Here is a 138180-nt window from a genome sequence, read left to right as displayed (position 1 = left end):
TTTTAATAGTTGTCTAGTTCCCTAATTAATTTGTCTTAAGGTCTTATATTTAATTTATTACTACGCGGCTAAATAATAAACTATCCGTTACTCTAGCGGAGTTATATTATTCCCGTAACGCGGAATAAGAGGCTACTAAAGCTTAGTAAAGAGCCCTTAATTTCTATCTTACTATATTTACTTAACTAATCCGTCTTAAGAAGGTTCGTAAGAAGGTGCGTTTTAAAAAGTAGAAACTTATAGAATAAGGTTTATAGAAACTTGGCAATAAAAGAACGGATTCTCTTTTAATAGAGAAGGAAATAGATCTAAGTAGTTCGGCAACTACTCTTCTTAGGTCCCCCTTAGGTAACTTATTCTTTAGTAATCCTTTTTTTTAATACTGCTTAACCTAATCTCTTCTAATACTCCTATACCTTTCCTATAGCGTTCTTTAAATTCTCTAATAGTTTCTAGGTAGTCTTAATATAGCCTATCTACTTAACCTCGTACTATATTTTATTGTTAATGTCCTTATAACTAACGATCTTTAAAACTTACTATTTGTCTTCTTCCTATCCTCTATACGTGTCTACTTTATAAACTAGTGGCTTAATATTCCTATATACTGGCTTTAGTATTATAATATACTGTATAGGATAGATTTTTATTCTAGCTAGTAGGTTTAACTTAAATATAACCGGTAAAATCTTTTATATAATTTCGAAAGGTCCTAGTCTAACATAGTCTAACTTCTTACTTAGTTATTAACTCTTAAAAATTTTGTATAGTAGCTAGTATACTTTATCTCCCTCCTTAAAATCTGGTCCCTTAGATCTCTTAGCGTTATAGTACTTTTTTATTTTCTCTTATACTTTCTTTACTAATTCTATAAGGTCTATATAAAGATTTATTAATATCTTTATCCTTTTTTTAGCTATACCACTTATTTTCTTTACTTGCTATAGTAATAATAATATTCTTAGCTTATATCCGTAATTTACCTTAAATAGTAATATGCCTATTCCTTCTTAAGGTATTATATTGTATATAAACTATATAACTAGTAATAGTAATATCTAATTATTCTATGCGTAATTAATATAATATCTTAGATACTATTCTAGTGTCTAATTTAATTTTTCTATTTAACCGTCTATCTGCGGATAATATACGGTAAAAGTTACTGCTCTAACTCCTTACTTTACTAAGAATACCTCCTAAAATACTACTATAAATCTTAGATCTCTATCTAATATAATCTTGCTTAGTGCTCTATATCTTATAAATACTTCTTTAATATAGATTTTAGCGATATCTTCCGCTAAGATTTCTTCCGTATATGCTATAAAGTATCCCTACTTTATAAGCTTGTCCACTATTACTAAGATCGCATTATAATCTTATCCGGTAATAGGATTTTTTAACTTTAGTAACTTAATAATAAAGTCCTATAATATAACCTCCTATAGTCTCTCTGGTATTTTAATAGGTTATAGCCCTCCGTATAGCTTATACCTTATTAGTTTATTCCTTTAGCAATCTAAATACTCTTTTATAACCTTCCTAGCTATTTTTTAAATTCCGTTAATAATATACTCTTCTTAAAGTCTTAATACTAAGCCCGTGGCTCTATTATATCCTTAAGTTAATCCCTTATAGAAGTCCTCTATAAACTACTCTACTATACTTTTTAGGATATACTTTACTTCTTAATTTTTGTATATATCTATCTATAGATCTTCTAGCTATATTTCTAAAATTCTTTATACCTAAAAGCTTTCTAGTATCTTATAAACTCTTTCTGGTTTATTACCTTCTTACGTTATTATAATTTTCGGATAATTATACCTAATTAATCTATCTGTGTCTTTTCGTAATAAAGCCCCTAATGGCTTTTTATTATTTTGTAGTTTAGCTTTTTAACTTAGAGTATCTGCTTGCGTATTATCTATACCCTTAGTATACTAAATCTCGAAATAGTATTTTATAAATATCTCTACCCATCTAACCTGTCTTTAGTTAAGTTCCTTTATTATTAGAAATCCTATTAGGTTCTTATAATCCGTTTTAACTATAAATAGTTTCTCTATACCTTATAAGAATGCTCTCTATTTCTTTAGTGCTATAATTATACCTAATAACTCCTTGTTATAGATGTTATAGTTTAATTCTGGTAGTATTATCTTCCTACTATAGTATGCTACTGGGTGCTATCTATCTTAATATTTCTATATAAAGTATGTCCCTAGTATATAGTCTAATATATCTATTTCTACAACCGTTTCTAATTCTAGTTAATAGATCTTAAGAACTGGCTCTTAGGTAAATAACTCCTTAACTTTCTTAAAAAGTTTTTTCTATTCCTCTCCCTATGCCTATAGTTCTTCTTTTTTCGTTAATTGCGTAAATGGCTTAATATCCTTTAACTACTATACTATAAACCTTCTATAGTAATTGCAAAACCCTAAAAACGATTTTAACTACGTAACGTTCTCTAGTTCTTACCAATTCACTATAGCCTTAATCTTCTTTAGATCTATACTAAGTTAGCCTAGTTTAATAATAAATTTAACGAAATTAGTCTTCCTTATAAAGAACTCGCATTTCTTAATTGCTATTAGTATCTATTCTTCTTATAGTCTCTTTAAGACCTATTTAACATATTCCCCATATTCTTCCTTAGTTATTAAGTAGATAATAATATTATTAAGGTATACTATAATAAATTCGTCCAAGTATTCTCCTAATATATTATTAATACGCTTCTAGAACGTTGCTAGTGCGTTTATAAGCCCAAATTGTATAACTAATAGTTTATATAGTCCTTCCTTTAACCTAAAGGCTGCCTTCTATTTATTGCCTTCCTTAATTCTAATCTAATGGTACGCCTATCTTAGATCTATCTTCGTAAAGATTTATACGTTATCTATCCTATCTTAGATTTCGCTAATTAAGGGTAAAGGATACCTATCCTTTCTAGTAATACTGTTTAACTGCCTATAGTTAATACACAGCCTTAGTTTGCTATTTTTCTTTAGTACGAATAATACTAGATATCCTACTAATAACTGCGATGGTCTGATATATCCTTTTTATAGGTTCTCCTAGATAAACTCTTTTAGTGCTCTACCTTCCTCTTTAGTAAGCTTATAGATTGGAAAGAACTTTAGACTTATTTCTAGTTTTAACTCTATTTTATAGTCCTATACTATATACTTTAACAGCTTTTTACTTTTTAGTAACTATAGTTTCTTACCGTACTTATAGTATCTCTTTAGTACGTAACTTAAGCCTTACTTAGTCTCTTTATATATTACTCTGACTTAGTACTATACTAACTTGGCTTATTATTGCATCTTATAGCGTTAAGTATCCCTAATATTAACCTAACCTATAATCCAATCGATCTTTAGATTATATTCCTATAATTAAGGTATCCCTAGTACTGCCTTATCCCGTCCTAATAGTAGGATATTAAAAGATATCTTAATTTGTCTTCCTTTAATGGTTATATAAATAGGTCCTATTTTAAGATTAATAATCCCTCCTCCGTAGGCTATTAAATCTCCTAAAATTATAACTAATAGGTAAGATTGCTCCTTCTATCTATAAGGTAGTCCTATTTTCTTAACTGCTACTAGTAAGATATGGTTTCTTATTACTCCACTATCTATTAGCGCTTTAAACTGCTAATCTTACTATTTAACTTATAAATTTAGGTATTGTCCTTAAATTCCTTTAAGGGTCTAAGGCTCTACCACTAGCTCCCTCTAGTCCTATAGGCCTCTACTTTTCCTAACTATTAGCTACTTAATCCTATTATACTTGGCTCGCTCTTTAGCTAATACCTAGTTCGCTTTTTATCTTTAATATACCATAGATACGTATTCTCTAAGTATTCCCACTACTATTATCCGTCTAAGTATTCTTCTATAAGGAATCTTCCTGGTTAAAGTACTAAACTTCCTTCCTCTTAGACTTTTACTGGATACCATCTATATAGGTATTTAGCATTCCTATACTATTGCTCGTCTATTATCTAGTATATCCTTATAGGGTATTTCCAATTCTTTTCCTTTAGATTCTTATGCATCTCGTATATATCGTCCACATATACAATCTATAATAGCGTATAGTGTACTAGGTGCTTTAAGTTAACTCTTAACTTATCTTTATCTTTAAGTTTAAACCTTTATCGTGCTAATCTAAACGTTATAACTTTATTTATAGGTACTAAGATACGTCTCTTGCTTCTCTAATCCTCTAATCGTTCCTCTAAATCCTTTAACGTTATAATTAAGGCTCCTTTAATATGCGTTATAGCCTTTTCTGTAATTAGGTAGTCCTAGATAACTTTTTTATCCAACTATATATAGAAATCTTCCCACTTATCGTTATGCCTTTACCTATACTTTTAGTACAGCTACTAAAGTATATATAGCTTGTCTATAAGGAAGTATCTTCTTATTACTATATTGTAATAGCCCTTTATATATTATTCTTCGAACCTAGTAGGGATCCCTAGATCCTCTTTATCTTCTAGTTCGGTAAGCTACTTAGCTCTTAGTATGCCTGCCCTAGGCCTATTAGTAATTCTTCGTACTAGTGCTCTGTCCCTTATACGTCCTAATATGCTAGATCTCTTATCTAGTTTCTGTTCTTGCCATGTGATAATTCTTTATCTAAATTCTTCTATGGTTTCTTTTAGTTTGCGTCTTACGCTTAGATTTTTAAAGTCTTCGCACTTCTTAATCTTAGTATTAACTTTTCGATCTTTAGTCTAAACACTATATTCTATTAATAAGTCTTCTAGGTCTATATATTCGTCTCCTAGTCTAATTACTATTTATGCCGCAGATTCTCTAATCTATAAAGAAGCCCCTTACCTCTTATTTATAGGTGTTCTTATTCGTACTCCAAATTCCTAACCCCTCTAGATTCTCGATCCTAAGCTTGCTTCTATCTTAAGCTTTACTCCCGCCTTAGTCTAACTAGGCTTACTTAGTGTTCTTATTTTATCTTAAGAGTCTTAAATCTCACTCATCTCGTTTTGAGAGTCTTGTGCTTTGAGGAAACTTCGTCCTAAGCTTATTCGTATATTACTAAACTAAGCCGTTACTCTGCTCCATTGGTTATCGTCTGTTATAGGTCCTTAAGCTTGCCTTATCTCGTCTTAAGAATCTTAAGCCTTTGGCCTTTTGCCTTTATTAAGTGCCGAAGTAGTTTACTATCCTACTTCTCTTGCATCTTGTAAAGCGATAGACATTATATCTAGCGGGGTTTTAATCCCTACTAATATTCCCTATTCTGTAGTGGAATTATCCTCTACTTCTAGTATAACATCTCTTAGGTCTACATACCCCTAGTAAGCTACCTTTATTGCCTTATTATTACGAAATGCTTCGCCTACATCGAAATTATTGTCCTTAATGTCCGATCTGCGAGCTGGTTCGTTAGTTCCTCTATATCCTATAGGTGCTGGCTCTTATAGCTAATAGCTTACGCCGTACTTAGCGTCCTTATAAATTCGGTATACATTATTATAATAGAACGCAAAACTTTTAATTAAATATTCTTTTGTTCCTCGCAGCATATTATCGTCCCTTTATATATATATATCGTCTGCTAGTCTTATGCCTTTTACTATATAGTAACTCTGCCTACTTTTATAGTCTCTAATATAATAACCCTATTTTCCGTAATTTATATAAGCTCCCTCTTTAAACCATTTTTCTTACTATAGAGTCCGCCTAAACGTCTTCTGCTACTAAGATCCCTAATTCGGCCTTTACTCCTTAAACCTTTAATTACTTAATCCTTATCCTCTAGGTTTCTACGGTTTCTTACTCTATCTCTTATAGGCTTCTTTAATACCGCTAAGGTCTATTAGCTCTGCGCCATACTATAGTTTTTAACTTAGCTTTAGTTATTGCGTACTCTGCGCCTTATATAACTATAGAACTCTATCTTAGCCTCTCTTAGCCTGTTCCCTTTAGTAGATCTAATTATTAATCTTAATCGCCTAATCTATTAGTTCCCTTAGGGTGTCCGCATCTTCTATTAGGATAATTACGTCCTAGACTTTAGCCTTAAGTCCTTATTTATACTATGCTATAAGCGCCCTATTATTCCACTCTACTTATATTACTAATATCTGGAACTGCGTTATATACTTAATTGCTAAGGTTTGTTACGTAATATTTTAAAGTTTTTTCTTTGCCGTAGTCGTTGCTTCCGGGTTTCTAAATATTTAGGTAAGTTATTTTATAAATCCATTCTAGCTTAAGAACATAAACTATACCTCTTAGTTAGTGGTCATTATACCGTTTACTTATATCTCTATAAGGTAAGGCTTAAACTATTTAAGTGCTCTTCCTATTAAGAACAGTCCTACATAGGCTATTTAATCCATAAGTATTGCCAGCTTCGCTCCTTCCTGTGCTATCTTAAAGTGCATTTATATAAGGAATCCTTTAAGCTTTAATCTCTCCCCTAAGTACCTTTTAATTAATAGTAACTTAACCTTTGCTACGCCTATCCCGTTAATCCTATTTTCTAATATTACATTATTTTCTGTTAACTAGTTAACTATCTCTTATAGTTGTCCGACCGTTATAGGTTGCTATAAGTTAATGTCTACTATACTAGTGTCGTTACCTAATCTTAAAGAAGTTGCCGCCGTCAATAGCGTCGTGGTGGCTGCTTTCGGTGGCATGTTATTCGACTTTCTATATTAATACTATAACTAGGTAATAATTGTGTAACGGAACCTTATAGCAGGAACTATGGTGGGCTTGTTATTGGGCTAGGTATATAGGTAATATAAGTATAGAAGTTAATAACAAATAATAACTGGTGGAGTGGTTGCCCAACAGATTAACTCTAATTATATTCTAAGAATTACTATAAGGAAGGAACTATCTAGGTAGGGACTAAGGGTCCTTAAATACACAACCGTACTCCTATAAAATCCTTCTTATACGTAATATACGTATACTCTATCTACTCTATTACGGATTATATAGATCCTATAGATTATACAGATCACCTTACGTAACCTCGGTTACTATTCCTCGTCATATGGTTCTATCAGCTCCATCCTGGACCGTGCCTGAATTAACTAACTAGCTTGTTCCGACTCCTCTCCAAGTAGTTATAACATCGTACTTAAAGCGTCCGTAACAATAATAAATTTAATATAGGCGAAATATTCTATAATAATAAGGCGATAAAGGTAGCTTATTAGGAGTATATAAACCTTAAAGATATTATAATAGAGGTAGAGGATGATTCCATTATAGAATAGGGAATATTAGTAGGGATTAAGACCCCGCTAGATATAATGTCTATTACTTCGCAAGATATAAGAGAAGTAGGATAGTAAACTACTTCGGCACTTAATAAAGGCAAGAAGCTAAAGGCTTAAGATTCTTAAGATAAGATAAGAGATAACTAAGATTCTTAAGATAAGATGAGGTATACCTAAGGACCTATAATAGACAGAAACCGATAAAGTAGGGTAGTAGCTTAGTTTAAAGATATATAAATAAGCTTAGGATAGAGTTTTCTATAGGTATAAGACTCTTAAGACAAGATAAGTAAGATTTAAGACTTTTAAGATAAGATAAGAATACCTAAGCCTAGTTAGACTAAGGTAGGAGTAAAACTTAAGTTAGAAGTAAGCTTAGGATTAAGAATTTTAAGGGACTAAGAATTTGGAGTATAAATAAGGATACCTATAAATAAGAGGTAAGAGGCTTCTTTATAGATTAGAGAATCTATAGTGTAAATAGTAATTAGACTAGGAAACAGGTATATAGACCTAAAAGACTTACTAGGGGAACGCAGTGTTTGGCCTAAAGATTGAAATATTAATACCAAGATTAAGAAGTAGAAAGGCTTTAAGGATCTACTTATAAGATGTAAAAGGAAAGAAACTATAGAGGAATTTAGAGTAAGAATTGCCTTATAGTAAGAATAGAAACTAGATAAAAGATTTAGTATATTAAGACGTATAAGGGATAAAGCACTAGTATAAAGAATTACTAATAGGCTTAGGGTAGGTATATTAAGAGCTAAGTGGCTTACTAAACTAGAAAATAAAGAGGATCTAGGAATTCTAATTAGGTTTAAAAAATAATATATAAAAGGCTATTATAATATAGTAATAAGAAGATACTTCCTTACGAACGAACTATATATACTTTAGTAGCTATATTAAAAGTGGTATAGGCAAAGGCATAATAATAAGTAGGAAGATATCTATATATAGTTGGATAAAAAAGTTATTTAGGACTACCCGATTATAGAAAAAGCAATAAGTTATATTAAGGGAGCCTTAATTATAATATTAAAGGATCTAAAGGAGCGTTTAGAGGACTAGAGAAGTAAAAGGCGTATCTTAGTACCTGTAAATAAAGTTGTAACGTTTAGATTAATATAAGAAAAGTTTAAACTTAAGGATAAAGACGAGCTAAGAGTTAACCTAAGACACTAAGTATATTATATATTGGCGTGGATTATATACGTAGATAATACGTATAATATATATAAAGCACTAAAAGATAAGTATTAGAAATACCCTATAAGAATATATTAGCTAGTAGAAGAATAGAAGTATTAAAACGCTAAGTATATATATAGCTGGCATTTAGTAGAAGTTTAGAAGTTAGAAGACTTAATANTTTANCTAGGAAGATTCCTTACAGAAGAATGCCTAAACGGATAATAGTAGTAGAAATGCCTAAAGAATACGTATCTATAGTATATTAAAGATAAAAAGCGAACTAAGTATTAGCTAAAGGTGGATTAAGTATAAATAGGATTAAGTAGCTAATAGTTAGGAAAAGTAGAGGCCTACGGGACTAAAGGGAGCTAGTAGTAGAGCCTTAGACCCTTAAAGGAATTTAAGAATAACACCTAAATTTATAAGTTAAGTGGCGAGATTAGTAGTTTAAAGTATTAATAAATAGTGGAGTAATAAGGAACTATATTTTACTAGTAGTAGTTAAGAGAATAGGATTACTATATAGGAAGAAGAAATATTCTTACCTATTAGTAATAATTTTAGGAGATCTGATAGCCTACAGAGGAGGCATTATTAATCTTAAAATAGGACCTATTTAGTTAACTATTAAAGGGAGATAAATTAAGATGTCTTTTAATATATTACTATTAGGGAATAATAAGGCAGTACTAGAAATGCCTTAGTTATAGGAATATAATCTAAGGATTAATTAGGTTATAGGTTAGGTCAATATTAGGGATACTTAATAGCGTAAGATGTAATAATAAGCTAAGTTAGTATAGTACTAAGTAGGAGCAACCTATAAAGAAATAGAGAAAGGACTAAGTTATGTACTAAAGAGATACTATAAGTATAGTAAGAAACTATGGTTATTAGAAAGTAAAAAGCTATTAGAGTATATAGTATAGGACTATAAAATAGAATTAGAACTAGAAATAAGTCTAAAGTTTTTTTTAATCTATAAGCTTACTAAAGAAGAAGGTAAAGCATTAAAAGAGTTTATCTAGGAAAATTTATAAAAAGGATATATTAGACCATCGCAGTTATTAGCGGGTTATCCAGTACTATTTATACCCAAAAAGAACGGTAAATTAAGGCTGTGTATTAACTATAGATAGTTAAACAGTATTACTAGGAAGGATAGGTATTCTTTACCCTTAATTAGCGGAATCTAAAATAGGATAGGTAATGCGTAAATCTTTATAAAGATAGATCTAAGATAGGCGTACTATTAGATTAGAATTAAGGAAGGCAATAAATAAAAGGTAGCCTTTAGGTTAAAAAAAAAAGGACTATATAAGCTATTAGTTATGCAATTTAGGCTTATAAACGTACTAGTAATATTCTAAAAGCGTATTAATAATGTATTAGGAGAATACTTAAATAAGTTTATTATAGTATACCTCGATAATATTATTATCTACTTAATAACTAAGGAAGAATACGGAGAATACGTTAAATAGGTCTTAAAGAGACTATAGGAAGAATAGATGCTAGTAGTAATTAAAAAATGCGAGTTCTTTACCAGGAAAACCGATTTTATTAAATTTATTATTAAACTAGGCCAACTTAGTATAGATCTAAAGAAGATTAAGGCTATAGTAAATTAGTAAGAACTAAAGAATATTACGTAGTTAAGATTGTTCTTAAGGTTTTATAATTACTATAGAAGGTTTATAGCGCAGTGGTTAAAGAATATTAAACTATTTATATAATTAATGAAGAAAGAAGAACTATAGGCAGAGGGAGAGGAATAGTAAAAGCTATTTAAGAAAGTTAAGGAGTTGTTTACCCAGAAGCTAGTTCTTAAAATCTATTAACTAGGACTAGAGACGGTTATAAAAATAGATATATTAGACTATATACTAGGGGCATACTTTATATAGAAATATTAAAATAGATGGCACCTAGTAGTATACTATAGTCGGAAGATAATACTACTAGAGTTAAACTATAACATCTATAATAAGGAGTTGTTAGGTATAGTTATAGTACTAAAAAAATAGAAAGTATTCTTATAAGGTATAGAAAAACTATTTATAGTTAAAATAGATTATAAGAACCTAATAGGATTTCTAATAATAAAGGAACTTAACTAAAAATAGGTTAGATGGGTAAAGATGCTTATAGAATACTATTTTAAGATTTAGTATATTAAGGGTACAGACAATACGCAAGTAGACGCTTTAAGTAAAAAGGCTAAACTATAAAATAATAAGAAGCTATTAGGGGCTTTACTATAAAAAGATATAGATAGACTAATTAGGTATAATTATTTAAAAAATTATAATAACGTAAGAAGAACTAGAAAGAGTTTATAAGTTACTAAAAAGCTTTTAGGTATAAAGAATTTTAGAAATATAGCTAGAAGATCTATAGGTAGATATATATAAAAACTAAGAAGTGAAGTATATCCTAAGAAGTATAGTAGGATAATTTATAAAAGATTTCTATAAGGAAATAACTTAAGAATATAATAGAGCTATGGGCTTAGTATTAAGACTCTAAGAGGAGTATATTATTAATAGAATTTAGGGCTTAGCGCGAAAAGTTATAAAGAAATATCTAGATTGCTAAAGGAATAAACTAATAAGGTATAAGCTATACGGAGGGCTATAACCTATTAAAATACTAGAGAGACTATAGGAGGTTATATTATAGGACTTTATTATTAAGTTACTAAAGTTAAGAGACCCTATTACCAGATAAGATTATAATATAATCTTAGTAATAGTAGATAAGCTTACGAAGTGGGGATACTTTATAGCATATATAGAAGAAATATTAGTAGAAGATATCGCTAAAATTTATATTAAGGAAGTATTTATAAGATATAGAGTACTAAGTAAGATTATATTAGATAGAGATCTAAGATTTATAGTAGTATTTTAGAAGGTATTCTTAGCGGAATAAGGAGTTAGAGCAGTAACTTTTACCACATATTATTTATAGATAGATAGTTAAACGAAAAGACTAAATTAGATACTAGAGCAGTATTTAAGACACTATATTAATTACGCACAGAATAATTAGGTATTATTACTACTAGTTATATAGTTTATATATAATATAATACCTTAAGAAGAAATAGGTATATTACTATTTAAGGTAAATTACGGGTATAAGCTAAGAATATTATTATTACTATAGCAAGTAAAGAAAATAAGTAGTATAACTAAAGAAAGAATAAAGACGTTAATAAATCTTTATATAGACCTTATAGAATTAATAAAGAAAGTATAAGAGAGAATAAAAAGGTACTATAATGCTAAGATATCTAAGGGACTAGATTTTAAGGAGGGAGATAAAGTATAGCTACTATACAAAAATTTTAAGAGTTAACGACTAAGTAAGAAGTTGGACTATATTAGATTAGGACCTTTTAAAATTATATAAAGGATTTTACTAGTTACGTTTAAGTTAGACCTACTAGCTAAGATAAAAATCTATCCTATATAGTATATTATAATGCTAAAGCTAGTATATAGGAATATTAAGCTACTAGTTTATAAAGTAGATATATATAGAGGATAGGAAGAAGATAAATAGTAAGTTTTAAAGATTATTAGTTATAAGGATATTAATAATAAAATATAGTATAAGGTTAAGTAGATAGGCTATACTAAAACTACCTAGGAGCTATTAGAGAATTTAAAGAATGCTATAGGAAAGGTATAGGAGTATTAGAAGAAATTAGGTTAGGTAGTATTAATAAAGAAGGATTGCTAAAGAATAAGTTACCTAAGGGGGACCTAAGAAGAGCAGTTACTAAACTACTTAGATCTATTTCCTTTTTAGCTAAAAGAGAATCCGTTCTTTTATTACCTAGTTCCTATAAACCCTATTTTATAAGTTTTTACTTTTTAGAATAGACCTTTTTATACACCTTTTTAAGACGGATTAACTAAGTGGACGCCGCAAGACTAGACTTAAGGGCCTGTTGCTAAGTATTAGTAGTCTTCTATTTTGCGTTATAAGAGTAATATAACTCCGCCAAAGTAATAGATAGTTTATTATCTAGCCGCGTAGTAATAAATTAAATATAAAACCCTAAGATAAATTAATTAGGGAACTAGACAACTACTAAGAGTAATAAGTTACGTATATTTAGCATTAAAGATAGAGCGAACGTTATAGGATAAATAAATATTTGCTTTAGTACACTCTAAATAAAAGGACAGTTATTGCGAAGATGGACTCGCTAACGTAATATAGACTAACCCCTTTTTTAAATAGCGAGAATATGGAGACGGTATAATCTCACCTAGAGATAATATTATAGTAATAGTACGAGTACGACAAGTAGTTAAAGAAGAAGAAATTGCTTTAGGTATAATAAGTAATAATATTAACTAAATTAATTAGACGGATATTATACCTCTAATAAATAACTTAGAGATACTAGGAATCTTTAAGGATAAAGATAGGAAGGAGGGAGATAGTGTTACGGACGCTTTAAGTACAATATTATAACTGCTTAGGGAAGAGTTAGAAGAAGCTAGTTAGTTAATTTAAATACGGTCTAGGATAGAGCCGATAGAGTTATATAACAAGAGATAGTAACTAAGGTTATATAATGTGATCTATATAATCTATATAATCTATATAATCCGTAATAAAGTAAATAGAGCACATATTTATTACGTATAAAAAGGATTTCTTAGGAGTGCGGTTATATATTTAAAGGACTATAGTCCCTACCTAGATAGTTCCTTCCTTTTAGTAATTCTTAGAATACAATTAAAGTTAATCTATTAGGCAACCACTCTACTAGTTATTATTACGTTATTAACTTTAACTTACTTTACCTATACACCTAGCCTAATAATGAGCCCATCGTAGTTTCTGCTATAAGGTTCCGTTATATATCCGGCATAATACTATAAAAGACGTACGCCGAGTATTTATTATTAAAGGAAAATATAAAACTCTCCTTTAGCTTATTAAAGATATCTAATTTCGTAATAGAATAAAGCGTAGATTAGTTATTAAGAATAGTAACGGTTTATATACTATCTACCTTACTATACTCTATAAAGTATTAGTTAGGAAAGTAGTTTTTAATTTCTATATCTATAAGGAGCTATTTAACCTTATTAACCTTACCCTTAAGATCTTTTACGCCTTTATATTAAATTAGGAAGCTTTAAAAGTAGGCTGTAGTAACCTTATAATTTCTAATATTTCTTATACTTTAACAGAACTTATTATATACCTCTTTTCGCTTATTAAAGGAGTATCTAGTTAACTAGTAATTTGGCTTCTTACAAACGTAATACTTTTTTTAGTAATTACTTCGAAATAAACCTCTATAAGGACCTCTATAATTACCTTATAGTTAACGTTAATTATACCCTCTTTTATATTCCCTGCTACGGCCACTATATATTTAATTAGTCCAGTTATAATTATATTAGTTAGGAATACTTAGTTAGGTAGGGTTTTTAGTATAGAACTATTAAGATTCTTATATTTATATTATAGTACCTATAGTAGAGCGTAGCTTAGTATATACTCCTTTAAATATATCTATAGGTTTATATAGCGCTAAGTTACACTTAAAAACGCTATAGCATACTAAGATAACCTAGTCCCTTAGGCTATTCTCGTTTTAGTAAGTTTTAGTAAGGCTATATTAGATTTTTTAGAGTTTATTAAAGAGTAGTTAAAGGCACTCTAAATAAGTCTTTATTAGGTTAAAAGTAATAACTCTCTAAAATATAGTTTTCCGCTATTTAGATATATAAAGTTAGCGATTCTTATTAGTCTTAAAGTAAGCTCTAATAAGCTAAAGCATTATATTAAAGCTATAGTTTTTACCTATAATATAGTCGTAATAGAATATTACTACCTATTCCTTTAATATAATAGAGAAAGCGTAGTAGTACTAGTAGCATTAAAAATTCTAACTTTGTTATAACAGTTATAAAAGACCTATAGTTTTACTTTAAGTATATTATATAATTCTCCTTTAAACTTCTTTTCTTTATCTAAATATACCTTTATTAGGTTTATAACTTCTTATAGTAAAGGCTTACCGGTTAGCTGGAGTAGAGAAGCTAGAGGCGGTAAAGGTAGAGGAAGAGTACCTCTAGGTAGGAGAGCACCTTTCGGTAGAAGAGTAATGTTTTAGGGGTTTCGTTCTAAATTAAAGTTGCCTTTTAAAGAATATAGGTTAGTTCTAGGTTTCTGTAGTTAACGTATAATCTTAGCTTCCGTCTATACTGGTTTTTCTATACTAGTAATAACGGCCTAAATATTACTAGTAATTGGGTTACCGTTTTTAGTAACGTATACCCTATTCCTATAGAAGAATTCTTAAAAATCCTAAACAATATTAATATTGCTAAGTGCCTAGGTATTAACAGTCTATCCTATAAAATCCTCCCTAAAATATTCCCATAGCTATAGATCGGCATAGTGTTTACTTTAATAGAATATAATACGGTATAAGAGAAAGCTATTAACTTGTTTTATAGTATAAGTTATTATATTAATAGTAAATTCGTCCCAATTTTTATTAATAAGTTTCGCGTATAAAGCTACCCCTAGTAGTAAGGAGTCTTCCCAGTCGTTTAAAGTAGGCGTAGCCATATTTTTAGAGGGAGGGAAGTATTATTAGTATAGGGATTGTCGTTTAGTACGCGTTTATAATATATATATATTATTTAGTACGCATTTATCGTTTAGTACGCGTTCGTGACATATATTTGCGATTATAGGGCTTAAAACTAGTTCTAGCCTTAAATTGCGAAGACTTGTAAAGCGTATTATTCTACGTAATAGACGTAAAAATCTATAATCTTAGAAAGGCTTAGGACTAGTTCTGGCCTTTAAATCCTTAGATTTATAGAAGAGTTCTATTTAAGGTTTAAGACCAGTTCTAACCTTAAAAGACAGCTTCCTCTAGCACGAGTAGTACTAGTATAGTGGCTTGTCTCTTCTTAGTAGAATACCTAGCTGTTCTATAGTATAACAGTAAAGTTAACTACTAATTAGTATTGGTTACATAAGGTAATATTACATAGCTACGGTTCGTAGATAGTATGATAATTATTATTTTTATATTCCTCCTGCTTAAGGAAGGGCGAAGAGCTTAAGGCTCCTCACCACACTAGTGCCGCGGCGACATGTAACGGCAACTTGCCTATATTCCCAACACTTACTAAATAAGCCACTTTCTCTGTCGCAATATTAATTAATCCTTAATATTAGAAATACTAAGTAATAAATTCTAACAGCTTAATTAAGCTAAATTATAATATAAGTAAAGTATATAAAAGTGAAAGAGAGCTGCCAAATATCCTCTTTTAGAGGAGGCTCTCTTTAAGTAGTACTAACGCCTATAGAACTCTTGTATTCCTATTACTGGCGACCTTATACATACTGCCGCCACTTAATTATAGCAATAAATACCTGTATTAGCGATAATAATTAAGCTAAAGTGGTTACTTAGCTAGTTAGAAGGCTTTAAATCTTATAACGGTATTTATAAGAGGAAGTAGTATAGTAAGGCTGCCTTAGCTAATATAGAAGGAGCAGAAGATTATATAGTAGAGCTTTAAGTAATTATTAAGCCTTATCCGCTAAGGGATGTCTATAATATAGATAAGATAGGGCTATTTTAGAAGGCTATACTAGATACTATATTGGCTATTAAGGCTCTATTAGAAACGAAGAAGTAAAAGGTATAAATCTCTTTAGGCAATTACTCTAATATAGATAGCTTAGATAAGCTTCCTCTCCTTATAATTAGCTTATTATTAAAGCTATATTACTTTTTACGTAATTATATTAATATAGCCTTAATAAATATTATATAGAGACATAATAAGAAGGCCTAGATAATAACAGTAATTATGCTTAAGTGGCTTACCTAGTTTAATAAAAGGATATATAGTAGAAAGATACTACTCTTAATTAACGGCTTTAGCGCCTATAAAGCAGCTATTTAAATACTTATTAAAAATGGCTCTCTTAAGAATACGCGCGTAGAGTTCCTTCCTCCTAATTACACCTTAGTATATTAGTCTCTTAATTAAGGGATAATCGTAAACTTTAAGCTGCTCTATCGGCGATACTAGCTGCAATTTATAGTAGAGCTCTTGCTTTAAGATAAGAATCTAATTAAGCAGATGCATGTCTTATAAGTAATTTAATAGTTAGTTAAAGCTTAAAAGGAAGTTATACTATAAACAATTAAGAATTGCTTTATTAAATCTATGTTATTCGGCTCTTATATAGGCCTACGGCCTCGCCCTTAAGACTATCTAGATCCTCCTATAGTTAATAAAATATAGTAAATAGCGGAACAGCTACTCGCAGTAGGAAGGATTTACGCCGTAATAAATATTTGGGAATTTATTAAGCTACTAAGTAAGGAAGTAGAAGATTCCTTAGAGGATCTTATTAAGTATATAGTAGAGCTCTACGTAGGGCCTAATTACAATGCGGAAACGGATAAGAAAGCTATTAAGTAACCTTAAATTAAGCTTAATAAGGCGCTTATAGCCTTACAAAAGCTTTGTCTTTATAAGGAGCAGCAAAGCGATTCTAATAAAGACTTAATTACGACTCTATTAAGGCACGAGCGTTAAATTCAAGGCCGACGACCTTAAAACACCAAGCAGCAATTAATCGCGATGTATTTTAGAGTAGCCGATCGCTTAATTACGAGTTCACGCGCGTAGATATAATATCATTACCTAATTTTAATTTTGGGTGCATTTTATATACAAGTATGTAATACAACGATACCCTTGGTATTACGATACGCTCGGCCGAATAAACCATATCGTATTAAAGTGATTTGACTGTAGGATTATAGTTTGTCACGGATTCCGGCCTGGCGGCCCTTAGCGAGCCTTGGCACCCCACAGTATATAGAGTGCTGGTCCCTTCGCACCTCTTTGCACCTTTGTGCAATATCCTGTCGTGTACTATAGTTAATGCTACGACGTTTACAGAGCCTCCTGACCTCGTTCCGTGACATAGTTAGAGTAATAACCTTAGCTACTAGTAGACAGAGACTGTTTCTTATAGTTCTTTAATATAATCTTTTATAAGCAGCCCTTTTCCTTATTTATAAGAGCATATATATAATAGGAGAGCGCTGCTCTTTTCTTAGCTTTAGTCTTTAGGCGCTATACTAGCTTTTTTAAGTAGAATATCTATAGGTAGAACTATGGATATTCTACCTAAACTAAGCTCTTACTCTATATTAGATATAAATAGATTAGAATTAGTATTACTATATACGGACACTCTTAAAGATATATTGCTAGTAAAATTAGCAGCCCTATTCTTTTATATCACCTATTACTTAATATAATATTTGCGGCTAAGTTAACCTAGCTAAGATTAGAAGACTCTACTAGTATAACCGTAATTTTTAGCTAGCCTAGTAATATCCTTATATGGACTTTTATACTAATCCTTAATTAAAAATATTGCTATACCTATTTAATTATTGCTATAAGCACCGCGTCTAAGTTATTACTATAGTATATTAATAAACTTATCTTTATATATACAATACTACGCAATATAGTTAATATTAGGAATATTAGCGCTATAGGTAAGCATGTTAGAGGAGAGTAGAATATAGATTTCTAAGTTAGGCTTTCTAAACTCCTTATATAGTCTATCTTTATCCGTAATAGCTAACGATATATAATAAAGCTAAGTAGCTCTTTTAGCCTATACTTCCTAGTACCTATAATATACCAACTATAAATAAATTAAGTCCCTGCCTGGTAATATTAGGTCCTTTAAATTAAAAAAAGATAATTATCTTTAGGATCTAGTAGGGAGTTAATATATATTAGATTCTCTACTTAGCAGATATAGCTATAAGGTAAGGATATAGATAGGGAGTCCAATAATAGAATAATAGGGTATATTGTATATACAGAGACAAATCCTTAAGGGAAGAGGAGGAGTCTGTATACGAGGTAGGAAGGGTTTTCCCTAGGTATGTGCAGCGCACGTGCCTCATAGGCGAGTCACCCCTAGGTTGCCTTAGGGTTGCCTATACCTTACGGCTATATATCTACTTAGGTTTTACCTAACAATAGCGGTATATATACGGTTTATAATAGAGTATAAGCTCTTAAAGAACTTCTTATTTCCTCGCTTAATGTATTCTTTAATAATTAATAAGTCTAGCTAGTTAATTAATATCTATATTATATTAATATTATTTTAAAAGCCCGCTAACTCTTAAACAATCTTAAATATTATATTATTAAACGTTACAGTATAAGTAAACTAAGGCTTCCGCCCTAATAATAACCGTATTTTCTATAGCTGTATATATAAATTTTAGAATAAACCCTCCTAATTAGCTATAAGGTGCACCTTATTAATTACTACTAAGCTAATATATGCATAAAAGGTAGGGTTAGTAAAAGTTTTATAGAACCTTTTACTAACTAACAGCTTTAGTAATATTAAAATATAGGTATATACTTTAATGCGGGTTTTCTATAAAAGATATACGGATATTATTTTAGTATATATATAAACCGGCCTTATTTTAAAAAGCTCTTTAATTTTTACCTTCTATTTTACGCTAATTGTATTAAATAATAAAATAATTGTTTGTATTAACTTAATAATATAAGTAAGTTATATCTAGGGGCACGAAATACGTATAGTATCGTATGCTCTTTTAGATAGTAGTGACTTTCAATTCTATTAAGGTAGACTACGTAGTCTATATACTAACGCGCCCCCTCCCTAATTAGTTATAAGTAAGTGGTTAGTGCACCAAACGTGTAAGTACGCGTTTGGTACAATAGGTGCTATAATTATATACTAGCGGTACTTAAAGATAGACCCACTTATATATAACCTTTGTAATTGCTTTTAATAGAACCGTAAAACACAAAAGAAATATATAGGAAATCTTTCCCAAGGTACCTTCTAGGCTGCCTTTTAAACGGTACTTTAAGCTAGCCGTAAGTCCTACTTACGGTCTATAAAATAAACCGTATAGCCTTCCGGCGGGCCGTAAATAAACCATAAGTATTCCGTTAGTCTCGTTCTACCTATTCTATAACTCTTAGATCGAGCTTATTTATATTAATTAGGGTTTTAAGAGCTTAGCACGGCTTTGCCTTAGTTATAGCATCTACTAAGTTGTCTTCGCCGCTAATCTATTTAACCTCTATAATCTTACGTCGTTTATAGGCCTAACGCAAGCATTAGGTCGACTATAAGCCTCTTCTCTTATGTCGTACCTAGTTTAACTAGGCAGTTGTAGAGGGACTTTAAATCGGTATATAAAACTAGGGGTAACTACTCTAATTATAGAATCTTCTAGATTATTAATTTAATTGCGGNTGCTATATTAAAGCCATAAGCTAGTGCATATAGTTTAGAAGCCAGTATACTGCGGGTTACTTATTTATATTTAATTAAAGACTAGTATAGTATATTTACGTCTTAATTATAGTCTATAAGTATAATTATAAAGCCGATTTATAATAATAGGTCTCTATTATTAGTAAAGGAGGCGTCCGTAAATACTAATACGCTGAAGGAATTTAGGTCTAGTGGTATAAAAGTAAGTCCTCTTATTATATTGTCAATTTGCTACTAAATACGCTTATTTAGCTGCTTAATATTTTCCTCTTACAGATCTATTACCTAGGCCGTAAAGGATAAATTATAGGCAGATTTAGGTTAACAGACTATGGCAATATAGGCGCCTCTTGCACGCTATGCAATGTATTAGTCCTTTATATTTATAGTCTTACGGGTCTCTTTACGGGAGCTAGTAAGGTCCGTAGGTTTTACTATAATAAGCCTTAGGTTTTAAGCTTAGCGTTTCTAAGTTAGCTAAATTAGGTTGCCCTTTTATATAATTAAGCCTCCGTTAAACTTAATTAGAGTCTACTTAGTTAACTGCTCTTATAGCTTTGCTAAAAACTTTGCCTCTTATAGTTTAGTCTCTTTAGCGTCTATAAAGGTCTAGTCTACTAAAAAGAGGGTATTATCCGTTTAAAGTGTAATAATACTAAGGCCGTTTAATAGGGTATATAGGAGGTAGGGGTTATAGGTTAACTGTTTTGTTTTAAGTTTATTAACCTAATACTAGTAATACGTTTTAAACTAGTGGTTTTTAGCTTCTAGCACTCTATAAAGGGGTTTTATAACCCATAAAATTGTTTCTAGTTATAAATTAAGCTTAAGGGGTAGTCGTATAAAGATATCTCTACTTAGGTAAGTATTAGACTATATATAGGCTTACGAGATATCCCGTAAATAGAGAGCTATAAGTTTAGTTTGCTATAGTCTAGGCATAAGTATAAGTATAATCTATTAACTAACCTATTAAATTATAGGCGATTATATAAGGACTAAGTCCTTTTCTTAGTCGTTATAAGCTTATATAATAAGCCTTAATTTTTTAATAGCTTTATTAGTACTAGGGTGCTTGATTTTATTAATAAAGCGTAAGTTAACTATACGGACGCCTTGCGGAACGTCTCTCTCTATTATAGCTGTAAAAACACCCTTTTTAAATAGTCTATTAATCTCCTTACGTTATAAGTTTATAAAAAGTATTTCCTATACTAGAACTAATATATCTATAAGTAGAAGTTGCCTTATAGATATACCTGCGAAGGTTAGGTAATTCTCTATTACGGGGTTTTTAGTTATAGGGTGCTTTTAGGGGCGTCCTTAACCGCGCTTTATAGTAGGTTTAATAGGTTTCTAGCGGACTTCTAAAGTAGGTAGGGGTGCTTTTAGTTTATCTGGTTTAGTAGGTGCTTCTAGTTTATCTAGTTTAACGGCATAGGTATTTTTGGACTAAAAGTAGGGTTTTATAAAGGTGCTTCTAAAGTTAGTTAGTCTACTAAGAAGTTATACATAGCACGTTTCGTCTTTTATAGCTAGTAGACAATAAGGTCCAGTCTACTTACCGCTCTTACGCCATATAAGGACTTTAGAATTAAGCAGGAGGTTATAAACTAAGGTTATATTAGGTCCGTTACGGTAATATAAGGCGCTATTAATAGCTTATTTAGCCCGTAATTTAACTATTTCGGCTATTACCTTCTATATTATAGCTGCTCGTTCTATAATAAATAGGGTAAGAGGGCCTAGGTTGCTTATCCTTAGGTAGGCTCTATAAACTAAGAGGGTGGGTACTAGTTTATTAGGGCTAGTAGTGTTATTAATAGCTTTTACGGCCATCTATAAAGCCGTAATAATCTAGTAAGCTCTCTATAAAGCTAGATAAGCTCGCTTAATAAGTCTAATAGACTAGTACACCTTAACTAAAACGGCTTTTGTTAAAATAGCCATAGCTATAGCGTACTATTAGAATTCCTTACTAATAAAGTTCCTACTAGCGTTGTAGGTAATATACTTAGGGGGTTTAATGTATATGTTAATTTAGTAGGTCTGTAAAATATCCCAAGTATATTTTATAGATATATTTTATAACCAACGGGCAGCTTAATAGCGGGTTACCTTATTAATTATATATAATACTAGGCTGCCGTTAATATATATAATGTTTACGTACACTAAGTAGTTAAAATTAAGGTCTTTATAAAGAGTAAACTTAAATCGGCCTAAGGAACGTCTGTATTTCTAGCAGAAGGAGCAGTATTTAGTTAGGTGGTTAATTGCCTTCCTATTAACGTCGTTATATTTAGAGCGTTTAAGGACTCTATATAGCTTTTCGGCTAACAGGTAGCCGAAACAGCGGTATAGGCGGTAGATTTTAGTACTAGTAAGGTAGCGCGGGTTATAGTTAAAAGATTCCTAAATATAGGTCTATAAAGTCTCTCCCTATATAAGGAACGGGTGTCTAAATCGTTGTATAATTAGTAGGGTAATATACTTACTTCCTAGGGCAGTTATAGGGCCAATTAGGGTATCTATAATATTGTTATAGTAAACCTATAACCTATCTATGTCCGTAAAATAGAGTAGAAAGGGGGTATCCGCTTTTACTATATGGAAGTTAACTAGGCTAATTAGGGTCTTAACTATAACTAATCTAATTAATACGGTTAAGCTAATACCGAATTAGACGTTTACGGCCCCAGTTTATATAGTATTAATATCTATATTATTATTTATAGTGGTCTTATATATAAGGTATTATCTATAACCTATAGTAGACTTTTTAGAGGCACCTATATTAATTATAACGCCATAGAATTCTTTAGGGGTATAGCGTTTTGTGGTAATATATGCAAATAGGTCCTATTTATAGTCTGTAATATCTATAATAGGTCTAATAGGTATACTTACGGGTTAGTTTTTAGGTATAATTAAGTGTATAAAGGAGCGGTTGGCTAATACGGTCGTAATATTAAAGGCTTAGCCGTCTGTAAAAGGTTTAAAAGTAGTTAGAAATATCTCTAAGGTCTCCTATTCCTAAGTATTTAAGTTAAAGTTAATTATAAGGGCTTCTATTAACTTATTAAGAGACTCCTCTACTTCCTCTCCTTTATAGTTTAAGATAAACTAGTTAATCTAGCTGTTAAATCTCTTCTTAGACTTATTACGTTCTTCCTAGGTATACCTTATAAACTAATATCCTTTTTTACCGCATATAAAGCACTTCTAGTTAGTTTGTCTATAGGGGTATACTTTTATACGGGAGTTGCTTTAGGGGTTACGGGTAGGACTTAGTCGGTATAGGTACTACTAGTAGTAGCGGCGGTCCGTAAAGTAGGCGTCTAAGTTAGTTTACGGGTTTTATAGGTCCGTAATAAAGGCTTAAATACTACCTAGCGGGTTTAAGACTCTATATATTATAATAGAGGACCATAAATCGTTAATAAGGCTAGCTAAGGTGTTTATAGGCTTATAATAGGCGTATTTATAGAGTTCTATTTTCTAGTAAGCTATAATAAGTTTGTTATATAGGAAGTCGTCTATTCGTAGCTTAATATTAAAGCCGTGCTATAGGTGCCGAAGGTCCTTAATAAGAATTTATAGGCACTCTGTAGTCGATTTTTCGGTATTTTTATTAATTACGGTCTGTAACTTAATCGCATTCCATTAGGTAAGGATATTACGCTTATATTCTAGCCCTTTAAAGTAGTTACATATAGCTTTATATAGCTTATTAAAGGGAATACTATAGGGGTTGCTCTTAAGGTTAGTGTAATAGTAGTTAAGGGCTAAGCCACGCAGTATGGTAGAGTAGGTTTAGCTAAACTCCTATTTAGGAATATTAGCCTTCTAATAAAGGTCCATAAAGATAGTTAGTTTAAAGTTAAAGTTATTATTTTTACTACTATATTTGGATTCGTTGGTATAGAGCTTAGTTAGGTTAGTTAGCTCCTTACTATAGGTCTTTACTTAGGTAGTTTATAGATCTATAACTTAAGTAATAGAAGGGTTTTAGTCCGTATTTTAGTTTACAGGAGTATTATAGTCTGTAACTTAAGTACTAGGTATACTTTAGCCCATAAGATTAATTCTAAGATCTCTTTAGTCTATAAAATAAATTTAGTTAAATAAGTCGTCTATAAGACCGGAGATCCTATTTAGTTTAAAAGAGGTAAAAAGTCCGCTGGTTTTAATGTAATTTAGGATCTACTCTTTAGTCTATTTTATTTAGTTCTCCTTACGTAGTATATCGTATAGAGACCGTGCAATAGTAACTCACCTATTCTTTTTAACTTATATACCTTAGTTATATAAGAGGGTTTATAGGTTATAGGTAGCTATAAGGTTATAGGTAGCTATAAGGTTATAGATAGCTATAAGGTTATAGGTCTTAAAAATAGCTTCTATAAAATCCATAAAGTCTTCCTTATATTATTCCTATAGATCATTATTTAGAAGCTTAAAGTNTCCGTATTTAAGGATTTTAAAATTAATATAGTCGTTAACGCCGTTTATAGACGTAAGGTTAACTCCCTAACTCCACTTCTTTTAACCTTCGTTAATTTGCTTACTTATATCTGCTATATTATATAGCATAGTATGTCTATATAAGCTATAACGGGTTAAAAGGGGCTTGTAGTGGGTAGTAGTAGCTTATAGCGGGTAGAGGTGGTCTTATAACGGTCTGTAAAATTATTTAATAGGTCCGTAATAGTTTATCCCTTGCACAGGTGGTTGAGCCCACAAAGCTGTGGCCCGTGCGCGATCCAATTAGAATTAGGCGGTCTAGTGTTCCGCCGAATCACACTTCCGGACTTTTGGTGTTCCTCGCACGGAGCACCAGTTTATACACGCTACCTGTGCAAGGGATAGGAGGGTAGGAGGTTTTATAAAGGTCTATATTCGCATTTATAAACTTTTAATAAACTATATTAAGACTTAAATAAGTATATAGAGTTGGTAATATAGTCTGTAATCCCCAACTTCCGACCTTCTAGCAGGTCGTACTAGGATTAAACGGGTGGTCGCTATTGTGTATCGCTTAGGGGAGGTAATAAGTAATTGCTAATCTGTGCGCGCTCACTAATTAGTATTTATATCAACTTAATTATATAAGTAAGTTATATCTAGGGGCACGAAATACGTATAGTATCGTATACTCTTTTAGATGGTGGTGACTTTTAATTCTATTAAGGTAGACTACGTGGTCTATATACTGACGCGCCCCCCCCCCCTAATTAGTTATAAGTAAGTGGTTAGTGCACCAAACGCGTAAGTACGCGTTTGGTATAACAGGTGCTGTAATTATATAATAATAATTACTACTAAGGCCTAAAGAAGACATAACATAGCTTTTTTTTTTTTTTCTTAAATAGTAGCTACTTAAGGGCTTTAAGCTACTCTATATGTCCGTAATATAGGTATAAAAAAGTAATAGCCTTATTAACCTTACTTAGCTATTAGGCCTTACTCTTTCTATAAAGCGCAAGAAGCTAATCTTAAAGGTCCTACAGCTGTCGCTTCTAGTCTATTCTATAACTTCTTTAAGTCTAATTATCTGGTACTTAATACGGCCGCAGCTGTTCTAGCACCTTATTTAACTTCTTCCCTCTCTACCTAGCGGGTTTTAGTAGTGGCATATAGTAGATTTACCTAAATATCCGTAACTTAGTAGCCGGCGCGTAATAAGGTTTTCGTAGGTATTATACACTATAACGTGGACACTATATATCTGCTAGGCTATAATAGGTTCTTTAAGGTAGCTATTATAGATCTATGCGGATTTTATATATATTAGCTAGTATTTAATAAAGTTATATATAGTTCCGGGATTCCTAAAAATATAGTTTTTTTTAATAAAAATAATTATAAAACCTAAAAATACCTAAGTAATAAAAATACTATATTCTAAAAGCCTAGGTTCTATTATATAATTAATTAACTTTAGGAAATAATATAAAGTATTAGTGTTAAGTTATTTTAATATCCGCAACCTCCGCAACGCGGATATTGTTAGAACTTTTAAGAAACTTCGGAAATGTCCCTCAGACGTGATTCTGGTGGTTTCGCACAAACGTAGTTAGTCAGCTTGCGGACCGATTGAAAATCCGCACCAGTAGAATCACGTCTGAGCTTGCTGAGGTAAGATAATAGAGAAGAACCAGCGATTGGTCTCTGAATAGAAGAGGTTAGAAAGCAATTGCCCTTTAACACATGAAGTGCGTTCCACCTCGACCCACCTGCGGCTCTCATTCTATGCTGTCGATTAGATATCCATACGTTCTAGTCGGAAACCTTACTGGCCTCTTACATTGACACGAGAAAGTTGCACGGGCCACATTTTATTGTCACTTATCGGTGCAAGGGATAGTGAGGATGGCAAGTCGATCGCAAGACTAGCATAAACTGAGAAGTACATAGCCACCAGCACAGAGGACCGCTCTACGGTCCAACTTATGCCAGAAGAGCAGACACCTAAGCCTCGATAAAAAGCAATGATAGCTTCATTGAAGGTGGCAGTGTCGTAGAGATTCGCAGAGACTATATGCCAAGGCGCTAGTGAGCAAGGATGCTGACCCACTTCCCGTGCAACTTTCACGATCTCAGTATGCGCTTCGCAATCGCCACAAGGTAGCCCTCCGTCTTCAACTCTCAGTCAGCGCAACCCTTGCACAGCAGTTCAAGAATCAAGTCCATCTCTCTTGAGAATCTCTGATGCGAAAACACTCGGCTACCAAATCTAACCTTGCGCCGCTATCTCCATCTTCCCCTGGCCAAATTCGCCCTGCAGGCATCAGTTTGCGATTGGAGCTGATAAATCACCAGCGCAGTTAACCGGCTTGACCGGTTTAAAGTCGCAAGGACCCATGAGCCTTGCGCGTTAGAAGCCTTCCCCCATACCTTCAATGTCGATTGGATGCACCCCCTCAATCCATTCTTGCGGGCCTTCTTCCGTAGCACACTCCCTACGCAGTGCTCGCCAGCTCACCATCACGTAGGTTTTAACTTCCCATCCTTTTCAGTCCTACCGCCGCTAACCCCGTCGCTATCTCAATCAGGTCTTGCTTGTTCCAACGACCGAAGTCCTCCTTAACTCTCGCGACCGCGAGACGCACGCCTTGTACGCTGATCTAAGCGGCTCGGAGGACTTCCTTGCGAGCCATGTGCTCCGGGTGCCAGGTGGAGTGGGCCCGAATAGTCACATCAAAGATGGGGGTAATTTCAGGGAGAATCGGGGGAAGGCAAAGCAGTATTCTACGGCCAATGGGCGTACGGTGATAATAAAGGATGCTTTTGTCTACAGCAATAAAGGTACAAAAGATCACACTAGCCAATTCAACGGATGTATCAAGCTAATTAATACAGGTTTCAAAACTCTAAACCAAGCACAGCTACTGAGCGATGCGATCTTCTATCCGGACACATTCGACGCGCAACCATGGCTGATATATTACATCTCCCGACCTCTGATTGGAACCTACGAAGCCATACCTATTGTACCTGCAAGTCTTTTGCCCAAGAAGGTCGAGAATTTGCTAGAACAAGGCAACTCAAATACCTTAAATGGATCGATATCCTCCTTACCACGAAAGAAGGAGGTCAAGTCGTTCGGCGATTTACTAAACCATTTTCCAATGATTGCCCGACAGATGCAACCAGGGCTTGAGAGACTGTTCAAGGAATTCGGTAAAGAGTTCGAGAAACCGCTACCATTAATACCATCACGATCATCGAGATCAGGGTCCCTCAGCTCTCGTCGGAGAAGTTCTATATCCTCTACGGAGAGTCTGCCGACTTCGCTACATAGCAGCTTACCCAATGGCTCCAGAGGCATTCATCCTACACTGGAGCTTGATAATGAAGAGGATCTCATGAGAAAATCTTTAGAGACTGCCGTCACTGCTGCGATAGATCTTTTTCAAATGGTCGATAAGCAGCAGCTTTCCTTACTTGGTGCGACAACCGATCTCACTGGGCCAATTGTTGAGCGTATGATTGAAAGGTATATCACAGAGCAGGTCCATCACTCAGTTCTATTCCCCCGACTTTGCTCAATCAGACGTTTCGATGACCTTGAATTGGAGGCCCGGATCAGGCAGATGGCAGACGTGGATATATCCCAGGTCGGCATTACCATCGGAAACGGTCAGAAAGGAAAACAAGAACTTGCAATTCGCCTTTCAAAAGCAGTTGACATATTCAAAAAGATGGGTGTAGCAGGAAGTCCACAGGAAATGGTAGAGATTCTACTTTCGACTCAGAAACACATTACGATGCCCGAAATAACTTCCGATGCTCCAAAACTCAAATCGAAAGCCAATGGAACCTTGGACCTGAGCTCTGAGAAGCAGGACCCAATGCTAACTATCAACGCCGATACTTTGGTTTCTCTACTTCTGGTCGTAGTCATTCGGTCTCCTGTACGACATCTACAAGCTCGCCTCTCTTACATGCGACATTTCGTTTTCATCGATGATATTGAAAGTGGCGAGATCGGCTATGCTATGAGCACATTCGAAGCTGTGGTCTCCTACCTCGTGAGGGACTCTGGGGGCTTACGGAAATCAAGCCGCAGGAATCGGAAGCTCTGGCAAGCTACGAAGAATGGCGATATCGCCGAAATGCAAAGTGTCCTGGAACCTGATCGCGCCATTTCGTTTGATGCTATGAATGAAGATGAGCAGGAGGGAGGCAGCTCAGATGGGTCGAAACATGTTCAACATAGCCACAGCTTCACTGAAATTTCTTCCTTGGGTGGAATAACCTTGAGTGGCGAGGACCACGAACATGACGGGCGGCGTAGCTCATATCATAGTGGTCATAGGATTGAGCCTGGTCCGCTGGCTCATATTTTTCCATTCCAAAGAGCACCAACTCCACCACTGGCGGAAGGCAGGAAAATCAAGAAAAAGGTTTCAATGGATACTCGAAGCACTTCAAGCTCCTCCGCATACTCGTTCAGATCTCGGACAAATACCGTAGACTCTCGGAGTAGCGGTATTGAAGGCGATACGTCTATTGAAAGGCTCTCACGGACTCAAGGACCCGAAGGCGAGTCAGTCCTGATGATTGCTATCGAGAGTAGGCAAGATAAGGCACTGCAGTATCTGCTGAGCTTATCCGATTGCTACCCTCTGAGCATTGTACTCGAAGATTGCAACAACGAAGGGACGACATTGCTTAGCGCTGCCGTTCAATTTCCACATCCGAAAACCACCGATATACTCTTAGACTTCATCTTCGAACATTCCCCGAACGAAGACGTCATTAGGGACTATTTTGCCTTGCAAGACTCGAAAGGCAGATGTGTTGCTCACTACCTATTCAACCAGCCGCGACTTATATCCCGTATAGGGCATTTGCTTCCCTGGCGATTGAAGGACAAAAATGGACAGACTCCTCTATTTGCCTTATGCAGGTCTTATGATCACGAAGAGTACAGGTGGATGGTGGATGCTGCTCTACTGGCAGCTACCAACGCCCAAGATGACGGGAAACCTCTGCACTTAGATGAACACATCGATGGCAAGGGAAACACGCTACTGCACATCATCAATGATCCCCAGATAGCACTAAAACTACTCTACCACTGTGACTCCGATGTCAATGCTCCTAACGATAAGCAATTCACACCATTGATGGTTGCAAGCAAATATGCACGTACCGACCTGGTGCGGGCACTTTTTGGAGATGCTAGGGTCGATCTGTCTGTCAAAGACGTGCGTGGCCTCACCGCCGTTGAGCTGGCGAAAGACGACGAAGTTCGCAATCGAATCGATGATCTTGTCCTGCTCTCTAACGATCCCACACCAGATGGTCGAATCACAACCGTTGTACGCTCCTTTTTCGTCGAAGACGGTACTATTCGCCTCGTTCTAAAGTCCGGTGCGCCCAACGGCAACTCCACAATTACTGTCACAACCTGCCGTCGCTCTCTTATAGACTTCGAGAACCTTGCAAAATGGCTAGCACAAGAGCACCCAGCATCCTGGCTCCCTCCCATCAACAACTTTCCATCTCCCTTCCTCATTCCCTCCAGACCTTCGCGTGCCATCCTCCGTGACATGCAGATCCGACTTGATTCTTTCCTTAAAGTTCTCCTCACACATTCAACATTTTCCACCCACGAAATGGTCTGGGAGTTCTTCCTTGTCCCTGACATGGAACCCGCTATGCTTGCCGAACGGTCCGCTCGTAAAGCTGAAACTCGAGTGGAGCGAGTGAAGGAAGAATATTCACCTATACGTGATGTGCGTGAGGTCGAACTATTTGTCCAACATGCGCGTGAATCCGTCCGCTCAGTACACCACAGCACCAAATCCGTTCTCAGGCGCTGCAACAAACTCCGTGCTGCCTCGTCTGATCTCATCGATGCAGCACACCTCGCCTCGACCGCCGTCCAGTCTGTAACCTTCCTGTCAGCAGAGCATCTCATTGCCGTCGAGCGTTATACTAAAACTCTTGCCCAGTCCGAGGCTTCGCCTTTGTCGGGCTTCTACTACAATATGCATGCCATCAGTACAACTATCACCGCCATCCTGACGGCGCTCAACCGCCCCACCACACTGATTTCGCAAATGTCAGCAACTCAAAAAGCCATCGATCGGCATACGCTTTCCCTACGCCGGTCGGACCGCTGGCCCCTCGGCCTCCTCGATGATGCTAGACACAGGGTCCAGCGAGACGCAGCGGAGAAGATGGACAAGAGCCTAATAGAGCTCGAGGGGCTAGGAAAAGAACTCAGGTGTACACAACAGGTTGTTGCGGGCGAGCTGGCATCTTGGCAGGAGACGAGAGTTGGGATGGGGAGAAAAGCATGTAAGGAATTAGCAAGAAAGATGGTTGTAATCGAAAAAGCAAGGCTTGAAGGGATGAGAAGAGCATTAAGGGGTTTAGGAATTGGGCAAGATAAGGAATTAAACGAGCCAGAGAGGGGAAGAACTAGGGTCAGGGATAATGGCAAGATTTACGAGGTTGCTACCAGCTTCCAGGATCCCTAAGTGGACTTTAAGCGTTCTATTTACTCTTTTGATGCATAGAGCGGGAGGTGAACCTCCGAGTTGGTTTTAAAGTTAATCTACTGTGATTGGCTAAGAGTGATATCCGTGGCCTGGATGTTTCATACGAACGAATACATCAAGCAATTCACATACTATCTCCATATACCACCTCATCTCAGACGTTCAACCTTCCATCAAATAGGTACTCATTGGCTCAGACTACTAACGGTCTTGGTAAAATTTTAAGTGAGCAACGCTAGGCCCCACCTGCCCCTCCAATCTGAATTTCTCGATGACTCTATATGACTATTTAGACTTCTTCTCCAATTTCTACACTACTTTGCCAATATGGCTTCCGAACAGGGTGTTAGTGCTGAAATTCCCTCTCATCCCACCCCAGCAAGCGCTGAGCACCTTCACGGTCTCGAAGAGTGAACGTCAGTTTGACCAAAAGAATTTCAACAATGACTGAATTGACCCCGCATAGTTAAGAGACGCTCAAAGCAACGAGAGGCAGAAGCCAGGAAAGCCGAAAAGGCTAGCAAGGCGGCTGCCGCCGCGCTATCCAGGCTCAAGAAAGAGAAGTCTGGAGAAGAGCTTGAAGGCGACCTCAATCCAAACGTTCGTTCCGAAAAATATCTTGCATTATAAACCTTTAGCTAATATACGTGCAGCAATACTTCGAAATCAGGTCTAGGCAGATCGACAAGCTCCGGGGGAGCAAAGAACCTAATCCGTATGCTATATTTTGCATCCACTTCAGGTTATACTTTCGCGAAACTCTCGAAAGTAACACTTTACAAGGTACCCACACAAATTCCAAACCAATACTTTACCGGGCGAGTTCGTGGAGAAATATCAGGGCATCAAGAAACATTGAAAGATGTAGAAATCCAAGTCGGTGCAAGAATAACGACCAAGCGTTCATATAGAAATATCCTACGATTCTACAATGTTAAGGCTGAGGGAGTCTCCATGCAAATAATGTGTGAGGTGAAAAAAGCTACTGGTACGCCATTCGTAGAGCAGCATGAGCATCTTCGAAGAGACTGGATTGGTGTTGTTGGATTCCCCGGTCGGACACAATCAAAGTCTCGGGACTCTGGAGAACTGAGTAAGACCTTTATGAGTTTAAATATATCCCAGAAGCTATGGCTAAATAAATATAGGTATTTTTGCTCGAGAGGTGTTCCTCCTCACACCTTGCCTGCATCAGGTACGCATGTTTAGCACCTCTTACAACCTCTGCTAAACCTACTCTAGCTGCCAACAGTTCATTATGGATTCAAAGACCAAGAGCAGCGTCACCGACAGCGGTTCTTGGACTTAATCACGAACGGTAAGCTAGATTCCCCTTGATCATGATTTAATACTCATAATAAATTACACAGATTCTACGCGGAACACGTTCACTGCAAGAACTAAGATCGTCAAATACATTCGCGATTTCTTTGACTCAAGGGACTTCCTCGAAGTTCAAACGCCGATGATGAACAAGATTGCTGGAGGAGCAACAGCAAAGCCTTCCAAGACATTTCACAGCGATCTGGGCATGTAGGTTTAACCAATTTCTTTCAGATCATCAACTTCAATCGTTTAGGAATTTAAAGCGTTTCATGTGTTTCATCCTCATATCTCTGCCTTCTAGTCCTCGGGTTGCTCAACACGCTCCTTATGCTAATTTATTTGACTAGGGACCTCTACATGAGAGTCGCTCCAGAACTCTACCTCAAAATGCTACTTGTAGGAGGGTTAGAACGTGTATACGAGATTGGACGTCAATTCCGAAATGAGAGTATCGAACTTAACCTATAATCCAGAGTTTACCACGTGCGAATTCTACTGGGCCTTCGCCGATGTTTACGACATTATGGACCTTACAGAAGAACTCGTATCCGGGATGGTTAAAGCAGTAACTGGCGGCTATGTAACCAAGTACCACACGCAACACGGTGAAGAGTACGAAGTCAACTAAGAGAAACCTTAGAAGAGGATTAAGATGATACCCGCGCTAGAAGAAGCTACAGGCGAGAAATTTCCACCAAGTGATCAACTTCACACTACAGAAACAAACGAGTTTCTCCAGCGTGTCTTGAAGAAGATGAAGATTGAGTGCCCGCCGCCGTTGACCAACGCCCGCATGATCGATAGACTCGTTGGAGAATACATTGAGTACGTATTCTTTGGTTTAAAAAGAGAGATTTTATTCTCTTGTGTTATTCCTAATAACCTAATAACCGCAAATTTTGTAGCACAAACGATTAATTCAATTTATAGGGATACATGTATTAGCAATTTATTACTAGTCATCCCGAAATGATGTCTCCACTCGCCAAAACCGACCGATCGATAAAGGGTCTATGCGAGCGCTTTGAAGTTTTCGTCTGCAAAAAGGAGATTGTCAACGCGTACACGGAGTTTACTTTCTTCTGAAAACGGGTAACTCTGCTTGTCTGATTCTCCGTGTCATTTGTCAACTCTTTCCATTGTGTAATCACACGTGCTAAAGCCTAAAAGAAGCTACATAGAGGTTCTGCATAGCACAACTTATAATTTTGCAGCCACCTCTTCATAGATACCCGATATAAAAAATATCATATTTACATTCAGTCATTTTACATTGGTTTCTTCCTTTCACATAACTCATTCACCAACTGCCACTGGTGGGCCCTGTTACACAACTAGATGGCCATTTTGATTTCCAATGTATCAAATATTGCGTAGAAAAATACGCTAAGGCACTACGGGCTATCCTAGCCACAAAGCAGGCCTTCATCACTAGGACTAGAGCAGAGATCTAAGTGGATGGAAACTCATGGGGTTTCAATAAGCTCCGTATATCCTCCATGGAAACCTCCTCCATGGAGTTTCTTCCATCTACTTGGAACTCCGGAGTAGAGGCTGCTGATTAATAGCTACAAAGAATAAAGGCTTTCTAGGGCTAGTAGTAATGGTTTCATATCCGGGTAATATCAATACAATATTTATTAGGAACGACAGGCCCGTTGTGATTCGGCAAGTCCTAAACACTGGTAGGATTGTGTAGCTAGTTGATGGTGAATGTTTCACTAATGTATACGGGAAGGGGAAACATGGTAGAGCCAGCAAACCTGACATGACGATTGGCAAATGCATAAAGCTTCTAAAGAAGAATTTATTAGTGTCAACTCTGGCTCCATGATTTCAAGGGATTGACTCATGGTAAAGAGCGAGCAGGCGAGGAATACGGTGGTGGAGTAGTGCTCTGTCTTATCTTATCTTGCTTAGTCAATAAATCTCTAGATCAGCCCTGCCAAGGACATGCCACTTTCTTTTACCTCGACTTCCATGACCTTGATAAACACTGTGCCCTCACCATGAGATTGTGTCCATTTGTTACTTTATAGTATTTGTTAACACCCGAGGGCCCATAGTGGCACCCATCCTGTATCAGCTCCTAAACCATGGACGACTTCAATAGTGAGACGGACAGCGACTATACAAGTTACTGGCGAGACTGGGTAGGTCCTACTCTATGTGCTGTCTTATACCTTCCCTGGAATTATTTCCAAATTCCTCCTACCAGGTGTTCTGCTTCAGCCTTGGATACTGTTCATGGATCTGGAAGTAGCACCACAATATGAAAAAATCTAGTCAACTTTTACCACAGCACATTGCTCCAGCCGGGAATGTGCTGTAACAGCGGCCTTGAGAACCCTAAAACCTACGACATAAATCGCAATGGTCTTAAGCAGAAATGAGGATGGAGTTTTGGTCTTGCTTGCATGGTACGTCGCTAGCTAGCTCCTCGATATACCTTCAAAAAGAATACTCATAGCTAATGTATACCCAAATTACACAGCTATTCATGCTTAATGGCCGACACCGAAGTCGAGCCCCGATGTTTACGCACAATTGGGTCCTGGGTATTTTCGGTGGGGTCTTCGCTGGTTCACATTTACGCTGGTCACATGCGTCTTCACGAATTTGAGCCTCCTGGTGGAGTTCTGGACCATTCCGAAGCTCCGCCTAGCCGGTGTTTATTTGTCGTAGCCAGATACTATGGACCAATCGAAATCGCTTGCATCGGCCCGTCCTCTATAGATCGTACATGCAGACACCCAACAACCTTGCATATTCTGCTGTACTCTCGTTCACTTGCGCAAGAAGAGTTTTGCTAACTTTGATTTCGGTCAGTTCATATCTTCGCGGGGAAACGAGTACTTTTGCGAGATCGATGAGGAATACCTGACGGACCGTTTCAACCTCACCGGCCTGAACACCGAAGTACAATACTATCAATATGCCCTTGATCTTGTCACCGATGTGTTCGACCTCGATTGCGATGATGAAATGAGGGAGCAAATAGAGAAATCCGCGAGGCACTTATACGGCCTGGTACACGCGAGATATATAGTCACAACGAGGGGTCTAACGAAAATGGTGCGTGCTAACGTTTAGGACAGGAATGAAAAGACGATTGCTAACCTACACTAGCTAGAGAAATTCAAGAAAGGAGATTTCGGGAAGTGTCCTCGTGTCATGTGTGAAGCACAACCTCTACTTCCCATGGGTCAATCCGACGTTGCAAATACTTCTCCTGTGAAGCTCTACTGCGCACGATGTGAAGACCTCTATAACCCTAAATCCTCTCGACATGCATCGATAGATGGTGCTTACTTTGGAACGTCTTTTCACAACATCCTCTTCCAGGTTTATCCTGCAATGCTCCCACCAAAAACCCAGAAACGATACGAACCTCGAGTTTTTGGATTCAGGGTACATGCAGCAGCAGCGCTATGTCGATGGCAGGCAGAGCAACGAGAGCAAATGAAGGAGCGACTACGACAGGCTAGAATAGAGACCGGATTTGAGGAAGAAGATGAGGAGTTAGAAAGCGAGGAAGACATTGATGATGAAATGGATGGAGGAGATGGATTTGAACATGGGGCCATCGTTCAGCCATAGACTAGGGGCTCCTTTTCCGATAACGGGGTTGCAGTGACGCCGGTATATGAGTTTATGAGCATATTTTAACTCGGCGTCTTTGGGTTGATTTTGCTAGCAGAATAAAGATACTTTTTATATCTGTACTAGCCGTGATGTCAAGCGTGAGGTTAGGGGGAGCCACTCGAACTCGTGGATGATTTTGACTCCATAGAATTTGATAAGCTTCACACACTAATAGAAAGTGACATTTCGCTGGTACATTCATATTTACTCCATTTCAATATTTTAGGCGCTGAATCAGTTTATTGGAGTTATGAGCAGCAGTGAAAACTACCCCGCGGCTACCAGTTTAGGCAAGAGCCGCAAATTTGTGGGGCAGCTTTCACAAACACCGAAACACGCAGTATCAATTAATCCCGCCAGTTAGCCAAAATGTTTAAGAAAGAGTAAGCATGCCTCCTCATAAGCACTTACTCTATAGCTAACTAAGCCAACAGCATAACTCCCGGGGCAAAATCCAAAGTCAAGTCGTCGGCCCAACGCGCCATCCGCAGCAAAGTCGTTGAAGAGCACCCCCTCCTCGCGCCGCACATTGATGAGATCATACCGAAGAAGGAGCAGTTAGACTTAGTAAAGCTGTGAATTGCCCGTATATTTCTCTCTGTGTTTCCTTGATTTAACCCGCGTATTCCTCTACCCTGACTATTCCATTAGACCCGAATGTAAGAGGGCTAACTTGGACCGCATCGTGCAGGCCCGACAGAGTATCGTTGTACACACTGGGCAGCACCCCTCTCTTCTTCCAGCATATGGATGATGACCTTCTCCCGCACCTTTCCGTCGTTCATAAATTCCCCGACTGCTTTCCACGCGTCCGTATCGACCGGGGCGCAATCCGCTTCGTGCTCTCCGGTGCTACACTCATGGTACCAGGGTTAACATCGGCAGGCGGGAGGTTACCGGACCCGGAAGCAGAGGGTGAGGATGAGAGGTATGGCAAGGAGGATTTGGAGCCTGGGACAGTGGTTGTTGTGGAGGCAGAGGGAAAGGAACATGCATGTTTCGTGGGCGTGTTGAAGATGGGAACAAGTGAGATGAAGAAGGTGAAGAAGGGGCAGGCAATGGAAAGTGGTCATTATCTGGGAGATGGTCTTTGGGGTTTGAATCTAGGGTGAGTGGGCTATGATTGAGGCTATGTGGAGAAATTGGTGCATCTTTGGGTTCTGGATATGAGATTGCGCTTGGATAGAGCCAAGGGTACTTGGGGGGCTCCTGCCAGAGCATGGGCATAGTAGACGTCAAAGAACATCTTACAGCGAAGAGCAGGGGGATTCTCTACTCCGGGCCGGGCTCTACGATATCAAGGGCTTACCACCTGTGATAGTACCATATAGGAATACTCAGGTGCTCTTGACTTGGACATCGAATGATATGATGCTCAAACCAATTGTCAAGACCTTCAGCAAAGCTTCCACGGCATAAATTGAACTCATCGTTTGGTATCATTATTTTCTATCCGGAAGCACCATGCAAATCCTTATATCATGAGATCTCAGTGAACCAAATGAACCAACAGGAAAGCTTCTCACTGTGGGGGAGTACCTCGTCCTCCTCCCATGAAATTCTTCGCCCTGAAAGCACCCAGTCAGCATGAATCAATACCTAGTAGAGGATGTTCTCTTACATGTCCGCAATGCTCGGGTCGTTCATCAAACTTGAAAGATCCGGCACGCCGCCTCCTTGCCCGTCCCCTCTTCCACCGCCAAATCTCTCGGCCATCTGGGCAACTCTGGGATCGTTCATCATGCTGTTCAACATGTCTGGGTTTTGCATGACCTGCTGTGCCATCTGCCTGACCATCGGATTGTTCATCATCTGGCTGAGATCTGGCATCCCACCACCTCCACCGCCGCCTCCAAACATACTTGCTAGACTTGATAGATCCGGCATCCCGCCGGCTCCTGCGCTTGGCGCGCTTCGCGTACTTGCATCAGGGGCGCCGACATCTCCTGCTTCTTCCTCGTATCTCTTCTTCGCGGTCTCGTACCCGCGTCGCATGACATCACTCCCGCCACCCTCAGCCTCCATGCCCTGCTTATAGGCCTCCATGCTGCCCTTAGCATCTCCCAGAGCAAACCTGGCCAGGCCGAGCCTCGACCACGCCTTGCTATACTTCGGGTCCGCCGCCACGGCCATCTCAGCATCCTGCTGCGCCTCCTCATGCTTCAGGGCACCCGAGTAAGCCGCCGCGCGGTTCGACAGATAGATTGGGTTGAGCGGCACGATCTCCAGCGCCTTGGTATAAAAGTCAATGGCGCTGGCATAGTCTTTCTTCTGCATGGCCGCATTGCCTTGTGCCTTCAGCTTCTCTGCTTCGTCTTTCCCTCCCGCCGCCGGCGTCGAAGGCGCTCCCGTGGCCGGCGTCGCGGGGCGAGCTTCCTGCGCGCTCGACTCGCCCTTCGTGCTGGGCGTGCTCTTGCCCTTCAACTTCTCGTAGACCGAGTAGACGGCCAGCAGGTTCTGGCCGCCCAGTGCGTCGGCTGTGGCTGCGGTGTCCGTGGGGTCGACTTTAAACGCTTCGGCGATGCAGTTGGAGGCGATCTCGATCGATTCCGAGTCTTCGGAGGAGACGGTGCCATCGGTGAGGGAGGTGGAGAGGAAGTCAATTATGGCAAGCGCAAGGCGCTTTTGGGAAGTTACGGTTGCCTTTGTGCGAATGTTAGTAACAGCATAGCTCTGCAAACGGGACGAGGCGGGGTACCATTGTGGTGGTTGTAGAGAGTTAGAGTGTGATTAGGAATATTAATCAGAGGTGACTGAAGGTCTCTATATTATAGAAGTAGGGGTTGGGGTTGGTGAGAATCGGAACACGTGAAGGCTATTATAGACAAAGTTCAAGGTGCTACAGTATCTTAGTTTGGTGGAAGATTCCATTGGATTTCTACACTCCGTCTTGGGCGCCTTAACCGACGCCCCACCAACTTATTATGAATGGCTTCAGCTACTTAAGGAAAGTATGAATGTCCTCTATATACTTAGTTTTGAAGTACTCCAGAAACCTATCCAAATTCCATATGGCCAGGCATAAACTAAATGAATGTTCCCTCATGTGTATGATTGGAACGTAATATTAGTGAAAGATAGGTGTTATTATAGCAAGGATCTTAGGCTGCTTTAATATACGGTATAGTACGGAGGCATTTCGTGTATTTACTATTAATAAAATTTACAGTATTAAAAACCTATTATAGTTAAAAATTATCTATATAGGCCTTTTATATAGGCCTCTATAGCCTTATTTAAGCCTAAGATATTTAGTATTAAGTAGGTGCCAAGTGATGGCGATTGCCAAGCGAAAATCACTTCTAGATAACTAATCTGCCCCACCATTCGCCCTACAACCACCTCACTTCGCGCGCGATATCTCTGCGAAACATTAACAGATTCTGTCAATTTCCGCACTATTTTAAAGCGCTTGATAACTCTACAAGCTTTATAAACAAAACTTTCGCGATTGTTAACAGCTGAAAAGCGATTAGAGCGTAAACGTAAGATGAAAAGGGTGGTATTTGGCAATCTATTTGCTAAAAGCTTCCCCTTATTTTTGCTGCACGATATATTCCTATACATGGAGCGGCAAACAGTCCGCAGTCAAAGGACTATAGCAAGTTGTCAGTGTTGCTTTTGATGTGACTTCTGAAGACCTTAGTCACTGCCTAGGTAGTTTATATAGTTTGGATTGATATATGCTTTATCTTCGGGTCAGCGCGTCATAATCAACATTTTCTTCGCCCGCCACTACGGCTTATCCGGACATGTACTGGCCGCTAAATGGTAAGAAACTTGTCTCCTGTAGGGGTAAATTCCCCGCCCCGGAATCTCGTAGCACGGGCAGTCCTTCCACATTCCATCTTCAAGTTATGGATGGATCTCACAGTCAGTCATGCTGTACTCCGCCTCCCGATCTTGGGATGATGTATATCAAGTGCTGGGAAAGGAAGAGAAAGGAAGTAGAATGATGAGACGCACCCCAGCACACTTCGCATTCGGATCTCCCGTTGTTTAGATAAGTGGTAGCATCCACTACACCTCCGCAATCCTTGCAGATGAAGATGTCAAACTCGTCGATTTCGTTGGGGCAGGTGTAATCTGGTGTTTTTGCTGCAGATTTGGTCTTGGATGATTTTTGGTTTTTAGCAGATGCCGCAGTGGAGTCTGTGTGAGATGAAGTCTGATTGTTTAAGGGCTCCGCGGCTGTGGTGTAAGAGAGGGAGGTGTCGATGAAGACATTAGGGAACTGGAGATCAACAGTAAGAGGGTCAGGAAGGACGGGGGTTTGCGGGACTAGATGCAAAGACTTGTGTGGGCTGAGGGGACGAAATAGCGCAATCAGAACATAGGGAAGGAGCTTCGTGACAGTGACTGACATTTTGGCATGTGGCTGTGTTTGAGAATCGATCCTCTGGTGGCGTTGGGAGCCGTACTACTGCTGATATAAGGTCCGTAACATAGGATTCTCACGCGTTACCTCTGCAATTGAGGGATATTTGCCGTTACGGATGGCTTAAGCAAGGTGAGAGACCTAGTTTTTAGTTAATATTGGTGGTTGTGTAGTAATTAAAAAATTAAGAAAGTTGATTAATTATAGCTGTTAAGGTGTCCAGGCGATTTAGATGTCCACCCTTCGGGTGGGTGATCAAGCTACGCAGGCCATGGATAATCGCCTCAAAGGCCGTGCTCCCTTCCGTCCAATAGTCCTTGCAGATGGCCAAAAATCTGCCAGCCAACGTTGAGGACAGCAAAGAGCCGATCATCCATTTTCTCAACGAGCAATCATATACCTAGACCAAAACGACATCTAGAATTTCATTTATCTAGTACGGCGTTATCATTCGACGTAGTAGACTTAGTATCTATTTATTCATCGTAACATCAAAGATGAGTGAATTCTATGTCAAGGAGTGCCTTGGTCAATGCCAGAGGCCATTATCCTTTCGCAGCTCCTGCCTTTATAAGTAGAATATCACCATCTTCTACCACATAGTCCTTTCCCTTGGTCAAAACCTTGCCCTTCGCCTTGACGCCGGCTTCGTCTCCTTCCTCCTTCAAAACGCCGTAGTTGTATACAATTGCCTGGATGAAAGTCTTTTCGAAATCTACAAAGATTTAGCGTTAGCACTTCATAGCTGCTGGCGAATCGGAGCCAAAACCTACCGCCATGAATCACGCCTGCGGCTTGTGGCGCCTTGGTTCCGTTCCGTATCGTCCATTGTCTAACTTCGTCTGTGCCGGTTGTGAAGAAACTACCAAGATTGAGAGCCTTGCGCATAGTCACAATGACCTTGGGGAGTGCCGATTTCGTCCCTAGTCTCTTGCACTCCTCCTCGGCCTCGGCCTCAGTCTCGAATCTCGTTAGACGCTCTTCGAATGAGACGGAAATGGGAATAATAGGGTCGCCCTCAGCATGCTCCTTAATCCATTGGGCGATCTTGGGCAAATGCTTGTTCTTCTGCCGGATATAGTCCTTCTCGCTGAGATTGACGAGGTAGACGACAGGCTTGGCTGTAAGAAGAAATAGAGGGTTGATGACTTCAACCTGTATGGCTAGGTCAACACGCGGATCGGATTGTGTGCAAGAGGAAAATAAAAGTTTAGTGAACGCAATTCAGGGTTGGACTTCTTCTCATGGTAGCCTCTACGTGAGATGAATGAGGCTTTCGAAGAGCTGGGATTATAGAGCAATCGCTCTTTGTCATCATGTTGCAGTGAAATGGTGCCAAGTATAAGCGAAGGATCTAACTTACCTCCTTAGGACTCCAGTCGCCTTTCCTAACATCTTTGCCATCCTTCAGCAGAGCAAGAATCTTCTCAACAGTAGCTTGCTCCTCCTTGAGCTTCTTCATCTCTAAGCTCTGTCCGCCTCTCCTAGTTTGCTTGACAAGACTCTCATGAGCTTTCTCTACGAATTCAATGTCCTTGATTCGCAACTCTTCACTGATGATATCTAAGTCACGAACCGGGTCCACATCGCCCTCAACGTGAATGATTTCGGCGTCATCAAAACATCTTACGACTTGGAAGATGGCATCGACGGCGCGAATATGTGACAGGAAAGCATTGCCAAGACCAGCTCCAGTGGAGGCGCCTCTTGTGAGACCTGCAATGTCGTATACAGTCAAGTTGGCCGGAACAACAGATTTGGGCTTATAGTGTTCCACTAGCCAGTCAAATCGTTCGTCGGGGACAATGACGCGAGCTTCTTCGGGGTCGATAGTGGCATAAGGGAAGTTCTAGCTGATGTGTGAACTAATTTTTCGGCAGGTTATCAGGGACTGAAAACTTACGGCAGGGTTGCCAAGATGGCATTTCGTGATTGCTTGAAACAGCGTAGACTTCCCTACGTTCGCAAGCCCAACCTGAGAATCACTGTCAGGGTGAGAACTTGAAGCAATCAATTATTGGGGTGGCTTCCTACATACGATGCCGCTCTTCAGGTTGTTGCCGGGCCTGCCAAGCAAAATCTTCTCCTCCTTTACAGCCTTCTTTGGGGGCATTTTCTTCTTACTGGCGTATGTTCTGACAAGGGTGAGTTGGAAATAAACGGGAGGGTGAGAGGCTGAACAAAGAGTAGGTGTGAATACGATTGCAGTACTTGCTGCTGATCGCCGAAATATGGGTATCAAAGAAGAGAAAGGTAGGCGGAAAGCACCTGGGGCGTTCGTGGTGGGGGATGAATCAGAGGAGACGACTGCGCTGAGTCCTCCTCAATGGTGGGCCTAGGGTTTGGTTGGGCAGAGAGAATACCAGAGCAGAAATTCAGCACCCCACGCATGCCGATGAGTTAATCCATTCCGAGTCCCGGCGCACCGTGCACGCTTTTGTTGTCGCAAGCTCACACGACCTAAGATATTTGTAAACTACATTCGGATTCATTCCTCTGTATACTTCTTCTTGAGGTAGATATTCCTTTCTTCCTTTGATCATTTACCTGGTGGAGCTTATATCCTGTGATGACGGGCTGGACCCGCTTCTAAAGCTCTAAAAAGACACATGTCTCCTTCAAACAGACCAAAACCATCTCGCAAAAGCTCTGGAGCTCATCGCTCTACACTATCTGCTCAGAAAACAGAGATTAAAATCAATGTTTATGACTTGTTACCCGTAAGCGCCTGTCAATGACGTCCTAAATGTATGATCTTTTAGTACTTATGGAACGTCTATTTTATAGCCCGGGAAAGTTTCATCTTTGCTCTGGACAATAGGGGGATCTCTACTTCACTCTGGAATTATTATTAGGAACAAGGAATACGCATATGGCGGTCATGAAAAGCGCGGTGTCACTGGCGTATACTGGAATAGGTAAGCGCCAACCGCCATATGTTGGTTAAATATGTCTCTAAACGATCACAGACCTCGATTAGAACCGCCCGGAGGGACTTTCAGATTAGAGATTCTTCAAGGGTTCTCTTTTCGACCCGATGAAGAGCTTGAAGAGATTATCCGAGAAGTAGGACAACTAGATGAAGCGCTTTCACAGAATGGATGCTAACGCTTCAACTTTAGGCTTCTCAGAAGTTCCAAGGGACCTCCTACAACCTCCTCACCAATAACTGCAATCATTTTACATCTTATCTCTGCGAGAAGCTCACGTCTCGCCCAGCTCCTAGCTGGCTCAATCGTGCCGCAAGCATAGGCGTAGCTCTGCCATGCGTAGTACCACGGGAATGGATAGCTCCACCGGATCATGATACTGCGGATGGAGAACTCGTTAATGAAGAGGACCTCGAAGATGAGAGATCGTCAATGTTGCGAAGTGAACAAAGACGGAGAAACCGTCCATCGCAGGACGAGCAGGAGAATTGGGATAATGAAATGGATCGAATCAGTAGCGGTGGTAGTGGCGTCCCAAGAACAAAGCAGTCAGTCACGAGGAATGAAGGTCCCAGACTTGTTCCTGTGAAAGATACAAGTGGGAGGGAAATGCCTCCCGCTGAGAGAGCGCCACTGCCCAGACAAATTTCGTCGTAATGGATCCATGGTGCTCGAACGCTCAATGGAAAGATTGAAGGAAATGATATGAAACTTGACGAATGTACATTTACAACAACCCGCCGGCGTCGTGCCTCGAAAGGTTCTTCGATAGCTCTATATGACGGTTGCATGGCCATAGCCTTGATAATACAAAGTTGTACAAGTGTCTTCCAACAAAGCTCAGAGCACAAGCCCTATATGCCGAGTATCCGTATGTCTTATATATAACTGCTGAAACCGTCTTTTTAATAACTCCAAATCTCACAGGCCCTATTAATCTCAACCCAACCTCCTTGGTGCAGGACTTCTTGTTCCTCCGAATTTTAACCTCGTTGCATCCGTCAACTTCACAATCTTGTTTCTTATGTTCCTACCCTCACTTCCCATAATTACCTTGCTGGCTGCCTCCCTTCCAGGCCCAAAACCTCTATACACAATCTCTAGCTTCTTAATCTGAGTCAAGAGGCCCTGATCCTGGATTCGGCTCATGACGTACGCTGCTAGCTGATACGCCGCATCATACGTGCCCCTTCCAGCTTTCCGAAATCCAATATTCCCGCAGGATACAGATATTAGTGCATCGCGGTTAGGCTTTGTGAGGGTAATGTGCGTGTTGTGTTTGGTTGCGTAAATATGAAGATGATGTTGTTGTTGTTCGACAATAGGAGAGGAGACCAGAGAGGAGAGGTCGTCTGGCATATCGGGAATTAGGCTTGACCCCAAGCCGTTGGCGCTGGAGCTGGATTTTTGGAATTGAGAGGCTATTGATTCAAGGGGTCTGATTGGATCCATAAAATGTCGGTTATCCGCGCGGTTGGTGGTTGTGCTCGAGAAAGGTCGGGAGAGGAAGGGTTGCTGGGATAGTTTCAGACGACAGGATGCGCAAATAGAGGGTTTGAAGGCTTCAAGCAGGCGCATCACCGTACATCTGCTCATCGTGAGGAGAAATAGTTGGACTGGATAGGTGAGACTCAATTGTAGCCACAGCCAAAAGTTTGACGATTCTCAGATAGTGTTGATTTCTTCTCGGCATTTTGGGTTGGCGGTTTAGTCCGCCATAGTTGGTCCTTAGCGCGACCCTTTTAATCGTTCCTTCTTCAGCTTTTCGGGTATCAATAACATAGCTCACTGAACGGTTATTTTTAATAGTAATCTTAATATAAATACCGTACATGTTTCACCATAATTTACCTTTAAAATACGTTTAAAGGTCCTCAACGAATCTCTAAAGGCGCGACTAAAAATTACTGCAGTACTCTGTAACGACCTGCGCCTTGTCCGAGCGTCGGGACGAACTTTTTCATTCCATCACCATACTCCGGCCCATTATCTGGCTTTCACCACTCCTCACTGCCATTACTCCCCTCCACCTCTGAATTGTATTATAATTTTACCTAGCATGAGAGCGCTGACCGGAAGCGTCCTCTCGACGCGGGCGAGATGCGGAACTGCTAATCCATTTTCCTCAACGCCCACTGCGATACACGGACGAACTGCTGCGTATAGGCGGTTATCTACATCGCCTCTAGCTTCTCAGCGGTCTCTCGCGCAGAGACAGCCCCTTCTCCCTCAACTTCTCCCGTCTTCTCCCTTTGTCCTTCACCCAAGCGATCTCCAGCTGGATAATATTCTCTTCCGAACCTCCTCACTTTATACCCGCCACTTCCACTCCCGTTCGCAATTATACCAGCAAGCACAAAAGGGAGATGTGAAAAGCAAGGCAGCTAAAGCTGAGTCGGTTGGAAAGGAAGGCGCATCATCCGAGGCCTCATCTGCAGGGGAAAAGTCAGCTGGAGAGGGCAAGGAGGGCGAGGCGCAAGGCAATAAGGCTGGCGAAGGGGAATCTTCTGAAAAGGAACAAGAAGGAGAGAAAGAAAAGGAGAAGTCAAAGGAAGAGCCTCCGCCTCCACCGCCTCACGGCGACAAGACCCCCTGGCAAGTCTTTACAGAGACGCTGAAATCCGAATTCAAAGCGTCAAAGGAATGGAACGAATCTACCAAAGCTCTTGCATCCGGCGTCAATGATTTTACTCAAAATCCAACTGTGCGGAAAGCGAAGTCTGCATACAGTCAGGCCACCGATGCGGCAACCTCGAAGACTGCCGAGGCATTGAAAACAACGGGGAAGGCAATTGGACATGGTGCCGCTTGGACATGGGATACTCCTGTGGTCAAGGGCGTCCGTAAATCTGTCAATGCTGCTGGCCGAGGGATTGAGAAGGTGACGCGACCTGTGCGGGAAACAGAAGCTTATAAGAGCGTGAAAGAAATTATAGATGATGGGAGCTCATCAAGATATGGGGGGTGGGTGGAGAAGGAAGAGAGGAGGAAGAAGAGAGAGTTGAGAGAGTTGAATGAATTGCAGAGGGCGGGCGGGAAACATCCTACAGGCCCAATCGAGGAGGACCCGGAGTATGATTTCCCTGTTAAAGTGTGACTCCGATATATCCTTGGATTGGACTGACCTAGATTGATCTTACAGCGCTGGTACAAACATTACCCTTCACAAAGATGCTAAGTGGAAAGAATCTTGGCGGGACTTCCGCGACTCCTCCCGCCTCATGCAATCAATTTTCTCCCTCAAGTCTACCTACCAGGAATCCGAAAACCCTCTCATATCTACTGCTCGGAGCATTTCAGATCGCTTCACTGGGTTCTTCGCAGAGAACGAGACCGCTATGGTCATCAAAAAGCTCAGAGAAATGGATCCCAATTTCCAACTTGAATCATTTTTGACAGAGATGCGCGAATATATTCTGCCGGAAGCGCTGGACGCATATGTTAAAGGCGATGTTGAAACCCTAAAGCTTTGGTTATCTGCTGCACAGTACCAGGTTTACGCGGCATTGATGCAGCAGTATACTACCGCAGGACTGAAGTCAGATGGCCGCATTCTCGACATCCGGCATGTCGACATTCTATCTGCGCGCATTCTAGAACCAGGAGAGGTTCCGGTGTTTATCCTAACATGTCGGACGCAAGAAGTGCATGTTTATAGGAACGCTAAGAGCAACGAACTGGCCGCTGGTATGGACGACAAAGTACAGCAGGTCACGTATGCAATTGGTGTCACAAGGATCCCAGAGGATGTAAACAACCCAGAAACGAGGGGATGGCGGCTGATCGAGTTACAAAAGAGTGCAAGGGATTACATCTAAGCTAAGAAGTCGCTCAACAATTTCTAGGTGGTTTTTTCTGTAACATCATTCCCCAGCAATTCTCAGACCTCACTCTTCGTCAGTTTCGGCTTCTCCAGTATCAAAATGGCTCGTCTCAAATCGAGCACCCGTTCCGGCATCTCCATGGCGCTTGAAAATTCCTGCAACCTCATTATCACATACTTGTCTTACTACTTTCCCACGTCGGATACTTTTTTGTTACATTGACTGCGTGCCTAAAGAGCTAGTAGCCACGCTTCTAATTTCAAGGAGCATAGAACGCTAATGCGGCGTTTGATGGTCCAGCAACTTCCCCCCTCATGTATGTTATATATTTCTTGGTGTTTAGTGTAGTGGATATGCGGTAGGTGCCGCTGGGAATGAGCACTGAGAAGATGAACGAAATGGAATGGAATGGAATTCAGAGCTGCTCGTCTTAAACGAGAAGCTCTTGAATTGATCTCGGGGTGGGTAGAACTGAGATATGAAGTCTGCCACTCCAGACGAGAGTGCAATGCTAGATGAATGGAAATCTAAGATCTCCCTTATCCACTGATATGAGTACGGGGCGAATGCTTTATCTTTACAACAATCTTATCTAAGTACTTGCTAGTATTCACAATCTACGTCTAAAGCCGTTCAAATATTTAGGGCTGACACATACATCTTCACTTAAGACATCAGAAACTTCTCAAGAAATCTTTAACTATGCTAGCTTAGGTAGAAAAAACATTAAATACCTACACAAGACTTACAATATTCGAAGAGGGATAAGTAAGGGTTGAAATCATTTTCAAGGCTTGCTGAAGTACAATGACTTATTCGGGCATGCAGGTTGAAGCCTAATTGTGGCGGTGATCTACCAGGTACGTAGTCATCGCTATTTATCGCGCACCGATTACGGAGCGCCCAACCTCCCACCCGATGAGGTAAGCTGTGGAGCTCCAATCCACGCCACGCCTGAAGCTGTCCAGATCTAGATTTAGCTGGAGCGCCACAGTCAATCCAAATCGTCGCTAGTCCAAATTGATTACTGCATTGTGCGACTTTATGCAACAAAAAATCCAAAGACCTATGCTATTATTCGCCTCAACGACGTTTCCGCTATCAGGCCCGTTCTGGGACAAGCAACAGCCATCACCACTCTAGGAGTGTACGAGTTTCGTGTTGAGGTTGGTCGGTTATGATGTACGAGGCTAAGACAGCACGTTTGTACAATATGATCTCTGAAATTCCCCCTTTGTCCCTGGCATTGCATTACTGGATCAGCTGGTAATAGGAATCACTTAGTGCTTCAAAAGAAACACATTAGACACATATTGCATAACTGTCGAGCTAGCGAAGAGACTTGTCGTTAGCTAATGACAGTCTGCCATTGGAGAAAACTCCATAGAATACTTGAGTTCATCACACGATGATGCACAGTAAAAAGAAGACTCCGTTCCTACCCGCCAAGCAACTCAACAAGGCGCTTTTCAAAGGAATCCAACCCTGCAGCACTCCCTATCCCTGGCTGATTAGTCACTGTCAAGTTCAGTTGCTCAGGACCTGCCACCTCCACTTGCTCTTCCACTTGCTCCTCCACTTGCTCCTTAGCCGCGTCCTCGCTAGATCGTCTGCTCTCAACGGTAAAGCGATCCCTTCTAATAAATAAACCTGCCACGGGACCTCTTTCCTGCCTAGACCCAGAATCAATATCAAAACCGCCATCTGAGTCAGAATTCGATGGACCGATTGTCAAAGACCAGCTTAATCCTGTGGAAGTTGACGTCGTCGGTCGGCGCGCCGGGGTCCTAGAGATAGAGCCCTTAATGGTTAACGGCGAATTCATCGATCCTGCTCTATCGCCGTTAACACTTCCCCAAAGGTTTCCAACTAAGAAGCTAGTATCGTTCATGCCTACTTCTGCCCACTGGGGTGATTGCAGAGTTGGCGTCTTTGTCCCGTCGTCTGCTTCCTCTGCTTCCTCTGCTTCCTCTGCTTGTGAAGTGGCGTCCCCCGGAGTATTGACTTCTGTGTCATTCGCACCCACAATATGACCATCACGAGTCTTTCTAAACAAATCATTGTGACATCCTCTCTCCAAACAACCATCTGCCGAGAGTCTTTCCTCAGGATCAATCTTAATCATGCCGAGGAGAATGTTTACTACCTTGTCGTAGTCCTCATCCGACTTAAATACCTTGTCCAGGAGTAGTTGGCACCAAGTCTTGTTCCACTTCTGCAACGCACCTGGTCCCTGTTCCTGGTCGGGCATAGCTGGAAGGCCATACATTAGTTCCAGCATAATGACGCCTAACGACCAAATGTCCACCGAGGGCCCGTAACCGTGACCGCTACCGGGGAAAACCTCTGGTGCGGCGTATTTCAGTGATCCGCAAAAAGTCTTTAGGAGGTTATCTGTTACAACATTAGAAAGGCCAAAATCGGCGATAATAATAGTATACGGGTTATCTTTAATAAGGAAGTTCTCGGGCTTAAGATCACGATGGACTACTCCACGTCTATGGAGGTAACTAAGGCCGAGGAGTATCTGTCGAAAGGTAGAGACATATTGTTCGTCACTAACACTTTTGAGGTCCGCAAGGTTTCCCATAGGGTAATAGGGCATCAAGAGAAGAGGCTCGTGCGTGTCCTGAAATTCAATCACCCGCATCACGTTGGGCTGTTTAATTATTAGAGTTATAATTAGAGCTGACCCTTGAGGCGGTAATGGTATGCTTACATGAGGGTTGTTCGCCATAATAGCAATCTCATTCCGTACCTTCTCCAACCACTCTTCAGAATCCCGCTTTCTCTTCTTCTTGCCGCGTTGCTGCGGGCCCTTGGGTGGAGGAAAGAACGTCTTGGCGGCATAGACCTTCCCGTCGCGTGCTTTGATAACCCTGCGAACTTCACCAAATTCGCCTCGTCCAATCAATCCATTGTTCAGGTAGATCGGCCACTGACTGGGCGTCCGTGGTTGACTTGGTGCTGTAGTAGTCGGATAGCTGTCGAATTCGAGTGCCTCGACGGATGGGAGTGCGGTCTGGCTTCGTTCGTAGAATGCTCGCAAGTTCTTCACATATTCGGGTGGACCTGCTCGCTGGTTGGGAAACTCGATTTTGATTGCTAGACTACCTGCATGGATCGTGATATCCTCCCATCGCGTCCGAGTGCCTGGCCCGCGGGAGAGAATCCACGTCTCCTTCTTCCGTACTTCATCTTGTTTTTCGTAATCATAGCTAACAGCGGTCCCGTGCGATGAATGGTAATCGTGGAGGAATATCCAACCCCTCTCATCGACGGTGATATTAAATTGCCGGCCACTAATTCCTGCGATTCCTCGATGCCCCAGGAGGATATCAGATGAAACCTTGTTGGTGCCAAGCTGCCACCCTTTTAGGGGGTCCTTTGGTGGCTTGTCAAAGGTCAGAATAATACGATCAGTGGCGTTCTGGTCTCCCTCTCCCTTTTCCTCGGAGGGCGATGATAGGGCCGGAGTGGACTCCCGGCTGTCAATTGTGGGCTCTTTAGCGATGCCTCCGGTGGCCTTGTGGAACCGATTTACATTTTCCGGCAAGCGAAAGGCCGTCCTGGTCCAATTTTTTTTATCGCACGGAATCAGAACTGCGAAGACATTAGGGTCGTCCATGATTGAATGGTGAGGTAGGGACAACGAATTACGACAGGATAGATTGGTGGAACAAAAAACAGACCTTGACAGGAGTAGACCAGATGTTAAATGGAAGATAAAGAATAAGAAGTCTAGGTAGGTAGGTAGCAAGGCAGGCAACAGGATTGAAGCCTACGAAGGATTCAAATCTAGTTTTAATATAGTCAAGTCACTAGGCAGACTTGCTCTAGGTCGACACCAGAGCGTGGAGGTGACCAGGGGTCCGTGGTTGTATGAATGTTCATCCCATCCTTGTTAAATAGCGTTACAATAAATGATTTCTACAAGGACTCGGATTTAACTAGATGCTATGAAGTTCCGACTACGGAAGTACCATTCTGCTATATTAAATGTATTGGATATACGTTACAGTAAACTGTTTCAGGGGGTGAGTGAAATTAGCGAGGATGTTGGTGGAGCGGGGAGGCTGGGCATCCCCACTCCGCCAAGAAATGGCGGCCCGACTCCCATCCGAGCGATGCATCTCACGTCTGCTGCCTAGCAGCCCGCTTCCTATAACAACAACCACTTGCCGCCGCCGCGTGCACCATCGCCATTTTGCATTTTCCTATTCACCATGGACTCTTCAGATGACTCTTCCCTTGACGACCTAGTTGCTCGCCGTACCGTCCAAGACTTCGGCCGTTTTAGGTATGTGCTGCTTACCACCTGTAATTGCAGTTAACCATGCCAACACCTTTCCCTCGGAAAGCATCGTTGAAGTACCAGGTTGGTCGACCCTTACAGAACCAGAGAAAATCAAAATATGCGCCAAATTAGAGTATGAGTCCAGAAACCCCTCAGATTACCCCGGACGAGTCAAGCTAACGTGACGGTTTCTTTCGCGCTTGGAAGACAACAGCAGATCACATCTCCTCAGGACGATGGCGCTCTTCTATCTAGGTTACGGTTAGTATTTCTACCCTATCCATCTCTTCGTTACACTAATAGTATAACAACGTAGCGACCTAACACCACCCTTTGATTACGAAGCGGAGAAGGAGGAGTCTCGCCCCTTAGAGGACCAGGCGCGCAAGGATCTAGAAAACGAAGGCTGTCCTCCTTGCTACCCAACCAATCTTCAATTTCCTTTACGAGATATCCCCGAGAAATACCAAGGGATAGTATCGTACTGGGAATCGTTCCCCGGGACGGGTGGCGTAGTACTCTGCGCCCAATTATCGGACTGGGAGCGATTCCGTGGATTTCAGAGGAAAATCCGACAATACTATCGACATAAATCTTTCAGTGATTTCGAGGAGAAGGTCCGGGAACGTCGGCGAAGGCATCAATTGAGAGAGGATATACGCCTACGATTTAATTTAGGACAACAGAGTCGGCTAGAGAATTGGATTGAGTTCCAGAACTACCATCTTCATATCCATGAGGGGTTGGAGAAGGAGAGAGATGATTTAAAGGAAGAATTGGAAGTCGCTCGGAAGAAAGTTGAGGATGCAGATGCCGCAGACCTCGAGCAAATGCTGGAAGCTATTGAACGGCGGCTCAGACGGCACGAAAATCTGCTACGGTGGGTCGAGCAGGAGCGTACGGTGATAGATGCTGTGCACCCGCCATCCGTCGAAGGAGACCATGACGATCAGGATGGCGCACTGAAAGCCATCCGGAGGCCCTCCGAATTTGACCGCCAGAAGAGACGACCTCACGCGGTTCTTGGCGAGGTAAGGATTTCGAAACCCAAGCCCCGGAAACGGAACATGCAGCGCCAGAAGCGCAAGGCACCAGAAGCTGAACCTGCCATCGAGGACCGGGGCCCTCCACAGTGTAGCGCCTCACGGAACCCGGACAGCCGGGAGAGCAAGCCTCACCGGGAGAGCAAGCCTCAAAGCACCAAGAAAGACGCTGCTCTCCGTCAAATTTGTCCACAGAGGGTGTCCAAGGTCAAACGATTTGCCGATGCCAGCGCGAAATCGCCGCCAGCGACGCCGCTCCGCCGGGTTGGGCAAAAACGAGCGCCAGATCGAGCACGACCCAACCACCAGCAGTCCTTGCAACGGCCACAATCTACGCCTATGGTTGTCAAGATGCGCAGTGGACGGGAGTCACGGAAACCGGAGAGGTGGGGGTTCCCAGATAAGTAGCCAGGCGCTCCTAGCGAATAGAAATTTACTCTTGGTTTATTACACGATAATACATCGGTGGGGCTTGGGAATTGGGTGGTGGTTAATGGAAGTTGGGGAAGTAGTGGGATGGAGAGAGCTAGCGATGCCGAGTTTTGACTGTGAGATGGATGCACTGGATTGCGGAGAGCAGGTTTTCTGTCAGTCCGAGGTTAATTAGAGGAGAAATTGATGCGTTGTAATTGGAAGTACGTGTACGCGGACGTAAGAATGGCGGAGTTAAGGCGTCCGAAAGATATCCAACGGGCAAGGCAGTGAGCTGTATTAATGCAAGCAGGGGAAAGAAAGGACTCGTATCGAAACCCGGCCTCGTTACCTTTTTAAAGCCTGCCCAGTAAGAAGCAGATGGGAATAGGGTATTATTAACTGTATAACCCGCTTAAGAAATATGCAGCCGTATTAGGGAAATGCTAATATATAGGCTTTCCCTTACTTATTAACGGAGCTATAGAAGCTGTGAAGTTTGACCCAGAAACTGCAAACGAATGCATTGAGCCAACTGGATTGGCTGACGAATATAGTATTAAAAGAAATCTACTACATAAACTATGCCTCCCACCTCCAAAATCCTTACATCCATAGTATTATCATAAGGCCTGCTTACAACGCCGCGTTTATTATCCGTCTCTCGCCCTAATAGTAGTTTAGAATCTAGACAGGGCAACTCTATAGAATTAATAATCAGCAATGCTTTAATAAGAACGTAGCATTAAAAGGTAAATAAGCACTCACGGCACCACAAGAGCCGCAAGTCTTGCTAGAGCCATCATTGCTGGCGCCACATTTTGGGCAGCTGGAGCCATGGTTGTCGATGGGGACTGAGATCGGGCCGGCCATAGTTGATTCTTTTAGTGTGTACAAAGAAAGGTTACTCCTATTAATATTTGGTATTATGCAGGAGAGCGAAGAAGTTGATGGTGTTAAGTTAAAGGCTACAATATTTGAAAAGTAGGAAGGCCTGGTATTTAGATGAGGGATGGCGGGGCTGGCAGCTGATGACGCTCACCGGAACAGATTAAAGTAAAGATCAACCTCAAACTAGTTCTCACTCCTTAGGCTGACAACAACACGAGTACCTTATACAGTTAAAGCAGAATTTGTGAAAGAGGGAGTACCCCTTCTTCGCCGCCATAGGTAATAAACCCGAGCGGCTTCTTGCGTGTCGTCACCGTCTGCGACTCGCCAGGTGGATGCGGGCTGGGGGTAGCACGATGGTGGGAGCAAGCTTGAGATCTCGCCATCCCATACAAAAAATTTCACTACTGCCCATGACGTCTCAATCAACCGCCAGCTCCTGCCCGCACGCTGTGTGACGTCTCTGCGTTGGCTCTGCTGAATCCAAGGGCCAGCAGGTTCGTAGACCAAGTCACCTCGTACGGGTGCAGAGTTCGATTTCGACGGCCCATCATGTAGTATTAAGACGTGATTTACTTGGCTACAAGAATGCCACGCGCAATTTATTCAACGGGTTGAAGCACTTCCAAACTTACTATTAAAAGAACCTTATAAAGCTCTTAAGCTACAGACTGTTATCTAGGGGTATGTAAAGCTGGACGCTATATTCCATCTATAATTAATGAGCGCGCTTAACCGGTGAGAACCATGCACTGTGTTATGACCATGTTAAAGGGTTTTTGAACAGACCTTTGAAGAACTCTCGACGACGTCTTCTAAGTTGTTAATTCTCTTTCTCCTGTGCGTGAAACTTCTCCCTCATCTCCAGCTTACTATTCATCCCAATAATACACCTCACAAGATCCCAATCCCCATTCAGTCCCACCCAATCACAAACTACAATTCCGGTCCCGCCATCCCCATCCCCATCCCCATCCCCATCCAAATGATGCTTCGTACACAAATACCCCGTAACTGCCGGATTCAGCCTTGCCGCAATCCTTTCCGGCCAGCACCCCATTCTCCAAAAATTGCTCGCCGATAGAAAATTCAGGTACAGCGGCCCCGGCGGCACAGGATTGACGGCATCGGTATTGACCCCCGGCAGCGGCGCGACGCAGCTTCCCGCAGCAGCCAGGTGCGCCTGCGAGAACTCGATCTTCTGCGTGATTTTGGGCGCCTCGAGCACCTCGCAGAAGTCCTGCACGCAGACGTCGCCGTGCGCGTCGTTCGGCGTGTTGTACGCCCAGCTCTCCGCGTTGAGGCACCAGCCGCGCCCATCGTGCAGGTCTTGCAGCGACTCGTCGAGGCAGAATCGCCGCAGCAGCACGATCTTGCCGCGGGCTTCGCCGAGCGTGGGGATGCGGGGCTCCGTGAACCATTTTGCGCTGTCGGTCGCGTAGTGCTTGTGCAGGATCTGGCTCAGCTGCTGGTCGGTGGCGTTGCCGGCGCCTTCGCGCTTCAGCGACATGATGAGGGTTTCGGAGGGGTTGCGGGCGAGGAAGTCGAGGGTTGGGTTGATCAGGTCGCGCAGGTATTTCGTGCCGGTTAGCGAGATGGGGAAGACACCGTGCACGAGGATGAGCCCATCTTTGCTCAGGTCTGCGGGGTTCTGGGGCTGCACGCGGATGTCAAAGAAACGGATGCCGTTTTCGAGTTGCGATTTTGGAGATACGGCTTGGCATCGCACTGAAGGTAGGGCTTTGTAGTAGGTTGGAGAGTTGTGAGTGCCAGGGATTGAGAGGGCAGAGAGGGGTGTCCCGTCTTTGAGCTCCTTCATCCAACAGGGAAGATTAGCGGAGGGATATATGGATAGGTAGGCATCATTAGGTAGAAAGACACCTGTGAACTGCCGTCGTGGATCAGGTACTAAGGGCGTGAAAGTCCGGGACTCGGTCTTCCGAGAGGGAATATCAATCCGGTATCTCTGCCCGTCGCTCTCTATTGTCAACCGTATTGTCTCATTCCCCAAGTGTTCGGTGGCTTTGATGTCGGTCGTATGTATTTTGAATGGCTCAATACGAATGTCCGCGTCCTGTTGACTAAAACTTTGCGCATGCTCCCCGAGTTTTGGCGCGGAGGGTGCTGATGAAGTGGCATTTCTCTTTCTTTCGTTCGAGCTTGGGGCTTCATATCTCTCGATTAGCTTCAATTCGAGCGGTGTTGATGTGAGGTTGCGAATCGTGAGGGACAGGGCCATATTGGAAGTCGAGCGGGTGGTTTGAATAGTAAGAATAGCAGGGAAGAAGGGGTAACTTCTCAACGGAGCATAACGACTGACCTTGTACTTCTCTTGACTGGGAGGTAAGAAAGCTGAGGTTGAGATACGTGGAGATCTTAGGGAACGATTGGAGCCAAGATGGGTGGCTTTCCGTTGCCCGAGATCGACAAGGCGGAAAATGAGCCGCATGTGAATTAGGAACATCAGGCATTTTCAGAACAAACCATAGACCCGTTCGAGCCGTTGCTATTGCACATAGAAAGTTTTCACCATGTCAAAACCTCACAGACTATAATCTTTTAAGAATTCCTTAATTAACTGTACATCATTTGTATGCTCAGCGTTCCGCCTTGATAGACGGCATTGGCCTGCAAGCCTAATAGCCAAAAGGCACCGTGATAAAGACCCTGGATGTGTGGATATCATGCGGTAGAAGTTAAGAGCAGGAAAGAAAGTAGCAAGAGCAATATGCACAGAGTCGACATCTGATCCAATTCAGCGCAGGAAAATTCGGTTCACCAATGCGCCGCATGTACAAACATGGCTGCTGACAGCAAATCACACGAGAAGACATCCCGAAACTCCCACCAAACAGACAATGATAGAGTAACTCATAAATCAACAAGCCTAGCCAAATCGCTAGGCAACGTGCCCTTCGGTGAGATGGTGCCCTCCCTCCTTTCATTTGCTGGACGAATCTGATCAGAACTCGGGGACTTGTATTCGGCCATCTCTGATTTCCCTTGATTTGGGATTCGGTTTGGTGTAGGTGGAGCATATGGAGGCGATGTATTGTTGCGAGCTGCTTGTGGGGAAATTGGAGCCATAGGAGCGGGAGCATTAGGAACTTCAACCTTCTTGCATCTTGATTGTGGCTTGGGCTTAGAATTGGCAGAAGCATCCTGGTCCGGATTCGCCTTCGCTTTGCCACTCCGCTTAGTGACAGCTTTCGAAACCGTGAAGGCATTCGTAATCTTGTTCGCTGTGCTCTTCGCAATGGTCGCCTTCTTCGGCTGACTTGTTCGCTTTTTCGGTGCTGCTTTCGTGGGTTTGGTTGGGTCCACTACGACTGCCACCTTAATTGTCTGTATAGATTTTCTCTTCTTCGTTGGTGTCGATGGATCTTGATTTGAAGGAGGGAATCCGATGGACTCGCGTGGAAGCATGCGCGGGCTAGCGACAGGCGTCAACTGTCCCTGCACTTGCTCGAATGCTTTGATTTTCGTAGGTGAAATAACTACCACCTCAACCTTGCGGCTCTCTTCCCTCACTCTGCGCAACTCTTCTTCAGTGACTTCCTTATATTCCGACTTGTCGTCCCATCTGCGCATAGCAGCATGCCGAGCAACTTCGTCGCAAGGTCCTCTCACTACTAGATCCCAACAGTTTTCCAGATCCTTCCCTATGGGCTCCGGGTCGTTGTTGATCCAAATGGTTACGCCGTCACGCCGATCCCTCACTACTCCGCACATCTCTCTTGTGATCCTCCTCACGCCGGGAACTTTCAACGTTGTACCGGCAACGATAACAGCATCTGGCCTGGTTCTTAGATCCATGCGGGTAACAGATCCAATCGCCTCGTCATCTGGATTATGCTCATTATACAATACCATTCGAGGACGAAGCCGGCCAATGCCGTGGCTTCTTTTGCCAGCAACTGCACGAACACCATCATTCTCTTCACACTCTGTACATGACGGTGGGATTGGTCCATCGAAAAGTTCGGCCTTAAATTCGGAAAGTTTGTGACATTTTGAGCAGACCATTTTATCAAGGCCTCCATGAAGCTGGATCGTTTTAGGCCATGGCGCTTTCTTTGGCAAGGGAACTTCAGTCTTCAAAGGCTCAAGAGCTGTGTCAATTCCATCTACATTTTGGGAATACAAACGTAACAATCGTCCTTCATGAGCCAATGTCGCGAGTAGGTGATGAAAGGCGGTCGGCTGTGCTGACTTTGTCTTCGCGGAAAGCGATCGCACCATGTCATGGAAGGAAGAGGTTGACGAATCATCCTGGTACACGGAAGCATCAAAAAGATCTTTCCCGGAAGATTTTAGGTTATGTTGGCTGCGGAGTTCTTTAAATAGCCCAGTGGATGATCGAAAGTCAGGAACTACGGAAAGAGTTAATTATTGGTCAAAGTTAGAAAAGTTGTTGTCACTTACTGCCAGCAGACACCGAGATCCCTGCGCCCGCGATGACCACGATCTTCCGCTTTTTGTGCAATACCTTAAGAAGTCGGTCAAGCTGGGATTTCTGGCTTGCATCAACCTCGCCCAATCGCAAGTCAAGATGTTGTGTCGTTCGCGGCTTAGGTTCTGCTAATTTCCTCCTCTTGGCTGGTGGAGGCCCATCATCACCAGAGGCTGAGGTGCAAGCCATCGTTTCCGGGGCAGGGGACGCCTTCGCAGAAGAGCGCTGCGACGCTGATGGAGAAGGATAAGATCGCGCTAATGATGGGAAATCCGGTGGCGGTGAGGGCGACAGGGAGGCGGGAGAGCTGAGAGGAGAACTCCCACCATCAGACAAGAATTCGTAACTCATTGTGGGGAAAGGAGAGCCGCGTCGGGGGACTGCGGCGGGAGAGAGGGGAGAGTACGACTAAATCATGAGCAGATGTTAGGATGGTGTATATGGCAACAGATGGATCGTGTCGTATGTTTGCGCAGGCGCGGTGAAGGGGGAGGATGAAAGGAAGAGGTTGGGTTCGGCAGATGAGGTAGGAGGAGTTGACATGGCTTGGCGGCGGCCAGGAACGCTAACAGATGCTAAACGCCCTAAACACACACGGCTCTGTTTACTGCCATTGTTTTGCCTCGCCCGGATTGAGTAATGCCCGAACAATCCTCCTTAGAGCAATTGTCCTGAAAACATTTCACGCATATTGAACAGCTCGTAATGCATGATTGCTATTGTCTTTATTCTCTGCACCCCTCTCAAAAGGGGCGCAATCTGGCCGAAAAGCAAAAGCTGCAATTACCCGGCATGACGCTGGCACAATACATGCAGGAAAACGGATACAATTGCATGATCACAAACCGTTTTAAATTTGATACAGTTACCTCGCTCCAGGCTTGCCTTCGATTACGCTTCTACTGTCGTATTCCGAGCTGCAATTGGGAAATTACCATTATCTAAAACAAAGGCATGCCGCAATCGGTGTATGGAGGTCGCAGAAATGCCCGCGCGAAGTCTTGGCACTCGCTTCTCCCACCGAGTCCATCGACCAGCCTTGCCAGTCTTCGACAACACCATTCATATCAACGACTTACTATCACAAATTTTAGGTAACATCGAAACTATGATATAGCGCTCGTGCTGTTACTCGCTAGATTTGTGAACTCCCCGAGCCTTTTTACAACTTCACAAACATCGCATTGCCTGTCTCGACCTTTTCGCCCTCCCCGTATTTCTCAATAATGGATTCAGTTGAAATTTAAGCTGCTTGATTCTCTATTGTACTGCCTTTTTCTCTTTACTGCTATACTGAATCTCAAATTTTATTGAAATTTCTTTATTCGGTGACTCCTGCTATGCCACTAACGATGGAGGACGAAAGCTATATGGAAGACCTCTTTGGAGACTCGGAGCCGGTTCATATTCCCACTATGACCCCTCCAATCAAAGGCCTTGCCCAACGAATAGATGAGCTTCATGAAAGTGGGTGCTGTCAGTAAGTTATTTACATTCAGAGTGCTCTCTTTTGCTGTTGAAACCATCCGCCAGCGGAGGTTCATCTTGTCAAGTGAATAGTACACAACAATAGAATGGCTTTGAACTCATGAATTTAAACCCACCTACCTTAATATCCATTATTTCTCATGGGCTTGCTGATAGTTTATGAGCAAATAGGAAGATTGCCTGGTCAAAATCTGGATGTGTCGCATCAATTACCCCCGATGGCCGGGGCGTGAATCTCAGGGCTTTCTTTCGAAACTCATCTGATGGGAAATGGATACTTGGTGAAGAGATACCATTGAAAATACCACAGGCGCATGATGACTTCCCATTTGTTCACATATCGTGGGGTCATATTGGGACAGATCTTGCCGTATTAGATGCTGCCGGCCGAATTTTTATCTTTACCAACATGTATGCTCTGGGTCGAATGATGATGACAAGAGTGTCCACCATAGACCAAGAAGATGAAATGGGGGCTGTAGTTGGAATGCATTGGTTGTCGATTATTCCACATCAACAAAGGGTACGCTAATCTTATTACTGTGGCTAATCCATCGCTAATGTATCACAAAGAATCACATTGCGTGGTCAGCAAATCGTGACGGGAATGACTGGAGTTTCAATATTTCGAGTCTCACTTTTAACGACGCTCATCACCCAATCGATGGTAAAGCGGCCCTGATATGCGTTGGGAGGAATGGCATGCTTAGGCTTCGCTTTCAGCAACCCGATAGTAGCTGGCAAGAGACATCCACAGAGTTGGAGCATGTCAGTTCGTCACGAGAGCCTTTCACTCATGCCGCCTTTGCTTCCAAAAATGGTAAGGCCCGTCTTGCCAATAATCATGCACTGCTAATTGCATAGACAACTCTTTATTACTGGTGGCTCATGATGTTATTGGGCATCTACATATTTATCGCGTTCAAATCCACTGGACTGTTCCACAGCCCCCAAAACAAGGGCCGCCTCTGCGATCAATTACCCCGCCCACGTTTGAGGTGATAAGTTTGATGGTTGAAGATCACTGTTACCCAGCAAGCTCGCCTTCTGTTGATGGAAGTCTTACCACTGGACAAGAGCAAAGAACCCATATACCAGCCCAGCTTACTCACCTTAGCTTCCTTCCAACAACACCAGAGCAGCATGCGGGAACACTTCCTACAATACTTGCCATCTTCTCTCACTGCCCTAACCCTATTTCTTCCCTCGATCAAACGCAGCCACAACAGAATTCATTCAGCATCATTGCCCGATGGGAGCTTCATCAACTTCATCAAAGTCATCTTCATTCTAGTGTCGACCAGGTGGCGTCGAAAAAGAAGAGCGCTAGTAACGTAAACCCAAGGGTGAGGATAATGATTGCGCATTGTCACGAAGCCTACTGACTTGAACATATAGCAATCTTTCCGGTTGAGAAGGCAGCCAGACTTGCTAACAAACTCCCTCGTCTTGTCCTTCTTTCCTGTCTGGTATAATATGATTCTCGTGTTCTGCCAGAGTGACGGGTCGGTGGAATTTCGTAATAGAGCTTCAATGGATGTTATCACTGCCAATTACAACCAGGATAGAGTCAGCACCCTGCCTCAAGCAGGATTTGCTTTCTCAACACTCGAACCAAGTGGGTACACTCGATTGTTCAATGTGGTCGTCTACTCATCACTATCCCTCTACAGCTCTTCACATTGCGTTATCAGCAAATCACTGCATAGCTGCAGCAATGAAAAGTGATGGATCTGTAAAATTGAAGTTGATGGAATACACTCACGGATCATTGAATTCTTCAGAAGATGATCGTAAGTGGCTGCCTCTCTGCTTCTGATCACGCTTAGCCAACGATAATAGCAAAGCACGGAGCAGCGATTGCTGCACTTGTGTTACAGCACACGTCTGCTTGCAATCAGTACTTCACTAGTGACGACATTTTCGCTGTCATGACCCAAGAGGTACCGGATGGTAAGACTGATTACATGTGTATCCCGCTCTTATTTACTCGTTCTCACGGATGCAGCACGGAAACGCGCATTTGTGTCTCAAGCCTTCCGTGCACTCAACGTAAACCTTGATTGCGTATTCGAAGATGCACATCCCAACGCATTGATCTTAATGAGCCGAAGTCCATTCATCAAATGTCTCAGCGCGCAAAATCTTCTTGGATGCCCTGGAAACTCTCATCGAAGTTTGACTGGCAAACTTGCCTGGGCGGTTCTAAACGTCCGATACGCGACCCAAATCATGAATTCGGTGATAAAGATACACGGCCAAATTGACAAAAGTCCTTTGAGGCCTGGTATATAATTCCGAGATATTTATGGGTCTTATATATGCTGATGCTTTGTTAGAAATAGCGCCATCGCTGGTTGGTCTGTGTCGATGGATGCTGCACTTTATGGTTTGGATGCTTGACGAGCTCATTACTCTTAGACACTCCCTGAAGAACCCAAGGATTGATAGAGCTACTTTGCAAGCCAAACGTGGGTTATTTCCCCTCATTCTATCGATAGGTTCCTTCGAGTGAATCAGTAGAAAGAGCAACCAGACTAATTTTCTGCTGCATAGTCGACGAAACGACCTCTCCAGCTCTCATTCTCCTCCTCGCATCTTTCCCTCGTATCATGCTGAAGATGTGGCAACAACCGCTCAACTGGATATTCAAAACCGCGGTTGGTTTCGCTAACACAGATTTGAATCCCGAAATCCGGCGCACCTACACCACAATGCACACAACATTCCTGGAATGCCCATTCGAGTGGCGTTTCTTCGACTCACTCGTCTCAGAAGCGATCGCCTCGGTCAGAGACTCCTACCAGAAAGCTCGAGTGAGCGACGGGCAGAGAGCACAGATGGAGCAGGACATGATGCTCGGCGAGATACCCGAGGCACTGATGCCGGTGGCGCGCTATCTCTTGACCACGACGCTTTCCAAGTTACTCGACCGGCTCGACCCGGCGAAAATCATGTTCTTCGATACGCGCTGGTTGGGGCTTGATAATTCGATGCGTACGGCGGCCTTGCTCAAAACGCACAAGGTGGATGTGTATCGGAAGATTGTGCTGAAGCCGCGGGCGAGGGGGGATGGGGAGGATGGAGAGGACGGGGGCGAGATGAAGCTGAAACGGTGTACGAGGTGCTTCGAGTATATGGAGGACTTCTCGCCTGGGCAAGGACAGGGGCATATGAACTGGTTGGGGTCGGCCAAACAATGTGTATGCTCTAATGCGTGGATGATTGCCGAGGAGAAGCTTTGAAGGCATGAGAGGGTGGTTTTATGTTATCTTTGCGGGTGGTGTGCTAAATTTTACAATCTATTCAAGCCACTCTAGCTTGTTGGTATGAGGTTGCGTGGGCTCCGTTTTGTATATTCGAGATATGAAGTTCAGGATGAAGTCCACATCTAGGCTTGTTTTAAGCAGTCATTCCCACCTCACATATAGCCGCGCTCACTCCTTGAAGGTCTTCTGAGCCCTTTTATCATTTATATGGATTTACCTGTATGCTTCGCAAACGACTCGGCTTCAAGACTGTCTCAATTTCGCTGAGGTGGCTGGGACAGGATGGGACTTGAGAAAGACGACTACTGTACCTGCCATATATATAAGCCATCTATTGGCACATGTGCTGTCCCGATATATCACATCCCCCCAAATCTGAAGGATGAAGCTTCACATGATCAGATTCAGGAGACAGTATTGAATTGATCAAGAGGCTTTATTCGTATAGCCTTCGGAGCTGCAACGTACTCCTTCGACGCTGGTGCCATCGCAACCATTTCTCTTTTAAGAGACACCCGGTGATAAGTGTCGTAGCACATGCCCTACCCAGCAGTACTCCGCAGCCTAGCTCTCTCAACAAAAGGAAGTCTCAAGCCTGGATTACTCACACATCCACAGCACTCCTCCCTACGCCCGTGGGTATCAGCCGCGCCAACCAAACATCGAAACCTCGGCACAAGAGGAACCCCAAGACCAGGCCCGAGGCGGCGCCGAGCAAATTTCGCGAAACGACTACATTGATGAATATCTAATCCCTCTGCACGCCGCGCCCAATTCGCCATTGTGCCAGGAAATGCTCGCAGCGCGCTCCACCGTGATAGCGTCAGCGCGGTGCGGAAATGGTTTTGTGCGGAGGAGCAGGCCTACGACGACTGCATCGCTCTCACCGCTCGTCGCTGCTCTGAGCCCTCCGCTCCGCACACCGGCCGGCTTCGCCCAGCGCAGGCTCCAAAGCGCCGTTGGGACTGGTCAGTTCCCGTTTTTTTTCCCCTGAGACGGATGGGGCGGCGGGAAGGGGCCTGTGACTCAGGCCGCCGCCGCTGCCCTGTAGCTTTCCCGGATAGATATATATCTACATCTGCGGACTCGCCTGCTGACGTCTCGTCCATAGCTCCTCACGCCTCTCTCTCCTCCGCACCACCACAACCATCCCCGCGCTCCCACACCCGCACCCGCACCACTCTCACCTACCTTGCGCTCTCCCTTTTCTTCGCCTCCCTAGGCTTCGCCATGGCCGCCGCCCCCGCCTTCGAAACAGCCACCGCGCTGCTCACGCCGCCCTCAGACGCCGAAACCCTCACGCTCTTCACACCCTCCTCCGACACTCACGCCGCCATCGACAGCTATATCCTAGCCCACCCTCTCACCCAATCCCTCCTCACAAATCCATCCTACACAGCCTCGCGCCCGCACCTTAAGATCCCGCCGAACCTGCGCCCGCACAACCTGACGGGCGGGACCCTGCTCGGCGACGACAAGATCGCCGTCCCCCCGCTCACCTTCACCACGGCGGACGGGTCGTCCTTCGTGTCGGTGCAGCACCTCGGACGCGCGCTGTGCGGGCACCCGGGGATCGTGCACGGCGGCTTGCTCGCCACGCTGCTGGACGAAGGGCTCGCGCGGTGCTGTTTCCCCGCGCTGCCGCACAAGGTCGGCGTGACGGCGAGTCTGAAGGTCGATTATCGCGTGCCGTGCAAGGCGGACCAGTACGTGGTGCTCAGGGCGGAGACGACCAAGGTCGAGGGGCGGAAGGCGTGGGTGAAGGGGAGGTTAGAGACGTTGGTGGATGAGGCGAGAGGGGAAATCCCAACGGTCTTGGTGGAGGCTGAGGCGCTGTTTATAGAGCCTAGGCAGGCTGCTGTGAGTATTTTTGCTACTCCCCTTCCCCCTTTTCCCCAAAAACAGGGGGCCTTTTCTTTCCTTTTAGGACGAAGGCGGTTGGATTGGAGAGGGATTGTGCTGACTTGAGCAGACGATGGCGCAGGTGTACTCGTCGTAGTAGACCGATACCGAGTGAGGTTTTAGCTTTGGGAATTTTGAGACAAGGGAGGTAAGGGGCTTTAATGGAGAGGAAGACTGAGGGATACGGCATGATACGCCACTCTAGCTCGCGAGGAGCTGGATCTGGGCCCGGTTCTTGTGAAATGGTTTCTGCATAGCGGCGGATTTAACGGGCGACGGGACTGTCGAGATTAGATTTAGAGGCGTGAGTGCTCAAGGTAGCAATGCTTAATGGCTTCGGTGTGGTGAGGAAATTCACGTATATATGGAGTTCATGACTAGGTCTCGGGAACTGGGTTTGCTGAGTTAGAATATAGATATAGATATATTAAATGGGATCTTATAGAACTACAACCATAGAATTTGGACTGTTACATGGACGAAACCTGTGTGCAGGGATGATATCTTTAACATTTATTTTATTACAGCTCAATCTATACAGCGGAGATTTACAGGGCTACACACATCTTATTTACAACTCGCCACACCGCCTACTTCTTCTCCTCATCTCCCTTCTCTCCTATCCTCTCCATGACCTTCTCGCTTCCTCCACTATCCTTTAGTCGATCGCCATATCTCCAAATAAGCCCGCTAACTATCCCCGCCGCGTAACCCCCCAGATGAGAAACATGGTCCACCCTCGGCGTCTTCCCAGCCCGCATCATGAAAATCTCTCCCACGACAGCCGCGCACAGGAACATGCGCGGGGAAATAGGGACGGAGATGGAGGTGAAGGGGATAGAGATGCGGTCGCTAACATAGTCTCTCCATCAGCACGCGTCTAGAATGAGCTTGGGGGGGCGGGAGGTATGATTTCATGCGGGGGCAGAGAGGGGCAGGGCGAATGAGATGCGTCAATTGAAGGGTTTTACGTACCGGTCTTCGGCGATGCACCAGAGCGATAGGATGCCGAGCATGGCGCCCGAGGCGCCGATGCATGAGGTGTTCAGATTTCGCGTTAGCGTGTAGTACCAGAGGGAGGAGAGAGAGCCGAACGTGCCGGCCGCGATGTAGGTGGCTAGGAAGGCGCCGCGGCCGACCGTATCGTGACCTAGATGCGGTGTGGAGTTAGCTGATGGAATTTGAAGGTTTCCTACATACTTTGGAGTATGTATACCTCTGCGGTTAAGGTTTTGATATAAAGAGAAAGGAAAAGTTCACAGTGTGAAGAGGGTATAACAACGGCGGAAGAGAACATATTTAGTGTAAAAAGGAATAAGAAGGGACTTACACCACACCCCGATCGTCATGAGATATGCCATATTAACCGCCAAATGCTTAATGCTCTGATGACTGAACACATTTCCCAGTGCCGAGAACGCCCTGGGATACGCCGGTATCATCGTCATATATTTATTCATGAACGGCCAGGCACGCGGGTAGAACCACAGCAACCAGAACCCGAAGTTGATAGAGAGGATAGTAAGAGTGGTTGCAAATGAGGGCGTGTAGTCCTTCATGAAGCGAAAGGCATGGTCTGGCGGGACGTAGGTTGACGCGTACCAGGCGCAGAGTGATAGGACGGCGAGAGTGAAGACGGTGGTTGGCCAGAGACGTTGAAACTGAGGACACAAGTTAGAAAGATGGAATATAGTTTTGATTGGCGAAGACTATATTTTATACGCGCAGATTAGAAGAGTTTGATAGCAGGAAAAACTTACGGTAGTTAAGCTCGAAAATAGCTCCTTCTCATTCTTAAATTTCAGCTGTGCCTTCTCCCTGAACCTCTGAACATATTCGTTCTTCTTCGTGTCTCCTGTAGCAGCAAAGCACCGTCAGCACATCGCGCATCCAGAAAAACAATCCTCCCCTCTCTACACCTAGATGGGACACCACATACTCAACTCAACTCCCAAAAACCGCTTCGGCGCCCCGGCCCCCTCCCGCGCCGCAACAGCCCGCCCCCCACTTTTCCTCCTCTCGTCCGCCATTATTTTCTTCTCCTCCACCTCCCTTCTCCTCTTCTCAACCTCCCACTTCGCCTTATTCTCCCGCCTCACAGCATCCATAACACTCTGCCCATACCGCGCCCGTCCATACTCCGTTCCCTGCAACCCGAGCCCGCCTTCTCCAGCCGCAGAAGCCCCGATCTCTCGTTCGACTCTCTCAGTCTCCCCCTCAGCCCACCGCGCCGCGGCGCCCTCCTCATCAACCGGAAACTCCCCCCTCAGCCACGCGAGCCCATCCAACACCCGCTCGCGCGTCAGCTGCGGCGCGCAGCCGACCAGGCCGCTGACCCCGTGCTCGGCGAGCGACCCGCTCACGCGTCGGTGGTGCAGGGTGCGCAGGACCTCGTTGCCAGTTTTGGTGGGGATGGATGGGCCGAAGATGGCGTGGATTTGGGAGGCGGGGAGGGGGCCGGATGGGAGTGGGAGCTCATTGGGCGTGGGTTGGGTCTGGGGGTGGGTTTCGGTTTGAGTTTGAGTGTCGGTCTGGGAGGGCGGGGGTTTGGGAGCGGAGGGGCGCTTGGGGGGCTGTTTTGGCGGGGGCCCGCGGGCGGGTTGTGGGCGTTGGATAGCTGCTGAGGTTTTGAAGAAGCGGAAGTGTGGTGGGACGGTATCGTAGGTGCGGGGGGGATATGGTTGATGGGGTATTCGGGTGGGAGGGCGCGGGGGGTCTAATGGTGAGGGTTTTGGGTTAGACGAAGAGCTGGCGGAGAAGGCTCTCCCGGTGGCTATTCGCGCGGCGAGGCGCCATGGCTGTGAAGTAGAGGGGAATCGCAGTGCGGCGCATGGTGGCCGCAGTGTTGCCGCCCATGCATTGCTCATTGCTGGGCTGTCGTCATTTGCGTAGTGTGAGAGAGGTCGGTGATGGGTTTTTGGAGGTGAGGACGCACGGACGCAGGAACCACTCAGCCCTATCGGCCTTTGCGGTTCTGAGGTGGGGGATTATTAACGCTTTATAGCTTTATATAACCAACTATCCATATTCCATTTACCTCCTCATTCTACCCCCGGTGTTTCTAACTCTGCAAACATCTCAGACAGCAGTGTAGTCATTTTAAGCTTCCCCATCAGAGGAAGCAACAGCGCTCCATATACTCACTCCCGCCTTCCATCTCCGCCACCCATCTCCAACTCTAACCCAACTCCAACCCTCCAAACAGCTTCATATATCACTAACACCTCCCAATCACCCCACCAGAAAATTACTCCAACACCCCCCACGCCAACCGCTCATGTCCGCAACCGCAACCCCCATCCCCCCCGCCCGCTTCGCCGCCGCGCTCCGCGACCTCCCGCTCTCCTCGCTGCACGCCAAAGCCGCCGAGCTGCGCAACTCCATCGCCCACCTGCTCTCCTCCAACGAGGAGCTGAAGCCGTTCGCTGAGGCCGGGGATAAAGACTGTGCGGAAGCAATCATGGAGAACGAGGAAGTAATCCGGCGCATGGAGGAGCGCATTTCACTACTAAGAATAGAGGTCGAGGGGAGGGGAATGAAGTGGGCTGAGGAAGGAGAAGAGAGGGAAACCGAGGGTGCAGTGATTGGGGGTTCGGATCGGGATGATGTGATGGGCGATGCAAGTAGGGATATAAATGTGAGAGGGGAACCGAGCGAGCAGGCTGCGCTAGATAGACGACGAGACTATAACCAGCCAATACCGGGGGGGCAGGAGACGGAAATACGGGAAGATGAGGGAGTGCATTTGTGAGAACTGGTGCAGAGTGCATGAAAATGTCATCTTGTGGGTAGGAAACAACGCAAGTCCGAACTACTGAAGGTGTGGATATCCCGATTAGTTTTTGCTCTAGACCAGTGAGATGGCATTCAAGCTAAAGATGCCCTGCAGTCTTTCGGTCCATGCAGCCCTTAAATGCGAGTGTTGGTTAGGCCGAATTACAGTTTCTAAACGGAATGGCCGTCCTAGGAGTGGCACACAGCGTCCCACGGCTCGAACTATTGTTGGAGGGAAAAGTAGGGCAGTGGGACTTGCAAACTAGGTTATATGGAAACCACATCCCAGCGAATAGGAAGTGAGGACGTGTTCACAGTATCACTCAGGCACCCTAAATTGTAAAAATCTATGCATGTTGATTGGATTCTACCACCACCGTCGTTGCTCGGCTTTTATTCTGCACTATTCCTCCGACCATAGACACAGTAAGGAGCAATGCTCAAAACTGGAAGTTTTCCAATCCATGCTCCAGAAGTCCCCGCTAAATCCTAAGACGCCTGGCCTGTTAAACCCTAATAATCCTTTAACAAAACAGAAAAGAGTAAAACTCTTCGAACAAGAGGCTAATTCTACCTTTCCAAAATATACATGTTTATCTGTACGCACTCATATCCAAAGGTATGCTGCTCCCCCGCCCGGCGCGATACCGTTTCGGTCCGCCAGTGAACTCCCGCGGTTTGGGCAACTGGCTGTCGTCCTGGAATTTGAACCGCAGGTCATGGATCGGAACCACGTCAGACCTCTGTCCGGGACTGGTAGGGCTGGAGCCCCTACTTCCACCGTTTGTGAGCGTATACGTGCTGGCATCGAGCATCGATCGTATCGGTGGTTGAGTTGCTTGCCTGGATGGTGGTGACGATGGAGGAGGGGGTGGAACTGAAGGTATCATAGACGATGGCGGGGGGGGCGTATACGCCACCGGCGGAGGAGACGCTGGCGGGCGGGGCGGGGGAGCTGCTGGAGATGCTCGTCCAAAAGCATTTCGCGCCGCCTGCTCTGCTAGTGAAGGCATATGTCCGTTCATTGGAGGGGCGCTCGGCGGTGGTGGGGGGGGAGGTGTAGATCGTGCTGGCGGCGGCGTTAATCTTGTAGGTGGCGGCCTATGAACTGATGTCGGCGGGGGGGGCGGTGGAGCCGATTGCGTTGGCGCTGAAGGCGGCGCTGTTGGCGGGAGGGGCGGCGGAGCCGATGGCGATGACAAAGGCGGCAATGGGGGTGGAGCTAATGGGATCGAAGAATTCTGAGGTGGCCGAAGCTCAGGTGCCGAAGAATTCTGAAGTGGCCGAAGTGAAGGCGCCGAAGAATTCTGAAGTGGCCGGAGTGAAGGTGCCGAAGGAGGGGATGCTATGCCAGACGGTTTGCGAAACGTGGGCGGGGGGATCGGCGGCTTTTTCCCTATGGGAGGTGGTGGTTTAGGTTTCCCTGCACTAAACTCCAACGTAGATGCTGTCGACATCACAGATGTGGGTCGCAGATTATTTTTCAGCGCTGCTATAGAAGGATTTCCAGGAATGCTCGGTGGTGCGGCTCCAGGCAGTCGGGGGGGTGCTCCAGGCGGTTTTGGTGCTGAATTCATCGGTGGTCGAGGAGCGGAACTTCGTGACGTCTCCGGATCTGATAAATATGGCGAATGGCTGTCCGCACCAGTATCTACTCCCCCTGCTTTTCGTAGCTTCGGCATTCCTCCTGCAAATAAACCTCCTAGCTGAGGTGCGCCTCCTACTGTTGAAGAACTATCTCTCGCACTCTCACTTCCCGTATCGCTATTACTCCTTGCTCTGGTCCCGGGGACAGGCGGTGCAAGTCCTCCTGGAGGTGCTGGCGGCCTTGCCATTCCAGGAATCGGGGGAGCGCCCCCAATCGGTGGACCACTGGGCCCGTCTGTCACTTTTCCTACTATGGGTGCTGATCGGTCATTGATCTGAGTGACCTTCTTCAGCTTTGCGCCCTTCGTGATATCTCCCAGGAGTGCTCCCTGTACTCAAATGTTAGCATTCTCTTGCTCGCATGTCCGCCGGACATCCTGACAGCTCGCGTGTTCGATGCCGGTCCACAAGTTTCAAAGGCACGTTGTCACGTACTCTTCCAGCTCCAGCTTTTGGTCTTCCCATAGGCGCCCCGGGCATCGGTGGCGGAGGGGGCGCTCCTATGCCCATTCCGGGGGGCGGTGGTGGGGGGGGAGGAATCGACATGATGAGCCCTAAGCAGTATAAGGCCTCTCTGTGTCCAAGTGGAGAATCTCTCGATATTGTAGCGTATACTACTAGGCGAGTTATGGTGTTGAAGTTGCCCAGGTGGTCGTTGGGCGTTGTTCCTTTAAAGGTGCGGAAGTGCGGCTCGGATTCTGCCCAGGTGCAAAAGCTGGATATAACGATGATGTCGTCGCTAAGCTGTATCGAAATGGATCACGTGAGTGGTGAATAAGCAGCCGATTAACTTGAAATAGTATAGTGAATGGCTTCAGGAGCTCAGGCACAGCTTGAACACAGTTATAATGGAGGTTTTAAGAGGCCATTAATCAATTAAAGTGGGCTGGAGAGGCCTCTCCGTACCTCCCACTCTGGAGTTCTTCAGGCCATCATCTAAAATGCATATGGGATGGCAATGACTGTATGAATCGCACCTCATGCTTTTCTCAATTGAATGATACGTGCACGGTTCAATTTATGGTTAAATACCGAATTTATTGTATTGTACTGCTAGGGAGTAGTAATAACACAGCCACCATAGTCGTCGTCAACACCACGACCACATCTAGCCCACCATGAAGCCCACCACGCTCGCCATGCGGCCTCGGCCCAGGCCCGTCTGCCAATTGTGCGAGTATATACTGCTGCAGCCTGGCCATCCACGACGCTTCTTCGCTGCCTCGACACTGCTCTCCGCCACGCCACGCCGACCTCGAGCATCGAATCCTGCATTTGTGAAGACAGTGGCGACACGGGCCGCCTCAGCGTCCACGAAGCGTGTCAATTCCACACGTACAAGCCGCCCCTTCGCGCAGAATACCTCCCAGGCATCCATTGAGCTCGAAAGAGCGAAGAAACTCGTCAACGCAATCCTCAACTCCGAATCTATCCCCAGCGAAGAAGAAACCCTCGCCGCGTTCCAGGCCTGCGAATCCGCCGCCCACCTTCTAACAGATAACAACAACAACAACAATAACAACAACGCCAGTCGGCCAACTGCAACCCCAGACTCCTCTAATAACCCCGCATTCGCCCTTCTAACTCTCGAGCCGCACCCCCCAATCTCCGTCGCACAAGTCGACCAGCTCTCCGCCCTCACCCACGCCCTCCTCACCCCCCCCCCCATCTTCCTCACTCCCCCCCTCCTTGCCAGCTACGTAACCACCCAATCCCTCCTCCAGCGCCCGTCCACCCTCCCCTCAGCCTTCACGCTATACGCCGCGAAACCGGTCCCCAAACCCGGCACCAACCCCCCCCAATACCGCGCCCCTCGCCCCTCCGCCGCCGCCGCCGCCATCCCACCCCCAACCGCCTCCGCCGCGCTCTCCGCAGCCATAACCGCGAAATCCCTCCCGCTGGCCCTCGACGTCATCGACACCAGCTACCGCGCCCCAGCCTTCCGCCGCAACAAGCTGCTCCGCCGCGCGCTGCCGCCCCTCCTCGGCGCCGCGCTGGCCCCGCTCGCCGCGTACACCGTCGCGGCGCGCCTGGCGCTGCTGCAGCAGACGATGGACCCGGGGGCCGCGACGGCGGTGGCGTTCGCGGGGATTCTGACGTATGTCGGCGCGACGGCGACGATTGGGGTGGTTGCGATGACGACGGCGAATGATCAGATGGATCGCGTGACGTGGGTGACGGGGATGCCGTTAAGGGAGAGGTGGTTGAGGGAGGAGGAGCGGGCGGCTGTTGATCGCGTGGCGGGCGCGTGGGGGTTTAAGGAGAGTTGGAGGAGGGGAGAGGAGGAGGGGGAGGAATGGGAGATGTTGAGGGAGTGGGTTGGGGTTAGGGGCATGGTTTTGGATCGGGTTGAGTTGATGGAGGGGATGGAGTAGGGTGGAGAGAGGGCTTGTGATTTTGGGGAGGTGGTGTGCGTGGATGGAAGATGATGAGGGCTTTTGGAGGGTATGTTGGAGAGCTTCCACCGGTCTCAGGCAGTAGCCGCAGTTGAGTATGATAGAGGAGCGGCGACAGCTCGCCCAGGGATTGTACAACGTGTACGGTTTCGAGCAAACCGACTATCAAAGATGTAAATATTTCCATGATATGTACAATATCACCTTTCCCTAGCTACTCATACATTAAAAATTCCATTAATCTAATATCCAGCTCTACCCTCCCACCACCTCCAAAACACCCACACTCAGATCCGGCAGCTCAAACGCAAACGTCCCTCCCACCGTCGCTCGCAACGTCTCTACCGTCTTCTGCACCACATTCGTCCCAACATCGTTGAACGAGTACGCATCCGGCGCAGTCAACAGCGTCAGCGTTGCCGTCGCCCCCGTGCGCACTTCGGCAAACGACACATTCATCGGTACCGGCGCTGTGCTGTTATACACGGCCGTCTTGAGGATGTGCGAGCCGGTGACGTTGTTCGTGCCCGCGACCCAGTAGACGGGGCCGAAGGTGCTGTTGGAAGTGGGAAGCGTGGAAGTTATACGGGTACCGGAAAAGAGCTGCGGATTAGATATTAGATGGGGAATTAGTGTAGGAATTGGGAGGGGCTTACTTCGACTAGGTGGTAGCTTGTGGAGAGGACGTCTTCAGAGGGGTCGGCAGAGAAGGATATTAAATCAGGGCTCCATTCGTAGGAGTTTAGGTTTTGAAGGAGGGGCGCCTGGAGGAGTCAGTGAATGGTTCAGCTAAGATCATGAAGACAGGTATGGGCGCCGATGAGATGGGCGGAGGCGAAGAACATACATATGCTGCTCCGATCATCTTATCCGCGTTCCTTTCTGTTCCGATCAAGAAGACGGCTTCGGCGACTGTTCCTATCCACACCGGGAACATCCACTTTGGCAGGCTCCAGTTGACACTACCGCCAGAGGGTATGTTTGGCTGGACAGCCGCGTACTCGCCTGGGAAGGTAATTAGCATGAATTTCTCCATCTCTCTCACTTCTGGTCGTCATATCCCCACGGCTGAAAGAATAGGATGGAATAACCTACCAACCAGTGTCTTATGTCCCGTCCGGAAATGGTCAAAATAGTTAAACTGCCCTACAAAATAATCCGGTCTCGTATACTGATGATAGTCCCCAGCCGCGTCTGCCCCAAAATCATACGCTACAGTGCTCGCCATAACCACCATATCCGGGTACACCGCCTTGATGGCGGTATAAAAAGCTTCGAATCTATAGCTAGCGTACGAATCCCCTCCACCACCGAGATTATCCTCGTTGCCAACTTCAATAAACTTAATGGACCAGGGTTTAGGGTACCCAAGAGAGGCACGAAGAGCGCCGTAGGGACTACTGACGGGCCCCATGATGAATTCAAGCTCATTCATGACGTCTTCGACATAGGGTGCTAGAGAAGCGTTGGAGATGGTAGGCCCGGGGAGGTAGAAGCCAGCCCAAATGGCGAGTACTGAGTGTTGTCAGATTTAGACAATTTAGTGGTGCCATCTCCGTGATAGAAATGCGGAGAAGCGATATTTGAAAGAAATTACGCTTACCTGGTTCCATCTCTAGATCCTCACACCATTGCAGGTACTCAACCAATCCCAACCCATTTGTGTTCTCATATCCCCACGTTCCAGGGTATCCAGGACGGTCTTTAAGAGGGCCGATGGTCTCATTCCATTTCCAGTAGTAGGGCGGATCGTTGCCTTCGAGATTGTTGCCTCCAGGCATTCGAAGGAAGGACTTTCATATGTCATCAGTCATCACATCGCCCGTTTTTGGGAAATTTAAATAACATACTGGTTTCAAGCCTGCAAGTGCCTCCATAATATCAGGCCGAAGGCCATTGGGACGGTTCTTATATGTAGGAGGAAAGAGGCTGATTAGATTGAAGTCAAGAGATCCATCAGTGCCCTTAATGATGTGTTAGTGTACACAAGACATTGAACTCTAGCCAAATCCCAGAAACTCGGCCAAATCTAGATATTCCCAGAAACTCACCAATGCATCATAAGTAATGGAGAATGTGTTGTTGACATTCGACGCAGCCTTATTGGGTATCAAAGTGAAGTTATGCTGAATCCATTCGCTACTCGTCGCGGCCGAAATCACCTTCGTGCTCGCTAGCGTCTCATGCGTAATTGAAGATTGCAAAGAAGCTGTAAAGGCGCCTTGATAGCTTCCTTTGACCCAGAAAGAACCCGTGTACTTCTGTACTTTCACATCAATTCCCCACCATCCAGGATTTGAGATTCCCACGACTCCGCTCGATGCTGCCACATTCAGTGACGTTGGAAGGGCCGAGGAAAGTGGCTGTGAAAGGCCCTTGAGGGATAATATAGCTCCGTTCACGGCTGTCCAGGGATTAATTGTAGATGGATATTCGGTGCTTCCCTGAAAGGCTCTATTCTGGATGAGCTCTGCGTATATTCCACCATCTCCAGAATGATTGATGTCCTACTGGAAGTCAATTCCAGAACTTAAGAATTTATGGTTCCAATTACCTCAAACATAATTCCATATTGCATTCCGGAGGTTCCATTGCCGCCAGTGCTTCCCACTGTAAGGTTTAACGCATGCGACACGCCTGCTAGTGCAGACAGACCAAGGAAATTAATGTAACGCATTTTTATGATTGGCACAGTCCAACTTCAGAGTCCTAACGAAGACGGATGACTGAGAGCTCTCACTCCTAAAAAGCAGAGCCTGTATTTATGGTACTCAAGTCCCCACTTTATCAATTTTCGCCTACCTTTGTAAGTATTGACCCTTTTTATGAAGTGATTAAATACGTATATATATATAGGCACTACTTTATAAAGTGAGAGGTATATTTAATAGAATTAAGATTACGCTATGCATATCGGCCTCTTAAAGTCCCGAATGTTACACTATCGCATGGATACGTCGTACATCACGCGTAGATGAAACCTCGATTTTTAAGGGATAGAAGTCACAAAAATAACGCGTAAACTTAGTAAAATCTACCTGTCTTAATAAAATCTATTCACTTTATAAAGTAGTGCCTATATATTCAACCAGTTGATAAAAAGAGGCGTCAATACTTATAAAAATGGACGAGTCTTGATAAAGTGGGGAACAGTACCAGCCAGCTGTGAATTCTCCATGGTAATCGTGACATCATCAGGCATTCCGTGGCAGTGGATTCGGGAATAAAAGAAGCCGAAGCTGAGCTTCTTTCCTTCCTAGGACAAGCGTTGTGCGTCCCTTTCTATAGTTCCAATATAGGCACAGCCGGTAGAATGAAGTGTGCTACATTTGGCTCCTTCAAGCTAGAGCTTTTCATAATTAGAAGCCATTTTAACCACCGAAGACTGCAAAAGTGGTCTGTATGGGTACCTGTAAGTCTGCGTGGCCAGCACATATTATCCACCGGGATTGAAGAGACGTTATTGAGTTAAAAGGCTTGCAAGGGACACTGGGCATGGGGGTTATGAATCTCCGTAAGAAAAGCGGTGGCTCTGTGGAAAGCGGGAGGGGCGTATACTGCTAGAACCTAAGGTTAAATTGCGGCAGTTTTTATGCTTTATCCCGTCTAGCTTGTGACTAGTTTGCAGGAATGGCGCAAATTGATTCTCCTCATTCGATGGGAATGAGCCTCAGGGATAATCCACAGCGGTAGATGTTCCGGAGCAAAATGACGCATCCTATTGATGTGGGGTAATGGTGGGGTTAAACAGCATGTCTACAGCACTTCTCCCTCGCAAATCATTATACCGATGTTCTATTAATGCTTTCCCACCAATGAGAAAGCGACACCAGTTTGAGGCACCAGAACCAACTAGAAGTATACGGCCGCTGTAGATCACTTCGGGTATCGAGTTGTGGAAGATTACCGGTACCTGAAGATTTAATTCTCATGGTTTTCGACGTAAACCATTATATCGTATTAAGAGATATAATATTGATTCTTGATTAACGTCTGATGCGGTCCCAATCAGGGTCCATGCAGACTAATTCCGCTGAGTTAGATACAAAAAAACCTCCGAGGGAGACGTGAGTGGTAATACAGCGTGTACCCCTCTAGGTAGCGCGCCCGTACTACATCAACGGGAGGAAAAATACCGTTAGGTCGCTGCTCTGAGGCTCCTGTAAGGGAGTGTCCTGATTGCCTATCTTGCCCTGTCTGCCGTTCGTACCATGCTTCCACTTAAATTGATAATACCGTAAAATTGATGTTATCCTGCCCTTGCTCCCATTTGAATGCCCTATGTGTGTATACGCCTGCAGCCCTCCTGCTTGCAGCACAATTTCCACCCCAAAGGAACAGCGGGACGAATTTGAACTATTATAGAACTAGGTGTCTTGTCCTAGGGCCCCAACCTAGGTCCCCTATGCACATCCCCAGCCAAAAATGTAGAGGAAGACGAAATACCGCGGGTAAGTCTAGGCCGTCGGGTAGGATGGGGAATGAGAGGCTCATCACAGACTTCCCGGGGGCATATACGGTTCGTTCGGTTGCCGTGCCGTGTATAGGTGTTGTGTAACGTATGCCGTACGGGAGGAAGGGGGGACGCCGGAGGTAGATGCCGTGTTTCGAATAATCAATTGGAATGTACGTAAAGACGTAGTGGCTGTGTCGAGTTCTCGTTGGGGCTCACCCTCCCAGTGGAATTTTTTCACGATACCACCATGTCGCCGCGCCCGCGCTGCGCTGCCGTACATACATCTCTGCATTTGCTCTGGCAGTCTATTAGCACGATCCCGACGGAACGCCGACAGCCGTCCGCCAGGTTCCCGGGCTCCACCGCGTGGAGGTGCAGAGGCCGATTTTCACGGATCCCATTAAGAGATATAATGGATCGATATTATCCATCCGCTCTAGTGCTTATAGGAAACTTAACAAGTAGAAAGAGGAACGATGGCTCTGATAAATATAGCAGTAAAAAGACCAGTAAAATTATTTGAAAAGGGTTTGAAAACAGAAGGCATAATCCTAAATGGGAATTGAATCGCATCTGCATTGGAAGATAGTGATTCAGCTACCAGCGGAGAAGAAAGCTTCCATAGAGTTTCAGCATTAATCAGAGATTGGGTCTCGATTACCGCTGAAAATGAACTCCTAACACAAGATTAAAAAATATGTTTAAGGGTTGAAACTGCCTATACCCTACAGGCTGGGTCGTCCGGAGTCCGGAAGTCTCTCTGTAGTGTCAACCTAGTGCCGATCACTACTATATTAGGTTAGATCAGAGATGCCTATGGCTTATCTATTTTATGTATATATAGTCTCTTTTTTTCGTAGACTAATCTACACATGGGTTTGTTTAATAGGTATAGTCGCTTATAAAATCGGCTTTACCCTTAGGTGTACTTTATAAATTATTGCCCCACTTGAGGATTGGGACCTCTATTAAATATATACTTATAGCTAAGATATAAAACTACCTTGCGGACTAACCTATTTCTTCTACCATCCTTAGGTAATTATTACGGCATACAACTGCAGTAGGGTGCTTTGGGCTGAGTATTCTCTTATACGCATTACAGGCCCTTTGGTAGAGCTCAGACGCAGTATCATATTGCTTCCGTTGGTGGTAGAGGTATGCAAGACAATACACGCTGGTCAGCGTGTCTGGGTGCTCTTTCCCCAGCGCCTTCTCTCTTCCTTCCAGCGCTCGTCAATTCATCTGCTCTGCCTCCTCATACTTTCTCTGGTATCCCAGCACCGACGCTAGGTTGTCGACGCTCGTCAGCGTGTCTGGATGCTCTTTCCCCAGCGCCTTCTCTCTCCCTTCTAGCGCTTGTCGGTTTATCTGCTCTGCCTCCTTATACTTCCCTTGGTCTTACAGCACCAGCGCCAGGTTACTGACGCTCGTTAGCGTGGAAGGGTGCTCTCTCCCTAGCGTCTTCTTATACCCTTCTAGCGCTCGTCAGTTTATCTGCTCTGCCTCCCTATACTTCCCCTGGTCTTGTAGCACCAGCGCCAGGTTACTAACGCTCGTTAGCGTGAAAGGGTGCTCTTCCCCTAGCGCCTTCTTATACCCTTCTAGCGCTCGTTGGTTTATCTCCTCTGCTTCCTTATACTTTCCCTAGTATCCTAGCACTAACGCCAGATTGTTAACGCTTGTTAGCGTAAAAGGGTGCTCTTTTCCTAGCGTCTTCTCTCTCCCTTCTAGCGCTTGTCGGTTTATCTGCTCTGCCTTCTCGTACTTCCCCTAATCTTGTAGCACCAGCGCCAGGTTACTAACGCTCGTTAGTGTAGAAGGGTGCTCTTTCCCTAGCATTTTCTCTCTCCCTTCTAGTGCTTGTCGGTTTATCTGCTCTGCCTCTTTATACCTCCCTTGGTATTGTAGCACTAGCGCCAGGTTACTGACGCTTATTAGTGTGGAAGGGTGCTCTTTCCCTAGCGCCTTCTTTCTTCCTTCTAGCGCTTGTTGGTTTATCTGCTCTGCCTCCTTATACCTTCCCTAGTATCCTAGCACTGACGCTAGGTTATTAACGCTCGTTAGCGTGGAAGGGTGCTCTTTCCCTAGCGCCTTCTTATACCCTTCTAGCGCTCGTTAGTTTATCCGCTCCGCCTCCTTATACTTCCCCTGGTCTTGTAGCACTAGCGCTAGGTTACTGATGCTTGTTAGCGTGGAAGGGTGCTCTTTCCTCAGCGCCTTCTCTCTTCCTTCTAGCGCTCGTTGGTTCATCTGCTCTGCTTCCTCGTACTTCCCCTGGTATCCTAGCACCGACGCCAGGTTGTTGACGCTCGTTAGCGTGGAAGGGTGCTCTTTCCCTAGCGCCTTCTCTCTCCCTTCTAGCGCTTGTTGGTTTATCTGCTCTGCCTTCTTGTACTTCCCCCGGTCTCGCAGTACCAGCGCCAGGTTACTAACGCTCGTTAGCGTGTCTGGGTGCTCTTTCCCCAGCGCCTTCTCTCTTCCTTCTAGCGCTCGTTGGTTTATCTGCTCTGCCTCCTCGTACTTCCCCTAGTATCCCAGCACTAACGCCAGGTTGTCAACGCTCGTTAGCGTGAAAGGGTGCTCTTTCCCCAGCGCCTTCTTATACCCTTCCAGCGCTCGTCGGTTTATCTGCTCTGCCTCCTCATACATCCCCTAGTCTCGCAGCACCAGCGCTAGGTTACTGACGCTTGTCAGCGTAGAAGGGTGCTCTTTCCCTAGCGCCTTCTCTATCCCTTCCAGCGCTCGTTGGTTTATCTGCTCTGCCTCCTTATACTTCCCCTGGTATACTAGCACCAACGCCAGGTTGCTGACGCTCGTTAGCGTATCCGGGTGCTCTTTCCCTAGCGCCTTCTCTCTTCCTTCCAGCGCTCGCCGATTTATCTGCTCTGCCTCCTCGTACTTCCCCTGGTATCCTAGCACCAACGCTAGGTTGTCAACGCTCGTTAGCGTATCCGGGTGCTCTTTCCCTAGCGCCTTCTTATACCCTTCTAGCGCTCGTCGGTTTATCTGCTCTGCCTCCTTATACTTCCCTTGGTCTTGCAGCACCAGCGCCAGGTTACTGACGCTTGTTAGCGTGGAAGGGTGCTCTTCCCCTAGCGCCTTCTCTCTTCCTTCTAGTGCTCGTTGGTTCATCTCCTCTGCTTCCTCGTACTTCCCCTGGTATCCTAGCACCGACGCCAGGTTGTTGACGCTCGTCAGCGTGTCTGGGTGCTCTTTCCCCATCGCCTTCCCTCTCCCTTCTAGCGCTCGTCGGTTTATCTCCTCTGCTTCCTTGTACCTCCCCTGGTCTCGCAGCACCGACGCTAGGTTGCCGACGCTCGTTAGCGTGTCCGGGTGCTCTTTCCCTAGCGCCTTCTCGTACCCTTCCAGCGCTTGTCGGTTCATCTCCTCTGCCTTCTCGTACTTCCCTTGGTATCCTAGCACCAACGCCAGGTTGTTGACGCTCGCCAGCGTGGAAGGGTGCTCTTTCCCTAGCGCCTTCTCGTACCCTTCCAGCGCTTGTCGGTTCATCTCCTCTGCCTTCTCGTACTTCCCTTGGTATCCTAGCACCAACGCCAGGTTGTTGACGCTCGCCAGCGTGGAAGGGTGCTCTTTCCCTAGCGCCTTCTCTCTTCCTTCTAGCGCTCGTTGGTTCATCTCCTCTGCCTCCTCATACTTCCATTGGTCTTGCAGCACCGATGCCAGGTTGCTCATGCTCCTTAACCATGCTAGGTTTTCCGTCTTAGCCAACTGACCGAAACCTTCATATTCAAACAATCGCAATTCATACTCTGCGTCCCACCGTCCAGTTTCTCTTATAAAGTCCGCCAATGACCTTAGGAATGTGAGTGCCTCTACTCTTCCGCTATCCATCGATCTATACCGCTCACACAACCTTGCAAAGCTCGCTGCAATATGCGGAGCTATCCGAGCTTTCGCAGCTGGGTCTAGTTCACAGCGGGACGTAGCCCCTGCAAGGAGCTTAAGAGCTCCGTATCCGTATTCCACCTGCTCTTCTATCTTCAACCGGTCGTGTCCCCACGCATGGACAAGCTTGTGCATGAAATAGCTGCCTTGATCCTCTTTCCACTGGATCAGTGAATATGTTGTGAGTGTCTCAAAGGCCACGTCGAGCACATCCTCCAGCGGCGCTTCAGGGGAGATGGCCAACTCCCACTCCGTCCCCCGGCCAGGTAAAGCGTCGAAGAGTCCAAGGAAGATATCGTCAGGGCTCAGGAACGCGAGAAAGCTTAGCAACCTTGCTGCCTCAGGAGATTTACTAGCTAGTGCAACAAACGACGTCTCCCATGTGCTCAGGACGCTCTCGCCATACTGGTGTATATACGGATTCGCTTTGCGACTGAGGAGTGTCTTTCGCCGCCATTGGTACTCTGGGAGATATTGTCGGATGTCGGATGAGATACGAGGCGTTGCGGCCACGTACGCTCCGGCAAGTGTAACGGCCAGCGCGAGATAGCCCAACTCCTTCGCAATCAATGCTGCCTCCACGGTCACTTCTGGTGCCGGGTTCTTCAGCTTCGAGCAGCAGAGAAACAGCTCGGTAGCCTCGGAAGGCTCAAGTTCTCCTACCTCGACAGGCTCCAGCTCCGTCATATCCCTGGCTGTCAGGCTCCTTGTTGTGATGATGATGTCGATGCAAGGTGCATCCGGTAAGTATCTGCTTAGATCGATGAAATTCTGATCCTGATCATTATCAATCGTATCCGCACTATCTAGTACGAACAGCCACCGCCCACCGCGACGGTAAAACCAGCTTTTCACCGCCAGCACTGCATCATTAAAGCTAATCTTGTCCGGTTCCGGGGCTTGACCGAAGCCGAGCAGGAGGCTATATATCTGCAAGTAATCTCGCTCCACCGACTCCTTTAGACCAGCATCGACCCAGAAAACGGCAGAGTAGTCTTGACGGTAGGTTTGGATGTAGTTGAGCACTAGCTGCGACTTCCCCGCCCCGCCGAGCCCATAGACTACTAGAATTTTCGATGCCGGCCCTTCTTCCTGTATGGTATCGTGCAGCTGCTCCTTAATCTGTTTGTGAAGCGCTGGCCTTGCAACGTAGATGGACACCGGCCGAAGCGATTTGTTTGCATAAAGGTCGACGTAGTTGGGCTGGTTCACCGCCTTGGAGTCTGAGAGGAAGCTAGGTTAGATGTAACTTGAGTAGAGACGATGAGCGGACGAACTTATCGTAATTCCATGAGCGTCGCCCAGGGTGGCCGAACGACCGACGAATCCAGGATTACTTATATATGGCACGGCAACTAGCGCGCATGCATTTAGTGCTGCCCGATGTTGCTAAGGTCTCGTCCACATACATAATTCATCATGCCGCTGCCCTTCCTGCTCTTCTTGTGGTGTGGCCGCTGCGACCGCCCGGGCATCACTCGGCGCAACTAATTCTCTTACCCACCGACGGAGCTCTCCAGCAACAGCAGTGAAACCTGGGTCAGATGTGTCCTCGAACTTTGTCATATCCATGTGGTTGCTTCGTATTCCTATTGGTGTGTAGCCAGGCAGGACGGCAGAGTGAGACGGAACGACCTGAGGCAGAATTAGTGTGCTGATGACAGGACGCGTACTGCTCAACTCACAATACCAACAACGGGCAAGGGCAGTTCCTCGAAGAAGCAGGTAATCTCAATCGGTGGAAGCCCATCCTGAGTCCTTAACCGAATCATGGCATGGAAACTGTCTTGAATCCGCGCAAGTACTTCTGAGTCACTCTCAAGCACAGCTAGAATCTGCGGGTTCGTTTGCTTAAGCAAGCCGATGGCTTTTGCTAGTCTTTCCGCCCATTGCGCAAGACCGGAGCCATGGTGTGGAGTGCCGAGGAATAGGATCCCGCGTGTGCAATGGAGTACTTTCCTAAGATGTCTTTCGGGTCGCTGTCGAGCCGTTGACAAAGCCTATATCGTTATAATCTGGACTTCCGTTACCAATAGCCGTATAACCTACATCCTCACAAACTAAACCCCCCAAGCTATGGCAGACGAATATAATGGGGCGGTCGTCCTGCAGCCATCAGTTCAATTCCCAGGCTACCCCATTTAGTGAGTCTTACAGTGTTATCATCCTCCCTATAAGTTGTGAGGGCGGTCAGCAAGTTCCAGGAGTGGTTCCCAATCCTGTTCTTAGACACCATGCCCCGCCAATCTGCCACGTAGGCATCGTATCCGAAAGTAAGGACTCGCGCATTTGGGATTTTGGACGGCAGCAAGATTTGGGGCCACGGAGCGGTGGCATTCTTCGCCGTCCATGTCTTTTCACGGTCTCCGGTAAGGCCATGTACGAAGACAATGCTAGGTTGAGGAGTAGTTAGCCCGCGTCTAGCAGTTACAGATTCACGCCCGCGCAGGCTAATAGCCTGTCTGTTGTAAGAAGACGGCTTACTCGACTACGCTGCCCTCAACACTGTGGACGAGCTTGATTCCAGATGGGAAGGTCTTTCTCCGTGGTGGTGGTGTTGTGGATGCGCTTGGAGAGGGAGCCTTATCGTTACTGTCTGATTCCTTGGAGCGCCGCGCGAGCAATCGCCGCATCATCGTGGGCTCGACGAATGCGCACCAGGCGTGTTGGAGCAAGTCTGAGGTGTCTGCGGGAAAGGAGAAGTAGCCTTCGGCGTTGAGAAGAGACGAATGAAATTTGGCCATGTACAAGGGGGTAACACGTACGGGGCAGACGCCCTCCCTGCTAGTATGCTAGCAGAATAATGCAGCCCAACCATTTTGCAATGGCTCGCTTATTTTGAAAACATACTAGCAGGGAGGGCGTCTGCCCCGTTCGTGGTACCCCCTTGTAGCAGAGCGCCCTCTAGCTCGCGTGGACGATTGCGTGCCACGAAGCCGCCCGGCAGGGCAGAGAGCTGAAAAGCAACTGCAGAAATCTAGATTGTAATTATTTAGCTTCGGTGCAGACGCTATCTCTCTTCTCTTCTCCGCAGAGCCTCCGACTTACTCCAAAGCGCCTGGCAGGTATTCGTACAGTTCCCCGCGCGACCGCGCATACAAGCGGTCACATGTTGCGGCTAATGTACTATGGTATCCAGCCAAAGTTTTGTACATTGTCGGTGCGTTACGGGGGGGTTGGGTGGCCTGTGGCTTATTTTTAATACATTTTTGCGGCAAATAAAAAAAGAGGAATATTAAGAATATTTATATTTTCTATACAAATAGGCTTTCTTATTAGTGTAAAATGCTCTATAAGAAACCCCTATAACGCATCAATAATATATAAAACTTTAGCTAAATACTATAGTATAGGTAAAACTCCTTAATATAATACTAGGTATAGACTAATATATTTAGTATTATAATCTATACGCCCTAATTAAGCCTTTTTTAGTATAACTAATAATAATCTAATAATAATCTAACTTTTAATAATATTATTAAGCTCTACTACTAATATTAGTATAATTAGTTATATAGAAAGGGGTATATCTAGTCTATAAGGAGGGAAATCTATACCCTTTAGGGGTTGTTTAGTTATACCTCTATATTTAATATATATTATTTATTACTTAACGTCTAATTTAGATCCCTATTAAGCCTACGCGGACTACTCCTTATTTATATATAGGGAGAAAAGTCTACTTAAGAAAAACCCGTAATCCATCTCCTTGCCTTTTAGAACTCGCCTACTTAGCGCCTATAAGGCGCCTACAAGTCGCCTATAGTACTCTACTACCTTACTTTTTAATCTCTTTGGGAACCACTACTGCCGTAATAAGCCTATGGACGCGCTAGTATTATAAACTTTACTCTACTACTATAAAGTTATTAGAAGGCGCCTATTACTTACCCCTTTGCCTTCTATTACTATTTCCCTTACAATCCGGAATTGGTCTAGCATATTTTAGCTAATAAGCTACTAGGTAACCGCCTTACCCATAGCATTTTAATTTTCGCGGGCTTAATTAATACCACCTAGCTCGTAGCTAGGTGGCCGCTAGCACGGTATATAGGCGGGCAAAAAACCTAGAAATTTTTAAGTAGCAAATTACTAACAAAACCAAAAAATACCTAAAAAATTTAAAACTTTAATAATAAACTATAGATTATATAATTAATATAATTAAATTCGCTAAAACTCTTTATTATTACTATCTCTCTATACCTACTTACTTTTTAAAGTATAGAAATCTACTATACTTTTATATAATTTAAAACCGTAAAAATCTTAATTATCTCTCTACTAAAAAATAACGATTTTATTCCTAGAGAGAGTTTAATATTTAAAAAGATGGCAGGTATAGAGAGATAAGACTCTTTATTATTTCTGCTAACTTAAATTATAATAATATATACTATATAGTTTATTATCTTAGTTTTAAGAGAATTTTAGTTTTGTTAGCAATCGCTAGTATTAGCGACTTAGTCAATCAAGGCATAGGCACGGCAAAAGGGACGCGCAAGCCTATACGATTGGATTGTCTATAAATGAGAATTTAAAGCTAAAGAAGAGGAAAGGAAAAGATAAGTAGCAACGCGAGGAGTTATATACAATCCCTAGTCACGTAAGAGTTACGTAAGCTCTGCGTCTACCATAGCGTCTACCATAACTGCCGCTTTCTGCTAGTGCCGTAACATTACCCCCCCCCTCTAAAAAAGCCTGCCCTTAGGCTTTGTCGCTAAAAGTCTTAGTAAGAGAATCTAACTAATTAGATAACTTTAACCGCCGGTTAAAGTTCCTAGATATTTTAAGACTTTACGTAACTAAGAAATTTCTAGGGCGTTTTTATCCTTATATTCTTCTAGTAGCTTATCGTCTTTATTATACTAGCATTCTATCCATTTATCTAGGTACTTTAGCGGTCTGGATTTATTAAGGTAACGGGTATAAAACTCCTAAAGCTTATAGGGACTACCTATAAAGTTCTATATAGGGTACTAAGTAGGGTCCAGGTTATATCCTTTCTAACTAATATAATACTTTAATATTCCCTTTATAAGTTTATAGGCTAGTATTTCTTTAATTTCCCATTTATTATCGCCATTAACTTAAATTAGTAGGGGAGGTTTATTCTTTTATCTAGGTAGTAGGTTATTTATAGCTTTCCGTAGCTTATTCGGTAAGAAGATAGGGTAAACTTTAATTAAGTCTAGGAGCTTAACCTTATATAAGTTGCCTACTTTATTAAGAATCTTATATAGTCCTACTATTTATAGTCTAGCTTTCGGCTAGGTCGTTCTATCTTTTAGTTCTTTATTATAACCTAGACCATATCGCCTATAGTAAAGTTAGGCTTACGCCTATACTTATTTACCTACTATTTTATTAATTTTTAGACCTTTTTTAGGTTTATATAGGCTACTTTCTAGGCTTCTTCTAAGCGCTTAGCGTACTACTAGGCTTCCTTATAAAATAGTTTTTTATATACAGTCTAGGGCCCTTTTAGTCTTTCCTAGTTAAAGCTTATATAGGGTAGGTAACCTATTTCTAGTTAAATAGGGGCAAATCCAGTAGAGTTATGGGGTAGGATCGCTTAGGCGTAGTCTATTAAGGGTAACAGTTCGGCCTAGTTATTTTAGAAGTAGTTAATAAAAGGCTAGAGTCTCTAATCTAAGTATTAATTTATAATCTCCGTCCAACTATCTATCTGGGGGTAATATACTGTAAAAAGCTTTAGCTTAATACTTAGGATTTAGGTAAACTTATTCTAAAAGGCTAATATAAACTGCGGCCTATAGTTAGATATAATAGTATCTAGTGGTCCGTAAATTTGGTAGACGTAGTAGATATATAATCGGGCCGCCTTTTTAGCATTAATATTATTATAACAGGGAATTAAAAATAGGCGCTTACTAAAGTAGTTAACTAAGATTATAACTATATCGTATTTATTATAGTCTAAAGGTAGCTTATAAAAGTCTATAGAGATATATTACTAGGGGCGGTCGGGTATTAAGAGGGATTTTAATAGTCCTAGGGTCTTATCTTGTGGAATTATAAACCTATAGCGGTTATTACAGTTCCGTATATAGCGGTTAATATTTATAATTATTTTAGGCTAGTAATAGCGGTCGGCAATAATCCTATAGGTTTTTTTTTAATTTAGGGTAGACTATAAAGACCTAGGTATATACTTCGGCAATAAGCCAAGTCCATAAGTTCTGTTCCTCTATTACTACTAGCCATTCGCGGTACTTAAGCAGTCCACTTTTAAGGGACTATAGGCTAGAAACGTTCTTTACCTTTTTACAGTACTCCTATAAAGAAGGGGCCGTACGGTTTACCTATAGCAGTTTATTAATAAGGTCTAGTTCTATAGAGTTAATAGGGCATATCTTAGCATCTAAAGAGTCTATATTTAGTTCTACCCGTATCTAAAAGTTAAGGTACTCTGGTTATAGTAGCGCAGTATTATACGTAGTATAATACAACGGACCTAAAATAAAAAAAATAAAAACTCTATATTAGTTAAGTATAAGATAGACATAGAGAATAAGTAACCTTTTTTTAGACTACTATATAACCTATTAAAAAATAAGCTAGTGGTATTACGTTAATACATAGTAGACAATCTTTAGAGAGGATAGATTTAGCCTTCTATAAGCCTAGTAGGGGTATTAATTATATTTATGCCTAAGAAGAATAGGACCCTATGTCTCTATATTAACTACTAGGCGCTTAATAGGATTACTATAAAGAATTACTACCTACTACCCTTAATAGGGGAGCTTATTAATAGACTATTAGGCGTAAAGATATTTATATAATTAGATCTAAAAAAATATACTATTAAATCCGGATTAAAGCTGGTAATAAGTAGAAAACGGCGTTCTAAATATAGTACGGCCACTTTAAGTACCTAGTAATGCCATTTGGGCTTACTAATACACCGGTAATATTTTAGGCCTATATTAATAAGGTATTATTAGGCCTATTAGACATAATATATATAGTCTACCTTAATAACATTATAGTCTACTCTAATAACTATAAAGCATATACGCACTATATATAAATAGTACTAGAAAGACTGTAGGAATATAAGCTCTATATAAACCTAAAGAAATACACGTTCTATACTACTAGCATTAATTTTTTAGGCTTTATTATTAGCGTTAATAGAGTATTAATAGAGAAAAGCCGGGTAGATGCTATTAGGAAATAGCCCTACCCTATAATATTTAGAGAAGTATAGATTTTCTTAGTGTAAAAGGCTAGTCTAACCGGAACGTATAATTATCTAATTAATAGTGTAGAATAAGAGTTACAGGTAAGTAGAAGATAAGTTAAGGTAGAATAAGCTTCACGTAATGAAGGACAATGCTTTTTAACCTCTTTTATTTAGAGACTAATTGCTAGTTCTTCTCTAGAGGAGAACCAGCTCCCTATATAATCCTTCTAAGACGCTAGCAAAACCCTTCGCCCCTTATTTATCTAACTGTGTTTTTTAGAACGTAAATAGAATATAGATAAAACCTCCTACTATCTCATCTAATACGTACCTTCTAGGGGATTTTATTACACTTAGGCACGGCAAACTTCTACTAAACGTTTATTATTTACTATATATAAGTAGTATTTCTAATTACCGAGCTACTAAAGAGATCTAAGAATAGCAAGAAGTTAGGACCCTTTATATTTAAAGAAGCTGCTAAATAGGCTATAAACTAGTTAAAGGATTAATTTATATTAGCGCCTATCTTAATATACTTCTACTAGGAGCTATATATATACTTTAAAACGGATATATCCAGCTTTACTCTAGGGGCAATTATATCTTAATTAAAAGACGGAGAATAATATCCTGTGGCGTTTTAGTTAAGAAAAATAACCCCTATAGAACAGCGTTATATAATATATAACTAGGAGCTGCTTATAATAGTCGCAGCAATAAAGTACTAGCGACATTATTATATAGGAAGCAATTATCCTATTAAAGTCCTTATAGACTATAATAACCTAAAATACTTTATAACTATAAAGGTATTAAGTAGTCGATAAGCTAGATAGGTAGAGGTACTATTATAATATAACTTTAAAATTACATACCGCCTAGAAAAGATAAATCCCGTTAATATGTTATTAAGACGTTTAAATTATAAGACTAGGAGGATCTAGGATAGTATAGGGGAAATAATCCCTATATTGCAAAATTTGCTTAAAAAGAAAAAAGACCTTTCCCCTAAAACTACCGAATTTCGCAGTAGGGTAGAGATCCTAGTAATACAGCTGCAAAGCGCTATAATTATAGAGCCGTAGAATATAGTTATAGACTAGGTAGACGTTATAAAGTTAGCGTACTTTAAAATTAGCGAGAATTCTATAAGATATACTAGGGGTATTATAGTACCTTTAACTTAACGGCGTATTAGCTATAAGTATCCGGATCTAAGGGAAATAGGCAAGTGCCTATCTATAGCGTGGCATACTATATAATAGTAGGAGAATCTACTAGCACTAATAGTTTATATAACCGATTACTGGACCCTATATCTTGCCCTATTTTACTAGCGTTAGCACTACCCTTATATATCCTGGATATAGTTAAAATAACTTATAGGCTTTAGAGTTAGGGGTCTACTTTTATATATTTATATCACTTAATTTCCATAGATTTAAAATTAAGTCGTTTATTTAATTTTCCTACACTAGAAAGCTTACAGTTTAAAACGTCTTATACTACGCCTTATATTTATAATAATGGTAGGTAAAATAGAAGTAAGTAATCTGTATAAAACCTTTTTAGATCTTCTTCTTTAAGCATAATAAAGGGACGCCTTTGTTTTTAGGAAGAGGTAGAAAGATATAGTGGAGACTAACTTAGCCGGATTTACTAAGAAGCTATAGCAGTAAGACTAAAAAGGTTTGTTGCGCTTTAAGGGTGCTATATATATCCTAAAGGACTAAGCGGTTTAAGATAAAATTCTAAAGGTCTTCTACAATAACCCTTTTAGGGGTTACTACGGTGCTAATAGAACCCTTAAGGCTGTTTAAAGGAAATACTTTTAGAATAGAATGTCTAAAGAGGTTAAGGACTATATATTAAGATATAATACGTGCCAAAGGGTATAGATATCTAGATATTGCCTATATAGTAAGTTATTAATGCTTCCTATTTTATAGAGACCTATATTAAAATTAATAATGGATTTTATAATAGGCTTACCCCCTACTAAAATAAGAACTAGAGAGGTTGTTAATACTATTTTAGTAATCGTTAACAGATATATAAAGTTTTTAGGGTACTTTACTATTATAATAATAATTACAGTAGTAGAATTGGCAGACCTATTTTTGGAATAGTAGCTCTTATCTAGTACGCTAAGGGGAATTATATCTAATAGAGGTACTGTATTTAATAGTACATTTTAGTCTTTATTCTACCTCTTATTAAAAATACGGTAAAGAATAAGTACTACCTTTTACCTATAAATAGACGGGCTAATAGAGTGTTTAAATACGTTATTAGAACACTACCTCCGCTACTATATTAATTATTAATAGGATAATTAGATATTATAGTTGGCTCTAGCGCAATACGTATATAATATAAGCATCTATAGTAGTATAAAAATAACCCCTTATAAAGTATTATTTGGGGTAAAAGCAAATAACCCCTAAAACGTTAAGGATATCGTTTTTAAAAGGGAGGCACTAGCGGCGTCTAAGAGAATTAAGTAAATAAAATTTTATAAAGAAGAATTGGAAAAGTACTTACTAAACGCCTAGGCTATATAAAAAAGGTACTATAATAAAAAGTATATACTTAAAAAATTTAAAATAGGAGACGAAGTCTTACTATTTATAAAAAAAAACATATAAATAAAACTTATTAAAAAGAAGCTGGACAACTAGTGGCTTAAACCCTTTAAAATAGTTAGGAAAACTAAGGGAAATTAAGCCTATAAATTAGAATTGCCAAAATTATATCTAATATATCCTATATTCTATATTTTCTTACTAAAGTTATACTAGAGAAGAGATAGTGCGGAACCGCCCTTACCTAGTAAAATTAATAGGGAACTGGAATAGAATATAGAAGACATTCTAAACTAAAGATAGCGTTAAAAAAAAGCGCGAATTTTTAGTTTATTAGGAAGAATACTTTTAAGTATATAATGGTTGGGAACCTAAGGAGTACCTTTAGCTAAAATGCGATATAGTAATTAAAACTTTCCTAAAGATAATAAACTAAGATTTAGTAATAGTTCTAGATATACTACAGGCGAGATAATAGGGAAAACCCTATAAATTAAAACTATAGGGTTAAGTATAGGCATTAAAAATAGGAATATTTTACTATTATAATAGGGATCTAAGAATCCTATAAGGGGAAGCCTATAGGGATCTATAGGAAAACTACTAGGGATACTGTTTAAAGAAGACACTATTTAAGAATAAATAGTAGTACTATAAAAAGGGGCCCTAGGGATTTAGAAGGGTTCCCTAAGGATAAAAAGAGAGTATTTAGTCTAGTAATGGAGATATATAGTAAAGTTAATAGTATAAAGAGGAGTAAAAGATAGTCTATAAAGAATTAGAAATATTATAAAATTATAAAACACCTATAGAAATACTACCCGTTTATTATATATGGGGATTATAGTAGTATACTACTTTTATATAAACTGTTACTAAGGCTTAAAATAAAGGCATCCCTAAAGTATAAAGTTAGTTCTTAGTAATAGGGCATTCTAGAGGTACTTAAGAGGCACTATATAAAGCTATTCTATAAGAAGAAGAAAATAATAAAATAATAACTTAACTACTAGTAGTAGTAACGGGAGCCTCCTCCTTTATCTTAACGTTATTATTAGCAGTATTATTAGCGCTCCTATCCCTAGAAGTATTAGTACTTTTACTAATATTCTTCTTAAAGCTATTACAGCGGTGGTTAAAACTAATAGATATTAGTAAAAACTGGTAGATTATAGCTAGTGGATATTAGTAGATTATAGCGGATAGTTATAGATAGTTGTAAATAGTCGCAGATAGTTTTATATAGTTTTAGATAACTATTATTACGTAACTAGAGGATTATATATAACGTTAAGCGGCGCTACCCTTCGTCTCCTTTCCTTTCTCTAGCTTTAGATCCTTGTTTATAGATAATCTAATTGTATAGGCTTGCGCGACCCTTTTACCGTACTCGTGCCTTAACTAACTAAGTCGCTAATATTATCTAAAGCTTATCTACTCTTCTTCCTAAAAAGGAACTAAAAAATATTTATAGACTATAAATAGGAATAGAATATAGAAGTAGACCTAAAGACTATTACTAGAACCTAAAGAATAGAATAAAATAATAAGATTTACAGAATACGCATAGACTAGAACCCCTATAGAATCCTACTAAAAGTTACCCTAATAACTATACTACTATACTAAGAAATATAGCAGCTGGCAAGGCAGCTATAGGACCCTTAAATACCTCTAATAGTAAAATAGTAACTAACTTAAACTCTTAGGAGGAGTTTGTAGCAGCTAATACTAAAATTAAATAATTTTAAGAGCTGCTTAAAGCTAGAGAACCCCCTATACCTAGCGAAGAGTTATTAAATACTTAGAGACTTGCTACGGTTCTTAAAACCCTAGCCTAATATATAGTATTAGCATTGTTGCGGTCCGCGAAGGTTGCGGACCCCCTATTGCTTATCCCTTAACCCGCCGGATTGCGTCCTACCGTTATCGATAAGAACTAGCCAATCAGATTAACCAAATCGAGTCGTCATAGGAGTAAAATCGGGCAGCGGCCATGGCTTCGGTGGGGGTTTTTTAGGACATCGATTCGGTTAAACGTTATATTGAGTCGGTTGGACAAGGTCTATATTATTGGAAGTACGATTGGAAGGCATTGTTAATAATAATTAGCTACACATGTTATTTTCTTTCTGGTGTTCAAGCACGGACCAGCTTCTGGTAGGACGCCGGCGGGTTAAGGGATAGACGGAACTAACCCTATATTTAATAATTAGAAGCTTTAACTATAGGATAAGCTTAAAGTTAATATAGACCACTTCCCTACTACTTAGGCTAAAATGGCCTATATTTTTAGCTATACCGGTAAGGACGTATAGATATACCTTAGCAGATCCCTTCCTCTCTAGAAAAGAGATAATTATCTACCTATCTTCTATCTATAAGGACCCTTTAAAGTATAGAACGCCTAACTTAATTATAAAAGCCTAAATATAAAAATAATAGAGACCTTCTTAGCTTTTTAGACCCGCTTTCTGCACCTAGCCGGCTAGGCTTAAATTCCCTAAAAAGATCTAATGCTAGACCTATTTAATAAGCTTACCCTAAACCTGCAATAAGCTATACTGCTAGTTTTTACTATAGTATAGACGCTAAAGGAACTTATAGACTAGTGCTTAGCTATTAACTAAGGCCTCTACTAAATTAAAGTATATACTAAATAGTATAAAGCTAAAAACCTTTTAAATTAGACTATAAGCAATATAAGAACGGCCCGCAATGCCCTAGTGTAATTAGTAACCCCCGCAGCACTACCCGTATAGCCCGCCGCCAATTTAGCAGCTAGCCGTATAGCTAGTCCTACTATAGGTCTGGCGAATGCTTAGATTATATATAGTAGCCCCTATATATAGGCCCTTAGTAATTAAGGAGCTTGCTTTTCTTATAGTTAGTAAGGCTACTATATAAAGGATTACCTAATAAACGTAAAAGCGGACGAGGTTCTGTTAATCTAGGAGGATAGTATAAAGTTAGAAAAAGAGGAACCTTAGATAAAGACTCCTCTCTAGGGTTAAAAGGGATTAATATATTAGATGTTAATCTAAGTTAGCTAGTTAGTAAAAAAAGCTACACTATCCCTTATAATTTATTCCGTAATAGATATTAAGTTTTAACCTCTGCTTTAGCTAACTCTAGAGTAAATACTTTTACCTTAATAGACACCTAGTATACTGTAAAGCTAGCTAACTTTCTAAATATACCTATTAAAGAACTACCTAAACTAATTCCTATCCGCGGATATAACAGGCGGATAGAGCTACCTATTACAACTATTTTGCGGATTTACCTCCATATTAACGGACGAAGGTAGTATAATATCCCCTTTCTTATTACGGACCTAGGTAGCTATAATATAATCTTAAAGTGAAAATGGCTAGCCTATTTAGGCTTATAGCTTAATATATAGAGTAGACAGCTTATCTAGTCCAAAATCCTACCCCTAACCCCTTCCTTTATAAAAGAAATTAGCATTATAACGGAAAACCTTATACGGCCCTAGATTAATACTATCTACTAGGCTAATACTGTGCGTGGGGACTAGGCCTTTAAGAAAAATATATAGCTTAATTTGCAACAGATTTGTATACTACGTCGCCCCTAGACTACCTATATTACGCTACCTACACTTAAGACCTAGGAAGTTAGTAGTAACTTAAAAAAGCCCCCTATAAAGAGCTTAGGCCCTATACAGCTATAAAGAATAGCAAGGAATATTAGACGTTATACTAAACTAATAGATTAGAGGGATAACCTACGGAAGATAGAATAGGAGCTAAAAAAGACTATAAACCCTAAACCGCAAAATATGGTCCAGAAAATAGCTATAAGGAAACTAGCGGACCTCCTACTAGTTAATATCTGCTATATTAGTGCCGTAGGATTTTACCAGAACTTAGTTTAGCCTAATACCGTCGCTTTTATAATAAGCTTATATAAAATCAATTAAGTAATTAAGGAAAAGGGAAGCAAGCTTAGTAGACTAGAAAGTGAGCTTATAGATAAGGAACTAGTAGAATAAAAGCTGCCCTATTAACACTAGAAATTTAAGGATATATTCTCTAAAGTAGCGTTTAATATACTTCTACTTTACTAACTATATAACTATAAGATTGAGATTAAGTAGGGTAAGGAAAATACCCTTAGCTTTAGCCCCCTCTATAAGTAGTTTATTACTAAATTGTAGGCTATAAAATAGTATTTTATTAATAACCTAAATAAGGGCTTTATTAAGCCCAGCCAAGCCCCTTTCGCCTTATCTATTCTCTTTATTAAAAAGCTAAATAGAGGACTCCGCTTCTGTATTAACTATTATAAGCTAAATAATATAACCCGCAAGGATTGCTATTCGCTTCCCCTACTTAATAAAACTCTAGCTTAAATAAGTAAAGCTAAGGTTTTTATAAAGCTCGATATCCGCTAGGCCTTTTATTAAATTAGAATAAACCCTAGGTCTAAAAATCTTATTATATTTTAGACCTATTACGGAATATATAAATATAAGGTACTCCTTTTTAGACTAACTAATGGACTAGCTACGTACCAGTGGTATATAAACAATATACTCTTTAACTACCTTAACGATTTCTATACGGCCTATTTAGATAATATTATAATTTACTCTAAGAATGAGCTAGAATATAAGGAGTATGTCTATAAAGTCCTATAACAGCTTTATAAGGCTAGCCTCTAGGTTAATATTAAGAAGTTAGAGTTTAGTGTTAAGCGTATAAAGTACCTAGGTTTTATTATTAGTATAAATAGAATTAAAGCCAACCTAGAGAAGACGGCTATAATTAACTAGTAGGCACCCCTATGGACCGTAAAGGGGGGATAATTATTTTTAGGGGTTTGTAACTTCTACTAACACTTTATTAACTATAGTAGGATCGCCTAGCCTCCTAACCGTCTTACTAGAAAAGACTAGCCCTTCTAATTTAACGCTATATATAGGTAGGCCTTTAATAAGCTTAAAAAACGGCTAGTATTAGCTCTACTACTTGCCTATTTTAACCTGGAACGGCCCTTAATGCTAAAAACTAATGCCTTAGACAGTATAATAGCTAATATTTTTTTCTAGAAGCAACCGGACGGAGAATAGCACCCTATTATATACTACTTAAAGACTATAATAGATGCCGAGCTAAACTACTACATCTATAATAAAGAAATGCTGGCTATTATCTTTAGCTTTTAGCACTAGCGTATATAGCTAGAGGGAACCCCTAAGCCGATTAAGGTAGTTTTAGATTATAAGGCCCTAGAATACTTTATAATAACTAAGGCCCTTACAGCCTAGTAGGTATGCTAGGCGGATACCCTATCTTAGTTTAACTTCTTAATTATATATAGACTAGGCGCTATAAACCGTGCGGACGCTCTTATAAGGCGCGAATAAGACTTAAATAACTAGACGGCTGTAAAGATCTTATTACAGACCTAAACGCTACTATAACTAGAACACCTTAACCCCTAAATATGGGCCAAACTAAGTACAGACTCCTTAGGCGCTAAGATATATTCTATTAACTCCTCTAAGCTTAACCTTATTAATAAACTGCTATAGGCCAACTAAACGACCCCCTCTCTATAAGAGTACCGCGAAAAGGTAAAGAATACTACTAGCCTATGGTCCCTTAAAAACGGATTACTTAAGCATTAGGAACGGCTAGTAGTAGCTAAGAAATAGAACTTACGGACCCGGCTTATTACTAAAGCTTATGCCTAGGTCTCTACGGCCCACCCTAAAAAAAAAACCTATAAAATTATTAGTAACCGCTACTATTGGCCCAGAATAGTTATAGATATTGACCGCTATATATAGAACTATAACGACTGCTATAGATCTATAATTCCACAAGATAAGACCCTAGAACTATTAAAGCCACTCCTAATACTAGAATACCCCTAATAGTATATCTCTATAGACTTCTATAAACTACCTATAGACCGTAACGGATACGATATAGTTATAATCCTAGTTAACCGCTTTAGTAAGCGCCCGTTCTTAATCCCCTGTTATAAAAATATTAATGCTAAAGAGGTGGCCTAATTATATATCTACTACGTCTACCAAATCTACAGACTACTAGATACTATTATATCTAATTATAGGCCGTAATTTATATCGGCTTTTTGGAATAAGTTTGCCTAGATCTTAGGTATTAAGCTAAAGCTTTCTATAGTATACCACCCCTAAATAGATGGTTAGACGGAAATTATATATTAATACTTAAATTAGAGACTTTGGCCCTTTATTAACTACTTCTAAGATAACTGGGCTAAACTATTACCCCTAATAGACTACGCCCAAGCAACCCTATCTTATAACTCTATAGGATTTGCCCCTATTTAACTAGAAATGGGTTACTTACCCCGTATAAGCTTTAACTAGGAAAGACCAAAAGGACCCCAAACCGTACGCAAAAAACTATCTTATAAAGAAGCCTAGCAATACGCTAAGCGCTTAGAAGAAGCCTAGACGGTAGCCCGTATAAATCTAGAAAAGGCCTAAAAATTAATATAATAGTAGGCGAATAAGTATAGGCGAGAGCTTGACTTTACCGTAGGAGATATAGTCTAAATTATAACAAAGAACTAGAAGACGGAACGACCTAGCCGTAAGCTAGACTATTAAATAGTAGGACTATATAAGGTCTTTAAGAAAATAGGCAACTTATATAAAGTAAAGCTCCCAGATTTAATTAAAGTTTACCCTATTTTCTCTCTAAATAAACTATAGAAAGCCGTAAACGACCCATTACCTAGATAAAAGAATAAACCTCCCCTACTAATCCAAGTTAATAACGACGATAAATAGGAAATTGAAGAAATACTAGCCTATAAGCTTATAAGGGGAACGTTAAAATATTATATTAGTTGGAAGGGGTATAACCTAAACCCCACTTAGTACCCTATATAGAACTTTATAGGTAGTCCCTATAAGCTTTAGAAGTTTTATACCCGTTACCCTAACAAACCCGGACCCCTAAAGTACCTTAATAAGTAGATAGAGTGCTAAAATAGCGAAGATAGTAAGCTGCCTATTAAGCATAAAGATAAGAATACCCTATAGATATAATACGGACGTATAAAGCCTAAGGGCAGGCTTTTTTAAAGGGGGGGGGGTAATGTTATGGCGGTGGTTAAAACTAATAGATATCGGTAGAAACTGGTAGATTATAGCTAGTAGATATTGGTAGATTATAGCGGATAGTTGTAGATAGTTATAGATAGTCGCAGACAGTTTTATACAGTTTTAGATAACTGCCGTCACGTGACCAGAGGATTGTATATAACGTTAAGCGGCGCTACCCTTCATCTCCTTTCCTTTCTCTAGCTTTGGATCCTCGTTTATAGACAATCCAATCGTACAGGCTTGCGCGACCCTTTTACCGTGCTCGTGCCTCGACTGACTAAGTCGCTAACAAAAGCGACGGGAACTAAAAGGACTAGTATAGGTAGGGGACTAGCGAGGAGAACGTTTATTTTAACGTTTATTACTATTAGCATTATCCTTAGGTTCTAAATTAGCATCTAAGTAGGGATTAAAAAGCCATTAACTAAAGAATTAGCGTAGTTCCTAAACGTATTATTAGAGAAACTTACCTAGCTAAAAAGGCCCGCGTAAGAGTGCGAATATTATTATTTATAAAGGTAAGCTGCTCGTATATACGCTCTTAGACACTATATATCTAAAATTATTACGTCTCTATAATAGTAGAAACCCTTATTAAATTAAAGAGCCTATAAGTAAGGGTGGATACCTTTTATCCCTATCTATCGCTATTTAAATATAGGCGGAAATCCTAAATAGCGCGCTAGAGCTTATAAGTCTTATATATATAAATAGCGGGGATCTAATATAATTAGTAAAATTTAGAATAGGATAAAATAGAAAATACTAAAATGTAGGTTTTTCTCCTACTATAGCAATAGAAATACTTAGATTTATTTTTACTAGAGTAAGGTATCTTATAGGTATAGAGCGGGTCTAGTATAAGCACGTAAACGTAATAACGGTAGCACTTTAAAGAAATTACCGTAGGAGTAACAGAGGTAGTTTAAGGTGGTACTAAAATAATACCGCTACTAGTTTAGGGACGCGTAGTATAATTATAAGCTATTATAAGAGAATATTACGAGAAGTTAGTATTATTAATAGAGATAAAATAGAGATTTTATTACTTATAAGTATATTGTAAAAAGAGAATAGAGTAGTTATATATTAAAAAAATGGCTAGAGATATAGAAGCTAAAAGCTAAAATATAGTAAAAACAGTCTGCTAAAAAAATAAGACGAATAGTATTGTTAATAAAAAGACGTATAAAAGGCGATAGCTTATAAACTAGAAGAAAATTAAAATTAAAACGTTATTATTAGAAACCATTTTAGGTAAATAAGGATAGTAGCTAGTAGACGCGTTATATAAGACAACTTTTAGATTAACTTATAATAAACTCTTATAATAAGAAAGGTAAATCCTATCCTATTTTTATTATTTTTATTACAGTTCTATTATAAAGGCATTATAAAAAGCTATAGTAGAAGAAGAGTAGAGGAACTAAAAATAAAGTGAGGTTTTACACTAGTAAAGAACTGGCTATAAGCTATATTATAAAGTACCTTTCTACAAAAAAAATTCCCTAGTAGTTTTAGCTAGAACTTTTTAAAAGCTTAATAGAGGCAAAGTCTTAAAGAACTAAAACCCTTAAAGGGGAGGCGATTATAACGGAATCCCCTAGAAGGTATATATTAAATAAAATAGTAGGAGGTTTTATCTATGTTCTATTTATATTCTAGAAGACATAGTTAGATAAATAAAAGGTAAAGGGTTTTACTAGTGTCTTAAAAGGATTATATAGGGAGCTAGTTCTCCTTTAGAGAAGAACTAGTAATTAATCTCTAAATAAAAGAGGTTAAAAAGCATTTGTCCTTTATTATATAAAGCTTATTTTACCTTAACCTATCTTTTACTTACCTATAACTCTTATTCTATACTATTAATTAAATAATTATACGTTCTGGTTAAACTGGCCTCTTATACTATCCCTAGGCACAATAGTAGTAGATATAGGCTTGCTAGCTCTATACCTTAAGAATATAGAATAATATAAATAGGTAAAGTAGCTTGGTTACCTAATATAGCTACTATTATAGCTTATTTAAATCTATAATTAAGTTAATTATTTAGTAAGGCTTTATAATAAGGCCCTAAATCTAACTTTATATAATATATTATTAATATTAATAAGCAATTTAAATAAGCCTCTCTTTGCTACTAGGCCTTTATTATAACTTCTTACTTTAGTATAATAATAAAGCCTCCTCTTTAGCTAACGCCCTTTTTATAATTAATATTTTCTATATCTTTACCTACCTCCTATATAACCTATAGTAGAGTTACAATACTGCCTATAATACCTATAATACCTAAAAAAATTTATTTATTATAATTATAAAGGTTAAAATATTATTATTATTATTATTATTATTGTCTAAATAAGTTCAAACGGGAATTTACGGACGCAATCACGTGAGCTAAGCGAGCTTAGGAAACCCCTTAAATTCGACCTCTTTATATACGATTAGAAGAAGAAGTCACTACCATCTAAAAGAGCATACGATACTATACGTATTTCGTGCCCCTGGATATGACTCACCTGTATTATTAAGTTAATACAAACACTGATTAGTGAGCGCGCACAGATCAGCAATCACTTGATACCTCCCCCGAGTGATATACGACAGCGACCACCCGTTTAAATCCTAGTACGACCTGCTGGAAGGTCGGAAGTTAGGGATTACGGACTATTACCAACTCTGTATACTTATTTAAGTCTTAGTACGGTTTACCGGAAGTTTATAGACGCGAATACAGACCTTTACAGAACCCCCTATCCTTAACCTCCTTTAAACCTCGAATCCCTATCCTTACTACACCCTCCCTCAATACCCCCCGACTTTTTGGACCCCCTTACAGAACCTCTTACCCTCTTATAAACTATTACGGACCTGTTAATTACCTTTACGGACCGTTATAAGACCTTACGGAAACCTCTTACCCTCCTATAAACTATTACGGACCTGTTAATCGCCTTTACGGACTGTTATAAGACCTCCTCCACCCACTACAAGCCACTACCACCCGCTATAAGCTCCTATTGACCCGTTACGGTTTATACAAGATATACTACACTATATAGTATAGCAGACATTAGCAAGCAAATCAGCAAAGGTTAAAAGAAATGGAGCCAGGGAGTTAACCTTACGTCCGTAAATAATGTTAACAACTACATTAAATTCAAAACTCTTAAATATGGATATTATGGGCTTATAAATGATAACATGTGGGAGCAATACTAGGAAGACTTTGCAGACTTTATGGAAGCTACTTTTAAGGCTTGCGACCGTATAGCTATCTATAATTTACGAACCCTTTTACGTTACTAAGGTGTATGGGTTAATAAGCGAGTTACTATTGCACAGTCTTTGTACAATACACTATACAAAAAAAACCAAATAGAATAGACTAAAGAGGAAGTCCTAGACCACATTAATACCAATGGATTCTTTGCCTCTTATAAACTCAACGGGATCTTTATAGGACCTTCAATATATACAAATCCACCATTACCTAGAGAAATAGGACTTTTGCCATATATAATGTCACAAGCTCCGTCCGTACAAGCTCCGTCTGCACAAGCTCTGTCCATACAAGCTCCGTCTATACAAGCTCCGTCTATACAAGCTCCGTCTGCACAAGCTCCGCCCGCGCAAGCTCCATCTACGCAAGCTCCGCCTATGCAAGCTCTGCCCGCGCAAGCTCCGTCCGCGCAAGCTCCGTTTATACAAGCTCCGTCTATACAAGCTCCGCCCGCGCAAGCTCTGTCTGCGCAAGCTCCGCCTATACAAGCTCCGCCCGCGCAAGCTCTGTCCGCGCAAGCTCCGTTTATATAAGCTCCGCCTATACAAGCTCCGCCTACGCAAGCTCCGTCTACGCAAGCTCTACCCACGCAAGCTCCGCTAGCTTTACCCTCTTCGTTAACTAAAGCTAAGGAGCTATAGCAGCCAAGCTTGTATAAACCTCCGCAACCTACCTAGTAACTACTACCTACGGCAACCGCCTCTACCCTCCCCCTAGTAACTGCTCCTACCCCACCTAGTTTTCCTCTCGCCCAATATCTTCGCCCTAGTACTAACAAAGCCTTCATTACAGACCTACAATACCCGCAAACTAACTTAGATGCCTACTTTACGGACCGCCGCCACCACCACCAGCAGTACCAAAATCCACCGCCTGCACCGCCGTTTCGACCACCCGTCAACCGAAAAGCCGTTCTAGTTAAGGCGTATTAGTCCGTTAGGCTTGTTAAGCGAGCTTACCTAGCTTTATAGAGCACTTACGGTTCATTTACGGCCTGTTAGAAGGCCGTACGGTTCATTTTACGGACTGTAAGCAGGACTTACGGCCAGCTTAGAGCACCGTTTAGAAGGAAGCCCAGAAGGTACCTCGGGAGGAATTTCCTATATATTTCTGCATTTTATGGTTTTATTTCTTATATATTTCTTTTATATTTTATAGTTTTATTTTTATATATTTTGTATTTTATAGTTTTATTAAAGCAAATTACGGAGGCTATATATAAGCGGTTCTATTTTTAAGTACCGCCAGTGTATAATTATAGCACCTATTATACGAAGGAATTTCCTATATATTTCTTTTATATTTTACGGTTTTATTTCTTATATATTTCCTTTTCATTTTACAGTTCTATTAAAGCAATTACGGAGGCTATATATAAGTGGTTTTATTTTCTAAGTACCGCTAGTGTCTAAATAAGTTCAAACGGGAATTTACGGACGCAATCACGTGAGCTAAGCGAGCTCAGGAAACCCCTTAAATTCTACCTCTTTATGTACGATTAGAAGAAGAAGTCATCACCATCCAAAAGAGCATACGATACTATACGTATTTTGTGCCCCTAGATATGACTTACCTGTATCATTAAGTTGATATAAACAATTATAAAGGTTAAAATATTATTATTATTATTATTATTATTATAAAGGTTAAAATAATAATATTATATTAAGGCTTATAAATTATTACTTTAGCGCATATATAAAAGCTTTATATTAAAATAGAATATAAAATAGAAGCTTAATGCTAAGAAAAAATTTACTAGTATTTAATTTTACTTTTTTACTTTTTGGTATTTTTAGTATTTTTAGTATTTTCTAGCATATAGTAGCTAAAAGTAGTATTTATAATTAAGTATTAGCATTTATAATTAAATTTTGGTATTTAGCTACTAAATACTAACTATAAGATTACTAGGCATATATAAAAGTATAATTTCAATAATTTTTATAATTTTTATAATTTTTATATATACTTTATTAATTTTTATAAATATATATATTTTATTAATATTAGTAAGTATATAAAAAAGTATAATTTTATAATTTAAATAATTTAAATATATTTTATATTTTATATATACTTTATTAATAAATATTAAAATTACTACCCTTAAAACTTTATATAAGGCTTTATATAAAGCTCTATATATAAAGGCTCTATATTAGGTCCCCGCTATATTCCTAATAGCCTCTATATATACCTCTGCTAAGTATACCCCCTATATAGCCTACTTTATTTTTTACCCTTTTTTCCTTCCTTATATCCTCTCTACTTAAGGAGGTACTAAAACGGTAGCTAGTAAAGGACTATTACTAAAACTAAATAACTGTCGCTAGAGCTAGATAGCTAATACTAAAGCTAAACAACTTGTTGGTATAACTCGCTTTATTAACGTGCACGAATATCACTTATAGTGGTACGTATGCGGTGTTAAAGTTAGTAGTTAATTGTTTTTACTAGAAGTAAGGGGTTGCTCTAAGGTTAGGTTAGCTAACCTCACTACATAGTCCCGTAACTATGTTATATAATTAACATTCCAATACTAGAGTAACTCTAAAAAGAAGACTAATCTATACTTTAAAGTTAAGTCTACTTCTAGGCTATTCGTAGTATATACGTAATAGCAACTTTCTGCCAAATTCTGCTATATTACTAAATTCTGCCAAATTCTGACATGTTACCGAATTTTGCCGAATTCTGCCATAATACTAAATTCTGCTAAATTCTGCCAAATTCTGCCAAACCTAACTTCTGCCAACTAATTAGGATTTTCTATCCCCGGGATGGAAAATTGCTATTGGCTTGCTTAGTACTAGCGCCAACGCTAAACTAAAGTTAAATCCGTTTGCTTAACCCACCCTACAGCCCATAATTCGACTTAATTCATATTAATAAGCTATAATAGTGCCATATAGGGCTTACCCTTTATTATAGCGTCCGCAGGGTTAGTATCTCTATTAATCCACTTAACTTTAATAATCTATCTTTGTTTATAAGCTTGGCGAAGGCATATTATATTAATTATTAAGCGTTTCTCTTACATAGTTTCTAGTTGGATAAGATAGTTATATAAAGACTTTAAATTAGTATAGAGAACAAGTGGTAAGTTAACCTGTAAGACCTTATCTAGTATAGATTTAATTATAGCGCCTATATTAAAACCATATGCTATACTATACAACTCTAAGGCTAATACACTCCTAGTAACTCTTTTGCACTTAATTAAGGACCAATAGACAATATTTGCCTTATTTAAGGCGTCTGCTAGTATAAGTACGTAGCTAATTTATAAAGATAAGTCCTTATTATTAGTAAAGGAAGTGTCCGTAAATACTAGGAGTTATAAGGTATTAACGTCTAGCTTAATAAACTTTAGGCCTCTATTTGCGTTCTCAATCTGCTAGCTTAATTACTTATTAAGACTTTTTATATTGTTTTTAACTGGGTTAATTACCTAGGTAGTAAAGGATAGGTTAAATAAGGCCTTTAGCTGACAAACTAAGGTAATATAGGCTCCTCTAGCGCGTTAAGCGATATACTAGTTCTTTAGCGTAAGTAGGCCATACGTAACTCCTCTAGAGCTAGTGCTATCTACTAGCGTAGTGTTAACTATACTAAGGTTCTTATACTAGCGCTTTTGTATTAGCGTAATACTCCTGTCTTATATTAATTAAATAAGTCCTCCATTAAACTTAATTAGTATATTAGTAGTTAATTGCTCTTACTTCTTAGCCATAAATTTGGCCTTATATAGTTCGCTTTATTTAGCCTCTATAAAGGTATTATCTATAAGGAATAGTATATTGTTAGTCTATAGGCCGACGATTCTAAAAGGCTTATCGCTATAGAGTAAGCAAGGGTTGTACGTGGACTGGTTTATTTACAGCTAATTAACGTAGTATAAATAGTAGGTCTTAAACCAGTGGTTTTTAGCTTTAGGTACTTTATAAAGTGGCTTTATAACCTTTAGAACGGAGTCCGTATTAATTCCCAATTATTTATTTAGCTTATGTGGTAGTTATACATAGAACTTGCGGTTTAGGTTTGTAGTGGACTAGATATAGGCTTATAAGATGTCTTGGAGGTAGAGTTATATCTATAGTAGCATAGTAGCAATATAGAGAATCAGCCGCTAGCTAACCCGTTAAATTATTAGTAACTAAGTAAGAACTAGCTCTTTCTTTAAATTATTATAGGCCTATATAATAAGTCGTAATTTCTTAAAGGCTCTATTAGTTCCCTTATTTTTAATTTTATTAATAAACCGTGAGTTAAAGAGTCTAACCCCCTTTGGTATATCGCGTAGCTTAATGATCTTAAAGACGCCTTTCTTAAGTAGGCCTGTAACCTCCTTTTGTCGTAAAGCGCTAAATTAGGTATTATTATCGTTCTATAAGTAGATAGCGATATTAGCAATATCTGTAATATCACCTATAAAAGCACCTGTATCTATTATAGCGTCTATAGTAGCTGTGTCTGCGATAGCTATAAGTAATAGGTATTTACGGGGGCAACCTTTGCCTTGCTTTGGCGGTAGCTGTGGTTCGGCTTTAGGTAATAATTAAGGTTTAGCTAGTAAAGGTACTAGTTTAGCTAATTTAATAGGCTCTTGTGGTTCAACTGGGTCTTATAGGTCCAGTAGGTAAGGTTTTATAACTATAGAGCGGAAGGTCGTAGGCCTATTTAGTAGCTTTACAGTATAGGTTTTACCGTTAACGGTAAGTAGCGTATATGGCCTATCCTAATAACTACTCTGGCTAGTATTGCCTTCTCTCTAAACTAAGATAGGCGAACTAGGTAGGAGGCCGTAAATGGCGTTAGTTCGTAGTCTGTTTTGCATATTAAGAGTATTAGCGATCTGTTATTTAGCTTATAGCTTCTAGATTTCTACTATTGCTTTCTTAATAGCCGCAGCTCGCTATATAACTAAAGGTAATAGCGCGTCCGATTTAACTATTTAGGGGTAGGCTCTAAAGACTAGGAGTATAGGGACTAGGCCTTCTAGGCCAGCCGTGTTATTAATAGCTTTAAAGGCCATTTATAGGGCTATTTCCTTACTAATTTTAGGGATTTCAGTTATAATAATTTGGTAGGCTCGTCGTAGTAGACTATAGTAGCACTCTACCATTCTAATGGAATTGTGTAATTTGACTAAAACTAACTTTATAGTTACTCCTATAGTAGTAGTATAGTGCTTAAACTCCTTGCTAACAAAGTTCTTTTTAGCGTCTATAGTAATTAGGTCTAGTGGTCCTAAGTAGCTATTAATCTAGCACATCCGTAGAATGTCCTAAGTGTGCTTAGCGTTAATATCTCATAACCATCTACTAGCTTAAAATTGAGTTACTTTATCGACTATATATAGTAGGGGGGAGCCGCTGATATATATAATGTCGACGATGATATTATAATTAAAATTAACGTTGTTTTATAGGGTGAAGCAAAATCTACCTAGAGATCTGCTATACTTCTGGTAATAGTAGCAGAGTCTAGTTAGCTCTTTAATAGCGGATCTATTAGTGTTATAGCTGTGGCCAGCCTTGTTAAGAAGCTTTTATAGTTTATTAACTAACGGGTAACCAAATTAATGGTATAGACGTTGTAGTTCTACGTTAGTTAAGTAGCAAGGGTTTATATTAAAAGACTTAACTAAATAAGACTGTAAGGAGAAGCTCTATAAGAGAAATAGGTGGCCAAATTGTCTAACTACTGGCACCCTTTTAGTGCGAGTGATAATGACGTCCTTTAGGTTATTGTATTTAATATAGAGTCTATCTATATCTACTAAGCAAAGTAGGAAGGGAGTATCTGCTTTAACGATATGGAATTATACCTTGCCTATAGGGCTGTTGACGTCTATAGTTCTGATAGATATAGAGGCTCTAATCCTAAATTGGATAGTTACTTAGCCCTTAGTTAACGTGTTAAGACTTATAGACTTATCTACGGCCTATAGAGCTTAGAATTAACCGTAGCTAGCTATAGACTTGCGCGAAGCACCCATATTAATTATAATTCCTATAAAGACCGTTAAGGTGTATTATAACGCTGTAGCTGTAGCCGTACTATAGGTAAATAGGTCGGTCTCCGTGTGAGGTTCTATGGTGGACTCTATAGTAAGTTCTAAAGCCGTAAGCAGGTATATATAAGCCTTATTAGCTAGTTTTATGCTTATAGAGGTTGCTTTCTCTATAGTAAGTGTTCTAAAGGTAGTGATATAGGTAGAACTATTATTAGGTTCTCCGGCATTACTTCTAAAGTTATTAGCGTCGTGTATATAGGCTTTGAAGTCTAAGTTATCCTCTTCATCTTTTTCGTAGACGGCGACGTATTATTTAAAGTGGTTATTAAAGTTACCCTTATTACGGCCCTTAATATTAATAAAACGTCTCTTATAGTCGTCTCTAGACCAATTACACTCCTCCTCTATATGTTTCTATAAATGGTAGTCCTCCTTCTTATAGACGTAGCACTTAGCCTTTAGTCTACCGTTAGTTCTATAGGGGCGATTACTGCCGTAGCGATTGGTGTTTTGGTCTTGATTCTGGTTATTTCGGTAATAGCGTCGATTTATAAAGAAGGCTTAATAAGACGATCTCATTAAGGCCTATAGGGGGTGTTCTTTTTCCTACGTAATAATAAAGGATTATAGCTTGCTAATTAACTAAGAGAGGTCTTCTAAAGGGTTAGAGACAGTAATATAGCATGCTAGTACTCCCTGGTAAGTAGTAACCAGCTTATTTATAAGAATGCGGTTCGTACGGAAGTCTAGGTATAGTCCGTGGCGTTACTTTAGCAGCTTATCTATAAGTAGTTAGAAATTCTAATAGATTAACTTATTAGGGTTCTCATCCATAACTCCTTGGAGGGTTATACTATTCCACTCCGTAAGATTCTTGTAGTAGTATTCTGGCCCTTTAAAGAACTGTTATATATAGTTGCAGACTTTAGTAAAAGGTCTCGACTTAAGGTTGCTGTTATAGTAGTAGTCCTAAGTAAGCCCTTTTAGCATGCTAGGGAATGCCACTATATAGCCTTCTAGTGGTAAGCTAGATCTCTTATAGATATTATAGAAGATAGTTAGCTTAAAGTTAAAGCTGTCGTTAACTCTATCGTACTTTTGGTTGTCTGTGTAGATCTTTACAATTATAGCCACCTCCTTACTGTATCTAGATCCTTACTTAGGTCCTTACTCCACGCTAGGTATAGCTGGTTTGGGTAGTATATATATATATAGCTGCTGCGGTTGCTATAGCTGCTATAGTTGCTGCTCTCTTAGCTATAGCAGTTAGTTAATAAGAGCGTAGATTTAGTTATAATTAGAGGATTAAGGACTAGGAGGGGTAGCGAGGTTAGTAGGGGTAGTAATTAGAGTAGTTAGCGGTGTAGTAATCGGAGTAGATCTGGGGGGGGTAGTAGGGGTAGCGAGGGCAGCGACCAGGGTAGCTGGCGGTGCTGCGATTAGGGTAGCTGGCGGTGTAGTAACCAGAGTAGCTGGTAGTATAGCGGCTGGAATAGCTAGTGGAGTTAGTAGAGTACCTAGTGGTGGGACTAGAGGTATAGCAAGCTTATCTAAGGTTAAATTAAGTTAGTCTTGCAGAGTTGTTATAATTATTAGCTTTACCTCTATAAGGGCCGCGATAAGCTCCTTATCCGTCCATTTATAAAACTCTTCTTTATAGGCGACGTCCGTTAGCACCTTGCTAAGGGTGTGCCTCTTATCTTACTTAATAACGTATACTCCTTTCTTAACTAGGTAGTTACAGATTCCTACTCTAGTTTTGGATTGTACTCGTTTAAAGAGCTTTAGTATAAAGTCTTTAAAGTCTTTCTAATATACTGTCTACAGTAAAAAGTTTATAAGGTTGTGCCGTGTATATAGGTACATCTTAGTCTCCATATACTTTACTAGATTATTATCTATAGCCGTCTCTAAGTCGATTTCGTAACTGTATTTGGCAATTCTTTCCTTTTAGTTAATTTCTATATTATCGTATCTTTGTATATAAGGGTAGTCGTTGTTTAGAAGTTAAGGTTAAGGTTAAGGTTAAGGTTGAGGTTAAGGTTAGGGGTATAAAGGTAAGGGTGTAAGGGTGTATGCGTGTCCCCTTAACAAATCTATAGTTTTTAAAGACTAAAGACTAAAGACGATTCTTAGTAAAGATACGGTCCTCTAGGCGATCTTACGCGTCAGCAGTTAAGTTAATACGTGGTCTTAAGCTTTAAGGTCCTCTAGGCAATCTAACGCATTAACAGTTAAGTTAATGCGTGGTCTTAAGCTTTAAGGGGTAACGTAGCTCTCTCTAAGTAAAGATACGATTCTCTAGGCGATCTTACGCGTTAGTAAGCTAATACGTAGTCTCGAGCTTTAAGGGTAACGTAGCTTTCTCCTTTAACTAAAATAGGGTAATAGCTCTGCGATTTAACGCGTTAGTAGTTAAGCTAATGCGTGGTTTTAAGCTTTACTATTACATATTTCCTAATCTATACGTCTACTAATTAGTGTTAGTATAACTCGCTTTATTAATATGCACAAATATCACTTATAGTAGTACGTATACGGTATTGAAGTTAGTAGTTAATTATTTTTACTAGAAGTAAGGGGTTGCTCTAAGGTCAGGTTAGCTAACCTCGCTATGTAGTCCCGTGACCACGTTATATAATTAACGTTCCAATACAACTATTGCTAAAATTAAATAATAATTACTAGAACTAAATAACTATTACTAGAGCTAAATAATAATAACTAGCTAGCAAATACTATAAATAACTTAATTAATTAATTAAACTAAGGTAGTATAGATAGGTAGGTAGATATAAATAGGTAAGCAAATATAGATAGGCAAGTAGATATAAATAGGTAGGTAAATACTAACGGGTAAGTAAATATAAATAGATAGATAGATATAAATAGGTATATAGGTAGGTAAATAGGCAGGCAGGTAGGTAGGTTAGTAGGTAAGTAGTAGTAGCCCTTAAGCAACGCGTATATATACCTACTTTACCCCCTATATATAGATCTTTATATAATATTTATATTTATATTTTTATATTATACTTTATTTCATACTATAACAAATATATATTACTAATACTAGTAATATATTTAAAATATTTAGAGCATTTAGAGCATTTAGCTGCACCGTGCCCGAGACTATAGGCTACAGGGCGCGGTGCGCGGATTGCGCATTTGGCTGCCAAATGCCGCTAAATACTGCAAAAATGCTAGTAATTTTTTTCCTAACGTATAGATTAAAACAATTATAAAATAGAGGCGATTTGCAACCAAACAACCCCTTAGGCCTTAAGATCCAGCTTTTATTAACGTATTTGGTAAGCAAGTGGCCACCGTAAGCATGTGGCCACCCCAAAAACTTACTAAAAAACCCAAAAATCGTTCTTTAATATCTTAATAACGGCTTAAAAAATTATAATAAAAAGTTATAATTAAACTCTCATACTTACTTTAAGACCTCTATTAGAGTTTTAGAGTAATTAGTTAAGCCGTTATAAATATATTAAGATTTAGCTCTTAAATTTAAGCCTAACTATTATATCTTAATAACCACTTATTAAATTACTTTAAAACTTTAATAGAGGTCTTAAAATAGGTAGGAAAGTCTAAATTTAAATTTATATAATTTATTATTAAGCCGTTGTTAAGATATTAAAAAACTATTTTTGGGTTTTTTGGTGAGTTTTTGGGGTGGCCATATGCTTACGGTGGCCACTTGCTTACCGAATACGTTAAAGTTTTACTGCTTATTCATCCTACACGTGACTTTTAATATAATAATACCATTGGTATTACTTATCTCATAAATCAGACGCTCCGCAAAAGATTTATTCCGTGACACGGGATAACGTATAGACCCTCTTGGACCAATTAGAACTGCGCACCCCTATTACCTAACAAAATCTTCTACGGAGCGTCTAAGAGCTTATAGGCCTCGCTTTAGTGCGAAATAAATATTTTAAAAATTAAATTTTATATATTTTTACGAGCGACGTCCTAACCATGAGAGTTATAATATATATATTTAATGTAATAAATTCTTTAGGTAATTATATCTTTATAAATATATACTATAACCCTATATCTAGAATACTAAGGGGCGAGATATATTGTCGCAAAACGTAAGTTAGATTCTCAACGGAATCTTTACTAAAACTTAACTAACTACCTATATCCAACTTTTTATATAATAGAGCTATAATATTACCACAACGTGGAGGCGATAGAGAAGATAAAGAGCTTTTACCTCGTAGTATTTTAGAGATAATTAGACCTAGAGAAGTACGTAAGTTTTAGCAGTAAGGCAAAATCGCGATAAAACTAGACTAAAACTGACTAACTACCTATATCTAACTTCTCGTAGAATAGAGCTATAATATTGCCATAATATAGAGGCGATAGAGAAGAAAAAGAGCTTTTAGCTTATAGTATTTTAGAAATAATAAGACGTAGAGAAGTATATAAGGTATAGTAGTGAGGTAAAATTGCAACCAATAAGTTTTGCGACCGATGAAAATGTAACTAATAAAAATGCGACCAATAAAAATATAACCAACTAGCTATAATATTGTCATTTAAAGCAATAGATAGAGAAATTAGGGAGCTCCTACTTTATAGTATTTTTATAATAACTAGACGTTATAAAAGGGTTAAGATATAGCGTTATAATAGAAGAGTTGTCGCCTAACAAAAAACAATAAGTTTGTATATAAAGGGGGCCCATAAGCTCTTAGACCCTCGGGGAGAAATTCCTCTCAATATAATCTGATTGGTCCAGGAGTCCACAGGACTAGGGTAAGGTCCATAAGCGTGGTGCTAGTCCTTCTACGTCGTAGCGCAATTTCTCTCTGGGGGTCTAATTTATGAGATAAGGTATCGGAGGTCGGGGTTAGGCTTGGCATAACCTCGGGTTACACACGAGCCCCCAAGTTCCTTGATATATCGTCCAAATATCGCACCCCTCCTAGGTGGTGGCCCCTACTTTTCGGACGCGTTTTTGAGGCCTAGGTTAGTACTGGGTTAGTATAGAGGGCCTCAGCGCGCCTTCGACCTTATCGTCGCCTCGACAATCTATTTTCCAACCCTCTACTGTTCTCGTGCCCGTAATGGCTCGCGCAGGGCTTCTGATTTTATATAGAAAGGCCTACCGCAATTCTAATTCTATAATATAGAGCTCTCTTCTTCTTCTCCTGTAATATTTACGCGTTCGGTGGCTTTATTTACCCGCGCCGCGCTTATGTGTCTCCCCCTTACCTCTTGCGGATATGGAGTCTTTTAAGAATCTTCTTACCCTACGGTCCACTTTACGGCTAAAGGAAGCCCCCCTAGCCTCCCTTCCCTATAGCCTCTAGAGCAAATTTAAGGCCCAGACGGCGCGGCTATAGGATATTTATAAGGCCTAGCGCTTGAAGAATACTACGAGGGCGTATAAGCTAAAGCAGAAAGAGTGGGAAGACTGGTGCGTGAGACTAGAAGGTAATACGGACGGCGCCCAGGTAACGGAAGATAAGCTTTGCCTATTTCTAAAGTAGTAAGTTATTAACTAAGAATTACGGGCTGCTAGCTATTAAAAACGCAAGTTGAAACGGAAAGAGATATAGAAAGATAGTGAGTAGGCGAAGAAGAGGCAGAAGACGGCTAAGGCGGGAGGGCAGCTAGGGGGGAAGGCAGCCGTAGGGGCAGCCACAGCTATAGGGGAAGAAGCTATAAAGGATAAGGAAGGAGAGATATGGGACAAGGAGGCCCTAGACGCCCTTTTTAATAAGATAGTCCGATACTCAGTTATAAATAGCTACGTCTCCGCTATTACTAAGCTCTATATATAGCAATCGGAAGGCAAGGCCTTACAGCCGCTATAGGGGGCGAAGCTCTCGGCGATACTAGATAGTGTCCGCCGCGACAAGGACCGGATTTGACGCGTTAACTTTATTAACTAAGGCCTATTTATAATTACTGGCGGCTACGACGTTAAAGGGCTTAAAAGGGCGATTACTTGGTGCTGGGAGACGGGCTCTAAAATGCTGGGTTTAGTTGAGTCTTACCTTTAAACTGCGGCCGAGCATTTATTAGGTTCGTATATTACTGGTCCATACGGCTACCGTTTTCTAACCTGTTCCTTTTTTTAGGCCATACTACCGTTACCTAGGGTGAAAGTAGACGGGACGTTTAGCTTGCTAACCTTGTCCTTATTAAACTAGAGAACGAAGGGCCTAAACCGGACGAGCTAGTGCCGTGTATAATTATATTGATGATATAGGGGAAGCAGAATTAGCACGGCAAGGTTGAGTATATGGGCTGTATGCGCAATACTAACCCTATCCTCTGCCTTTTCTCTATAATAGCCTTTTACTTCTTTAACCGCTGGGGTAAGGACGGCGCTAAGAGCTTCCCATCCTTTTGGTAGTTAGAGGACTACTATAACCTATACGTCTTCCCTAGCAGTATTAAAGTACCGTAACGGCCGCTAAGCTATTATACGCAGTTTGAATAGAATAAGAAGATGTTCTAGGGGGTAGGGATTTACTTAAAAGAGAAAACCCATAGCGCCTGTAAGCAGAGCATCCGGCATGCTAAGCTTAGCGGCGTTAAGGAGACCTAAATTAGATGGGCCGGACGCTGGAATACGGACGCGATGATAGGAGCCTACCTTAGCTACCTACCCTATGTGTTTATGCGGTCGATCGCCGGCTTCCTAAAGGAGGGAAAGGGCTACTTTCTTCCCCGCGCGTAGGAGGTGCCAGAGGAGGCCCTCTGCTTAAAGATATGGCCCGAGACTGACGTCTGGCTAAAACGTATAGAGACCTACCACCCAGACAGGGCTAATAATGAGGTTATACGGCTTAACCTTACAGGCTTAGGATTTCTACGCCTCCTCTATACGCTTAGGGTAATCCTATTATAGGACTTGGTAATCCTACGTAAGCAGTTCCCGCTCTACCCTCTATAGAAGGACTCCCTTTTTGGCTGCGAGGAGTACCAGAGGTTCGCCGCGCAGGTAGAAAGCTCGCTAGCTAACGTAGTTACGCCGAATGAACTAATAATGCGGAAATACTGGCCCGCCTATAAGGCCATAGCTAAGCTAAGACACGAGGCCGCAATCTTAGAGATTAAGGGGGTTTAGTTACACGTATATACGATCTTAGAACGCCTTAGCGAGATAGAAAGGTTATTAGCATTATTCGCACCTGCACCTATATGGATCCAGCAAGGAAAGACGGGTATCTAGATAGGGCCTATGGAGTCTATACATCCACCGTCTACCATAACGTCTACCATAACGTCTACTATATCCGCGCCACCTGCTTAGCTATCTACCATATCCGCACCGCCCGCTTAGCTGTCTACTATATCCGCACCCCCCGCTCCGCTATCTACTATATCCGCACCCCCCGCTTAGCTATCTACTATATCCGCACCCCCCGTTTAGCTGTCTATTATATCCGCGCCGCCCCCGCTAGCGTAGGCGCAAGCAGATACTTAACCACCTCTCCTATTTATCCTTGATTTGTAGGCGCCGCCAAGAAAATATAAGATGCTTTAGGGCGGTAATTCGGTATTCCAGCTCTAGGCTAAGTGGACTTTAGGGCTAGCGGGTGGGCCGTTAATTGAAGCTCTTAATTGCTGCTAGGGGGCGCGCTGGCGGGTCAATGGCGAGGCTATGTTCTATAGCCGTCGCCGTAGGATAATTAAGGATATAAGACGGCGCGTAGAAGACGGTACGGTAAGAGATAAGAGATAGGCTATTAACCAGCTGGAGCAGCTACAGGGCCGGTGTTCTTTAGATTGGCTTTATAAGAATATCTAACTGCTAGCTCTTAGGGCAGAAGAAGGAGGGAAAGGCTTTGTATTAAACAGTATATATATATATATAATACTATCTCATTATAGGACTACTACAGTGACCGAGACGCCTTAATGTAGGACTGCATTGTAGTAACCAAGACGTCTTAATATAGGACTACTGCAGTGACCGAGACGCCTTAATATAAGACTATACTGTAGTGACCGAGACGCCTTAATATAAGACTATACTATAGTGACTAAGACGCCTTGATGTAGGACTATACTCTAGCGACCGAGACGTCTTAATATAGGACTACATTACAGTAACTGAGACGCCTTAATATAGGAATGGCACGCGTTTGGGTGTTTGAAATTTAGAGCAACATTACGCGACCGTCCAGAAGTACCGATCTAACTTAAATTATGTACCTTTTCGCCCAAAATCGCGTGCAAAGGTACTCGGGGGCGGTCGCTGCGCGACCTCGTGCGGGGTTCGCGCCAATTATCAGCAGGGGTGGCCCTAACCTCGTATTAACCTGGGCCGTAACCGAGCCAAATGACCCCCCCCGATATGTGATAGGTATTACGATACATTTGGCGCTAAAAACCCATATCGTACTAAGGAGTTTTGCCTGTACGACGAAATGAGCTCAAAGTCCTAAGCACCTTGATCACACTTAGCTATATCCGGCAAAGCGAATTACAAGGGTGTCAATCCTAAGGTGGGGCAATAAGTTCGAAAGGGTGAAGCCAATTTTGCAAGCGATTGTAGTACTAAACCGATTTCCAGGCATCTTGGTTGTCTAATGTCCGGTTGGACAAAACATCCCACCACTCCAGAGTGGAGATAGTTGCAAGAAATAATGCCAGATCTAAAAAGGGTTTTGCGGAGCGTGCGTTACAGGCTGTCTTTGATTGAGCTATTCGCTGCATGGCTGAGTCGACGAGCTTATGCACATATGTAATATGCTCAAGTTCATATCTAATCAGGCCACATACGCAAGCGTTATAATCTGCGGCAGGGGTGGTCGTTAGTGGCATCTGTGTCGGCCACGCAAGTGGCTGCTCGAAAAACATTGCTTGTTGGCAACGGATTCCTTTCAAGCCGCTCAGAATATATATATATATATTTATTTATTCTGCTTTCCGGCAGCGGTCAAGGAGGACGCAGGCGAGAAGAAGTCACGGATGCGAGGCAAGGTTGGGCTTGCATTCGCAAAATGATGCATGACTTATCATATGCAGGGCATAGCACAAAAATAACAAGGAAGGGAAAGTCCGAATGTGCATGTACGTGTTTTCATCTGGGAAGCGGAAGCGGCATTGCATGCACGAGTCAAGCGATGCTCATTCTCAGCAAACAAGGTCGTGGCATGAATCTGCCTCGTTAAAACAAGCTTAGAAAGGGAAGTCAATAAAACATGGAGAGAAAGTAGGCAGGTACTGCGATCTCCAGCCAAGCGAGCTTCAGTCGCAGAGCGGTTAACCTGTTTCCGTACGAAGGTACATAACCTGGGGGCGGGATGTTCCGGTGGGGGCGGGGCATATGAAAAAGCAGTGCACGAAAGACAAAGGAGATTGCCCGCAGCTAATACGAAATGTGAAGAAGAATTTCTATTCTCTATGTCTAAAAGTGTTCTAGCAGTGATCGTCAAACTCGCTTCAACGCCACCAGCGGAGAAGCTCAAAAGAAACCGCCCTATTGCATTCAGTTGCCATACACCTTGAGGCAATCCTCCATCGGCCTCTTTGGCTTCTCATCACCAGGTCCAGCAGTGGGCTTGCCAAAGACCAACTGGCACTTCAAAGACCAAGTCTCCGGGATTTTCCATTCGTTGGTAACGAAAGGAGTGATCGAAGGCTGGTAATGCTGAAGGTTGCACCCCAAGCCCTCGGCTTCAAGAGCCGTCCATACTGTAGTCGTATTAATAAATTAACCTAATGTATCGAGGCCGGTACAGTGACCGTATGAGACCTACCAATATATTGGTGCATGCCATTGGAGTGCTCAAACCCTGAATTGTATTGTCAGTTTGTTATTTTGTGGGGGTAATTTATGATAGGCACACATTCTGGGTACTGCCCAGAGAGAGCAGCAAAGCGCGGAGTAAGGTCATTCACGGCAGTGGAGTCGTCAAAGAACATGCACTACACCCCAAGAAGTCAGCCAGGGGATGCGTCGATACTGGAGAGTTAGCTTACAGTGCCGTAAGCGGCGCCGAATCCCTTGATCTTAGGACCTAAGATGCCGATAGCTTGTGGTGTAGTCTTTTCGGTAATTTCGTACGCGTGTTCCCAAAGCTTATCATGTTCCGCGCCCAAAAGGACGACGCAACGGGTGCTACGAACGTTGAAGGGTGACGGGGCATGCTTGATGGCGTGCTCGACGATCTCTATGATACGTTTGTTGGAGATGGGTGACTCCTTGGCAAGCGCATACATTGACCGACGGGCTTGGGTAGCAGCGAGGAACGAGGTAGTGGATGCCATTGTGTCAAGGTAGGCCGTATTTTTTAATTTGCAAGATTTGTCTGTGGATTTAGCAAAGTGACTTTGTGGAGGCTGGGGCTCTTGGTAGATCTTGGTTTCTTAGGTGAGATAGGGTAAGGTGAATTAGAGAGGGTGCGGGTGGGCCACGGTACGAGAGTTTGCTTGGAAGGTGAATTCAAGCGGCTTTTGAGTCCAGTCTTGTGTTTACCAGATTGACCGCGCCTCAATGAAGTAGCCAATAGCAACCAGAAAAGTGTGACAGTGATGCTCCTACGGGAACCGAAGCTGGTTGAAACCCGGGCGTTGTCAGTGCATCTTCAGTGAATCTCGCCGGAATTCCAAATTTGCAGGGGCGCATTGGCTCTTTATGAACAGGCAGTAATCTTTCTGGTTGTAGATGGGCCCTCTAGAAGGCGTTGCTATTGGTCGTGGACATTGGATTGTGCAACATCGGGTGAGGCGCAGCACGATGTGCACGCCGTAACAGGAAAGAGCAAAAATAAGCCGCAAGGGAAAGCTTATTTCCCAGTTGTCCTAAGCTTAGCCATCCGTCGGCGAGCTTGTTTGGTTTGAAGAGGATTTTGCGGTCAACAGTGCATCTGCAGCTAATCATTAAAATATCAAATTGTTGTTTAGTCTCGTTTGTTTCGAGTCTAGCCCTGCGAGTTTCATAATGTTTTGAGATTTGTAAGGTTGATTTGGGTAATCGTTTCGCATACGCCGCAATAAACTAGGAATCTTATCCGTCTGCAACTACTCCACCGCCCCCACGACTGCCAGTTGATGCCAAAGTTACATTGCCCTACCATTCGCATTCGCATTACCATCAAGATAGAAAGAAGATTTGGATCATGTGATGAGACATCAAGTTTCATCGTACGAAAACACGAGGGCAGGATGAGGACGGGGATGAGGACGGGATGAAGGTAGTGAAGCCTGTGAGCGTATCATGAATAATTAATCCCGTCGCGTTGCATTCCTGCTGGGTCGATTTGATGACCCGGAGCTCAGATGCTCAGCATCTTCATATATTATTAGAGATCGCAACGGCTCAGCGCCTGAGGGCCCTTACCCTTGCCTGTCCAACCATCAACCCTGCCCTTCGATCGCCCATCTCCCTCGGCTGAGGCTTAGAGGAAGGTCATCCTGACTAGTCCGTATGCCTCGTTTCGAATCAGTACGGTGAATTGGCCAGTTGTCTGCAGGCTCTCATCGCGCTCTCGTCACAATCTAATTCGCCAAGCCTGGGCAGCTGAATTACGGGCTTCGACGATGTGATTAGAGTGCGACTTGGCAGAGGCTTCGTGTTTTCCGCACGGCATGAAGGGCATGTCACCCACCAAGCCTCGCTGGAAAGGGAGCCCATGCTCCCGCTACTCCAGAGCGGTCGACCTGTGACGACCCCCAGCATGCATCCATGGTTTTCCCTTAGAATTGAAACAGGCTTGATCCTAGCCAGAACCCAAAATACCCGCCCTCTTCCTCAATCCGCGTTGTTCGTGTCTTCTTCTGGAACAGTGTCGTTCTCGGCCCGATGTATGGAGTCTGGGCGTTCAGGTACGGTCTGCTCCACCTCGTTCGTGCGCTCATTGCTGTTGCTTCCAGCCTCCATCAAGTCTCAAGGCTGTGTCGTCCACATTGGCCCTGGCGGTTAGTTTCAAAATGGAACACCCCGCCGGTTGGAGTTGATGCAATGATCTTCAATGATGAGCAATCCCGAAGGCCGGGCAAGTCACTGCAGCTTAGGACCTTAGCACCAAATTTGGCTCTGAAGCGCATTCAACTGCTTTGCTTGCCATGACAAAGCTATTGAAGTCAGATAGCTTTGAACGTGGCCTGTGTTAACCACGAAAGCCTCCCGCTGACAGATGCCTGTATTGCAATGTCCCCGACAGCTACGACCAGACCATACACGAGACGTCCGAACCGTTGATATGATCGAATGATGGCCGATACACCGATAGGCGCTTCTGGTTGGCTTGGTCGAAGCTCAGCTTATTCAAGACCTAGTGCAGGTGCAGCCGCTGCTCATTATACTTGCTGCAACTCTATTCGCCGTGCTCACCACGTTGTGTACCAGCAGCTCCCCGCACCGTTAAGGCATTCAGCCTGGTTTTCGGGAATCATCGTGAGCAGATATATATTGCAGCCCACCTCCCAATTCCAGAATATTCTCAATCACGATTAACTACCACTTTTCTCCCACCTCAGCAAGGCATACTTCGCACCGATCCGTCATGGAGGCATTCACAGCAGACATGGAGATTGACTCCATCGAAACCCACGTGTCCAGACCATCCACCTCTCGGCGAAACACAGATCGTCCGCCCAAGTTAAGGTCTTCCTGTGACATATGCGCCAACGCCAAGGTCAAATGTGATCGGGAACGCCCAGTATGTCAACGCTGCCAGAATTCTGGAATGCGGTGCAACTATAGCATATCACGGCGGATGGGCAAGCCTCCTGCTTCTGCTCGGAAAGACGGTGCAACGAGTGGAGGGAAGCAGCAGAGCTGTAAATCTTCTCCTCGACCATCCAGTGGGATGCTCACACCAGAGCGTGATTCGCACAAGCCTTTCTTGGACGACCAACTGGGCGGTAGTAACATACCTGAACACCTCGGTGGTCCTGGCAACTCTCTCCTCGACTTCGATCACACCTCTTCTCTACCTTGGCGTGATCTAAACTTCATGTCTGAGGCTGGCTGGGACCCTAATAACTCCTTTAACGAAGCCCTCCTCTCTACGTCCGCTCTTCTAGCCCTTGAGGGTTCTATGAACTTCCCGGACAACTGGGGGGCGGCGGACCACAGCAATGATCTCACTCGAGTGAACTCAAGATCATCAGATCAGTTCAAGGGGTCCGACCTCGGCGTTTCTCCACCCTTCGACATAGATGGTAGCCTGCCGTGCACAAGTGGGTTCCAATACCCCGCTGAGGCATTGACGCTCCAAACGACCGCCGAAAAGCGACGTCCACAGCATCCCGCACGCAGCACATCATGCACAAACCTGGCTAGCAGTACGCTCCAGAGCCTTCACATTCCTTCTAACTTCTGCACTGCTTTCAATCCCACTAGCAGCCCTAATGTCGATAATCAAGCCTCGCCTTCTAGTATCGATCAAGTGCTTGCTGCAAACCGTCGAGCCATCACTACCTTCCATCAACTTCTTCAATGCTCTTGCTCGAGCAATTCTGGCTTGGTCCTCGCACTCGCCCTTATTATTCTCAAGATTCTTTCATGCTACACTGCCATTGGACGCAGCGCTTCCTCCCGAACAATCTCCACCCGATCGGCATCTTCTGAAACATCCGGCGCGAGCACACCTTGGGGATTTGAACCCAATATGGAGCGGGAGATGGTGTTGGACATACCAATTACAATGGGGGCTTATCAGATTGACGCAGAGGACGAGCATCACCTGAAGCTTCAGATTGTGCTTAACGAGCTGCGCAAGGTGTCCAAACTGATCGACGCATTCGCGGGGCGGTATTGCCGAGGCAATAATGGTAGCGATGGGATTTACGGCGCGCTAGAGAAGTTCCTTCGTGCTGAGCTGAGGAGTGCGTCCAAAGAAGTCAGCACGGCCTTGAGGACCAGCGAGGATGGTGCGGTGGCATGATTACGCATATTCTGAATTTTATCAAGGGTGGCTGTTTGAATAGTTTTAGATTTAGATTACGATTTGTACGACCTCTTTACAAATTTCTCTTGGAAAAGTTTTGGCTTGGACCTTCTAGCTAGACTTGGCATATTTCTTCAATTTTGATTCTCTATTTTAGGCACAACATTTTCACTTATTTGGATTTGAATATCAGTGTACTTAGGTAGCATAACGGCCGGTGTACATTCCTCATGAGACATAGATATATACATTTCACGCAATGAACTTCCTTATCGCTCTTTCTTCCCACGAAATCAAGTCTCGTGATCCAACTGCCCAACACCAAAACATTCTTACGAGCACAATGAGCCTGTACCCGGCCAATCATTCTCCTGCAATGCAACCACTATGTCTCGTATCACCACCCCAGGAACCTGCAGTACTCCAATCCGCCTCGTCTTCGGGCGCTCAACCGTACAAGCACGTACGACTGCCACCGGCCACTACACCCATGCAATTACCGATGCGCTCTCCATCATACAGCAGTATGTAAACTCCGCTCCAGGGAACCCCTAACTCTGAATGCTTGCATCATCAAGCCTTCATCTTGGCTTTTACAGCTAGGTTTGCGAGATGGCTGAATCCGGCAAAGCGCCAGAGACGCAACCGGTCGACCTTCCCATGTCCGCCGCCAAAAGAGGGTACCTGCAAATCAGATTTTAGTCAGTCCCACCCACCCCGCCGTAGCCGCCGGACTGAAAGGGAAGGCTTCTAGAAGCGCTGACGGGCATGCTTCTACATGCCTCCTAGCGGCCACGCGGGTCAAGCAATTGTTTAATGCAGTCATGCAAGACATACCCAACTTTACGCTCCCCTGCTGCCGCTCCCGCCTCCTCGCTCGCCTTCCCCAGCACGCCGTTATCTCCTGCCTAGCGCGGCACGCTAGCTCGAGGCGCGTTCCGGACATCTGCAATATGCACCACACTCTATTTTTTTGTCTTACATGCACACCGCGACTGCGGTGCCTCAGGCCTCGCTGATCTCCACGTCCCAGCGGCCTGCGCCGAGTACCACGCGAGATGGCGACGCGCTAGGGCCGGGCAGGGGACAAGGTGTCATCCAGGTGCGTTTTTCGCACGGAAAGCGTGGGCCATCCGCCCCGGGGGCGTGGGCGTGGGCGTGGGGTGCGGCCAGAGCGGGTGACACGCTGTTGCCTGCCCTTAGTGCTGGTGCCGATGCTGGTGCAGATGTTGTGATTTCAGATCTGCACGTTTGCGCTTGCTCAATTGCGGTGAGAGGGCGCTTCGGACGCCGAGGGCATGGGCTGCGTTGTGTTCTGTTGCGTGCGGTGCTTTGTTGCGCTGCGTGGCGCTGCGTGGCGCTGCTGACTACAAGCCGTCACAAGACGTGCCAAGAGGGTACGATGGTACGCTGTGAGAATTGAAGCTCTGGCGAAGCTCCTGGTGCGGTGGCAAGATTTCTTGGGAGGGTTGTCGATTTGGGACGTGCGCTTCGGATCCCGAGACTTGGTAGCTAAGCTTGCTAAGCTTGTCATCTTTGTTTGGGATGGAACTTTGTTTAGGAATGGGATTGTCTACTGCTGGTAAGCCGTTTCAGATTTGTGAGGATTCCGCGGACTTGGGACGTATGCCTGAGCGTGTTGATCTTTCAGGGGGTGTAGTGACAGAGTTGGAGTTGGGGTCTCTGTTTACATGCAGCAGGGTTTTGGTGGTAAACAATAAGCGCAGTTCTGGGGTCAACAAAAAAGGCATTGATCATCAGTGTTTATTATACAATTACTAAATTTGAACATGACCGAGTTTCCTGAAATAGATACAGAGAAAAGCAAATCCCAGCCCACTGAAGCAAACCCTACCTTCTTTCAAACAAATAAGAAACTCTCTTTCTTCAGATAAATATAATAACACATCAAATGAACGCCTTCTTCCAGGGAACGCCACTGTCTCACACTAGCTATTGGGCCGGAGGGCCACCTACAGGGTTTCCACCTGGCGGACCTGGCGGAGGACCTTTCGTCTCAGGGCCCTTCTTCCACTCAACCCCAACAGCACCAACCACCGCTAAGCAACTCAAAACGACCGAGATGTGGAATACCATCCTCAATGACTCGTTATACGCATTTAACACTTGAGCTAACGTAGCGGGGTCATGTACCACGTCTCTTAGCCCACTTGCGCCGGCTGCCAACACAGCCTTAATGTTAAGATTGGGAATTTGAACCAACAAGACGTGCAGGCGGTTGTTGAACACGGCCGAACCGACGGAGATGAAGGTCGCGCCGCCGAAGAGCTTGATGCCTGACATCAGAGCCGTACCGATGGGTATATCTTTGGTCTCAAGGAATGTCTGAGCGATGAGTAAAGGTTGCTGCCACCCAAGGCCTTGGCCAATGCCGAAGAGAGCTTGGTAACCTATCCATGCTGAATGGTTTGTGTCTGGCTTCCAGGTCGAGATGAGGCCTGTCCCGATAGTAGCGAGAACGGCGCTGGCGATCATATAGATGGCGTGATACTGAACAAACTTGTGTGTATGGCCGGCAATGGTCATGCCGAGTGTAAGACCGAGTAAGGTAGGCAGAGAATCGATGCCGGATTTGAGAGGCGTGGCCGCTTTGATTGATTGGAAATAGATGGAGATGAAATAAAGGAGAATGAAAAAGGCGCCACCCATACAATAGCATGAGAACGCTGCCGTCCAAATGCTGCGTCGTCGAACGATGCGAAATGGGACGGTGCCAGATTCGCCTTTCCAAGCTTGAACTCCAACCCACGCAATGGCACCCAACCCGAAGCAGATGAGGAGCACAATAATACGTGCATTTTGCCAGGGATACTTTCCACCACCCCATTCTAGAGCGATGAAGAGACAGACGAGCGCGCCGATAAAGACAAGTGTTCCGTGGTAATCCAGTCTCTTGAACTTCTCCTTTGGTGGAAGATCGCGTAGTGCTGCATTCTGGGCCGGCTGCTTAAGCATGAATAGGATGCCTACGATAGCAATGGCACCAAGCGGCAGATTAATGAAGAAGCACCATCGCCAGGTAGCCTTATCACTGAAGACGCCTCCAACGAGCGGACCAACCACAGATGCCACGCCATACATGCTCCCTAGCAATGCGGAATACTTCGGTCGACTCACTGGTGGGACACTGAAGGCGATAATGATGAAGCTGCCTGCAAAAATCCCAGCAGAGCCAAGACCGGAGATGGCACGTCCAACAATGAGAGTGATTGAATTAGGTGCCACGCCACAGACCAAGCTGCCGATCTCGAAGATCGTAATGGAGCACAAATATGCATATTTGAGGTTATAGAATGTATAAATACGGCCCCAAATCAGTTGGCAAGCGCAGGTGGTAAGGAAATAGCCAGATCCGTACCAGCCAACATCCTCAAGTGAATGGAACTGCTTCGTGATCTTCGGAATTGCGGTTGAGATGATCGTGGTGTCCTGTGTTTACCATTAGAGTTCCAGTCATCCTTTAACCTTGGGGAATGCATACCAAAGCTTGTAGAAATACCGCCATGCAAATACACACTGCTAAAATCGCCAGTCTCCCTCCTGTAGGTAGGTTTTTTGCAGCGCTAGGTCTCCTCGGCAATTGTGCTTCTATTTGATGGGCCTTCGCGGGGTCGCCAGGCGTCATCAACTCCAGAGTCGACTGGCTGCTCCGGCCCAAGGAAGTGGTATCATCTGGTGTCTCCCAGGATTCAGCAATCAACCGTTCGAGATTTGCAACTTCTTTCTCAATGACGGAATCATCCACAACTGTGAAATAAGGGTCTACTGGAGGTATGAAGCTGAAGCTGCGGATTGAGTCGCGAAGCGACTTTGATCTCATTGGCCTGCGAATCGGACTACGAAAGGAAAGGCTTCTCCGTCGACGGTCGGGTCGTGGCGGAAGCTCATTTGGGAACAAACTGGGTAGAATCCTTTCTGTGCCTATTTCGCTGTGGAAACCAGTAGGTGGTGTTCGGTCACGTCGACGTGGATTTCGAGAGTATGCGGCATCAGCATGTGTACCAAAATACTCCGATTCAAATAAATGTGGGAGAATTCTTTCGGTGCCTAGATCCCCACCGTATGTTGCCTGTTGAGTTATTTCACGCTCTTGTCGGCGCTGCTGAACAGCAAATTCTTCTCGCAGCTCGCGGCGAGTTTTTTGAACGGCAGTTTCTGTGGCACGTGCAATCAAAGCATCAATTGCATTCCATTGCGCTGGTGTGAAACCATCTGAGGATTCAGGAATAGCCATTTGCTGCATTGAGGCGAATGGATTTCCAGATGCTGGCCGGCGAACCGATAATGGTGACACTGGAGACGTCCTTCTGGGTAGAATCAGTTCGCGTGGTTGTCGGCCACTGAATGCCCTTCCAAGGGCCCCTCGTCGTGGGGGGCTGTAGTCCCTTCCTGACATCGCGTTGCCTCTTTCTTATGCTAGAAATCACCTATTCGAGATTTGCTCTCTTTTGCAAGGTTTTTCTTAGAATCTTGATTTTCGTTGCCAAACCAGAGTAGTATGTTGGCTAGGGCAGTATGGCCGCAGGAAACGCGAAAAGAAGCCGCGGTAAAACTTGAAAATCAAGTGTATTTGAGAACGAAGGAGAAGATGTGGCCGGATAGGCTGTAGAAACAGTCGGGCTCGTTCACTTCAAACAGGCCCAATGGCCCTCTTACCTAGTCATTTGATAGAGGAAGTGAACGGAATTAGACCCTGTATGCCCGACAGTACGGAAAGTAAACGGTGCATGCTTTGGAACCAGGAACCGATCCGCATAGATCTAAAGTACAAGTGCAACCGGGACGTATCCATTGGTGGCGGTGTTATTGCTGACCTACTATCGGTGACCGAAATTAACTGCATTCTTTGGGTTGTGCTCGTAACGACTCACATACCGGGAATCGGTGTACAAACGAGTAGCGTGGCTCTATCATGCTCCCTCGTGTCATGTCAAGAAGGTGCGGGATGCGCGTCAAATACATAGATTAAAGAAGAGCGGGGAGTGGTTGAAGCTGAGAAAACATAGGCCTGTAGAGTTAGCTACCGCCCCAACAAGACCGGCAACAAGCAAGACCGTCTCTTCACTTCTGACCTTGGGCTGAAAATATGATTACCATTCAAAGCATTCAAATAATACCGTGATTATAAGATCGCCTTTAGCTTCCTTTGTGATTGCTATATCTTCCTTTAATGATGTAAAGGAGAAGGCTTAACTTGAGAGAAATCCCTGCCTCATATCCGCTTTTTCAATTGTTCAATCAAGTTTCATAAAGTGGCCGACTTATCTCTCCCGCGCAGGCTGTTTCGAATGGCTTCTGGACCGAAGCTTTGATTTGCATAAGGCTGAAAGTGCTGTGGCGTGTCTACGGGGCGCAGCTCAACGTGGCCACGGAAAAGTTGAACGTGGTCACCGATGGGGGTCGGCGAAAGCTGAGCGTGATCACCGATGGAGCCGCCGGAAAAAGGTCGGCGCATCGGTAGCGACAATTTAGAGGTCGCACTTCACCCCGTCACGCTAAAAACTCGCTAATACTCGCTTAATTTAGCCCACCACCAAATACGTTAACCTCACCTGTCACACCTCTCACCTCTATAACTACTTCGCAACGGCTTTCGAATCAATGCCTACTATTAAAATACATTTTAAATATATTTAATTAATTTCTATTATCTAAACACATTGCGAAAGTAATATGGCTATAGTAAAGGCGTTAAAAGATAGTGTAAGTAAACCTTAAATAAACTTTAAATAGGATTTTAAGGTAAGATCTAAACGTTATTATAATATATTCTAATTATAATAGGGTTCCTCTAAGAGATACCTTAAACTAGGTAAGCTTATAGGCTACCCTTTCTTTAAGAAAACTAGGAAAAAGATAATAAATAAAGTATATATATATTTTTTAAATATATTAGTAATATATTTTAATTAGTTATAGGATAGTATAGAGCTTACTAAAGTTATTATTAAGTACGATAAAATCCTTTATAGGGCTTAGCCGGGAGACTTAGATAAAGGCTATAGGGTATATTATAAATATATTTATAACGTATTTAAATATACTTTCCTTATAAAACTATAATGGCTAATATATTTAGAACGTGTTTAGAAGTATTTTTAAACTACTAGCGCCTTATATACCTATATTAAAAAGGCTTATAGCCTTACTTTTAGACCCGCTAGTATTACTAAAAAGCTATTTACCGTTAAGATTTAGGTAGTAAAGAGTATATTTATTTATTTAGATCGTGTTTATAATATATTACTAATAATTATAGTCTTCTTTAGCGGCCTTACAAAGCTCTATAATACTACTATCTCTACTACTATATAGAAATAAACACGTTAAATCTTATTCTAGGGCCCTACCCTCCTCCCTCTACCGCTTACTGCCGCCGCCGTTATTTTGTCTCTCCTACTAACCGCAGCAACTCCCCTTTAACGCTTTAATACTAAAGATATAGTTATACCCCTAGCTAAGAAAAATTACACCCTTTAAGCTCGCGTATAACCTTAAGCTATTCTAAATATACCTAAAATATATTTTAAACTTAAAGCTAGCAAAACTAAGAAGCCTCTTAAGCTACTAGAGGTGCCAGTTAGACTAGCTTATAATATTAAAATATATATTTAATATATTTTAAAGACTAATCTATAGCCTAGAGGATATCTAGAACTTAATAATATAGTTATTTATACTCTATATACTAAGTCTAGAAAAATTAAAGGCTTGGTAAGTATTTTATTTATATTTTAAATATATTTCTAACTATTTTAGTTTAACTATAACCTTATAAATCGCCTCACTAAGGGGTCTAGACTATTATCTCATTATATAGCTTACTAGACTATTGGATTAACTAGTATATACTCTTATTATATATATAAGGAATATTATTGCGGACACCTTAGGTTGCCCTTAGGACAACCCCCAGACGCCCCTTAAATAGTCGCCAGTTACGTACCGGAGGCATATACCTGTAGTATATAGTCTCTATAATTCTAGAGACCTTACCTTCTTAAGGATTTATCTCTCTTACTAATCTAATCTAATCTATAATTGTATCCTTATAACCCCCTATCTATAAAGTCCCCTTATATTTAAATCCTTCCTACTTTATTTAAAAGGGCAGTCGGCTTAAGGACTAGATTATTTGTTTATATTTTTTATTTATAACTACTATTCTCCCTTAAAATCTCACGATAACCTAAATAGGAAACTCTATAAATATCTTATAGAAAGCTGTCGCGCTAAGGTAGGAAGGTCCCTTTAATATTAAGAGATTGCGACAATATAAACCTCTAGGTAAGACGGCTAAATGAGCCCTAATACCTAAATGCGCCAGGAGCCCGAAGACTCTCATATATCTATAATTACCGCTAAGGAAAACGTAGACACCCTCTATAATGGTTATAACGCTACTAAAAAGTAACTAGAACCCCTATAGCCCTACCTAGGCTAATTAGAAGATTAAGCGCTAGAGGTAACTCTAAGATCTTCCTCTAAGCTAGAAATACCAAAGGAATATACTAACGCGTTTAACTAGGGACCTAACCAGAACCCTCCTAGAAGACCACCGGCCTATAATTAATATAGTAGCGGTATATAGACTGCTTACGAGCTAAGCGGGCCTACCCCTTTAGGAAACTAAACCTAAATACTAACTTAAGACCTAAGGCTTATTGGGAAACCTATACTAGCTATTAGTACTAATACTACCTCTATAGCAGAAGCTTCCCTAAGCCTAAGTTTAGAAAGTTAAGTGCCCTATACTAATCTCCTTTAAGATAGATATTGGGAAGCTATTATAAAGCTCTTAGAAGCTATACGAGAGGAAGCCACTAATAAATATATTAGAACCCTTTAAGGGCAAATTTATATCTAGTAGGGTTTAATTTAAGCTAGGTAAATTTTTTTATAACCTAGTTAAGACTAAGGGCTTTTTGGGGGCTATTTAATACCTACCTAAGAAGGTATAGAAGACTTAGAGAGTTATCTATACTATAAACGGAAAAAGGATATAGACTAACTAGCTAAGGCCTTAAGTAGTTTAAAACTCCACTATAGACCTAACGCCTAGTAGCTAGACGATTAGGTTTATAAGGTAGATAACTTTTTTAAGATACTAATAATATGAGATAATACTAAAGAGCGTATACGCTAGATTATTAGTAAGATTAAAAACTAATTACTAAACTAAATTATACTTAATTAGCTTAATAAATTACAAATTACTATATAGCTATAGCTATAAACCTTTTTAAAGAAATAGACTTAAGATCTGTATATTGTCTAATATAATAATATAGAGCTATTCTAGAATAGGATATAGCTTAACTGCTATAACTTCCGCTAGTTTATAAACTTTATAAAAACTTATACTTAATAGATAAATCTAAAGCTCTTTAAAAATAAGGATAGTAGTATTTATAAGAAGGAGAAGATTAGGTTTATCTAGGCTAGACTTAAGCTAGTAATTTATAATAAAATAAAGCGCGTAAAAGCCCTATTACGGATTACTATATATACGGATTTTAAATAGGCGGTTCTAAACATTAAAGGTACGGTAAGGAACTAGACCTCTTCTAGTAGGAAGCTAAAGGGTTACTAAAAGCGTGGGCACTTTAGTAGTAATATAGGGTAGACCTAACCTTTAAAGAAGCCGTTCTTAAAGAGAACTTTAAAAGGGTTAAAGTTAGGGGCCTTAAGTAATAGGAAAAACTTCTAGGGCTAACCTAATACCCATCTGGCACCTTTACGGAAATACTCTAAAAAGTTAAGAGAAAACTCTAAAGGTAGATCCTATTAGTAAAATAAGTAGGGCGATAACCGAGCTAATAATCTAAAAAAAGAAAAGCCCTAGTTACGGATTTCTCCTAGCTATAGCTAGGGTAAGATATAAAAGGAAAGACTTTTTATATTGCTATTAAGCTAAAAACGGTACACCCTATAGGTAAAGTATAACAGTTTTAAGTACTATATAATAGTGGCGCTAAAATTAATCTTATATAATATAATTTAGTAAAAGAGTATAAACTCGTTCTGCTGCTAGGGTAGCAGAAACCTATTATAGGCTTCCTAAATAAGTATTAGATTAAACTATATAGTGCCTATAAGCTTATAGTAGTAGTAGCCAATATATATAACCGCATTAAGGTAGTTAGCCCGTAACCCTTTTGGGTGGTTAACTTTATAAATTATAACCTTATTTTTAGATACCCTTAGCTTATAGAAGTAGATTCTAAGATATACTTTAAGATAGGAGCCTTTAAATAGTGGAATAATAAAGAATTAAAAGGGCGTATATTACTAATAAGCTTAAAAGACATTCTAGAGAATATAGCTTTAGGCGAAATGGTATACGCTTTATACCTAAAGAAGTATTAAATCTAACCTATATTCTATAGCAAGATAGGTATAAAGCCTAGTATAGGTAATAACCCCTCTATAATAGGGACCCTATAGGGAACTACCGAATAGGTTATAGAAATATTATAGGGAGGCGGTGATCTTAAAGATCTTATAAGATACTTTAACCGCTATAGGTTACTCTAGCTTAAGTAATATACGGAGAGTATGCTACGGCACCTTAAACGATATGTTAAGGATTTCCTTACTCTTTATTAGCTACTATATAAAACGGTTTAATATACAGTGGCAACTATATATAAATAACTACTATAGCGCGCGACACTGCCCGTAAGTATTTTAAAGGAGCTTTAGAACCTACCTAATAATAATATAGAGGATAAACATAACCCTAATTTATTAAATATTCTATTAGGCCTAAGGGGCTTACTAAGGGTATTTTTAGGTAGATGAGCTAAAGTCCTACTATAGAACTTAAAATATAATTATATAATTAATTTAGAAGAAGGTAAATAACCGCTGAACCTCCCTATCTATAACCTCTCTTATAGAGAGCTTAAGATCCTATAGGAATACCTTAATAGGTTATTAGAAAAGGGGTAGATCTAGCCTAGTAAGTCGTTAATAGGCATACCAATTCTTTTTATTCTAAAACTAAATAGAACTATAAGGCTATATATAGACTATTACGGTCTTAATAAGATTATAATTAAGAACTGTTACCTATTACTACTAGTTAGTAAAATACTGGATTAACTATTTAAGGGGGAAATCTTTACAAAGCTAGATCTATAAGATACCTATTATAGGCTCCGTATTAAAGAAGGGGATAAGTAAAAAACCGCTTTTAAAACCTAATACGGCCATTTTAAGTATCTAGTAATACCTTTTAGGCTAGTTAATACGCTTATAATATTCTAATTATATATTTATAGAGCCTTATAGGGACTAGTTAACCGCATATATATTATCTATTTAGATAATATCTTAATCTACTTAGAAGATAAGGATTAATATGAGTAATATATTCGCGAAGTGCTAGAACGTTTAGATAATTAGGGCCTCTACGCTAAGGCGTTAAAGTATATCTTTAATACTAAGTAGGTCGAGTTCCTAGGTTATATTATAACGCCTATAGGTATAGTTATAGACCTAGTATAAGTATAGACGATTTAGAAGTGGCCAGAGCTAAAGAGCTACTAAGATGTTTAAGTATTCCTAGGCTTTACCAATTTCTATAGGCGCTTTATCTATAACTACTTAGATATTACTTAATACCTATCCAACTATATTATGGAAGCTTTTAAGACCTAGCCTAAGGAGCAAAAAGCTTAAAGGCGGGAAGGAAGAAAACCAAAAAGGGATTAACTAAATAGTATAAACTATAGTTATAGCCTAAAAAGGTTTAGGAGGCCTTTTAAAAACTATATATAAAGTTTACGGAAGCTCTATTAGTACGGCATTTTAACCTAAATTAGCCACTAATAATAGTTACTAATATATTACATTTTACACTTATTAGTATCCTATTATAACCTAATAGGTATTTAAACGCTACCTAGCTCTATTAAAAACTAGTAGTATTCTATAGTAGAAAATTCTAAGGGCCTAAAGTTAGGTATTATACCCACGATAAGGAACTGCTAGTTATAGTTAACTGCTTTAAATAGTGGCGATATTACCTTAAGCACGCGAGCCATACTACTTATATACTCTTAGATTATTATAATCTATATTACTTTATAACTATAAAGGAGCTTATACCTTAATAAGCCAGATAAATAAAGGAGCTTACGTGATTTAATTTTAAGATTAAATATAAGCTAGGGGAAAGTAACTCTACTAATAGACTATTATAACGGCTAGACTATACTAAAGGCTTTAAAAACGGGAGAAGGAAAATAGATAATAGATATCTTACTCCCTATATTATAGAATAAGCTCTAGGTATAGGATGCTTAAGTATCTATAGTTCTATATACTAAGTCTTAGGCAGTATAAACCCTATTAGTTTTTACTAATATTCCAGTTAATACCTAGTCCATTACTAATAAGGGTCTAAATATACCTAGATAGAATATCCCCAATATATTCTTAGAACCTAATAATACACTATCTCTAATTACTAAGCTATCTCCTTAAATTAATAGCGAAGCTATAGAGTAATTAGAACTCGGAGCCCTATAATAACTAAAGGACTTTAACCTTATAGCGGCCTTCTTAATATACGCGTATTAAAGGGTTGTAAGATTTATAGTACTATTTAGTTTTATACTTAGAGTAGTATAAAATAAATAGCTTTTACTTAGAAACTATCTAAAAGGTTAACGGATTTTATCTATAAGGTATAATAGAGGGACGCTTTCTATACTATCTTTAATACAGAAGTAGACCGGAAACATAATAGAAAGGAAGCTGCTAGGTACTACTATTAGGAACTAAACCCGATAGGCCTACTATATAAAGGTAGTAAGGTTTAGGTACTATAAGAAGCAAATCTACAATAGAAGATTCTTATAAAGAATTACAATAATCCTCTAAGTGGCCACTATAGTTAAGCTAAAATAGTGGAATTATTTTAGCGTAAATACTATTAGCTAAAGCTTAAATAGGAAGTGAAGGAGTATAGTAGCTATTATAAGAAGTGTTAAGTATATAAAATCCGTAGGTATAAGCCATAGGGTCCACTTAAATTAGTTCTCCCCGCTAGTAAGCTATAGCAATATTACGCTATAGACTTTATTACAGATCTCCTACTATTTAAAGATAGCTAAGGACGAATATACGATTTAGTTCTTATACTTATTAATAGGGTTTTAAAATACGTCTAATACCTTTTTATTAATAAGACAATTAATATATAAGTGCTTACTAACCTAATTAAGGAAAAAAAAGCCTTTTTAAAGTAGATTAGCCGTACTCTATTATTACTAATAGAGACAGCGCCTTTATAAGCTAGTATTAGTCGGACCTATACTTTTATTTAAAGATAGACTACTATTATAGTATAGATTTCTATCTATAAATAGATGGGTATATATAATACTAGAACTAGAAACTAGAGTCTTACCTATAAATATATTTAAACTACTAGTAAAATAACTAGTATAAGCTACTTCTATACGCGGAGTACGCTTATAATTTAAAGTAATATATATTATATAAGTATACACTAATCTAGATTAACTATAGCGTCTAACTATTTAGGTTTAATAGTATACCTAGCGATTACTAGCTAAGGCCGTATAATTAATTATAGGATTCTACTAGGAAGTCTAAAGATATCTACTAAAGAGTATAAGGATACCTCTAGGAATAAAAGAAGTAATAAAAGTATGCGAAGTAGAGCCTATAGAATGCCTAAGAGTAGTAGAGACTCTAGTATAACCGTAAATACTAGGACAAGAATTTCAGAGTAGGCGATAAGGTTCTATTACGTTTAATAAATATTAAGATCTGTTAACTATTAAAGAAGCTTAATATAAGATACCTAGGTCCCTTCTAAGTTAAGGAACAAATTAGTAAGCTAGCCTACTGTCTTTAGCTACCCCTATCTATAGCTTATATATATTTAGTGTTTTATATAAACCTACTAGAGCTATCTATAGACTACTACTAGAAAAGAACTTCCGTCTAGGCCTAATTAAACACCCTAAGGTGGTAGGCGAGCGGTATAAGGTTAAAGCTATACTATATTATAAGTCTATTAAGAACAAGCTTTAATATAAAGTTAAATAGCTAGGCTAGCCCGCTAAGGACTCTATATAGAAACTAGAGGATTACCTTAATTATTGCGAAGATATTCTAAAAGAATATTGGGACTAAGGTCTATAATCTATAAATTATAAAAAGCGCTCTAATACTACGGTATTATCGCAATCTATAAAGAAAGCTTGTGGTAGGCCGTAAAGAGGCTCTAAGAGTAAGAAATAGGTTAAATCGGATATAGAACAGATAGGCTCCGGAAACTATAGGGATAGGGCTACGGCCTAAGGCAGGATAGGTCCTTAGCCTTTTTACATATATAGTATAGAATTAATAGGGCATTTTACTAGAACTATATTCCTATTAATTAATCTATACTAAAAAAAATTATTTTTAGGGCTCCTAAGCCCTTCCCAAAAGCCTTCTAAGGCCTCCCTAAGCACCTTAATTACTACTATATATAAGAATAAATCCCAAATACTAAATTTAAAAAGCCACTATACCTTACCCTTAGGAGCAGGATTAGTATTTATTAGGCCACTAAGTAATAGCTAATAAGAATGGGATTTATACCCCTTAGAAGGGGTATAAGTAGGTATAAAAATAGGGGTAGGGTAATAAGGTATAGCTGGGGTAGAGATCCTTAAATGCTTAATATTAATATTAGGTCCAAACCAATACTAACGAAGCTCTTATAGCGTAAGCTTATAGTTAATAAAGATACGCTTAAGCCTAGAATAAATAAAGATATTAGCTGGCTAGTATAGACTAGAACTACTAAGACCTTACTATAATAACTATTAGTTACCTATCCGCTAGGTACCCGAAGGGTAACCTACCTAATAGCGTATTATATTATGCTTTTTTAAAACTTAACGCGTATACGCGAACTTTTTCCTATAGTAGACGGCAACCTTCTTCTTATTACCCCCATCCCTTACCCTATCCTTAGTATACTAACCTTACTCTTATATTAAGCGTTACTAGCTAGCTTACTAAGAGTTATAGGTGGTATAGATAGCTATAATATAATCTTAAATTTAACCTAGGTATTTAGTATTAGCGCTTAAATAGGAGAGAGCCTAGGTAATGTAGTAGTTAAGGACATTAAAGGAACGTCGCTACTTAGGCCTAGGCTTTTAAAGTTAGTAATAGAAATCTATTAAGGATAGAAAAGCTTACCTTAACGTAACTGCCGCTTTTAGTACGTATGCATTAATTATAAGGACTAAAGGTATTAGATTTAACGTAGTACGTCTTATTATAAGCCTTTAGAATCCTATTATTAGATTTCTGGTCTTTTAAAGACGTATAGGCAAAATTATTTAGGTAGGACTAGGACTAGTTATAGGTTAGTAGAGGATAGGGTTCTATATATAAAGGTAAGGCTAGAATACTCTATGGAATTTACTTAAAAGAGTAGTTAGTAGGAGAATAAAGAGGTATATTAAACTATTAATGAAAAAAAAAGAAAATCTTAATAATATATCGAAGATACGTCCAAAAATTAGACGAAGGTTATCGATGGGAAGTAAGGTATTAAGAAAAAGGATTAAGCTTAATAAGTAAGGTATCTTTATACTTTACCTTCTAATACCCTTCTAGTAAATAGCCGCAACCTTACTAATATAACTCCGTTATAATAGCGCTATTTAGAAGGAAGGAAATACGCATATAAGCTATCTAGCTATTACTTCCTTATAAAAACTAATAACGCGGCCGGGGGAAGGCAATTAAGGCGTTAATTAAAGACGTATATAGGTTAAATTATACCTAAAAACAATACTATAGTATTGGGGATTAACGTTATAGACGTTCTTAACAATTGTATAATAGCTATAATTGCTATTCTAAAGTGTCCCTATTTGCTAGGTAGTAGAGCTACGCTAAATATACGGCATAGGACTACTAGATTTAAAAGTATATATACTAAATCTTAAGAGATAAATCTCTTTAACTAACTAATTAATACCTTAACCGTATCTAAAAGCCTAAGGGTAAATATAAAAGTAATGCGTTAGTAACATAGAGGATTATAAGAAAAGGATTATAAGAAAGAATTATAGACCATATCTTAGCAGTTAAAGACAACGGCAAGCTAAGGCTCTATACGTTAAATCCTATACTAAAAGGTTCTATAAAACTATACTAGAACACTAAATTGTCTATAATACTTATAATTAATTATAAACCGGTATAAAAGCTTACAAATAAAGTTATATAAAAATCTCTATATTAGCCTAGGTAGCTACTAGTATACTTCTAGTAGGCTTCTAATAGGTCTCCTAGTAATTCTCGCGTCATTTCTCTAGTTATGTTTTTTCCTTATTAAGGGTTTTTAGGAGTTTAAAGTAGAGGTTAGATAGATAGATAATATACAGTAGCATACTAATATCTCTCCGATATCTCTCTAAACCCCTTTTAAGATGAGCCCTTATAATCTCCCTACTATAAGGTAATAGCGATTAAGGGCTAACTATAAGAAGGGGGGGGGGGGTAATATAAGGGATATTATTGCGGACACCTTAGGTTGCCCTTCGGACAACTCCTAAACGCCCCTTAAATAGTTGCCGGTTATATACTAGAGGTACGTGCCTATAGTATATAGTCTCTACAATCCTAGAGGCCTTACCTCCTTAAGAATTTATCTCTCTTACTAATCTATCCTATTTTATAATCGTGTCCTTATAGCCCCCTGTTTACAAAGTCCCCTTATAATATATTAACTCCGTTTATAACACGTTCTAAAATGCTTTTAATTGCCTACCTATATAACTATAAAGCATTTCTTTACTATAATTCTATATAGATCTAAAACGGATAATAAGGATAAAAATAAGACAGTAGGCTAATATAGCTTACCTTTAGCCATTGCTGTTAATTCCGGATCTTTATATATCTATATTAATCTATTAGCAAATTCTTCCTAACTTAAGAATATATACTACGCCTCTAGGTTAGTAGTTGCTAATCTATTAGCCTATATATCTATAAGATAAGATTTAAACTACTCTAGTACCCTACCTGTTAAGAATAGTTCTGTATACGCTACTTAATCTATTATCTATTTTAACTTTGTTCCTTTATATTTGATCTTTAGCTTTATCTATATAAGAAATCCTTTTAGCTTATATTTTTCTCTTATAAATCTTTTAATTAATAGCATCTTAATCTTTTCTCTCTTTATAACTTATAGTTATTAAGGTAGTACCTAATTATTAGTATTGTTTTATTCTATAACACTTCTTAGCTAGTTTATTATAACTACCGCTAAGTTATTATCCCTTATATTAGTATCTCCTCCTAAACCTAAAGTAGTTACTATCGTAGATAGCGTTATAACTACTATCTTAAGTAGTATATAATTTAACTTCTTTTATTATAACCTTAGTAGTAAATATATAACAAAGCCTTATAGGAAATACTACGGTAGACTTATTAATAGGCTAGGTATATAGGTATAGAATAGTTAATAACGTAAATATAACTAGAAGAGTAGGTTGCCTAATAAATTAACTCTAATTATATTCTGGGATTTACTATAAAGAAGAGAACTATTTAGGTAGGGACTATAGTCCTTTAAATATATAATACCGCGCCTAAGAAATGTACTAAGTACGTTAGTACGTTATATTTCTATATTTCTATATTCTTATATTTTAAACTTATAATATAACTAACTATATAACTTAGCTACCTCTTATCTTATAGCTTAATTGGTTTTAGCGCCTTGTATACTATCTTAACTAACCCGTTTATATCTCTTTTTAGTAGTTATACTACTGCTAATATAAGGTCCGTAATACTAGCGCCTCTCTAGCGTAGTACCTATAACGTTTATAATTAGGGTCTAAATATTAAAGGCAGTAGGAGTAGAGCTAAAATGGCTCCTTATATTAATTAGAGTATATATACTAAAAGTAGTAGAGTAAAGGTCCTATATAGTAGCAATGTAAAGGTTATACTCCCTAACTAATAGGTAAAGGACTAGGCGATTATTTAGGGAGATACCTCTAAGTATAAGA

The 138180-nt window shown here is 41.4% G+C and overlaps 29 protein-coding genes across 30 annotated transcripts; 13 read left to right on the top strand and 16 right to left on the bottom strand.

Annotated features, from left to right (window-relative positions):
* Positions 1 to 26792: 26792 nt before the first annotated feature.
* On the top strand, positions 26793 to 30876 carry K441DRAFT_546384 (uncharacterized protein; the record flags this gene model as incomplete). Its single annotated transcript, XM_067642860.1, has 3 exons — positions 26793 to 26870; positions 26935 to 27187; positions 27242 to 30876. 3 exons carry the CDS (start codon positions 26793 to 26795, stop codon positions 30874 to 30876), a joined length of 3966 nt encoding a protein of 1321 aa, XP_067506943.1.
* A 348-nt stretch (positions 30877 to 31224) lies between these two features.
* On the top strand, positions 31225 to 33309 carry K441DRAFT_674885 (class II aaRS and biotin synthetase; the record flags this gene model as incomplete). Its single annotated transcript, XM_067650804.1, has 10 exons — positions 31225 to 31242; positions 31364 to 31497; positions 31551 to 31990; positions 32046 to 32092; positions 32140 to 32215; positions 32268 to 32430; positions 32571 to 32635; positions 32697 to 32835; positions 32869 to 33048; positions 33183 to 33309. 10 exons carry the CDS (start codon positions 31225 to 31227, stop codon positions 33307 to 33309), a joined length of 1389 nt encoding a protein of 462 aa, XP_067506942.1.
* A 981-nt stretch (positions 33310 to 34290) lies between these two features.
* On the top strand, positions 34291 to 35983 carry K441DRAFT_655271 (casein kinase-like protein subunit II beta). Its single transcript, XM_067647825.1, has 3 exons — positions 34291 to 34376; positions 35053 to 35298; positions 35353 to 35983. The coding sequence occupies exons 1-3, from the start codon at positions 34320 to 34322 to the stop codon at positions 35821 to 35823; spliced, it is 774 nt and encodes a 257-aa protein (XP_067506941.1). The 5' UTR covers positions 34291 to 34319; the 3' UTR covers positions 35824 to 35983.
* A 180-nt stretch (positions 35984 to 36163) lies between these two features.
* On the top strand, positions 36164 to 37294 carry K441DRAFT_630388 (translation machinery-associated protein-like protein). The gene is made up of 3 exons (XM_067646271.1): positions 36164 to 36251; positions 36303 to 36443; positions 36560 to 37294. Exons 1-3 carry the CDS (start codon positions 36238 to 36240, stop codon positions 36978 to 36980), a joined length of 576 nt encoding a protein of 191 aa, XP_067506940.1. The 5' UTR covers positions 36164 to 36237; the 3' UTR covers positions 36981 to 37294.
* K441DRAFT_362070 (TPR-like protein) lies at positions 37234 to 38519 on the bottom strand. Its single transcript, XM_067641387.1, has one exon. It carries the CDS (start codon positions 38143 to 38145, stop codon positions 37486 to 37488), a length of 660 nt encoding a protein of 219 aa, XP_067506939.1. The 5' UTR covers positions 38146 to 38519; the 3' UTR covers positions 37234 to 37485.
* Positions 38520 to 39421: 902 nt separating this feature from the next.
* K441DRAFT_655268 (uncharacterized protein) lies at positions 39422 to 40449 on the bottom strand. Its single transcript, XM_067647824.1, has one exon. The coding sequence runs from the start codon at positions 40232 to 40234 to the stop codon at positions 39743 to 39745; it is 492 nt and encodes a 163-aa protein (XP_067506938.1). The 5' UTR covers positions 40235 to 40449; the 3' UTR covers positions 39422 to 39742.
* Positions 40450 to 40562: 113 nt separating this feature from the next.
* On the bottom strand, positions 40563 to 42586 carry K441DRAFT_655267 (uncharacterized protein). Its single transcript, XM_067647823.1, has 5 exons — positions 42285 to 42586; positions 42150 to 42221; positions 41610 to 42095; positions 41020 to 41401; positions 40563 to 40961 (listed from the first exon to the last, which is right to left on the bottom strand). Exons 1-5 carry the CDS (start codon positions 42357 to 42359, stop codon positions 40792 to 40794), a joined length of 1185 nt encoding a protein of 394 aa, XP_067506937.1. The 5' UTR covers positions 42360 to 42586; the 3' UTR covers positions 40563 to 40791.
* A 269-nt stretch (positions 42587 to 42855) lies between these two features.
* Positions 42856 to 43833, top strand: K441DRAFT_547570 (UPF0326 protein hag1; the record flags this gene model as incomplete). Its single annotated transcript, XM_067642919.1, has 4 exons — positions 42856 to 42966; positions 43034 to 43164; positions 43216 to 43312; positions 43369 to 43833. 4 exons carry the CDS (start codon positions 42856 to 42858, stop codon positions 43831 to 43833), a joined length of 804 nt encoding a protein of 267 aa, XP_067506936.1.
* Positions 43834 to 44106: 273 nt separating this feature from the next.
* Positions 44107 to 44843, bottom strand: K441DRAFT_655266 (mitochondrial 37S ribosomal protein uS11m). The gene has a single exon (XM_067647822.1). The coding sequence runs from the start codon at positions 44770 to 44772 to the stop codon at positions 44116 to 44118; it is 657 nt and encodes a 218-aa protein (XP_067506935.1). The 5' UTR covers positions 44773 to 44843; the 3' UTR covers positions 44107 to 44115.
* A 392-nt stretch (positions 44844 to 45235) lies between these two features.
* K441DRAFT_546471 (Tim44-domain-containing protein) lies at positions 45236 to 46994 on the top strand (the record flags this gene model as incomplete). The annotated part of the gene is made up of 2 exons (XM_067642865.1): positions 45236 to 46248; positions 46319 to 46994. 2 exons carry the CDS (start codon positions 45236 to 45238, stop codon positions 46992 to 46994), a joined length of 1689 nt encoding a protein of 562 aa, XP_067506934.1.
* Positions 46995 to 48245: 1251 nt separating this feature from the next.
* On the bottom strand, positions 48246 to 50673 carry K441DRAFT_630370 (kinase-like protein). The gene is made up of 2 exons (XM_067646270.1): positions 49720 to 50673; positions 48246 to 49659 (listed from the first exon to the last, which is right to left on the bottom strand). The coding sequence occupies exons 1-2, from the start codon at positions 50626 to 50628 to the stop codon at positions 48439 to 48441; spliced, it is 2130 nt and encodes a 709-aa protein (XP_067506933.1). The 5' UTR covers positions 50629 to 50673; the 3' UTR covers positions 48246 to 48438.
* A 553-nt stretch (positions 50674 to 51226) lies between these two features.
* Positions 51227 to 52748, top strand: K441DRAFT_674875 (uncharacterized protein; the record flags this gene model as incomplete). Its single annotated transcript, XM_067650803.1, has 2 exons — positions 51227 to 51300; positions 51614 to 52748. 2 exons carry the CDS (start codon positions 51227 to 51229, stop codon positions 52746 to 52748), a joined length of 1209 nt encoding a protein of 402 aa, XP_067506932.1.
* Positions 52749 to 54465: 1717 nt separating this feature from the next.
* Positions 54466 to 55881, bottom strand: K441DRAFT_694041 (PLC-like phosphodiesterase; the record flags this gene model as incomplete). The annotated part of the gene is made up of 1 exon (XM_067652693.1): positions 54466 to 55881. One exon carries the CDS (start codon positions 55879 to 55881, stop codon positions 54466 to 54468), a length of 1416 nt encoding a protein of 471 aa, XP_067506931.1.
* Positions 55882 to 56187: 306 nt separating this feature from the next.
* K441DRAFT_605207 (DHS-like NAD/FAD-binding domain-containing protein) lies at positions 56188 to 58621 on the bottom strand. The gene is made up of 2 exons (XM_067645363.1): positions 58068 to 58621; positions 56188 to 58015 (listed from the first exon to the last, which is right to left on the bottom strand). The coding sequence occupies exons 1-2, from the start codon at positions 58444 to 58446 to the stop codon at positions 56514 to 56516; spliced, it is 1881 nt and encodes a 626-aa protein (XP_067506930.1). The 5' UTR covers positions 58447 to 58621; the 3' UTR covers positions 56188 to 56513.
* A 542-nt stretch (positions 58622 to 59163) lies between these two features.
* Positions 59164 to 62952, top strand: K441DRAFT_630362 (uncharacterized protein). Its single transcript, XM_067646269.1, has 10 exons — positions 59164 to 59575; positions 59755 to 60106; positions 60157 to 60403; positions 60448 to 60929; positions 60982 to 61201; positions 61257 to 61376; positions 61426 to 61536; positions 61592 to 61870; positions 61923 to 62054; positions 62140 to 62952. Exons 1-10 carry the CDS (start codon positions 59436 to 59438, stop codon positions 62826 to 62828), a joined length of 2772 nt encoding a protein of 923 aa, XP_067506929.1. The 5' UTR covers positions 59164 to 59435; the 3' UTR covers positions 62829 to 62952.
* Positions 62953 to 63594: 642 nt separating this feature from the next.
* K441DRAFT_655257 (uncharacterized protein) lies at positions 63595 to 65206 on the top strand. The gene is made up of 3 exons (XM_067647821.1): positions 63595 to 63820; positions 63964 to 64712; positions 64825 to 65206. Exons 1-3 carry the CDS (start codon positions 63646 to 63648, stop codon positions 64849 to 64851), a joined length of 951 nt encoding a protein of 316 aa, XP_067506928.1. The 5' UTR covers positions 63595 to 63645; the 3' UTR covers positions 64852 to 65206.
* Positions 65207 to 65245: 39 nt separating this feature from the next.
* K441DRAFT_655255 (uncharacterized protein) lies at positions 65246 to 67671 on the bottom strand. Its single transcript, XM_067647820.1, has 5 exons — positions 66694 to 67671; positions 66515 to 66609; positions 66085 to 66415; positions 65730 to 65904; positions 65246 to 65606 (listed from the first exon to the last, which is right to left on the bottom strand). The coding sequence occupies exons 1-5, from the start codon at positions 67619 to 67621 to the stop codon at positions 65345 to 65347; spliced, it is 1791 nt and encodes a 596-aa protein (XP_067506927.1). The 5' UTR covers positions 67622 to 67671; the 3' UTR covers positions 65246 to 65344.
* Positions 67672 to 68031: 360 nt separating this feature from the next.
* On the top strand, positions 68032 to 68373 carry K441DRAFT_427601 (uncharacterized protein; the record flags this gene model as incomplete). The annotated part of the gene is made up of 1 exon (XM_067641596.1): positions 68032 to 68373. A coding segment is annotated over one exon (342 nt), but the record flags the coding sequence as incomplete, so codon positions are not given.
* Positions 68374 to 69121: 748 nt separating this feature from the next.
* K441DRAFT_685190 (uncharacterized protein) lies at positions 69122 to 70721 on the bottom strand (the record flags this gene model as incomplete). Its single annotated transcript, XM_067651856.1, has 2 exons — positions 69122 to 70504; positions 70611 to 70721. 2 exons carry the CDS (start codon positions 70719 to 70721, stop codon positions 69122 to 69124), a joined length of 1494 nt encoding a protein of 497 aa, XP_067506925.1.
* Positions 70722 to 71293: 572 nt separating this feature from the next.
* K441DRAFT_685189 (uncharacterized protein) lies at positions 71294 to 72550 on the top strand (the record flags this gene model as incomplete). Its single annotated transcript, XM_067651855.1, has 1 exon — positions 71294 to 72550. One exon carries the CDS (start codon positions 71294 to 71296, stop codon positions 72548 to 72550), a length of 1257 nt encoding a protein of 418 aa, XP_067506924.1.
* Positions 72551 to 72826: 276 nt separating this feature from the next.
* K441DRAFT_685188 (glycoside hydrolase family 51 protein) lies at positions 72827 to 75248 on the bottom strand (the record flags this gene model as incomplete). Its single annotated transcript, XM_067651854.1, has 8 exons — positions 72827 to 73174; positions 73228 to 73335; positions 73419 to 73576; positions 73667 to 74086; positions 74175 to 74364; positions 74422 to 74535; positions 74623 to 75078; positions 75126 to 75248. The coding sequence occupies 8 exons, from the start codon at positions 75246 to 75248 to the stop codon at positions 72827 to 72829; spliced, it is 1917 nt and encodes a 638-aa protein (XP_067506923.1).
* Positions 75249 to 76632: 1384 nt separating this feature from the next.
* K441DRAFT_655248 (uncharacterized protein) lies at positions 76633 to 76991 on the bottom strand (the record flags this gene model as incomplete). The annotated part of the gene is made up of 1 exon (XM_067647819.1): positions 76633 to 76991. A coding segment is annotated over one exon (207 nt), but the record flags the coding sequence as incomplete, so codon positions are not given.
* Positions 76992 to 78038: 1047 nt separating this feature from the next.
* On the bottom strand, positions 78039 to 78248 carry K441DRAFT_547463 (tetratricopeptide repeat domain protein; the record flags this gene model as incomplete). Its single annotated transcript, XM_067642911.1, has 1 exon — positions 78039 to 78248. A coding segment is annotated over one exon (210 nt), but the record flags the coding sequence as incomplete, so codon positions are not given.
* Positions 78249 to 78800: 552 nt separating this feature from the next.
* K441DRAFT_546848 (uncharacterized protein) lies at positions 78801 to 79052 on the bottom strand (the record flags this gene model as incomplete). The annotated part of the gene is made up of 1 exon (XM_067642886.1): positions 78801 to 79052. A coding segment is annotated over one exon (252 nt), but the record flags the coding sequence as incomplete, so codon positions are not given.
* Positions 79053 to 79682: 630 nt separating this feature from the next.
* On the bottom strand, positions 79683 to 83654 carry K441DRAFT_630340 (the record flags this gene model as incomplete). Of its 2 annotated transcripts, XM_067646267.1 has the most annotated exons (7): positions 79761 to 82159; positions 82214 to 82291; positions 82346 to 82571; positions 82622 to 82936; positions 82986 to 83042; positions 83092 to 83329; positions 83421 to 83654. In XM_067646267.1, coding segments are annotated over 7 exons (3465 nt in total), but the record flags the coding sequence as incomplete, so codon positions are not given. The 2 variants fall into 2 exon arrangements, with proteins under 2 accessions (XP_067506919.1, XP_067506918.1); XM_067646268.1 differs by lacking the exons at positions 82214 to 82291; positions 82346 to 82571; positions 82622 to 82936; ... (1 more) ...; positions 83092 to 83329; positions 83421 to 83654 and having other exon boundaries at positions 79683 to 80414.
* Positions 83655 to 116670: 33016 nt separating this feature from the next.
* K441DRAFT_547480 (Nitroreductase) lies at positions 116671 to 117452 on the bottom strand (the record flags this gene model as incomplete). Its single annotated transcript, XM_067642913.1, has 4 exons — positions 116671 to 116876; positions 116942 to 116977; positions 117032 to 117110; positions 117165 to 117452. The coding sequence occupies 4 exons, from the start codon at positions 117450 to 117452 to the stop codon at positions 116671 to 116673; spliced, it is 609 nt and encodes a 202-aa protein (XP_067506917.1).
* A 2258-nt stretch (positions 117453 to 119710) lies between these two features.
* K441DRAFT_547092 (transcription activator AflR) lies at positions 119711 to 119902 on the top strand (the record flags this gene model as incomplete). Its single annotated transcript, XM_067642895.1, has 1 exon — positions 119711 to 119902. A coding segment is annotated over one exon (192 nt), but the record flags the coding sequence as incomplete, so codon positions are not given.
* Positions 119903 to 121206: 1304 nt separating this feature from the next.
* K441DRAFT_361553 (uncharacterized protein) lies at positions 121207 to 121690 on the top strand. The gene has a single exon (XM_067641386.1). It carries the CDS (start codon positions 121338 to 121340, stop codon positions 121608 to 121610), a length of 273 nt encoding a protein of 90 aa, XP_067506915.1. The 5' UTR covers positions 121207 to 121337; the 3' UTR covers positions 121611 to 121690.
* A 1341-nt stretch (positions 121691 to 123031) lies between these two features.
* Positions 123032 to 124724, bottom strand: K441DRAFT_547239 (major facilitator superfamily protein; the record flags this gene model as incomplete). The annotated part of the gene is made up of 2 exons (XM_067642902.1): positions 123032 to 124528; positions 124581 to 124724. 2 exons carry the CDS (start codon positions 124722 to 124724, stop codon positions 123032 to 123034), a joined length of 1641 nt encoding a protein of 546 aa, XP_067506914.1.
* Between the last annotated feature and the right edge of the window lie 13456 nt (positions 124725 to 138180).

The sequence above is a fragment of the Cenococcum geophilum genome (genome assembly GCF_001692895.1).
Source record: "Cenococcum geophilum 1.58 unplaced genomic scaffold K441scaffold_9, whole genome shotgun sequence".
Lineage (NCBI taxonomy): Eukaryota > Fungi > Ascomycota > Dothideomycetes > Gloniales > Gloniaceae > Cenococcum > Cenococcum geophilum.
Note: the sequence above shows the minus strand (reverse complement) of the source record. Positions and strands in the feature narration are given on the sequence as shown.

Excerpts from the sequence above, each read along its gene's own strand:
- K441DRAFT_655255 (XM_067647820.1), bottom strand. The coding sequence starts at position 67,621 with ATGAGCAATGCATGGGCGGCAACACTGCGGCCACCATGCGCCGCACTG. Across the intron at positions 66,610-66,693 it reads GTTTTTGGGAGTTGAGTTGA|GAGACACGAAGAAGAACGAA; the intron begins GTATGTGGTGTC and ends TTGCTGCTACAG. Across the intron at positions 65,905-66,084 it reads CATGACGATCGGGGTGTGGT|GTCACGATACGGTCGGCCGC; the intron begins GTAAGTCCCTTC and ends CACCGCATCTAG.
- K441DRAFT_630370 (XM_067646270.1), bottom strand. The coding sequence starts at position 50,628 with ATGGACGACCCTAATGTCTTCGCAGTTCTGATTCCGTGCGATAAAAAA. Across the intron at positions 49,660-49,719 it reads TTATGGCGAACAACCCTCAT|CCCAACGTGATGCGGGTGAT; the intron begins GTAAGCATACCA and ends ATAATTAAACAG.
- K441DRAFT_362070 (XM_067641387.1), bottom strand. The coding sequence starts at position 38,145 with ATGCAGAAGAAAGACTATGCCAGCGCCATTGACTTTTATACCAAGGCG.
- K441DRAFT_630388 (XM_067646271.1), top strand. Across the intron at positions 36,444-36,559 it reads CAGTTAGACTTAGTAAAGCT|GCCCGACAGAGTATCGTTGT; the intron begins GTGAATTGCCCG and ends CGCATCGTGCAG.
- K441DRAFT_630362 (XM_067646269.1), top strand. The coding sequence starts at position 59,436 with ATGCCACTAACGATGGAGGACGAAAGCTATATGGAAGACCTCTTTGGA. Across the intron at positions 60,404-60,447 it reads CGCCTTTGCTTCCAAAAATG|ACAACTCTTTATTACTGGTG; the intron begins GTAAGGCCCGTC and ends CTAATTGCATAG. Across the intron at positions 61,202-61,256 it reads TTTCTCAACACTCGAACCAA|CTCTTCACATTGCGTTATCA; the intron begins GTGGGTACACTC and ends ATCCCTCTACAG.
- K441DRAFT_655271 (XM_067647825.1), top strand. The coding sequence starts at position 34,320 with ATGGACGACTTCAATAGTGAGACGGACAGCGACTATACAAGTTACTGG. Across the intron at positions 34,377-35,052 it reads CAAGTTACTGGCGAGACTGG|TTCATATCTTCGCGGGGAAA; the intron begins GTAGGTCCTACT and ends GATTTCGGTCAG. Across the intron at positions 35,299-35,352 it reads CGAGGGGTCTAACGAAAATG|CTAGAGAAATTCAAGAAAGG; the intron begins GTGCGTGCTAAC and ends AACCTACACTAG.
- K441DRAFT_361553 (XM_067641386.1), top strand. The coding sequence starts at position 121,338 with ATGAACTTCCTTATCGCTCTTTCTTCCCACGAAATCAAGTCTCGTGAT.
- K441DRAFT_655267 (XM_067647823.1), bottom strand. The coding sequence starts at position 42,359 with ATGCCCCCAAAGAAGGCTGTAAAGGAGGAGAAGATTTTGCTTGGCAGG. Across the intron at positions 41,402-41,609 it reads GCGACTGGAGTCCTAAGGAG|GTTGAAGTCATCAACCCTCT; the intron begins GTAAGTTAGATC and ends CTAGCCATACAG. Across the intron at positions 40,962-41,019 it reads CGCAGGCGTGATTCATGGCG|ATTTCGAAAAGACTTTCATC; the intron begins GTAGGTTTTGGC and ends AAATCTTTGTAG.
- K441DRAFT_655266 (XM_067647822.1), bottom strand. The coding sequence starts at position 44,772 with ATGAGCAGATGTACGGTGATGCGCCTGCTTGAAGCCTTCAAACCCTCT.
- K441DRAFT_605207 (XM_067645363.1), bottom strand. The coding sequence starts at position 58,446 with ATGAGTTACGAATTCTTGTCTGATGGTGGGAGTTCTCCTCTCAGCTCT. Across the intron at positions 58,016-58,067 it reads GATCTCGGTGTCTGCTGGCA|TTCCTGACTTTCGATCATCC; the intron begins GTAAGTGACAAC and ends CTCTTTCCGTAG.
- K441DRAFT_655257 (XM_067647821.1), top strand. The coding sequence starts at position 63,646 with ATGCTCGCAGCGCGCTCCACCGTGATAGCGTCAGCGCGGTGCGGAAAT. Across the intron at positions 63,821-63,963 it reads CCAAAGCGCCGTTGGGACTG|CTCCTCACGCCTCTCTCTCC; the intron begins GTCAGTTCCCGT and ends TCTCGTCCATAG. Across the intron at positions 64,713-64,824 it reads TAGAGCCTAGGCAGGCTGCT|ACGATGGCGCAGGTGTACTC; the intron begins GTGAGTATTTTT and ends TGACTTGAGCAG.
- K441DRAFT_655268 (XM_067647824.1), bottom strand. The coding sequence starts at position 40,234 with ATGTCAGTCACTGTCACGAAGCTCCTTCCCTATGTTCTGATTGCGCTA.